The 142,932-nt window shown below is 37.3% G+C and overlaps 12 protein-coding genes across 38 annotated transcripts in view; 7 read left to right on the top strand and 5 right to left on the bottom strand.

Moving 5' to 3' along the window:
- Nucleotides 1-5,027, top strand: part of LOC128622138 (sodium- and chloride-dependent GABA transporter 2-like) — a 13,337-nt gene extending 8,310 nt beyond the window's left edge. For 4 of the 5 annotated variants that reach the window (XM_053648387.1, XM_053648388.1, XM_053648389.1 and 1 more), the window contains 9 exons: nt 1,309-1,443; nt 1,583-1,686; nt 1,787-1,911; nt 2,030-2,142; nt 2,233-2,370; nt 3,252-3,354; nt 3,446-3,546; nt 3,710-3,880; nt 4,011-5,027. In XM_053648387.1, the coding sequence (XP_053504362.1) occupies nt 1,309-1,443; nt 1,583-1,686; nt 1,787-1,911; nt 2,030-2,142; nt 2,233-2,370; nt 3,252-3,354; nt 3,446-3,546; nt 3,710-3,880; nt 4,011-4,109 (1,089 nt within the window). In that variant the 3' untranslated portion in view covers nt 4,110-5,027. The remainder of the gene's footprint in view (nt 1-1,308; nt 1,444-1,582; nt 1,687-1,786; nt 1,912-2,029; nt 2,143-2,232; nt 2,371-3,251; nt 3,355-3,445; nt 3,547-3,709; nt 3,881-4,010) is intronic. The other variant, XR_008388355.1, reaches the window with a different exon arrangement.
- A 5,298-nt stretch (nt 5,028-10,325) lies between these two features.
- Nucleotides 10,326-17,751, top strand: LOC128622139 (sodium- and chloride-dependent GABA transporter 2-like). The gene is made up of 11 exons (XM_053648391.1): nt 10,326-10,485; nt 10,753-11,057; nt 13,194-13,328; nt 13,468-13,571; nt 13,672-13,796; nt 13,915-14,027; nt 14,118-14,255; nt 15,134-15,236; nt 15,328-15,428; nt 15,592-15,762; nt 15,893-17,751. Exons 2-11 carry the CDS (start codon nt 10,788-10,790, stop codon nt 15,989-15,991), a joined length of 1,359 nt encoding a protein of 452 aa, XP_053504366.1. The 5' UTR covers nt 10,326-10,485; nt 10,753-10,787; the 3' UTR covers nt 15,992-17,751.
- A 9,143-nt stretch (nt 17,752-26,894) lies between these two features.
- Nucleotides 26,895-32,923, top strand: wdr73 (WD repeat domain 73). Its single transcript, XM_053648919.1, has 8 exons — nt 26,895-27,345; nt 27,584-27,651; nt 28,836-28,921; nt 29,030-29,118; nt 30,033-30,100; nt 30,447-30,608; nt 31,322-31,681; nt 31,780-32,923. Exons 1-8 carry the CDS (start codon nt 27,293-27,295, stop codon nt 32,034-32,036), a joined length of 1,143 nt encoding a protein of 380 aa, XP_053504894.1. The 5' UTR covers nt 26,895-27,292; the 3' UTR covers nt 32,037-32,923.
- Nucleotides 31,839-36,917, bottom strand: LOC128622422 (sialidase-4-like). 6 transcript variants are annotated; one of them, XM_053648918.1, is made up of 5 exons: nt 35,867-35,996; nt 34,995-35,230; nt 34,796-34,913; nt 34,470-34,506; nt 31,839-31,968 (listed from the first exon to the last, which is right to left on the bottom strand). In XM_053648918.1, exons 2-5 carry the CDS (start codon nt 35,223-35,225, stop codon nt 31,959-31,961), a joined length of 396 nt encoding a protein of 131 aa, XP_053504893.1. In that variant the 5' UTR covers nt 35,226-35,230; nt 35,867-35,996; the 3' UTR covers nt 31,839-31,958. The 6 variants fall into 6 exon arrangements, with proteins under 6 accessions (XP_053504893.1, XP_053504892.1, XP_053504889.1 ...); XM_053648917.1 differs by having other exon boundaries at nt 34,763-34,913; XM_053648914.1 differs by lacking the exons at nt 31,839-31,968; nt 35,867-35,996 and adding an exon at nt 36,836-36,917 and having other exon boundaries at nt 32,914-34,913.
- On the top strand, nt 36,149-52,235 carry xrra1 (X-ray radiation resistance associated 1). 13 transcript variants are annotated; one of them, XR_008388397.1, is made up of 21 exons: nt 36,149-36,270; nt 36,865-36,936; nt 38,019-38,102; nt 38,191-38,318; nt 39,812-39,987; nt 40,181-40,252; nt 40,389-40,461; nt 41,965-42,062; nt 43,060-43,229; nt 43,306-43,422; nt 45,295-45,374; nt 45,500-45,516; nt 45,678-45,743; nt 45,888-45,981; nt 46,073-46,191; nt 47,239-47,523; nt 47,776-47,935; nt 48,020-48,135; nt 49,670-49,775; nt 49,987-50,228; nt 51,040-51,151. XR_008388397.1 is itself a non-coding variant. In XM_053648900.1 (20 exons), exons 3-20 carry the CDS (start codon nt 38,056-38,058, stop codon nt 51,180-51,182), a joined length of 2,067 nt encoding a protein of 688 aa, XP_053504875.1. In that variant the 5' UTR covers nt 36,149-36,270; nt 36,865-36,936; nt 38,019-38,055; the 3' UTR covers nt 51,183-52,235. The 13 variants fall into 13 exon arrangements, 12 of the variants coding, with proteins under 12 accessions (XP_053504875.1, XP_053504877.1, XP_053504878.1 ...); XM_053648900.1 differs by lacking the exon at nt 49,987-50,228 and having other exon boundaries at nt 51,040-52,235; XM_053648902.1 differs by lacking the exon at nt 49,987-50,228 and having other exon boundaries at nt 43,321-43,422; nt 51,040-52,235.
- A 1,014-nt stretch (nt 52,236-53,249) lies between these two features.
- On the top strand, nt 53,250-63,674 carry chrdl2 (chordin-like 2). The gene is made up of 11 exons (XM_053649309.1): nt 53,250-53,560; nt 53,919-54,022; nt 54,158-54,251; nt 55,019-55,164; nt 57,608-57,701; nt 58,627-58,682; nt 59,378-59,546; nt 60,389-60,577; nt 60,704-60,880; nt 62,107-62,199; nt 63,063-63,674. Exons 1-11 carry the CDS (start codon nt 53,476-53,478, stop codon nt 63,194-63,196), a joined length of 1,341 nt encoding a protein of 446 aa, XP_053505284.1. The 5' UTR covers nt 53,250-53,475; the 3' UTR covers nt 63,197-63,674.
- Nucleotides 63,675-77,681: 14,007 nt separating this feature from the next.
- pold3 (polymerase (DNA-directed), delta 3, accessory subunit) lies at nt 77,682-87,953 on the bottom strand. 2 transcript variants are annotated; one of them, XM_053649431.1, is made up of 12 exons: nt 87,737-87,953; nt 85,986-86,076; nt 85,766-85,868; nt 85,561-85,600; nt 84,717-84,849; nt 83,785-84,040; nt 81,648-81,720; nt 81,392-81,566; nt 81,039-81,148; nt 80,830-80,909; nt 80,232-80,307; nt 77,682-78,207 (listed from the first exon to the last, which is right to left on the bottom strand). In XM_053649431.1, exons 3-12 carry the CDS (start codon nt 85,865-85,867, stop codon nt 77,996-77,998), a joined length of 1,257 nt encoding a protein of 418 aa, XP_053505406.1. In that variant the 5' UTR covers nt 85,868; nt 85,986-86,076; nt 87,737-87,953; the 3' UTR covers nt 77,682-77,995. The 2 variants fall into 2 exon arrangements, with proteins under 2 accessions (XP_053505406.1, XP_053505405.1); XM_053649430.1 differs by having other exon boundaries at nt 85,986-86,041; nt 87,737-87,952.
- A 22,416-nt stretch (nt 87,954-110,369) lies between these two features.
- Nucleotides 110,370-111,738, top strand: LOC128622722 (olfactory receptor 51E2-like). Its single transcript, XM_053649426.1, has one exon. It carries the CDS (start codon nt 110,782-110,784, stop codon nt 111,736-111,738), a length of 957 nt encoding a protein of 318 aa, XP_053505401.1. The 5' UTR covers nt 110,370-110,781.
- A 3,040-nt stretch (nt 111,739-114,778) lies between these two features.
- Nucleotides 114,779-117,664, top strand: cbr1l (carbonyl reductase 1-like). The gene is made up of 4 exons (XM_053649524.1): nt 114,779-115,191; nt 115,300-115,480; nt 116,092-116,215; nt 117,244-117,664. The coding sequence occupies exons 1-4, from the start codon at nt 114,903-114,905 to the stop codon at nt 117,481-117,483; spliced, it is 834 nt and encodes a 277-aa protein (XP_053505499.1). The 5' UTR covers nt 114,779-114,902; the 3' UTR covers nt 117,484-117,664.
- Nucleotides 117,665-121,336: 3,672 nt separating this feature from the next.
- Nucleotides 121,337-132,747, bottom strand: tgfb1b (transforming growth factor, beta 1b). Of its 4 annotated transcripts, none has more exons than XM_053649162.1 (8): nt 132,488-132,747; nt 131,082-131,461; nt 125,759-126,022; nt 125,549-125,626; nt 125,309-125,456; nt 125,004-125,154; nt 124,081-124,191; nt 121,337-123,976 (listed from the first exon to the last, which is right to left on the bottom strand). In XM_053649162.1, exons 2-8 carry the CDS (start codon nt 131,422-131,424, stop codon nt 123,929-123,931), a joined length of 1,143 nt encoding a protein of 380 aa, XP_053505137.1. In that variant the 5' UTR covers nt 131,425-131,461; nt 132,488-132,747; the 3' UTR covers nt 121,337-123,928. The 4 variants fall into 4 exon arrangements, with proteins under 4 accessions (XP_053505137.1, XP_053505136.1, XP_053505135.1 ...); XM_053649161.1 differs by lacking the exon at nt 132,488-132,747 and adding an exon at nt 132,162-132,436; XM_053649160.1 differs by lacking the exon at nt 132,488-132,747 and adding an exon at nt 131,774-132,436.
- Nucleotides 132,748-134,585: 1,838 nt separating this feature from the next.
- Nucleotides 134,586-137,894, bottom strand: b9d2 (B9 domain containing 2). Of its 2 annotated transcripts, XM_053649596.1 has the most exons (5): nt 137,299-137,894; nt 135,904-136,006; nt 135,694-135,819; nt 135,254-135,611; nt 134,586-134,754 (listed from the first exon to the last, which is right to left on the bottom strand). In XM_053649596.1, exons 2-4 carry the CDS (start codon nt 135,989-135,991, stop codon nt 135,298-135,300), a joined length of 528 nt encoding a protein of 175 aa, XP_053505571.1. In that variant the 5' UTR covers nt 135,992-136,006; nt 137,299-137,894; the 3' UTR covers nt 134,586-134,754; nt 135,254-135,297. The 2 variants fall into 2 exon arrangements, with proteins under 2 accessions (XP_053505571.1, XP_053505570.1); XM_053649595.1 differs by having other exon boundaries at nt 134,586-135,611.
- Nucleotides 137,895-142,081: 4,187 nt separating this feature from the next.
- LOC128622724 (odorant receptor 131-2-like) overlaps nt 142,082-142,932 on the bottom strand; it is a 1,388-nt gene continuing 537 nt past the window's right edge. Inside the window, exon 1 of the mRNA XM_053649429.1 lies at nt 142,082-142,932. This exon is cut by the window's right edge and continues 537 nt beyond it. Within this exon, the coding sequence (XP_053505404.1) occupies nt 142,513-142,932 (420 nt within the window). The 3' untranslated portion in view covers nt 142,082-142,512.

The raw sequence follows: 142,932 nt of genomic DNA on the forward strand, positions 1-142,932 counted from the left end.
GGTCCGATGACTCAACACTTCAAATAGTTTTTGGACAAAAACAGCCATCGTGTTCTCCGGGAAAAGATGAAAAGGACCATCCAAGCTGTTATCAGCGTCAGGTCCAAAAGCCAGCGTCTGTCATGGTATGGGGGTGTGTCAGTGCCCATGGCATGGGTAACTTGCACATCTGTGGGGGCACCATTAATGCAGAAAGACATGTACACATTTTGGAGCAACATACGCTGCCATCCAGAGCAGGACTTTAAATGAGTTTATATAAATCAGATTTTAATGAGTGCATAATCAAATAATCAAATAATGTGTTAATAATGTGTTTTCAGTATAGTACCGGGTGAACTGAATTTTCAAATGACTCTTTTTGTTAGTTTTTTGCATTTTCCATACTGTCAGAATTGGGGTTCTATATTTAAGATGTGAATATTTCAACTGGAAACATTTTATACACAATTTCATTATTAACAATTCAATAATCAATATCCACCTTCAAAAATATTCAGTTTGTTTAAAAACACCACGTATAATAATTGACAGACAAATTTCCGTCCATTTAATTTCTCTTTGCAAATTCATTCATATTCCAAATACCCACACTTGTCTTTTATGGAAAGCCAAATTGGTTATTTTTCACATGCATCATTATGCCGTTTTAAGTTGGCGGTAAGTTAACGCTACATGCTGACTGGCGTGAACTCGACACATTGCTTAATAGGCACATTAATTTGCTCATTACAAAGCTCCCCCCCTACTGTGAGGAATCTACGACTAGTCAGATCGTTCAATCGACAAAACACCAACAATGGCAAGAAGGAACTTTATTTTACAATGCAAGCAGACAGTAAATGACTGCACCTGACTTCTGTCGTCTGATAATCCCAGACCTGATATCCTTCACTCATTATTAAATTATGAATGCTTAATATTTGCTGCTGTGTTTGGTTCTTTAACTTTATATTGTGGCTTGTGTGATGCTGTGATTTTGTGTGTGTGCGTGTGTGTGAGAAAGGTTTGATAGTGTGTGCGAGAGTTTGATAGCGCATTAGAGACATAAAGTTTGAATTTTGTCTGCAATGGCTTATCATAACGTGAATGAAATTTTAATAATCCGAATGGGCCACTCAGAAAATCAACATAAGCAGCAGCATAACCTGATGCTGAATATGATGACCTGTCCCTGCTTAACACTGACATAACTTTTGAACTGATGTCACTGATTAAGAATACAAGACATTGAAATTAGATGATCAAGATTGGATTTAAGATAATAAACCTCTAACTGTCTGTCTTGGTCATGTTTGGCTTTTTCAGGCAGTGTATTTTACAGCCATCTTTCCATATGTAATGCTGTTAGTGCTGCTGTTAAGAGGTCTAACTTTACCTGGTGCGCTGCAGGGTATCAAGTATTACCTGTATCCTCAACCCTCACGCCTCACAGACCCACAGGTAGTGGAGTCATTACAGCTAACATATGGCAATTACTTGGCTCATAGTTAAGACAAGAAATAATGTATCAAATTCCAGATTTGTCACATTGCAATAAAACATCTAAACTACAGATTTCCATCATCTGAATGTCACATAGGTTTGGATTGACGCCGCAACACAGATTTTCTTCTCATACAGTTTGGCATCAGGTGTCCAAATTGTACTTGGAAGTTACAGTCATTACAAAAACAATAGCTATAGGTGAGCTCCCAGCGAATGAACGACAATAAATGAAATGGTTTGAATGTCTGTTTTTATTCTGAAAATTAATTACACTTCTGATATTTGTATTATCTTGAAGGGACAGCATTTGGCTGTGTGTGGTTAATAGCGGTACTAGTTTTGCAGCTGGATTTGTGGTCTTTTCTGTCCTTGGCTTCATGGCAGAGAAGCTGGGTGCTGATATTGAAGATGTAGCACTGCCAGGTGGTTTGAACACGCACATATATTAGAGAACTCCCCAAATCACAATTATTATGTACCTTAACAAAACATAAAAATGTGAAAATCACAGAATCACATGTAAGTTTGTTTCTTTCGAAAGGTCCAGGTCTGGCGTTTATAACCTACCCTCAAGCAGTGGCCATGATGCCTCTGCCACAACTGTGGTCAGCGTGCTTCTTTATTATGTTTATTTTATTGGTCCTGGATTCCCAGGTAATGCAGGAAGCTTATGAGATTTGATCTTTTAGCATTTACAGATTTGTATGTTAATGGGAAAACAACAGTACTTTTTTATCTGCTTAGTTTGTTGGAATTGAGCTGTTCATGTCATCAATCATTGACATATTCCCCAATGTGCTGCGAAGGCCCTACAAGAGGGAGCTCTTCCTGTTATTCTTCTGCACTGCCTGCTTCTGCTTTCAGATTCTTTTAACAACTCAGGTACTAATACACAATTTAATCCCAAATATAGCCACCCTACAGAGATGACATAAGTCTGGTATATAACTGTAGTTGTCACTTTATTATGTACACTTACCTAATACCTACAGTACCCTCCACTAATACTGTGAAAAATCGTCTTTATTGTTTAACCTTTTGGTCTTTTGTTAAAAAAAAAAATTTCACAAAAATACTCTGCTCTCATGGATATCAAATAATTGCAAACACAACACATGTTTATAAAAAAAAATTATATCTTTGTTAAATATAGGTGTGCAACAATTATTGGCACACTTTTAGTCAATACTTTGTGCTACCTCCCATTGCCAAGATAACAGCTCTGAGTCTTCTCCAATAATGCCTGATGAGGTTGGAGAATACTTGGCAAGGGATCTGAGACCGTTATAACAGATAACTAGAGGGATAGTGTGAACAGCCCCATTCTCCATCATTAAGTTTCCAGCATATCTTAAAAGCCAATACTTGCTCAAGGGAATTAAGGTTAGAGCTTACCCTGAAGGAAGGCGCAGAGGACACCTGGAGGATAGCCTCAGCAAGGTTTTATGTGCCTCTTACACTGATCTTCAGGAAGGTGTGTGAAACCTTATTGGAGCTAGGGAATGTTCCATGACATCTCTCATGCCGTGTCAGACAGTCTATCTAGGGTAAGATATTGGATGTGGAACGTGAGGGCAAACTCTGCAGCTGAGCAGAGACAGAGAAATAGGGATACAGTTTATTTGAAGCATTCAGATTTTTTTTTCTTAGTGTTGTTTTGAAGCAGGGTGTTTGCTTACTAGTGTAACTGTACAGTTGTCTGTTGGTACAATTGCATTTTTCATTTTTGAAAATTTGTTATTTGCTCTATTCTTTCTCCATAGGGAGGAGTCTACATCTTCCAGCTAATTGATTATTATGGGTTTAATGGTGCTTGTTACTTCCTCATGTGTCTGATTGAAACTCTAGTAATTGGATGGAGTTTTGGTATGTGTTGTCGTCTGTTTTGATACAAGTCTTTATAGATATGAAAGTAATTTAAGTAAATCTCCCATATTTTAAATTTCACTCAAATCAGGAGCTGATCGCATGTCTGACATCATTGAGGACATGTGTGATAAGCGACCCAGTGCATTCTTCAAATACTGCTGGTGTTATTTCACACCATTGATGTGTCTTGTAAGTTATTCATCCTATAACATATATGTATTGCCAATATACACACTTTATACTGGCAAAACTTCCATGGTGTATTGTACGTCTACCTCATTCCTTATTACTCATTACAATCTACATCATCTGTCAGTTTTTATCACTTACTCAACCTATTCTTTGATTAAAGGGATCTTTCATTTTTTACCTGGCAAGATATACACCCCTCATGTATAACAGTGTTTACATATATCCAGACTGGGCTTATATTCTTGGATGGCTCATGAGCTCATTTCCCCCAGTGCTGGTCATAACATGGGGTGTGGTGAAGCTAGTTACTCACTCAGGGACACTAAAACAGGTAAGGCAAGACAGTTAAGCTATTTAACAGTTGACATTTTATCTTTTATAATTGATATTTGGGTAGAACCTTTTAGTTGATAACATGTGTAGAATAAAATGTATAATTTATTGCTTTTCTTTCTAAACAGAGTTTTAAAAGTCTATGTACTCCAGATGACAAACTTCCTTTGACACGAAAGCAAAGAGCACAGCTGCAGAGGAATGAGACTCCAATGACAGGAATTTGATGACCACATATTGATCCAAAAAAAACTTACAATTATTCATATAAAAATATTATTCATATTTGTAATATTATTATAATATATAATACACTAAGTCAAACATTCATTGACCATTTATCTACCCTTTCCTTACACTCATTAGAAATCTTAGCTTGTAGACCTTCATTGAAGATCAATCCATGATGCATTACTATTGACTGTAGACCATGTGTTGCTACACACAATTTGTCAGTTCCCTTCTACCCTCTCCATCAATAGAATGGAAGGTACACCAATATTAACTGGCAAATAAATGATTGTACCTGCTCAAATACATAACCCTATGTCTTTAATTATATTTCTCTGTCTATGTTGGTGTAACGCAACTGTCTTAGGTGGGACTCAAACCCAGAGCTCCCAAGTACAAAGTCACTGAGTTTCCTGGCAGAGCAGAGGCAGAGATAATCCACAATAAAGTCTTTACTGACAAAAAGAGCAACAATAAAGGGGAAAAGTATAAAATATGTATACAAAAAAAAAGAGAGACACAGGGGACCAATAACCATGAACTACACAGACTTCACTTGCAGCAGGCAACAATTAACATTGGTTCAAGACTAAACAATGAAGCTTAGTCCAAGACTGTTTAAATAGAGGAAAACCCAGGTGTAACAAATCAGGCCTAATGAGTAGCAGAGTTCAGCATGATTCTGGAGAGAGGCACCCCCTGCCAACCAGGAGGGGCATCGCAGTCCAGTGAGGAGTTCTTACAGAAGTCTCCCCTCTAGGAATGGCTTCTGATGTTCCCTCGATGGAGTCTTTGGGTGTGGTGAAAGGCTGTAATGAGTGTCAGGTCCAGAATGTCTCGAGCAGGCACCCATGAGCGCACCTCTGGGCTGTAACCCTCCCACTCGACCAGATACTGCATCTTCCCATGGGCATGGTGAGAATTCACCAGCCTGCGCACCATCGATGATGGGCTTGTTCCAACGTGATGTCACGTTAAGGCAAAAATGAAAACGGCTCATTTTGAGACACTGTTTATGATTTATTGGAATATAAAAAAGGAGTGGGTGGATTTTTACCAGTGTAGGGTGGTTGTGTGCACACTCTGCCGACATAGATTTATGTTCAAACACCATTTAAAAGTGAATTTTGCATTATAGGTCCCCTTTAAACAATTACGGTATAGCTACTGGTGTTGGGTTATAGATGTGTGTATTATTGATAATATTTGTTATTGTTTTTGATGTGCTTGTTCTATGCTGTTATTTTTTTTTTTTAATTTCAACTGTATTATGGATCCTTTGTTTAGTTTTTCCTATTGTAGTTAAAAGCAGCTACTGTAAAATAAAGTAAGCCTTGGTCTCTGAAGTTCAGGGGAGTCTCTGTCGAGCAGTGCTGAAAGAATAGTTTGGGTGTTTGAATGATGGTGAATGACTCATGATAAACGTTGTACTAAACTTACTGTGTCAGTGTGTGGTCACTGGAGGAGCATTCCAGATACTGATGATGTTATGTGTTGATGCACCCCTGTTACTGTTGTTTGATAATCATTAATTTATGTTTGAGGTATTTCTGATCAAATACTTATAGTTAGCCATTATACATATTCTGAGGGAAAAGGCCAAACATCCAATGATGTGGCACTGGTATGGATTTCTTAAATCAGATGTGCTGTGTCATGCTGTGTAACAGGTTTTTCCAGGACAGACTAATATTTCTGACTAAAAACACCTTTCCAAGCCCAATCTAGGTTTACTTTAAATTTGAATTAATTCTAGGTATTATTCTACCTCTTGACCACTCTGTACTCTCACCTACTGAACAAGGTTGAGATGATGCAAAAGACGACTACGCGTGGTACAGACAGCACAGTCACTGAGTTCACCAGAAGAGGAAGCAGAATGAAAACACCAACAAAGGTAAATGGCACACTTATATAGGGCTTTTATCCAAAGCGCTTTACACTGTGTCTCAGTCACCCATTCACACACACACACCAATGGTAGCAGAGCTGCCATGCAAGGCGCTAACTTGCCATCGGGAGCAACTTGGGGTTCAGTGTCTGGCCCAAGGACACTTCGGTATGTGGAGTCATGCAGGCCGGGAATCAAACCGCCAACCCTATGATTAGTGCACAACCCGCTCTACCACCTGAGACACAGCCAACCCTGGAAAGAAAGTGAAAGCCCCTCAAAATCATTGAAAAATGGCAAAGCACCTGGGGTGGACCAAGTCACTGCCGAAGTAATCAAGGCCAGAAGAGACTCTATAATCCTGCAGCTGCATTCTGCATGTCTGAAACTAAAATTGCACTCTGGACAAACTGTGGCAACATGGAAATGAGCCATAATAGTGCCCATCCTGAAGAAAGGTGACAGTTGAGGCATCAGCCTGCTCTAAATTGTCAACAAAGATTTCATAAAAGTCAAATTAATCTAATCTGCAAAAACATAGAGAACAGACAATCCATGATGAACAGGTGGACCAACGCAAAACATGGAAGAAAGAATTCATTGCTTTCATTGAGTTCAGGGAAGCTTACAGTTGTGTGCACTGGAAAACATTATGGAAATCATTGAAAATGTAGCAATGTGCCAAAAAGTCACCCACGTCCTCTAAGCAATACTCTGTACAATGTTCAGTGTGATGAAAATCAGTATGCAAATGATCTGATATTTACTGCTGACAGTGCCATATTCGCTGAGACCAGTGCCATATTTGCTGATGCCACAATCATCTACAACATTGCACGTGTCGGTGCAGACAACTGATGGCGTGAAGAACATTGCCCACATTGTTGGAGTCCAAATTAAAATGATTGAGGTGTTCAAATAATTAGGGTCACTGGTCCTGGAGAAAAAAAGTGGCATCCACAGCCAACATTCTGTGAGAAGATTCTGTTCAATAGTTGAATGCAAATTAACTTTAGCTTGCCAAGTGTATTTAATTATATTTTAATTTGAACAATGCAAATGTTATCTAGTAAAATATATGATACTGAGACAGTTCACATGAAAACAAATTCAAAAATGGGAGAAGCAGAGCAAAGGACAGCTACTGATGAAGATATAAGCGAACGTGGTCAATGGAGCAACAAAGTGGAGTTTCTATTAGTTGTAGCAGGAAATATTATTGGTCTGGGAAACGTCTGGCGATTCCCATACTTGTGTTTCAAAAATGGAGGAGGTAAAGAATGAAACATCAGCAACCATCTCCTGTGAAGAATTTTAGAGAGAATTGTTCTTGAATCATGCTTTGTTTGTGTGACTTGATTGTCTAGGTGCATTCCTGATACCTTACATGCTCTTTGCTGTAACATGCAGTGTGCCACTCTTTGTCCTGAATATTTGTATCGGACAATACACGAAGCAGAGTGCGGCAACGTCTTGGGGAATGCTCTGTCCATTAGCAGGAGGTAATTAATGTATTGTATGTATGCACTGACACTGCAAAAATACAGGTAAATTCATTATTTTAATGGAAATAATATTACAAAACAGAATGAGCCAGACGGGTTACATAAGCAAAATTTTATTCATTTCAGTTTAGTGAAATTTGAATTCTGGACCACCAACTTAATGTTGTCTATTCATTTTAGGTTTTGGTCATGGAAGATGTGTATTTGCATTGTACTTCTGCCTTAGCTACAATATCATCATGGCTTGGGCTCTTTTCTATCTCATTGCATCTTTTAATTCCCACTTACCGTGGAGTAGTTCTGGAACACAGGTACAGTAAATGGCTGATAAATGTAATGTGGCACCCACTCAATAATTTATAGATTGTATATGTATATATATTAATGTAATTTCTATCAAGACACATTTAACATAAATGAGCCTCAACCTAAACCATAAACCTAATATACCTTCTAGTTGATAGCAAAAGGAGAGTGAATCACACTATCATTCAGATTGACACTTTATATATAATTATGTACTCTGTGTATTGCCACCTATTACGCCCTCACTCCTCCCACACAATTAGGGCGGGACGCCATGGTGCACATGTGGCCGAGGTCACATCTGTACGCTTTTCCCCCGATCACTCTGCTCCCACAAGTTCTAGCGAGAGTTCGCCAAGACAGTCTATGTCTGCTGCTAGTAGCACCTCATTTGCCTCATTTGCCTCAAACCTCATTTAAACTTCGAGGTTTATGCGTGGTGTCAGGCGGCTGAGGCCCATCCGCAGGCCGCGCATACATTCCTGGGAGCTTTCTGTGGTCCTGGTAGGTCTGTCAGGGGCCCCACTTGAGCCCTTACAGTCGGCCACTGAGAAGCTTCTGACTCTAAAGGTAGCTTTTCTGCTGGCCCTGACATCTTTCAAGTGAGTAGGAGATCTACAAGCTCTCTCTGTTGCCCCTTCCTGCCTTGACTTTGCCCCTGGATTAGCCAAGGCCTTCCTGTATCCTATGCCGGATTATATTCCTAATATGCCTACATCAGCTGCCCACCCTGTGGTGTTACAGGCTTTAGTCGGGTGTAAGTCGGAGCAGCTGCTGGTCTGCTTTGGCGACAAGAGTAGAGGTGATGCTGTGTCAAAGCAGTGCATCTCTAATTGGATAGTGGAAGCAATCTCTATTGCTTATGAGGTGCGCGTTCTCGCTACGCCTCTGGGCATAAGGGCTCATTCCACTAGGGTGGTCACCTCCGCGAAGGCTTTGTCCAAAGGGGTATCCTTACAGGATGTGTGTGCTGCTGCAGGGTGGTCTACACCACACACATTCATTCATTATTACAGCCTGGATATTCATTCCACCCCGGGCTCGAGTGTCTTGCAGTGACCCTCGGGCTTGGGTCTTTTTGAACAGGCTGTTCTCTCGGTATGACCGAGTGGGTATTCTCGTTCCCATACTTTTATGCTAAACGCAACATCGAAGTTCCCTTTGCGTATCTTTGTCATACCAGGGCAGGCCTGTGAATTGTATCTTCGCTTCAGATAATAGAGGCTGATGGCATGGTTCACAGGTGCCATATTTATATCACGCGACGTGCTTAATTGCCAAGTCACCTGATCGTGGCAGGCCTATAAATAGGCATGATTTTACACAAACTTCAGATGCCGGTCGCGCGCGAGAGGCGCTCCCATAGTGTTATGCTAAACACAACATCTTGTTCCCTTCTCAGGGAACAGGGTTACATGCGTACCCCAGACGTTTTATGTTCACTGCCTTGTGGTTTTCGTTTGCTTATGCTTTTTTCCAGTGTTTGATTCTGTCAAAGTTCTTGGGGGCCCACCTGCCCACCTGAATTTTGACAAGGTCAAAATTCATCAATCCGGGTTTTGATGTCAGGAGAAGACCACATTGGGTTCCACTCCTTTCAATATTTCAATTTTAAAAATCATTATTTATTCAAATATTTTGATATACTGGATTTTTATTTCCAAATGTCCCGGAGAAGAAAGAATTTAAAAAATCATTATTTATTCAAATATTTTGATATACTGGATTTTTATTTCCAAATGTCCCGGAGAAGAAAGTGGCATCCACAGCCAAAATTCTATGAGAAGATCGTTCATTGCATAATAATAACTTTATTCTGATAGGCAATGCCTCAAGATATATAACAATGCAAATTTAACCTAGGATGGTATTTGAGTTTTCTGAGATCTCAAGCAAATGAAAGAATGGGAGAAGTAGAGCAAAGCGCTGCTGAAGACTTGAGCGAAAGAGGTCAATGGAGCAATAAAGAGTTTCTCTTGACTGTAACAGGAAATATGGTTGGTCTGGGCAACCTCTGGAGATTCCCATACCTGTGTTTCAAAAATGGAGGAGGTAAAGATTTGATGGAAGACAAAGTGATTGCATTAAATACATCTAAGCAGATATGTTTTATTGAATTATCTCCTGTGAAGATTGTTAGAATATTTTTTCTTTGTGTAGGTGCATTTTTGATACCTTACATTCTGTTTGCTGTGACATGTGGCATACCACTCTTTGTCCTGGACATTTGTATCGGCCAGTACACAAAGCAGAGTGCAGCAACATCCTGGGGATGACTCTGTCCTTTAGCAGAAGGTAATTAATATTCACTAATTAATATTCACTACAATGTGAAAAAAATATATCATATTTACTCACTGATACTGTCAAAAATGCTTAAAAATTTAAGGTAATATAAATAATTCTGTGATAAATAATCAAAACTTTAGGTTAGTTACATTACACAATTGTTTCAACTAAGCAAAGTTGTATTAATTACAGTTTTGTGAAATTTACATTTTGCACTACCAATTTTAGCATTAATCTTGGCAGGTTTGGGTCATGGCTATATATTTGCACTGTATGCCTGCATTAGCTACAATATTGTTCTGGCCTGGGCTCTTTTCTACCTCATCGCATCTTTCAGCTCCCTGTTACCATGGATCGGTTGTGGTAATCTCTGGAACACAGGTAGAATAAATGGCTGAGGACTAGGACTGAGTGCTTTATAGGTCAGAAATATGTCAATTATAAATGTAATAAATAGTGTGTAATAATAGTCAATTATAAATGTAATAAATAAATTTAATAAGCACTATAATAAACCTAGTGTACTTCCTAGAAGATAGCAAATGAAGAGTTAATAATTCAACATCATTCAGATTGATGCTTTAATTTGTAATTATACTGCTGTCTCTTTATTGCCTCCTGTTCTGTCGCTCTCTCTGTACCTATTAGTGAACTGTGTAGAGCTCGTGTCAAACCAGAGCAATATGGCTATCAACAGGACTCAAAGAAATTTGAGTATTTCTGCTGTCATCGAATTTTGGGAGTATGTTCATGGGAATACCATTTTAAAGATAATTATATTTCCATCTATTTCACTAACTGTTCCTCTGCTGATCTCCAGGGGGCGAGTGCTGAATATCTCTCCAGGTATTGAGACACTGGGTAAATTGAACTGGGAGCTTTTTTTCTGTTTACTTGCTACTTGGGTGGCCTGTTACTTCTGCACCTGGAAAGGGGTCAAGTCAACTGGAAAGGTCTTGTCAGATTGGTTTGCTATATATTTTCACTACTAGAATACTCATAGAATTTGACAGAATTTTGTACATATGTACATTGTACATAAAAACTGCTATTAAGAATGGAAGTAAAATAATGAAATCATGACGTGTCTTTGAAACAAAAAAGCATGTTGGATTGCACTAATCAAAACAAAAATGCATTGTAGTAACAGTTCTTGTATTTTAATGCATTATATTTTCAAGGCCGGCAATTCAGTATTGTTGTGCCCTAACCCCTATTCTGAAAAAGTTGGGACAGTATGGAAAATGCTAACAAAAACAAAGAGGGGTGATTTGTAAATGTACTTTGACTTGTATTTAAAGAAAAAATGTATAAAGACAAGGTATTTGATGTTTTACCTAATCAACTGCATAATTTTTTGAAGATAAACATTTATTTTGAAATTGATACATGCAGCGCGTTCCAAAAAAGTTGGGACAGGGGCAATTTAGGACTAACAGTGATGTGACAAGTTGAAATAAGAAAGTAATGCGAAACAGGTAAGGTCTAATCATAGTATATAAGGAGCCTCCAAAAAGTCCTAGTCCTTCAAGAGCAAGGATGCGTCGAGGCTCGCCGATCTGCCAACAGATGCGTCAGTGAATAATCCAACACTTTGAGAACAACATTCCCCAAAGACAAATCGGTAGGATTTGGGGCACTTCACCTTCTACAGTGCACAATATAACTGAAAGATTCAAGGAATCCAGTCAAATCTCTGTGTGAAAAGGGCAAGGCCAAAATCCACTTCTGAATGCGCGTGATCTCCAATCCCTCAGACGTCACTTCTTAAAAACAGTCATGAGTATGTAATGGATATCCTGACATGGGCTCGGGAATGCTAAAGCTTTGTCAGGAAACACCAATCACCGCTGCATCCACAGATTCAAGTTAAGGCTTTACTATGCAAAGCAGAAGCCATACATCAACACTGTCCAGAAGCGCCACCGACTTCTCTGGGCTCGGTCTTGTCTGGGATGGACAGTAGCATAGTGTAATCATGTTTTATGGTCTGACGAGTCAACATTTCCAGTAGTTTTCGGACAAAATTAGCCATCGTGTTCTCTGGGACAAAGAGGGAAAGGACCATCCAAGCTGTTATCAGCGTCAGGTCCAAAAGCCAGCATCTGTCATGGTATGGGGGTGTGTCAGTGTCCATGGCACGGGTAACTTGCACATCTGTGAGGGCATCATTGATGCAGAAAGATATGTACACATTTTGGAGCAAAATATGCTGCCATCCAGAGCAGGACAACGCCAAACCACATTCTGCCCGGATTACACGCGCATGGTTGCGTAAGCAGAGAGTGCAGGTGCTAGCATTTCCTGCAGTCCTGATCTGCCTCCGATTGAGAATGTGTGGCGCAATATGAAGCACAAAACAAGGCAACAGTTGCGCAGCTGAAGAAATGCATATTGGACGAATGGGGTAAATTCCGTTTACTAAACTTAACCAACTGGTGTCTCAGTGCCCAAACACTTAATAAGTGTTATTAAAAGAAAAGGTGATGATACAGTGGTAAACAGTCGACTGTCCCAACTTTTCTTAATGTATGCTGCAGTCATCAGATTTTAAATGAGTGTATATTTTCAGAAATAAATTCAATTCTCAAATCAAATAATCAAATAATGTGTTAATAATGTGTTTTCAATATAGTACAGGGTGAACTAAATTTTCAAATGACTCTTTTTGTTTGTTTTTTTGCATTTTCCATACTGTCAGAATTGGGGTTATATATTTAAGATGTGAATATTTCAACTGGAAACATTTTATACACAATTTCATTATTAACAATTCAATAATCAATATCCACCTTCCAAAGTTCAAAAATATTCAGTTTGTGTAAAAATACCACCTATAATATTCGACAGACATTTCGGTCCATTTAATTTCGCTTTACAAATTTGCTTCCATAAATTCAGTCATTCAGATTCCTAATACCCACACTTTTATGGAAAGCCAAATGGGTTATTATTCGTGTGCATCGTGACATAACTCTTGAACTTATGTCAATGATTAAGAATACAAGACATTGAAATTAGATGGTCAAGACTGCATTTAAGATAATAAACCTCTAACTGTCTGTCTTGGTCATTTTTGGCTTTTTCAGGCAGTGTATTTTACAGCCATCTTTCCATATGTTATGCTGTTAGTGCTGCTGTTAAGAGGTCTAACTTTACCTGGTGCGCTGCAGGGTATCAAGTATTACCTGTATCCTCAACCCTCACGCCTCACAGACCCACAGGTAGTGAAGTCATTACAGCTAACATATGGCAATTACTTGGCTCATAGTTAAGACAAGAAATAATATATCAAATTCCAGATTTGTCACATTGCATTAAAACATCTAAACTACAGATTTCTATCATCTGAATGTCACATAGGTTTGGATTGACGCCGCAACACAGATTTTCTTCTCATACAGTTTGGCATCAGGTGTCCAAATTGTACTTGGAAGTTACAGTCATTACAAAAACAATAGCTATAGGTGAGCTCCCAGCAAATGAACGACAATAAATGAAATGGTTTGAATGTCTGTTTTTATTCTGAAAATTAATTACACTTCTGATATTTGTATTGTCTTGAAGGGACAGCATTTGGCTGTGTGTGGTTAATAGTGGTACTAGTTTTGTTGCTGGATTTGTGGTCTTTTCTGTCCTTGGCTTCATGGCAGAGAAGCTGGGTGCTGATTTTGAAGATGTAGCACTGCCAGGTGGTTTGAACATGCACATATATTAGAGAACTCCCCAAATCACAATTATTATGTACCTTAACAAAACATAAAAATGTGAAAATCACAGAATCACATGTAAGTTTCTTTCTTTCGAAAGGTCCAGGTCTGGCGTTTATAACTTACCCTCAAGCAGTGGCCATGATGCCTCTGCCACAACTGTGGTCAGCGTGCTTCTTTATTATGTTTATTTTATTGATCCTGGATACACAGGTAATGCAGGAAGCTTATGAGATTTGATCTTTTAGCATTTACAGATTTGTATGTTAATGGGAAAACAACAGTACTTTTTTATCTGCTTAGTTTGTTGGAATTGAGCTGTTCGTGTCATCAATCATTGACATATTCCCCAATGTGCTGCGAAGGCCCTACAAGAGGGAGCTCTTCCTGTTATTCTTCTGCACTGCCTGCTTCTGCTTTCAGATTCTTTTAACAACTCAGGTACTAATACACAATTTAATCCCAAATATAGCCACCCTACAGAGATGACATAAGTCTGATATATAACTGTAGTTGTCACTTTATTATGTACACTTACCTAATACCTACAGTACCCTCCACTAATACTCTGAAAAATCATCTTTATTGTTTAACCTTTTGGTCTTTTGTTTAAAAATTTTTTCACAAAAATACTCTGCTCTCATGGATATCAAATAATTGCAAACACAACACATGTTTATAAAAAAAATATATATCTTTGTTAAATATAGGTGTGCAACAATTATTGGCACACTTTTAGTCAATACTTTGTGCTACCTCCCATTGCTAAGATAACAGCTCTGAGTCTTCTCCAATAATGCCTGATGAGGTTGGAGAATACTTGGCAAGGGATCTGAGACCATTATAACGGATAACTAGAGGGATAGTGTGAACAGCCCCATTCTCCATCATTAAGTTTCCAGCATATCTTAAAAGCCAATACTTGTTCAAGGGCATTAAGGTTAGAGCTTACCCTGAAGGAAGGCGCAGAGGACACCTGGAGGATAGCCTCAGCAAGGTTTTATGTGCTTCTTACATTGATCTTCAGGAAGGTGTGTGAAACCTTATTGGAGCTAGGGAATGTTCCATGAGATCTCTCATGCCGTGTCAGTCAGTCTATCTAGGGTAAGATATTGGATGTGGAACGTGAGGGCAAACTCTGCAGCTGAGCAGAGACAAAGAAATAGGGATACAGTTTATTTGAAGCATTCAGATTTTTTTTCTTAGTGTTGTTTTGAAGCAGGGTGTTCGCTTACTAGTGTAACTGTACAGTTGTCTACTGATACAATTGCATTTTGCATTTTTGAAAATTTGTTATTTTCTCTATTCTTTCTCCATAGGGAGGAGTCTACATCTTCCAGCTAATTGATTATTATGGGTTTAATAGTGCTTGTTACTTCCTCATGTGTCTGATTGAAACTCTAGTAATTGGATGGAGTTTTGGTATGTGTTATCGTCTGTTTTGATACAAGTCTTTATAGATATGAAAGTAATATAAGTAAATCTCCCATATTTTAAATTTCACTCAAATCAGGAGCTGATCGCATGTCTGACATCATTGAGGACATGTGTGATAAGCGACCCAGTGCATTCTTTAAATACTGCTGGTGTTATTTCACCCCATTGATGTGTCTTGTAAGTTATTCATCCTATAACATATATGTATTGCCAATATACACACTTTATACTGGCAAAACTTCCATGGTGTATTGTACGTCTACCTCATTCCTTATTACTCATTACAATCTACATCATCTGTCAGTTTCTATCACTTACTCAACCTATTCTTTGATTAAAGGGATCTTTCATTTTTTACCTGGCAAGATATACGCCCCTCATGTATAACAATGTTTACATATATCCAGACTGGGCTTATATTCTTGGATGGCTCATGAGCTCATTTCCCCCAGTGCTGGTCATAACATGGGGTGTGGTGAAGCTAGTTACTCACTCAGGGACACTAAAACAGGTAAGGCAAGACAGTTAAACTATTTAACAGTTGACATTTTATCTTTTATAATTGATATTTGGGTAGAACCTTTTAGTTGATAACATGTGTAGAATAAAATGTATAATTTATTGCTTTTCTTTCTAAACAGAGTTTTAAAAGTCTATGTACTCCAGATGACAAACTTCCTTTGACACGAAAGCAAAGAGCACAGCTGCAGAGGAATGAGACTCTAATGACAGGAATTTGATGACCACATATTGACCCAAAAAAACCTTACAATTATTCATATAAAAATATTATTCATATCTGTAATATTATCATAATGTTATGAATATTATTCATATTTGTAATATCATAATGTTATGAATATTATTCATATTTGTAATATTATTATAATATATAATACACTAAGTCAAACATTCATTTACCATTTATCTACCTTTTCCTTACACTCCTTAGAAATCTTAGTTTGTAGACCTTCATTGAAGATCAATCCATGATGCATTACTATTGACTGTAGTCCATGTGTTGCTACACACAATTTGTCAGTTCCCTTCTACCCTCTCCATCAATAGAATGGAAGGTACACCAATATTAACTGGCAAATAAATGATTGTACCTGCTCAAATACATAACCCTATGTCTTTATATTTCTCTGTCTACATTGGTGTAACGCAACTGTCTTAGGTGGGAATCAAACCCAGAGCTCTCAAGTACAAAGTCACTGAGTTTACTGGTAGAGCAGAGGCAGAGATAATCCACAATAAAGTCTTTACTGACAAAAAGAGCAACAATAAAGGGGAAAAGTATAAAATATGTATACAAAAAAAAAAAAAGAGAGACACAGGGGACCAATAACCATGAACTACACAGCCTTCACTTGCCACACACAACAATTAACATTGGCTCAAGACTAAGCAATGAAGCTTAGTCCAAGACTGTTTAAGTAGAGGAAAACCCAGGTGTAACAAATCAGGGCTAATGACTAGCAGAGTTCAACATGATTCTGGAGAGAGGCGCCCCCTACCAACCAGGAGGGGCATCGCAGTCCAGTGTCGCAGTCCAGTGAGGAGTTCTTACAGAAGTCTCCCCTCTAGGAATGGCTCCTGATGTTCCCTTGATGGAGTCTTTGGGTGTGGTGAAAGGCTGTAATGAGTGTCAGGTCCAGAATGTCTCGAGCAGGCACCCATGAGCACACCTCTGGGCTGTAACCCTCCCAGTCGACCAGATACTGCATCTTCCCATGGACATGGCGAGAATTCACCAGCCTGCACACCATCGATGATGGGCTTGTTCCAACGTGATGTCACGTTAAGGCAAAAATGAAAACGGCTCATTTTGAGACACTGTTTATGATTTATTGGAATATAAAAAAGGAGTGGGTGGATTTTTACCAGTGTAGGGTGGTTGTGTGCACACTCTGCCGACATAGATTTATGTTCAAACACCATTTAAAAGTGAATTTTGCATTATAGGTCCCCTTTAAACAATTACGGTATAGCTACTGGTGTTGGGTTATAGATGTGTGTATTATTGATAATATTTGTTATTGTTTTTGATGTGCTTGTTCTATGCTGTTATTTTTTTTAAAATTTCAACTGTATTATGGATCCTTTGTTTAGTTTTTCCTATTGTAGTTAAAAGCAGCTACTGTAAAATAAAGTAAGCCTTGGTCTCTGAAGTTCAGGGAAGTCTCTGTCGAGCAGTGCTGAAAGAATAGTTTGGGTGTTTGAATGATGGTGAATGACTCATGATAGAAGTTGTACTAAACTTACTGTGTCACTGTGTGGTCACTGGAGGAGTATTCCAGATACTGCCGATGTTATGTGTTGATGCACCCCTGTTACTGTTGTTTGATAATCATTAATTTATGTTTGAGGTATTTCTGATCAAATACTTACAGTTAGCCATTATACATATTCTGAGGGAAAAGGCCACACATCCAATCATGTGGCACTGGTATGGATTTCTTAAATCAGATGTGCTGTGTCATGTTGTGTATCAGGTTTTTCCAGGACAGACTAATATTTCTGACTAAAAACACCTTTTCAAGCCCAATCTAGGTTTACTTTAAATTTGAATTAATTCTAGGAATTATTCTACCTCTTGACCACTAAAGGACCCAAAAGAAATAAAAACGAGAATGTTAGTGATGAAAAGTATATAGAAGGAATTGGCTTTACTGTGGACAGCATCAAGAAGTGAGATTATTTTCCTACCAATATCGAGTTGGCTAGCAATCCTGAAGATTGTTCAAGTGCACATTCTCTCTGTACTCTCACCTACTGAGCAAGGTTGAGATGATGCAAAATACGACTACGCGTGGTACAGACAGCACAGTCACTGAGTTCACCAGAGGAGGAAGCAGAATGAAAACACCAACAAAGGTAAATGGCGCACTTATATAGGGCTTTTATCCAAAGCACTTTACACTGTGTCTCAGTCACCCATTCACACACACACTCACACACCAATGGTAGCAGAGCTGCCATGCAAGGCGCTAACTTGCCATCGGGAGCAACTTGGGGTTCAGTGTCTGGCCCAAGGACACTTCGATTAGTGGTTAGATTAGACCAACCCTATGATTAGTGGACAACCCGCTCTACCACCTGAGCCACAGCCGCCCCTGAAAAGGAAGTGAAAGCCCCTGAAAATCACTGAAAAATGGCAAAGCACCTGGGGTGGACCAAGTCACTGCCGAAGTAATCAAGGCCAGAAGAGCCTGCAGCTGCATTCTGCATGTCTGAAAAAAAAAATTGCACTCTGGACAAACTGTGGCAACATGGATCTGAGCCATAATAGTGCCCATCCTGAAGAAAGGTGACCGCTGAGGCATCAGCCTGCTCTAAATTGTCAACAAAGATTTCATGAAAGTCAAATTAATCTAATCTGCAAAAACATAGAGAACAGACAATCCATGATGAACAGGTGGACCAACGCAAAACATTGAAGAAAGAATTCATTGTTTTCATTGAGTTCAGGGAAGCTTACAGTTGTGTGCACTGGAAAACATTATGGAAATCATTGAAAAATGTAGCAATGTGCCAAATAGTCATCCATTTCCTCTAAGCAATACTCTGTACAATGTTCAGTATGATGAAAATCAGTATGCAAATGATCTGATGTTTACTGCTGAAAGTGCCATATTCGCTGAGACCAGTGCCATATTTGCTGATGCCACAATCATCTACAACATTGCACGTGTCGGTGCAGACAGCTGATGGCGTGAAGAACATTGCCCACATTGTTGGAGTCCAAATAAAAATGATTGAGGTGTTCAAATAATTAGGGTCACTGGTCCAGGAGAAAAAAGTGGCATCCATAGCCAACATTCTGTGAGAAGATTCTGTTCAATAGTTGAATGCAAATTAACTTTAGCTTGCCAAGTGTATTTAATTATATTTTAATTTGAACAATGCAAATGTTATCTAGTAAAATATATGATACTGAGACAGTTCACATGAAAACAAATTCAAAAATGGGAGAAGCAGAGCAAAGGACAGTTACTGATGAAGATATAAGCGAACGTGGTCAATGGAGCAACAAAGTGGAGTTTCTATTAGTTGTAGCAGGAAATATTATTGGTCTCGGCAACGTCTGGTGATTCCCATACTCGTGTTTCAAAAATGGAGGAGGTAAAGAATGAAACATCAGCAACCATCTCCTGTGAAGAATTTTAGAGAGAATTGTTCTTAAATCATGCTTTGTTTGTGTGACTTGATTGTCTAGGTGCATTCCTGATACCTTACATGCTGTTTGCTGTAACATGCGGTGTGCCACTCTTTGTCCTGAATATTTGTATCGGCCAATACACGAAGCAGAGTGCGGCAACGTCTTGGGGAATGCTCTGTCCATTAGCAGGAGGTAATTAATGTATTGTATGTATGCACTGATACTGCAAAAATACAGGTAAATTCATTATTTTAATGGAAATAATATTACAAAACAGAATGAACCAGACGGGTTACATAAGCAAAATTTTATTCATTTCAGTTTAATGAAATTTGAATTCTGTACTACAAATTTAAGGTTACCTATTCATTTTAGGTTTTGGTCATGGAAGATGTGTATTTGCATTGTACTTCTGCCTTAGCTACAATATCATAATGGCTTGGGCTCTTTTCTATCTCATTGCGTCTTTTAACTCCCAGTTACCATGGAGTAGTTGTGGTAATCTCTGGAACACAGGTACAGTAAACAGTACAGTAAACCACTCAATAATTTATAGATTGCATATATATATATATATATTTAGATAAATTTGTGTGTGTGTATGTGTGTGTGTGTGTGTGTGTATATATATATATATATATATATATATATATATATATATATATATATATATATATATATATATAAATATAAAATGTAATTTCTATCAAGACACATTTAACATAAATGAGCATCAGAATAAACCTTGTATACCTCCTAGTTGATAGCAAAAGGAGAATGAATCACATTATCATTCAGATTGACACTTCATATAATTATGGACTCTGTGCATTGCCACCTGTTATGTTATGTTTCTCTCTATAGGAAATTGTGTAGAGCTCATATCAAACCAAATCAATATGACTGCCAACAGGACTCAAGGATATTTCAGTATTTCTGCTGTCATCGAATTTTGGGAGTATGTACATAGAAGTACCATTTTAAAAATAATGTAATTACTATTATATTTTTACCTACTTCACTAACCTTTCATCTGCTGACCACCAGGGGACGAGTGCTAACTGTCTCTCCAGGTATTGAGACACTGGGTAAATTGAACTGGGAGATTTTACTCTGTTTACTTGCTAGTTGGGTGGCCTGTTACTTCTGCATCTGGAAAGGGGTCAAGTCGACTGGAAAGGTCTTGTCAGATTGATTTGTTTATATTTGCCCTAGTAGTTTTCAAATACACAGAATTTTGTGGAAATGTATAGAAATCTATAAACACTTTACTGCTTGTCAATTTGTGCATTGCAATTGGAAGGTAAAGATTGTATTAGAAGTAGTAAACTAATTGTAATATGTGATTCTAATGATATGTTTTGTCTTTTTTTTCCCTCAGGCAGTGTATTTTACAGCCATCTTTCCATATGTAATGCTGTTAGTGCTGCTGTTAAGAGGTCTAACTTTACCTGGTGCACTGCATGGTATCAAGTATTACCTGTATCCACAACCCTCACGCCTCACAGACCCACAGGTAGTGAATTTATTACTTTCAAGTTATTTGCCTGTAGTTAGAGACAAGAGAGTAAATGACCAAATTGGTCACATGTGCATTAAAATATCTAAAAAATTTGTTCTTATTTTTTTACTGAATGTCACCCAGGTTTGGATTGATGCAGGAACTCAAATATTCTTCTCCTACAGTCTGGGAGCTGGTACCCTAAATGTTCTTGCAAGTTACAGTCCTTACAAAAACAACTGCTATAGGTGAGCCCCTAAGAAGGAGATGTAATAACGGCAAAGCTTGTCACTTTTATGCTGTATTAGACTCCTCATTGTATTTTCTTGTAGAGATGGCATTTGGCTGTGTGTGCTCAACAGCTGTACTAGTTTTGTTGCTGGATTTGTGGTCTTTTCTGTTCTTGGCTTCATGGCAGAGAAGTTGGGTGCTGATATTGAAGATGTCGCACTACCAGGTGGTTTTAACATGTAAACATAGACTTTCTAAAATCGCAATTACTATGTACCTGAACAAAACATAACAATATTACAATCACAAAATCACATGTAATTGATTGTAGTTACTTTCTTTTTAAAGGTCCAGGTCTGGCATTTATAACCTACCCTCAGGCAGTAGCCATGATGCCTCTGCCACAACTGTGGTCAGCGTGCTTCTTTGTCATGTTGATTTTATTGGGCTTGGATACACAGGTAATGGAGGATGCTGTTGGACTTTTCAGCTTTTAACTTTTACCCATTTGCATTAGAGTGTGAAAACAACAATGAATATTTTCTATCTGCTTAGTTTGTTGGAATTGAGGTGCCTATTACCTCGATAATAGACATGTTCCCGACTGTGCTGCGGAGGCCCTACAGGAGAGAACTTGTCCTGTTATTTTTCTGCATTGCTTGCTTCTGCTTTCAGATTCTTTTAACAATGCAGGTAATAACACACAATGTCATCCCAAATATACAACCCCACAGTAATAAAAAAATAACTACAGTACTTCATTTTTAAACCTACAATGTAGTCTAAAAAGGTAGGTGTGTCTAATAAAGTGGCCAGTAAATGTACAGTGTATAAAATTAAGCATTACTGCTGTGACTATATTCAACACACTAGGTATGTGCTTTTATTTTCACTCACCTAGCATTGTTTGTAGATTTTTTTCTTCCTAGCCTGCATCATTGTTTGCAGTTGTGTGCCGCTAGAGATAACTAGTGAAATATTATGAGTGCTGCTAGAATCACTAATGAAATGTTGGAGTGCTACTTGTAAAGATTCAATGACAGTATGGGTTACAAGTTCAGGGAACTCGAATGAGGTGAATATTCTTGCCAAATGGTGTTTGTCTTGGTAGTGGCGCATATGTGACAAGTGGTTCACGTGATGATGGTGATGTGACTGTGGCTTAGCATAGCATATGCATAGCAGCAAATGAGCTACATTCAATATAATTTCCATACAAAATTTAGATGCATGTAGCATGCTTTTTTTTACAGAGAGAAGAGAGAGGACACTTCACTTACCACTGATTGTTTGTTTATTTGATTATTATTATTTTTTTTTTTATCTGAGAAGTTATTATTATGTCTTTCATGTAAAGACATAAAAGCTTAAATCTCACCTCTCCGGTTTTGACACTCCTTTCAAAGATTCTCTAGCATTGGTGTATATAAGAGTCATGCAATAACTATAAGTAACAAATGTTAAAAAATGCCCTATGTATGTACCATTCCGATAAAGTGTTAACGAAAGAATTGAAAATCCATATTGAAAATCCATCAAATTCTCTGGTTTTTTTCTCCACAGGGAGGGATCTACATTTTCCAGCTAATTGATTATTATGGATTTAATGGTGCTTGCTACTTCTTCATGTGTCTGATTGAAACTCTAGTAATTGGATGGATTTTTGGTATGTGTTGGTGTTTGTTTTCATACAACCATTTGCCTAGCAGATATGATTGTAATATAGTAAATAGTATCTCTCTTTCGGAACATCACTCAAATCAGGAGCTGATCGCATGTTTGATGTAATTGAGGACATGTGTGATAAGCGACCCAGTGCATTTTTCAAATACTGCTGGCGTTATTTTACACCATTGATGTGCCTTGTGAGTTATTCATCCTAACATATGCCAAGGGTATATTGTCAAGACCTCTGTAGTTTATAAATATTTTTCTTTCTTCTCCTTATCCACACAATAATCATTCACTTTCTCTTGCTTTCTAAAAAAATGTTCTTGCCTTTAGGGAGCGTTCATTTTGTGCATTGTGAAGTATCGACCACTCACGTATAACAATGTTTATGTATATCCGACCTGGACTTGTGTCCTTGGATGGTTCATGGCTTTATTTTCCCCGGTGCTGGTTATTACATGGGGTTTGGTGAAGTTATACACCCACTCAGGGACTCTGAAACAGGTGAGGCAAGATAAGTAGTTAGATATTTCACCATTTACAGTTTATCTGTGTGTGTGTGTGTGTGTGTGTGTGTGTGTGTGTGTGTGTGTGTGTGTGTGTGTGTGTGCGTGTGTGTGTGTGTGTGTGTGTTTTAACTTATTGGTTGCATAACAAGCATAAAATAAAATGTATGATTTGTTGCTTCTCTTTCTAACCAGCATTTTAAAAGTCTGTGTACTCCAGATGACAAGCTTCCTCTGACCCGAAAGCAAAGAGCACAGCTGCAGATCAGTAACACACTAATTGGAGAAATTTGATGACCACACATTCATTAAAGGCTCCACTCCAATTAAAAAAATATATTTTATCCTTATATATAAAATATATTGCATATAAAATACACTTAGTCAAAAGTTTATTAGGGTGGCATGGTGGCACAGGAGGTAGCCCTAACCATAATGTGCGAGCACCCGCAGAGCGTGTGGGTGCTAGCATGGCCTGCCTGCAGTCCTGAACTGTCTCCAATTGAGAATATGTGGCACATTATGAAGCGCAAAATAATATATTAGGACACAACTGGGACGCAGGATGATTAAATAACATGTTTAACACAAGGAACTGATGTGACTGTCATTCCTGTCACACAAAGTGTGATACATATATTTATCACAGGCTTGTAAAAACATAAACATTTTAAACAGTTTTACATTTGACAGTGGATTGTTCACAATAGATTCATTATATTTTTTTCTTTGTCTTTAAGGCATTTTAATAATGCCTTTTGGTTGAAATTTTATTCAGAGACAAATGTAAATAGTCAAGATAATGTATAAATGAAAAAGATGTAGAGCATCATTTAACACAACGATACTACGGATTCTTACAGATCCAACTTACGAGTCTTCACCTGAAAAAGATGATCAGACAATTGATCAGTGTTTAGAGTAGAAGTAATTGTCGTATTACTTTTGCTAACACAACTGGATATTTGCTCAGATTCCTCAGATCAGATTCCTTTAGCTGCAGTAATCAGAATCTGTCTGCAAATCTGGAAAATTATAGTACAGGAAATATATCAGCTTCTGTTTAGGTGTGTGTTGGTTTTTTGTGGGTTCCAGCATATGTGAGTGAGGAAGGGAATGAGACTGTGGATAAAGTAGCAGAGAAGGTCTTCAAATGGAAGAGATTGATTTGCAAATACCTAAGCATGGCAGAGGGGAAATCAAGTGCTCCTCATAATGTACAATCATCATGCCGAGATTGTGATGATGATTGTAACACAACAACAACAACAACAACAACAACAATAATAATAATAATAATAATAATAATAATAATAGAAAGCCTGGTGGCCAATTAATATGCAAGGCCTCAGACTGTTGAAGCAGTTCATATCCACAGAACAAGACAGTGAAAGTATTGTGGCAATTATTGTAACTGGGCTGTTCATTTTTTTGTGTATAAATAGGATAAAAATCAGTTTTTCTATACTGATAGCTCAAGTCAATTGATAGCATGGCCCTTTTTGACACATTCCTCAGCTCTGGAAAGATCCTGTCATGCAAGGCTTTGAACTGTTTGGATCTGAATAGCATCTGTGTAGCATGAGTAATGATTTTTAGCTAATTCCTGTATTAGCTCTGTTTGATATTAATTCTGTGTTTTGACATGACATATCTCTCCTGAAGGTTGTAGGTGATAAGAAGGGGTCAAAAGGGTATGGCTGTGTCCACTTTGAGTCTGCTGAGGCAGTGGATTTGGCAATGGAGAGGCTCAACGGCAAATTACTGAATGGCTGTAAAATGCAATCCATTTGTAAATGATTACTTTTTACTAGTCTGGGTCAACAACAAGTTTGGTGGCATAGGTCTAAAGACTAACAGCAGTGTTTAGATTAAGACTCTAAACTAAACGATTAGACTCTCAGAGCAGTGTCTCTGTACTGTTACAAGTTTATCGAACACTTTAAGTCCCGTGAGGAGCACAAGGCTGAGACGGACCCTAGTCCCCTAGTGGACGACAACATCTACAGTTGCAATCAAAATTATTCAACCCCCATTGTAAAATAGGGTTTATTGTCAAAATTTACAGACTTTCAGCTGTTTGCAATGAACAAATCAAACAAAAGCAACTGAAATAGTTCCACACAATGAATGCTTCAAGTGGTTTCCCCAAATTCAACTGAAAATGCAACTTATAATGATTTCTCCAGTCTCAAAATTATTCAACCCCCTGAACAGAATCCCTCACAACAGCACAATTATGCAAAACAAGTGTTGTCTCAAGCACATCTGATGTAACTAATCAAGGGCTTCATTAGTGTGTAAATGTAAAATATTGTGTAAATGTCTATGAGTTCCAAGTAACATGAACATGATATGAGCAGAGCATAAGGACAGCTTACGTACTGTACTTTGCATGGCACTGTATACAATGTTATCTTAGTTGTGCCCCCTTTTGGCTAGCGACACCAAACTAGACTGGTATTTTGTTAGATAGCCAAAAAGTTTTATATTTCATCGGTCTGGTAGTTTTACAAACACCTGAGGCAAGTTTTATGATAAATCCAACTTTTTGTCCAATTTTCACATTTTTAAGCAATTAGCCCTCACATGCAAGAAAACAATGCATGGAAACAGTTTATTTAGAAGTATGTTTTAAAAGTTTTTTGATGAAGAAGAATCTGGGCTCAGCCCCAGATGATTAACAGTCCAGCTAACTCCCCTGGCACTGAGCATTCATTAATGGTGCCAGTGGGGCTCGCTACAGCATTAGTCACTGAGGAGGCCTGTATGTTTTTGGCTATGTTATGCATGTTGGCAAGGCTGAAGGAAGGGTGGGGTAATCCTATGGGTGATGAGTATGTGCAACAGGCAGTTATGCCATAGCAGGTCAACATCTACCTGTGTAATTAATAAATTCCAATTATTTGCAATAAAACAAGAACATGACAGGCACAGAGGACTTTTAAAGGTACAACACATGCACCCTTGATGGCCTGTGAATTATTCAGCTTTTAGTGTTTTATTCAGCAAGTGACATCACCAACCGGTTTGGACGTCTGCCTTTGTACACCAGTGGTTCTCAAACTGGGGGCCGTGGCCCCCTGGGGTGCCGCCAGATGGCACCAGGTGGGCCGCATAGAAATTCTAGAACATTTTTTTATTATTATTATTAATTTTACCTGTATGTAAATCGGGATTGTCAAGCTTTGAACTATGAAGTACATAAAAATGAGAAATATTAATAAATTAAATCAATTCGACACAGTGCACTAAGACAAAGACCAAACAACGACATCCGTTTATATACTAGTGTACTGTTAGCTACACGCTGATAAAACCTAAGACTGTTTAAAATGGATACGTTTTTAGATAGAGGACGTTGTCTCTTAACTGAGAAAGTTAATACACACGCGTGAAAAAAAAAAAAAACTGCGAAAATTTTACGACTCTAGGGGGTCACAAAGGGATGCACCCTACACAAGAGGGGGCTCACGTTGAAAAAGTTTGATAACCACTGTTGTAAATCCACATGAAGCAAAACATCAGACTGCATTTATTCAAAAAGCCTGCAGAGTGTTTATGTGTGCAGCAGGTGGCAGTATACAGCACCGTGAGCGGAAAAGCGCGTGAAAGTTTTAAGCAACGAAGAAGAACCTCCGGAACTCAGCCTTCATTTCACTCCACATTTCACTCCACATTCCGCTCCACATTCCGCTTTATTCCATATATAATAAATTCACTAAGTGCACTATGTAGGGTATGCAATAATAGCGTATACACACCTTATATAGTGCACTTCACATCATATAGAGAACCATTTGGAATTCAATCTGTGGTTGAGTTACATTCACTATACTGCAGTATTGTATCAACTCGTTTATTTTTATTTTATTTGTTTATTTATTTATTTAGAAAGATAGAGGGAGTGTGAGAGAATTATATATTTAAGATTCAGCAGAAAAAGTATAAATCTCTTGATAATAACATGGATATGTCATCTGATGAAGCCGACGACTGGTTTATGGAGTCATTAACCCTGTAAGTCATCAAGATTATTTTTTTTTCCCAAACTTTGCATAAATTAGTAAAATAACCATGAAGTTAGCATCAGGTGTCTTGAGTTAAACACGATGCTTGAAAACGTACAGAATTATTTTGATATTAACCTAATGAGATTCCTGGGGCTTGTAAAGATGAGCCAGAGAGATTGTTTCAGAGCACTGGATTGATGAGTGCACCTCTGATGTTGTCATTATGTCTGTTGTGTCTCTTGCAGCTATAAAGACCTGCATGAATTTCAGCTCGAGCATCCAACAAAAACAATTGAGTGGACTGGAGAAAAAAGTAAAGTATTGCCGGTTATGTAAAGTTACAGTCCCCTCCACTAATATTGGCACCCTTGGTAAATATGAGCAAAGAAGACTGTGAAAAATTGTCTTTATTGTTAGACTCCGACTAGACTCAGAGCTGTTATCTCAGCACAAAGGGAGATAGTACAAAGTACTGACTAAAGGGTGCCAATAATTGTTGCACACCTATATTCAACAAAGTTTGTTTTTTTTTTTTGGAAAAACCCGTGTGATATCCATGAGAGCAGAGTATTGTTGTGATTTTTTTTTTTTTCAGCAAAAGATCAAAATGTTAAACAATAAAGACAATTTGTCACAGCCTTCTTTGCTCATATTTACCAAGGGTGCCAATATTAGTGGAGGGCACTGTAGTTTAATAGACTAGAGTCACTATTCTCTCGATTCCAGTACCTGGAATCTAAAACCACTATTCTCTCGATTTCCACTACAAATGCCATAAACCATCAGCTAACCATTAAAACCAATCCAGTTCCCATTATAACCATTAAAACCTTTACAAATTCTATGAGGATTTCTGTTGTTGTTTTTTCTTTACAGCATCGTTTTAGCATTAACAGTAAAATATTTGTAATCCTGATCATATCCAGTTTGTACATAAATTTCATATGGAATAATTTCACATAATAATAATAAGGAATAAAAATAGTGGTAAAACACTTTATAACATGCTTTTATAGGAAACAAACAGTGTTTGCGTGTTCTGATGAAGCGGAGTTGCTGTTACTACCCCAAAGATGATTATTGTCCTGCGTGAACAACATAGAGCAGAATGTTCTATTTTATTCCTTTATACTACATTTATTCTTATACTACAGCAATTGCTCAAAGATTAAATGTTTTTATTTAATGAACGGCATACATGTCAATTGTCTCTTAACAGAAAACTTCACCATATCGAGAATTGCACGCTTTATTTAGTCAGTTATGTGGAGTATCCAACATACAAATCCCTGTGTAAAGTGTTACTATAGAAACAAGAACATATTAGAGCTAGAACATTAATATTTGTAGTACAGCTGCGGTACTTCTAACATTTTCTGAGCAGTCAGATTTGCATATTCAACAGTGTTGTGGTATAAGAGAGAACTAAGCATACACTATATATGTTTGGTGGAGGAGTGTTGGAATGAACTTGCATGGATGCTTTTTCTGTTGCAGGTATATGTGTTGCAGACTATTCATCAGGGAAGAATGAAATTTTAGAGCTACTGTTGCCTTTGAAGTTGTATGCAATGGGGAATCAGGTGAGTCAATAACTGGACAAATTTCTATGTCCACTACCTCCGTTATTAAAACTACAAACCCAATACCATGGCTCAACCCAGCATAATTTTCTTCTTAAATGTGAAAAGGGCCTCTGTCCAGAGCGGGACTTTAAAGTGCAGCATGGCGGATTCAGTGATGAGCCAGTTGAGTGCCTGAGACACATCTTTGGTAAACGGTAGGCTTACAGCATAGCTTGTTCACCTTTAAATAGAATCTTGCTAATGCCTTATCATTTAAACTTTTTAAACTGATATACTAATACATTTTGCTGGAATAGTGGGCAGACAATACAGAGGGTTGTGCAGAAATTTTGTAGATCAGGACCGGAATTTCACATTGATGCATACTGTATAACACAACAGAAAACTAGAACTTTTTATGCTTCCATTACCAAGTCCGTCCGTGTATCCATCCATCATCGTAGTTAGCGCAATATCTCAAGAAAAAAAGAATGAATGTTTGTTGGATTTACACAGAAATATCATTGTAACCAGCAGATGAACTGATTAGATTTTGGAATTGATCCAAACAATGTCAAGATATCTCCGATGACACTGTTGGTGTCGAGTTCTGCTTGTTTTTATTCAGTGTTTCCAGGGGCAGAGTTGTAGGGTTAGAGATACAGATATTATAAATATAAACAATAAACAGGTACAGTTACAGATCATGTCATTACATTACACCCCTAGAGTTAACTATATTTAAGGATGGCACAGAAAATCTTAAGGCACATCACTTTTGTTTTTCTGTGGGAAAAAGAGAAAAAGGCCAAATATTAAACAGGTCTATAGTGAAGTATTAAATCTAAAACATTACAAATGTTGTGAATGACAATGAAAAGTAGTGATTAAAACGCTTTTTTTTTAGCTTTACGTTTTTTGGAAGTAGAGCAACAGGGAAAATGTCAGCCTTCTGGACATTAGGCAACTGATCTGTAAAAGAATTATATAAAAATGTTATGTCCCCCATCCCACTGCTAGTATATAAAAATGCACAAATCACCTGAATAGTGATATAATTATGATTGTACCTATCCCTATTATAATCAGAAATAAGCATCACCGTTTAACTGTGATCTTTTATTTACAGATGTGTGGTGACTAGCGGGCGCCATAATTCCAATCTTCAGGTTTGGGACATTGGAGAAGATAATAGTGGTATCTATTCAGATTATTTCAGCACTTTATTTGGCGTTAAAAAATATATACAGTGTGTGTGTGTGTGTGTGTGTGTGTGTGTGTGTGTGTGTGTGTATGTATGTATGTATATATAGTAGTGTAGTCCACTTTTAGAATCTTCAGAATTGGCACCCTTGGTAAAGATGACTGTTTTTATTATAGAGGCTAGTTAAATTGAATGTTAAATTCAGCTAATTAACTACAAAATCTTTTAGATAACCTTTTTTTTAAAAAAAAAATTGTCATCACCAATGGTGCCAATAAATCTGGAGCCAACTGTATTTTTGGCAGATCATGCTTAAACTTTGTTACCTTTGGCATCCAGATATTATCAAGAGGACAGGAGTTATAAACTGCAGTCACACATCAGCCACGGGCAGAAAACTTGCTTCTGGTTTCACCGAGGATCCGTCTGTTCTTCACGGCTCTACAATATGTGACGTTCAGCAGACTGATGTAGCCTCAGGGAGAATGCTTTATGCAGTAGGTAATGATGAAGTGTGTCTTCTGTTTTATTTTTCTTTCACTTTCTGTCTAAACCAGTGGTCGTCAACAGGCAGACCAAAGTCTGGATGGAGACCCAGCAAAGTATATCAGCGGGCTGAACCAAGCACTTACTAAATAAAATATAATACCACAGCAGAGCCAATAAACCTATAAAAATGGCTTAATTTCAGCAAGTCCAGTTTTCTAAATATGAACCAGCTTGGGTTCTGTATCAGCTTATCCAAGCACATGCATTTATGTGAATTATCTAGCTGAAGGCAGCTCACTAGACCAGAGACTAACTATAGGTCTAGAGACATAAGGTCAGAAAGGGGAGAGTTTTCAGAAATGTTTTGACCTTTGTGGTCTGATTAGTGAACTGATGATAGAAAAAAGTGAGGAAAATAAAATGATTAAAGACAAATGGACAGAAGTTTGTGTTTATTCCCCACATCAAATTCAAATGAGAGGTCACATCTGTTCAAAAAGTGTCAAAAGTGGTAACATTGAGCATCACTACCAAACAACCAATCATTTCAATTGTTTAATTTACAGCCAATATCATTCATTAATTGTTTAAGCATCAAAAGGTAACTTTTGCCACTATTCACTCATAATAGTTGCATATCCATATCATTGTAAGCATTGAATTTTATGCAAGTGCACCTTTTACAAATTTTGTTCTGAACTGAAATTCTATTTTGTTGTTCATAGAAACAGACTCATTGGATGTAGTGAGTGGTCTGCAGTTTCTGAATGCCAATACATTTGCCATCTGCGCAACTAATGGCACTCTGTATGTTGGAGACTCAAGAGATCCAAAGATCAATCATTATGCTCTCTCGGAGAGTACGACTGGCTCACATTGGGCTTTTGGATTGAGGACACAGTGTGACCCTGCCATGTGTACTGTAGCAAGACTTTCCTCCTCTGGTCAGGTAATCGTGTCTGATCTCCGAAATCCGAGCACTCCAATCAGACAAGCTCGGCTTAATCTGCAGCAAAATGATCCCAGCAATGAGTTTCTGACGGTCACATGGGCTCCTGCTCTGGATAACCATCTCGCTGTGTCAGGTACGTTATATTCTTTTATCTTCTCTTTTAACTTGAGGTCTTTATTTTGAAAAAATGGCCTGATCTTGTTCATGGACTGAACTTGTCTTAATTTGAAGGATTTGATGGATCAGTGCACATCTTTGACACAAGAAGCTGGAGCACCGATTTACAGATGCCTCAGCCCATTTTTGTGCATCGAGGTCATGACTTATGTGAAGAAAAGGCTGATGCCAGTCTTGTGGTCACTACTCATGTGTGGCATCCATGGCGACCAAGAACCTTGCTATCTGCCGCTTCAGATGGATCTATACATGTTTGGGATTGGGTAGATAAAGATAATGAGAGTATAGAAAAATTACAAAAGATAATTTGATCCTTTTTTTTTATTTAAAGGCAAGTGTTTTTTCAAGTAATAGTTGAAATCTGTTTAATTAAAACATTTCTGTAATAATTTTTTTATTGCATAAGATGAAAAAGAAATATGTATTTAGCATATCATTGGCACTGATGAATAACAGTAAAAAATTAATTCAATAATTAAAAATCTTGCTGTTTTGCCAAACTTTTTCCTGACAACCAGCAGAAGGAAATACAGAGGGCCAGTCAAACTGAAGCCTTTAAGATTCTGAGGCTTGTGGCCAGAGAAGTGTACAAATGATATCAGATGCATCATGGCCTTTGGGTGGAATGTCCGATGCTGAGACTAGGAAGGGGACTCTGGACATTTATACACTTTGTCAGTTTTCCTAGGCCTCTGTCTGACACATACTAGCTCCAATACAACAAAAAAAAGGATAAATGAATTTCACATTTGTTTTGTTGTTGTTTTTTGCAGTTGACAATATAAATATAAAGCTGCAGGTTACAATATAAACACAGATGTCCTGTATTTAAGTATTATTAATGTGGACATGGCCAGAGTGTAACTATAGCTAACATTAGGACATTTGCAAAGTTTTCCATCTCAACAAACCCTGTCACCTCTGTCTTGCTCATTAGGGATCTAGATCTACATTTGAATTTCTGTAAAGCCTCTTTGTGACCATAATTGTTGTTAAAAGCATTATACAAATAGAATTAAAATGAACTGTGATAGGAATTTATTCTGATTTAGGTGTATACAGTTGTGTGAAAAAATAAGTACACCCCATGGAAACTGTTGGCTTTTTTGACACATTTGGACAAACAAACATTTGATCATATTTGAAAAGGTGCCTATTAATGAAGTTGATATACTTAATAATAAAACCACAAGGAAAATTCACTTTATTGATCATTTATTCAACAGAAATATCAATGTGATATTCTTCTGTGGAAAAAGTAAGTACAACCGTGGCCTCAGAAGCTAGTATTGCCCCCTTTAGCAGAACTTCTTGTATGTGCTTTGCATAATTGTCCACCAGGCTTGCTGCAATATTCTTGCAATATTCTTTCAGTTCCAAGATGTTTGAGGGTTTTCTTGCATGTACTGCCCGTTTTATTCCAAAAGACCTGGTCTTTGCTTATATGCTCATTGTCACACTGTAGTCTTGCAAAGGCTTTTTCCTGGCACTTCTCCCATGCAGATCAAATTTGAGCAATCTCTTTCTGATTGTACAAGCTTGCACTTTGACACCAACAGTTGCCAGCCTTACTAGCAGATCCTGTGTTGAAATTCTGGGGTTCCTGGAGACTTCTTTTGGCATCAGACGGACTGCTCTTCGGCTGAATTTGCTGGAACAGTCAGTCCTGGATAAATTGGCAGTTGTTTGAAATCTGCAACACTTGAAGATGATTTTCCTTACAGTGGAATGATGTATTTCAAATAATTTGGAGATCTTTTTAAATCCCTTGCCATACTCAATCATCAACAACCTTTTTTCTGAAGACCTTACAGAACTCTTTAGATCTTGGCATGATGACACCACACACCTCAATATCAAAGGGAACACCAGACACTAGATATGAGAGGGGTATAAATAAGACCAGTTCCACCTGCACTCCCTACGCAGGTTCTAGTTATCACCCAATCTTAAACACCTCATTCTAATTTTATGGTTTTGAATGTGTGATAAATGTAGGGATGTACTTACTTTTTCCATGTGACTGATCTGTTTTTTGTTCATTTAAATTGTGAAAATTACTACAAAATATCAATTTTATGTGTCATTTGATAGTGTATCAACTTTATCAATGGGCACTGTTTCAAAGAGGATCAAATGTTTGCTTGTTCAAATATATATCATTTCCATAAGGTGTACTTATTTTTTCACATGACTGTATTTGATTTTTCATAAGATTATTAATAACCATGTAAACCTAGCTACTGATTGTTCATGATATCACAGAGAGAAAACTCCACAAAGGCTATTTCTTCAAGTTCACTCTTCTTCCCACATTCCATGAGGCAAGCAAAGGAATCGGACTCCTCGTATTGAGTCAGATCTGAGTATCCACTGGGGCCGTGATGGATGATCCATGGTTTGCTCCAACCCGAGCCACTAAAAGGGGATTTATTCAAATACACCCCAAGAGCCCTTCTCTTCATTCTGTCAGTTGGATGGGAATAAAGGAGCCAAGTCTTTGTATTTGGTGTTAAACAGTTCTCTTTTTCCTCAGGTGCAACAAAGCTCACCACACTACCTTGGCAACCATGACAGGGCTCTACTAGCTTCTGTGCAAAATGAGGTCTATCAAAAGCTGCGCCACTGCTCTCGCTCAAAGCCTCGACTCTGTGACTTTTAGTGCTTCGTGCGTTACAGTATAGCGCACTCGACCCCTGGTCTACAATTTCTGCCATCTCACACTCGCCAGACTCAGTACTTACTCTTTCTCCAAAGCACCACGTGGTCCCACAATCATCACTATAGAACGCAAAAGCATGAGATGTTACACATAGTGGAAAATGAAAGGGAAAACATCGACAATGAATATAATAGACATAAGCAGGAATGATGAGTCTGCCACTCTTCATCTGAATGCCATGCCCAGGTCCAACAGCAAATGTGGCCCAGTTACAAATCTCATGTCCAATCACAATTTTTGTCAAGTCTGTTGAGCTGCTCCAAGTTTGTCCACTGTCTTTGCTAGTGACATAACACAGCCGAGCCTTGTTCTTACCAGTAAAAATCTGCCAATGCTCAGTAGTCTTACCCAACACACAGCAAAAGAACAGAAAGAGAGTCTTAGATTCTTTCTCATAGACTGGACATGGGTTCATGGTGCGATGTCCTGGCAAGCAAGCTGTGCTAAGCTCCTGAACAGGTGACCACTGAAAAGAAACATTTGTATATCTATGACATATGAAAGTAGAAAGTTAAAGTAAAACTATCAGTATTTGCACTAGCATCACCTGAATGGACCCATTCTGTCGTGTTCCCCTCCTCATGACCAGGAGAGTGGCGTCATAATCACATGGTGATGTTCTTTTCTCAGCAAAAGCAAGAAAGGTTTGGCTGTCATCAATGTAGATTAGAACTGGGATTCTGTATGTTATACCACTTATTTCTTTTCTGAACAAGGTTGTTTTTGGTGGTTCTCCTTGGAGTACTTGGGAATAGCTTCTCAATGTCCTGTTTTCCATTTCTCCTGGAAACAGAAATTAATCAAATGTTATAACTTTTCCATTATTGAACCATCTTGTGTTTAAACTCACGAATACATACTGTGGTAAAATGATCAATATACTGATTATATATACCCTACGCTTTGTATGGTTAATTGTTTTTTGGTAAAAGGGTTATGTCCCAGCACTTCAGTTTAAGCCCTAAAAACATAATATAGAAAACAATTAACAACTATCTTTCAGTAATCGCTTCTCCTGGTCAAAGTCATAATAAAGCTCGTTATACCTGACACCTACATGAACACTTTACAGTTGGTTGTCTGACTGTACATCATTCCCTGCAAATGCTATTGAGCTTTAAATTATGGTGTATTTTGTGTATGAGCCCATGCAGTAATAAAATACATGGCCATTTTTTATATATGATTTAATAGTTTATTTTAATAAATATCGCAAATGTAGAAAGTGTGCTTTATAGCTGACACCTAGATGAACACTTTACGGTTGGTTGTATGACTGGAAGTCATTCCCTTCAAATGCTATTGAAGTTAGAACATGTATATGAGATCAGAATCGCTCAACATCTTCAAAAAACAGCTAAAGACCCACCTGTTCCGTGAACGCCTCACCAACTCATTAAAAAAAAAAATTGCACTTACATCTCTACTCTGTGCACTTTGCTTCTTCTAGAACTTAATTAATGGATCTTGTATGGTAGCACTACTTGTATTGTTCTCTGCTTGATATATCGCTTTGCTTGTGTTTTCTCATTTGTAAGTCGCTTTGGATAAAAGCGTCTGATAAATAAATAAATATAAATGTAAATGTATATCAATGTCGTATGTAACTTTAGAGACGGTCCCTTAATTTCCGCATATCTGCGAATATCGAACGTCCAACGTCAAGCGAACTTTATTCCAATGGAGCACATTCCGGTGACACAGGACACAGTGCAGGAATACACACTGCATGGGACACAAATCCATCGGGGCCACCATGTACACACACACAGTGACACACTCATTCACACTTAGGGGCATTCTCATCAGTACTGTGAATTGCTGTGCGTTAGTTATGTTATGTTATGTTATTTATTTATTTAAATGGTCATTATGTAAAACGTTACATTGCTTTAGTTGTGTAGGAGCTCACGGACGCTCGTTTTCCGTTTTCTGAAGTGTCTAAAAGTATCTAAAAAAAAAAAATTACGTGCGGTTAATAACTGGTTTCAGGAAGAGCGACTGGTTTAACCGCAGTTAATGTTTCTGCAGTCCTCTCTGAGGGTTACACGTCTGGTTCCCTTAAATAGCACGAAACTCGCCATGTTCTTAAAAATAATAATAATAAAAAAAAAACTTTATCCAGCGCAATACGTGAAGAAACAATTAACTTCCGGGTCATAGCCAACCGGGGAAAAAATTAACTGTTAAAATGTAACCTGACATTTTCTAATTTCTTATTTTTAACTTGAGCATGAGACTGAAAGAATGGAACACAAATTGTTATTCATTTTTTCGTTTTTGGTTTGTAAACGTAAATAATAAAATAACAAGCCATTTTTTTTTCATTTTCAGATATTTGGTTGTTAATTGGATATGAAAAGAACGGATGATACACGGATTCTTTACCTTGTTGTGGATTTTGGTTCCGTTTTTAGAGCGGCTGCATTTTCATGGTCCTCTGGATAGAGTGGTGCAGGGTTGACGTCATTTTGTACCTGAACCCGGAAGTTAGCATCACACTGGTTCCCTTGACAGAAACTCCAATAGGATTTTCCCATAAACCTGTTATGTTAATGTTGGAATGCAATTTTTTTGAATCCCATAGGCTTTTGGATTATCGCAAATATATATATATATTATTTTTTTAAGAATAAGAAATTATTTTCATGTTTATTTGTCATGTGCTCAAAGTGTCATGTGCATTGGAATGCATGTTGTGAGGCATAGGTACGCTACAGCTGTGCCATACAAAAAAAATATATACATCAGAAGGGAAAGGGGGGGGGGGGGTTGATAAATATTAATATGGCATGCTCTCTTACTTTAGCTCATGAGTTTATAGGAGTTCTCGCTCTCTATTGAGAATACGGTGACCTTTTTCTTGTCTACTCGACTACCCATATCATACGAATGTTCTCTCCTAGTTTTTCTTATCTTGCAAAAACATACTGGAACACTGGAATATGTGGAGTCACAGTCTGCACTGTGAACACGAACATGAACAAGAGTGCAAAATATAATAAACTAAATAGTTATAAATTAATGAACAGTCCTCTATAGACATCGGAGAGTTTAAAAAAAAGGCAGATCAAATGTTAAAGTTTTATATCAAAATTAAATGTAGTAGTATGTGTAGTGTGTAATAAATATGATCAGTATATCAATATATTGCACATAGACAGGACAGGACATGTTTATTGCACATTTCTACGTATGTACCTGTGAGAGAGTAATTCATAACGAACGAGTAACAAGTAAATAATTCTCTTTAACGTAGTTATGGATTCGGTTCTGTTTTCGCCTCGGTTTAACTTTCAAATTGACTCGTGGTTAGAGTTTCAGCTAAAAGTCCATTGTAGTACATTTTTCCATCAGAGCAATGCGTTCTCACTTAAACTGAGTGCGGAAATCATTGCCCGATTGCAGTATGGGAAATGTAGTCATCTAAAGAAAACGGCCTCATTTCTTTGAACTAGAATAACGATTTTTCGAAAAAGAATAATAGGAATATTTTAGTATCGATGGCATGTTTATGAAATGTTATATTAAACTGGAAATTGTTATGACTTCTTTTTTACACTTCTTGCAGCAACTGTGTAATATACTACAACTCCCAGACATTTTTCATGTTTGTCGCTAGGAGACTAGTCTACAACAACCTGCCTCATTGCTGGTAATGTACATTATATATGCTAGTGGATTATTTGTTTGCAGTATGTACTGTTTGTTAGTGGTTGATGTTAGAGTAACTCTTTTAATAGTTTTTTCCCTCGCAAATACCAAGTATTTAGACTAAAAATGGCTGGTTCTGGAGTTTACAAACTGGACAACGGAGAAAGTTTTCCTACGAATTGTTTCCCGATAAGGTCATTTCATCAGAGTAAAGAAGGTATAAGCATAGACACTATTCTATTGTATTATGCCATTTCATACAAATATAAATACTATAACTGCAAGTGTAAGAATATGGACCCTAATTATATCTCACAATGTTTGCAGGATTGCTTGGTATGAGATGTCATTGGCTTATTCCTTCATAATACTGAAGGGATTGGGATTGGGGGGGAGGAGGAATATGTGGTTGGTCAGATTTAAGAAAAAAATATTACGTATACTTTACATAAAAATATTACGTTTATCATCTAAACGTGAACTGATTACTCATACTAATTTTTAACAATTAATTTAAATACATTTATAATTAGGGCTTGATTATGTAGAGTGAGCATGAGCAATTCAAATACAGTATAAAATAAACAACTTCTATAATGAAGATTATTAGTTTAAAATCCATGATCAAGTCATGTTGGATGTACGAAAACAAGCGGTTCCTAAATTCTGGTCCATTCCAAGAAAAGGGTTTTCTTCTTTAAACAGGACTAGGCATTGTTAACTTAAGACCTGATATGGAATTATCAGTTAGGATTGGGTAAGGGGATGGGAGGGTTAAGACATATAAAGTCCAGTAATAGAATATAGTTTTATCAGAATAGAAAATAATATATCAAAACGTATTTCTTATAAAAAATAAGAAATCGTTGATCATTGCACAACAAACTAACTATTGACTTATTTAAAATCGTTAATATAATTGTAATGAATATAATATAATGAATAGAATTTCTATCAATAATGCAGAAAACTTGAACTGTTAGTGAATTGTATGGAAATACCCTGAAGAAAAATATTATAGATTTAATTACTGTGACTATCACCAAAAGATTTTAAACAAAGAAATGTGTGGGTGGGGCAAACAATGATGATCAGTGATAAGTCATAGGGAACAATGGTGAACAGTGATTGTACATTAGGAACAATGCTGAACAGTGATTGGTCATTGGGAACAATGCTGAATATTGATTGGTCATTGGGAACTATGGTGAACAGTGATTGGACATTGGGAACAATGGTGAACAGTGATTGGACATTGGGAACAATGGTGAACAGTGATTGGACATTGGGAACAATGCTGAACAGTGATTGGACATTGGTAACAATGCTGAACAGTGATTGGACATTGGGAACAATGGTGAACAGTGATTGGACATTGGGAACAATGGTGAACAGTGATTGGACATTGGGGACAATGGTGAACAGTGATTGGACATTGGGAACAAAAATTCATAAAAATGCAACTCAGTCAGGCTTTACACACTACAGCAGGTTGTGAGTCGAATGAACCTACTTTCTCAACTTGTATAACCAGCAACCGTTGGAGAAGGTCTGTCACTAGGTTTGGTATTAGGCTCTTTTTTGAAATAAAATTGCTAAAGGGGCCTAAAAGTCACCAACTCTATTGACAGAGATTAATTTAGCATCACTGTTTGCTACCTATATGGCCAAGTCCCTTGTTCAGAAGATATTAATGTTTTCTCTTTAAAGGAGCAGGGCACTGGTTAATTGCCCACAGAGGGAGTGTGGAGGACCGATACAAGTTCCTAAAGCAACCAACTTCAGTACAACACTTTTGCACTGGACTATCGGGTCAGTCTGAATGTGAAAGACGTAAGCAAAGGACATTAAAACGTTCTGGAAACACTTTAAATGGACAGATTTTGGTGAGAATGACTGCACTCCACATTATCAGGTCCACTTATCATCCAGGTCACTTAGTAGGAGTACTGACTGTATGTGATGTGTACTAGATTAAAATGGCTAATGATTGTACAAGCTATTGTTTCTATTGCATAGTCTATTCACTGCTTAAAATTTGAACTGAACTTGAAGTGTATTTCTCTTATTCTTCTCTAGATGGCGCTGCACTGTGTGGACAGACCGACTGATCTCTGCTCTGTGGACATAAGTGAAAGAAAGCTGGACTCGGTAGGACTTGTCATTCACTGCATCTCTTTGGCTTTCACATACACACTGTTGTGACTCGCTGTTTCTTTCTTTATAACAAGCCTCATTATGAGGAATATTTTTATTCCTCTGATCTGATTCATCTTTGTTTGGACAGGTTACACTAGAAGGTTTGGAGGAATTTGACTGTGTTGCTTATATTAATGCGTCGGACAACTATTTAACCCTAGGTAATATGCTTTCGCTTTTCATATCATGAGGATTGTTACATTTTAATCACATTTTACACTATTATCACAATATTGTACGTAAGGAATAAAACATTTGGGGGCAAGCCATTGTAGGAAAATAATCAAAAACAGACTAGAGTGATGAGGCCAAACATTACTGTCCTATTACAGCACGTCCTGAAATGTTTTATTCATCTTATACAAAAGCAATTTGCTAACAATTACAATGGTTTATTAATTAGAAAAGTGGCACATCATTCTTTTTATTCATTTATAGTTACAACCCCAATTCCAAAAAAATTGGGATGCTGTGTAAAATGTAAATAAAAACAGGATGTAATGATTTGCATATCTCATAAACCCAAATGGTATTCAGAATAGAACACAGAAACATATCAAATGTTTAAACCATTTAATCATTTTGTTATTAGATTAAGATTACATGGAGCATCTGCCATCCAAGTCCTTGTGAAAAATAACATATTAGAATATTAAAGGAAAATTCCAGCATGAAATTAGAATTTAATATGTAATTTGTCATGGTATATAGTATTATGTTGTACAGGATTGTATTGCTTACTGCCTGAGTTTTAGCAGAATTTATGATTTTATGTTGTTTATTGATAATCCATAATAATAAGTGGATAACATTTTAGCTAATGTCACTGTCAATCTGATGTCAATGTCAATGTCAATGTCAATGTCAATCTGATTCTTAAATAAAATTTATGATAGATTCTTTGGTTAGATTATAACCAAGTAGCTCAGTTGCTAGGGTAATCCTGTTCAGGGTTAACCATCTCTTTTTGTTTACAAACATATTTACATTACATTTCATCCCCTTTCATAAAATTAAGGTAGCTACTTGTGGTGTTGCTAACAGTTATTTGGCTCAGTGTCATTTTGAAAGATATACAATTGCTGTCTACCTGCCTCCTGTTGCTCTTCTTGCTGGCGCATATCTTCTTCTATGTATTTTGGCTCAAACATGTACGGTTGGATTTCACTGTGTAACAGTAACTCCAAAAAAATCCTCATCTGTTGAGTCATTTCTGTAGCTTGAGTAATCCATTCCCTCCATCGCAATAATTTGTTTACAAAGCAATGTGATTATGAGCTTCTTAGAAGTAGCAATCAAGCTAGCTCACCTCCCTTAACATACCATTATCTAGTGTGCATATCTCAAGAGGAACCAGACTCAAAAGAGCACCCATCCTCATCTGGGTGACACTGGATAGTGTGATTATAAATCATTTCACTTTTTTAAGCAAAAACATATTTAAAAAAATTTTCATCAGACAACCATCTTTTGTGTAAAAAATATATATAGAAAAACAACAAGGAACAACACAATAGGCCATATGATCTGATTTCAGATCAGATTTCAATCCAGCCAAGCAGGGACATGTGTAAATGCATGTGGCAAAAAATCAATTGGCATGAAATAACCAGATGTAAACCTGGCCATTGATCAAAACTGATCTGGTCTTTATGTGCTTTTAGAGGCTTTTAGCAGGTTTCCTGCACTGAGGGAGCTGGAGTTGTCTTTGAACGGCCTCAGCACTGTGGAAGTTAATGCTGTAGATTTTCCTAGATTAGAGGTAGGTCTATGCATGGAATAAATGCTACTGAAATCAGAATCTGTCATGATTAGCATGAATTTCATGCTGGTCTAAACAGGTTTATGTTGCATGGTGATGGTTGATGAGCCAAACTTTGTTAGTGAAACTGTTGGGTTTTTTTTTTCCTGGTGCAGCTAACATGATCTTGCAGGTTGGTTGCTTAGCACAGGGGTTCTCAAACTTTTTGCAGCCAGGAACCCTTTTAACTCTAAAATAGATTTCATTTACCCCCGTAATCACAATCCAACTTTTCAACTATTAGATTCTTTTTAAATGTCCACGGTAACTTTTTGGCTATTTGTTGGAGCTATAGAGTGGAGTCATTTCCATGGGTGAAACACATTAGGTCCAAGTTGACAATATTTACAGACCTATGTTATTTTGTCATTGGAGGTTAGGATTAAAACCCATTTGGTCAGTCAAACAGGCAATTTTATAATTTTAATAACCTCGATAACAATGGATTGTGACTAGCATTATTGTAACAAAGTAAAAAAATAAATAAACGGATAGTTTCAGTTATAAAATTTGATTGGCTGAGTCATGTTTCAATCCATCCTTGTATATACTGTATGAGCGCCACATTTACAATAATTGAATTCTGTATTAATGCACCAGATTTTAAACAAATAAAACCATTATTCTACAGTCATTGTTCTGTCCACTGTTCTGAACTATTTTTTACTATTTTAAAATAATTAATAATAATTAATTTAATTATTTATTGAATGCTGGATTTTGGTTGTATAAAAGCCATGCTTACATACCCCTTGACCACTTTTAGAACCACTGGCTCAGAACCAGCGTGCATTATAATGGTCATGCTAGTGAGTAGATAAGCTACTCTAAGGTTGTTGTTTTGTTGTTTTTTTGGTATTTACATTTATGGCATTTGGCAGACTTAAACAGGGTGTACTATAAATAAAGCATAAAATAATCCCCTAAATTATTTCCAGCAAGTTTCTATTGATTGTAGTGTTTTTTTTTCTTACACAAGGTTCTGGACCTGTCCTATAATAATTTATCAAGTGATGGTATATTATCCATTGGCCTTCTACCAAGATTAAAGGTGCTTCATCTGACTGGAAATGATCTGCAGATGCTTCTGCCTGATATGGCTGGCCCTAATACTCCACATGGTGATCTGTATGTGTTGTTTGTTACATTCTACTGTTTTGTATTTAATGTCATATTTACACAATAAAACATTAAATTTAAACAGACTTTATATCAACAGGGCTCCCGAGTCCAGCGCATTGTTTCAGACTCTTGAAGTGTTGATGCTTGGTGATAATAAACTGTCTTCTTGTGTCTTTGGAAGTCTTGCAAATCTAAAAAGGTTAGTTATTTCCATCACAATCATACTGGGAATCTAATGTTTGCATTCCAGCTATTTTCCCAGAAAGAATTCTTCACTTTTGCACTCATGAACTTTCAGAACATGGTGGGAAATAAACTGCACACTTCCTTGTTTCTGATTATATTTTGTATCTTAACTATGTATCTTTAACCTAGAAAGCTTTACTCTAAAAGGTCATTATGGTCCGATAATTTTTAAAGGTTTATTATATCCATGTTTGCAAGTGAAAGATACATATTAAAGATACAGAAGTGTACTTCTTAGGGTAGAAACCCAGCAACAAGGAAAGGTATATTTTAGTACTGTTTTTTTTCCTGAGTGCTGAAATGTATATACATTTATTTAATGTACAATGTCTTCCACTAATATTGCCACCCTTCATAAATCTGAGCAAAGAAGGATGAACGTTCTTTGGAAGGGTTTCAAGAGAACAGCCTCTACTCTCAGCCAAAAACAAACTCAAGCATCTTCAGTTTGCCAGACACTACTGGAACTTCAAATGGGATCGGGTTCTATGGTCAGATGTAACCAAAAGAGAGCTTTTTGACAATAAACACCATAGGTGGTTTTGGCGCACACAGAGAGGTAGCCATATGGAAAAGTACCTCATGCCCATGGTTAAATATGGTGGTGGCTCTTTAATGTTTTGGGGCTGTTTTTCTGCCAGAGGACCTGGACATTTTGTTAGGATACATGGCATCATGGACTCCATCAAATATCAACAGATATTAAATGAAAACCTGACTGCCTCTGCCAGAAAGCTTAAAATGAGCAATGCACACCTATATTTAACAAAGATTATTTTTATAAACCTGTGTTTTGTTTGCGATGGTTTGATATCCATGAGAGCAGAGTTTTTTGTGACTTTTTTTTTAACAAAAGATCAAAAGGTTAAACAAGAAAGACAGTTGTTCACAGCCTTCTTTGCTCATATTTACCAAGCATGCCTATATTAGTGGAGGGCACTGTATGTAATGTATAATGTATTTTCATGGTTCTGAAATGTATACACCTGCAGTAGTATTATTTGAAGCTATGACTGAAATACCCCACTAAAAGGTGGGGCTGTACCTAACTCCGTTTTACCTTCTTATTGCTTTTATACAAAGCACTTGGGTTATGCTATTATAGGAAAATAATCAATGACAGAGTAGTGTGATGTGGTTCAACATGAAGCAGATTTACTGTTACCATTGACTACTGTTACAAAGCCAATAATTTTATTATAACAGCACATTTCAAAGGGTTGTATGCCTCTTGCACCACAGCAATTTGCCAACAATTTATACTTAACATATATACTTTTTATATCCATATAGTCCTTTTTATCCATGTATATGTACAGTGCTGTGAAAAGTAATTGCCCCATCCTGATATCTTCTGTTTTCTCATGTTAAATTGTTTTCGATCTTCAAACAAAATACAACGTAAAACAAAGGCAACCTGAGTAAACACATAATACAGTTTTTATTTATTGATATGTTTTTTATTGCTTATATTATAGCGGCTATAAACAGTTGTTCCCTCACCAACCTCTCTTTTTTCACTTTCTTGAAGTTAATAAGACAAATCCGAGAAAAGTATTAGACGACGTGCATTCATATAAACCTGTCATTTGCAGCTGCACTACCGTCAGAGCTGCTGTTATAGAACAATAATCACCTTCTGTCCAATCAGAACTGAGCATTCAGCAGTGCTGTGGCATAAATATATTATTATGCTAAAAGTCATATTATTTCACTAATTTACACATTTGTAATTATTACTCATGCATACAAATTCAGGCACTCATATTGTTTATTTAGTTTGTCACTTATAATTGATTAATAATGTTTTGTTTTATCATTTCAGGCTTCAGCATTTAAATTTAGAAGGAAACTACATCTCTGAAGTCCCTTACCTTCAGCTGATGCCACTGCTACAGGGGCCAGGTGCTTTAGATCTGGAAATAGTTGTCACCACAAAAGATGACATCATGATATTGTGTTCAATTAAATACTACTGCATTGGACCTTAACTTTGCATTAATTCTATCTCTTTTTTTGTCCCCACACAGGCTGCTCTGATTCTCAAGTAAACCAACAGAAGCATTTTAATATAGAAACTGATATAGAATCACCACAGTTTGTATTATTATAATACATTATATAATAATGTACATATTATATACATTATATAAGAATCCTGTTTCATTTTCAGTAGAATTTCTGCTTCTGACGTGCCTAAATTTTCAGGAGGATGAGGAGGATTTCTGTCCACCATTTCCAGAGCTTCGATATCTGAATCTAGCTAACAATAAGGTCTGTTTACCATCAGCAGCTGTCAAAGTTTTAGTGTATATATATATATATATATATATATATATATATATATATATATATATATATATATATTTTAATGGTGGTTTTAGAGGAGTGGCAATTATTTATTTAATATTTTCCCAGATATTTGAAGAAGATGCATTGTTGGCTGTGGCATTGCTTCCTTTGCTCAGCGAGCTTGTTATCCACTCAAACCCACTGACTACACAGAGGAGTGGTAAGCTCTGTATATGTGCAATTTTGTAGTTTATTTGTCATGGTAATACTCAAATTTCTTAATGTTTTTGTCTACTATTTCTTTGTTTTAGGTGACCTACCAATGTTGAACTGGATTCTTCAAGACAGGCTTGGTATTAAAATGAGACATAAGAAGTCAGCTGATATCGTAAAACCACATCTTCTGCTCAGTGTCAACCCTAAAAGAAAGGTTATTTATCCATTTATGGATCTAATGTTGTTTATTTTGGTTATGCCATTTGATGAATTCTCAAATCTGAATGGTCAGAAGTTATTCATTAATTGTCTATAGCAGCAAGTCTATAATCATAGGTTTATATTAATGTACTTGTTCTAATTATATTTTCTGTAGTAACAACTTACACAGGGACTTGTATGTTGGGCAGTCCTTGTAATCTAAGACTAAGACTATGGATTCTTTTCAAATTTGTTTAATTAATCATTGATGCGTTAAGGTTTTCTGTGAGACGACTTTATTTAACATGGGATAGTCTTCAGGACAGAGGACTTTGCTCTTTCTAGTTCAATTATAGCATGGCAAGCAATATTTTGTATCATTCAAGGGCGAGAATAATGTAAAAGATAACAGAAACTTATTCCACATTCCACAACATTACATGAAACTATAAACAGATCAAAAGCTTGATCTGTGATTCTTTTTAAAAAATGTAGTTTTTGACATATTGTTGCAATACAAAAATACTTCGGGAAGTGGTGTTTGTAAAATAATCAACTTTGAGGTGGTAACAGTAACTCTTCACCCTGCAGAATCGTAATAATACCACATGTCTAGGAGGCCAAAAGTCATAACATGGCTCCTCAGCTGTCCATGGAGCTTTATTGCCACTACTTTTTGCACTATTGTTCAATGCAAGATTCAACTTTGACATGCTACCATGCATAGACTCGTGATGAGTTTCTGTGTCAAATGATAGGAGTGAGGGACCTTACTGTCTCAAACCTCCTAAATAAAAATACATTCAGTTACATCTTCAGCAATTTAATGAGTATGAAACCATTGCAAGCTTCATTTGAATGTCTGTTGTGTTTGATATAAAATTCAGATTTAACAAAGAATAGGGCATGTGCATGTTTATTGCCTGAATCGGCCATGAATATTGCTTGAATATTGCTAGTTGAATCTGAAAATCATTAATCAACTGACAGAACTTTATAAGTAGTTGTAAGTGTAAATTTACGTTAGTGTTACATTGATTTTTTCCTCTTACAAATGCAGGTAGAAACTAAACTCCCAAAGGTACCAAAGGTTTCCTTGCTTACAGCAGCCTTGTGTGCTTCAGAAATCCCTTCTACAGACAGAGGTACTAAACAAAATAACAGACTTCAGCCATCAGATTTCAAGTCCACTGACATATTCCTCCCCAGCGCCTCACAAACCAACACTGAGGAGATGGAGAAGGAGAACGTTGCCACTGGTTCTAGTGTATCAGAGCCATTGGAAAAGGAAAATTCAGAGCTCCACAGCGAGAGTCAACTAAAGGAAGAATTCTTTGTAACAGAGGTGACTTAGCTTTAATGGTACAATTATGGGAAATGGAACAGCTGGAACAGTTGATGTATGAGCAGATGTATTTAATCATCTAATTAATTCAATTAAAACTTTATGGCAGATGGAGCAGAACATTCCAGCTAAAATGGTTAACATGGCACAATTTAACTCTTCATCACTCTTTGGTTTTGGGGTATCTGAATTGCTAAAATTTCCAAGATTCTAAAAAAAGGTGCTACTCTTATTTGCTTTATAAATTCCCAGATAATTGATTTGCTTGAACCTGAGTATCAGGACAGAACAGAGCAGACAGCAGACATCACCCATCTTGGGAGAAATGATGCAAAACAATACCCAGAGAAACTCCTTGGTTATGAAGCCTTACTGGATGATGTTATGGACTTAGATATGCCCAAGCCTGCTGGTAAGTGATGACTTTATTAGACTGTGATGGTAAGGTAATATTTAAGGAGGTAATATTTATTTATTTTTTTTAATGATTTGTCAGGAATCCAGCAGACCGTGAGGGTTCTGGAGTACACACTGAAGAACCTGCTTGTGTACAGAGATTCCAAAGCTAATCTTAATCGTCTACAGAGACCATATAAAGAACAACCAAAAAGAGTAATAAACTTTATATTCTTTAACTTTATATTTCTGCACGTATTCAGTCTGGCCCTGGCCTAATCTTGTGATTGCCTCACACAGTGAATGTCCCTCTTTGACCAAGTTCTTGGATAGTTACATGCTATAGTGAAATGTAATCAGACAACGTCAAAATATTAGCAATATTTAAATGCCTAATAATATATATATATATATATATATATATATATATATATATATATATATATATATATATATGTGTGTGTGTGTGTGTGTGTGTGTGTGTGTGTGTGTGTATATATATATATATATATATATATATATATATATATATATATATATATATATATATATTAGTAAGAAACAAAACAGCTAACAAAACAGAAGTGACTGAATTTATCAGATTATCATGAGTCATGAGATGATGATGATGATGATGGTAATGATGATGATGAGACTCGTGTTTAAATGCCAGACAGACTGATGTGATAATGCAGATAATCAATGTGAGAACCCTTACAATTTCCCACTGCAAACATATATTTATTTTAAAAAATTTACAGTAATGTTGTTTTCCATAAGTAGATTAAGTTATAAATGCAGAGGTAGGTGGGGGTCTTTCAGTGGAATTGGAATGAAATAATAAATAATCTCTTCCTTTTTCATTCTTGCGTCAAACCAGCCTTTTAAGATAACTTTACAACATTTTCTTTACTAAATACACCAATTTCAGTTCAGGAAAGTATGTAGTTTTTAGAATAATGTATAGTATTAAATGCCCAAATTGAACCATGTGAACAGTTTTTACTGCACCACTAATATTTGGGAGAATTAGCAGAAGCTCATAAGGTTAGTGTTAATGCTGCTATAACAGAAGTGCCAAATCCACTCCTGTATGGCTGAAGTTCTGCACAGTTAAATCAGATGTCACTGATCACCCAATTCAGATAGACTCCATCCCACCAGGACTGAAATTGGTCATGTTGGTCACTTGCTTTTGTCTGGTCTGGTTTCTTGAAAATTTTGATTTACCAAAAACATGCTCAATGGTGCCATCCAGGGCTCAGTTTAAGGTTTTTTAACTCCTCCATCTTCAGTTTATGTGAATGCTAGCTGGGTTGAACTCTGGTGTTATAATTTGATTAAAATATAGACCATAGCATGATGTAATACGGTTTAATACTGAAGTTCATTTGATGTAACTTCCCATGGTTTGAGGTGCTGGTGTGATGACTTAGATATTTAGTTTGAATGATGCTCTAGTGGTTCTAAGCTTCCCCTAATTGTTAGATAAATTAGGATTGTAGCATGAGTGCACAAATAAATAAGCAAACTTCAGCCAAGATGTCTTGGCTGATTGACTACAATTAGGAGAACATTGTGTATGTTTTAGATTTTGTCTGATCTGCTCCATTAACTATAGTCAGCTGTTAAATAAAAACTTTCCGTGTATATTGTAATGAGCTTCCGATATGAATAACCAGTGCAAATAGCATTGCTGATTAAGTGTTTTTTGTTTGCTTGCTTTTTGACAAAGTTATACTTTTTCCAGACGAGGAATTTGCTTCCTGCAAAACCACAAAAAACCAAAGGAGAGAAAGTAAAAGAAATTCTCACAGAAATGAAGGAAATGAAAACAATAAGTGAAGTCCCTTTGGGTAAGCTTCAGTATTTCACTTACGTCAAACATTAGGTTTTCCTCAGTGTTGCCAGTTCTGTAGTTTTCCTGAAGAATCAGATTACTTTTAATCTGATGTTGCCAGTTAATTGTTTTCTTTGCAGGTTGGGGTTTAGACATTTTGTATACATTCCATTGAATATAACTTTTTATACCACAGCATTGTTGAATTTTTACTTTTTATTGGTCAGATGGTCTTGACTAATTTTCTATAACAGCAGCAATTGCACAAGCATTGGGCATAGCCAATACAATAATTTAAAATGTCCTGAAAAAGAAAGAAACCACTGGTGTACTAACAACCAGACATAGAGCAAGTCATCCAAGGAAAACAGCAGTTGATGACAGAAACGACATTGTGAGAGCTGTGAAGAAAAACCTAAAAACAACAGTCAGTGCCATCACTAACTACCTCCATTGGGCAGGGGTAAAGGTATGTATTTCACCTCCTGAAGAGGAGAATGAAGGGAGAAAGCACCCCACCCTAAAAAAACAAATGAGTTTATTCTAAATTGAATTTTTTTAAAAAATTGCTGTGGTATAAGTGGAATGCTGCAGATATGCAGGCAAATATTAAGTCTTAGTCTCAAAGTAAATGACAGTAAATATCTGTTCCAATACTTTTGCTCACCTAAACATGCCACATTCTAAGATGTTTAACACATGCAGATGTAAATATCAGGAAACGAAAGTTGAAATTCTGATCTATTGCCTTATATTTTATCTTTTGATCTCAAATTCAAATGTCTTCAGTGTATAGCATAAACAAAAGAATTGGCCTTGCTGTTCCAGTACTTTTGAAGGGGATTCTAATTTGTTGAGTCAGAGCATTTACGCTCCATGTTGTTGAATATTTGTCTTGTTGCACCATCGGGTCTGGTCAGTTAAGGTTACACAAATGACAGATCTGGAGACTGAAAAGGATTCAATAATAAATATGCTTGAGTCAGAGATGATATGTTGAAACTCTTGAGAAATAGGTTTACTGGAAAGTGCTCTGTTTGGCATTGCAGCTGTTCTTTTATTATCTCATCACTTATCAGAGCAGTCAGTGTATGATGGACTGAGCTGGATTCATGGTGCACAGTTGTTATTGCTATTTTTCTCATCAGTACTTACATGAGAACAGTTGACAAAGTTGTTGATTTTATTGATTTTAGACCATATTTTATATAAAGTAGTGTGGTCATGTACATAATGTATATTTGTTATTTTTTATTCTTGTTGTCCATTTCTTTACGCAGAGAAAGTTCTTCGAGGCAAAGATATATACAGGAATGAATATGAAAAGGCACTGATATTACTGAAAGATTTGAAGAGCAAGTACAAGATGATCCACTTGAAATCACTGGAGCAAGCAGCACAAATTGAGAGCAACTATCATTAAAGGAGGGACAAATCCACTAAAATAAATTTAAACCTTAATTAATGATTGTTAAATGATTGTTTTGTGCCTTTTATGATTATTTTGTTGGTCCATCAACTCTTTTTTCAAATTTATTTATACCACAGTACTGTTGAATTCTTGATTCTAATAGATACACCTTGGTATCACATGGTGTTGATTAATTTTCTGTAACAGCAGCACTGACAATAGTGACAAATCATTTTCTTTTAAATGTGCTCGTTCTAATACATTATCTTGTCTATACTGTAGTAATAAATACACATGGACTGGTATGGCAGATGCTCCACATAAACAAATTTTAAAATGTGTGTAAGAGGGGTCTCTCGTGTCAGTACTTCATAACAGTTATGTTCAACAACACCAAATGTAATTTTAAATGGATCAAATGTATGATATCTCATTCTAAAATGAAAGAATTTATTAAAATAAAAAATAAAAAACTAATAGCTGGCAAATTACTGTGGTATACACTTCTGGATGTATTGTCATTAGAAAATAATACATTTTAGGGTGATAAAAGTAACTCAACTTCACACCGGGTTGCATCACACCAACTTATCGTTGATTGTTTTTCAATAACAGCATACCCCCCAGCAAGTATTTTATTCTTTACTTATTGGTGGTTCTTGCAGTTACAGTTACTGCCACTTCTGTTCTGAAACCCACTGTACTGAAGAAATGATCTATTCTTTTAGCTATAATTATTTGTTCTGCTCTGTTCATCAAAGCTTTTCACCAAAGCTCTTTAATCTCCGTTCTAATCACTAGAGTAAATTTATGTGCATGGCGCCTGTTCTGCCTAAAAAAAATAAACATGACTTCTTACTTTGTGTTTTGAGTGTTAAGTGTATAACCTCTGTTATGACTTGATCTGTCTCAAGCTTAATCAAGGGCTCAGCAAGCACAAAGACATGTAAAAACATCTAGATTTTGGCTAGTGAGAAGGGTTTTTCTTTCGAGAACACAGAAAAGATGACTTGTGACCATATACTGTATAGGATTTTGAACTTAATATAGGCCAAATTAGGATATCTCTTTAGGGCTCATTTTTGTTTTATTTTACTTTGCATTGGTTTGTGGGGTGTGAGACAGGAACACCAAGCAAAAAAAAAGGTAAGGCATAATAACAGACTACATTAGTGAGATATTTGTAATTTTTCTTAAAAGTGCATGTCATATGAATTTTCACTTTTTATTTAAAAAATAAATAATTTACATTCACATCATTTACATTGTCCATGTGTATTAATATGAGTAAATCAGTACAAAACATTGTACCTGAAATAAAAATTTCAACAAATCTTACAATGTGTATATAAACTGTTAACCATCTAAAAAAAACGTATTCTTTTAATTTGGGATTTGTGCACAAAGACACGATAAATAAAGATATACCAGAAACATTCTGCACTGAGAAAGGTGAACAGTTTAGAGAGCTACAGAAATCAGGATCATGATGTTCTTAAGTGATGTGGAGCTGATTTACATTTAATATTTCCCTCAAAAACAGCTTTAAATGGACGTTATGCAAAAACAGCTTTAAATGGACGTTATGCATGAAAGGGTTCAACTGTCTACAGGTGCGCCCATGCCCATTGTAACTTCAGATTCCTGTTCTAAGATTCCTGGAGTGGAGCCCATTGTTGTTGTAGCCCATCCACCTCAAGGTTCAGAAAAGCATTCTGAGATGCTTGAAATGTTGGGATTGTTGGGCATTCTGAGATGCTTTTCTGCTCACCGAGGCTGTAAAGAGTTGTTATTTGCATTACCATAGCCTTCCTGACAGCTCGAACCAGTCTGGCCATTCTAATCTGATCTCTCTCATCAACAGGGTGTTTCCACCCACCAAACAGCTGCTCACTAAGTGTTTTCTCCCCCATTCTGTATAAACCCTAGAGACTGTCCTGGATGAAAATACAAGATGTGCAGTTTCTAGAACATTCAAAACCTGGCACCAATTACCATGCTACAGTCATGTCACGCTAATGTCTGTGGTGTGATTTCAACTGATTGCATTTTCAGTCGATTTTATTATTTTATAGGCCTCAACAGAAATGAAAAATAGTACTTTGATGTCTAGTTTTACCCGAGGTGCTTGTGTAAAATCGCCTGTTTTCCTGTAGGGGGCGCTTTTCTATAAACCCCGTGAGCATTTTCCGACTGCAGTAGTCTCTCCGGTAGTCGCTGCTGTCGCAGTTAGTAAGTGAAGAGTACAAAAAAAAAAGTTAGGACTATCTGTTTACTGGAATTAGGTGAGATTAGGAAGAGAAGAATGCCATACCTGAAGCAGGTTTTTATTTTAGCCGTTATGCGGTGGTTTGTGTGGTGTGAGACAGAAGCAGCACAAAGCCGGAAAAGTAAGTGTCAGAAGACTGACTACATTAGGGAGAATGTTGAGATGTTACTCTCTGTGGACTGCTTGTATAACATCAGAGTTGGTGTTCAGTTTCACACCGTCTTGATGAATTGGATATTTCACTGTCGGAAATATTCCCGGCGACTTTATAAAGCTCTTTTTGTCACCTGCTCAGACTCGGATTGACTTATCATGGAAGGCGCACTTTATTATTATTATTATTATTATTATTATTATTATTATTATTATGGAAGGATAATTGTTATTTTAAAATAATAATCACTTAATGTGTAGGCTGTGAACCTCAGTGGTAAGTATCAGTGTTATATCTGAGTTTATTATCTGTCTCATGTGTGCAGTGTATTGCACGTTTAAGGAGAAGACCTACAGCCCAGGAGACAGCTGGCATCCTTATCTAGAGCCGTTTGGGTTCATGTTCTGCATGCGCTGTGCTTGCACTGAAGTATGTACTGTACTTACAATTAGCTACAGTGAATATTTTTTGAAATGTATATAGTATGTGTGTGTTTGGATGGGGGGGTAGATTTGTCTCCATATTCTTTCTGTCTGACTCTCATGCATCTCTGACCCTTCCAAGTCTGGCCATGTGAAATGTAACCCCATCAAATGCCCGACTCTGCGCTGTGACAATCCAGTGACCGACTCACAGCAGTGCTGCCCACGCTGTGCAGGTACACACACACACACACACAGACACACAGTCACAGACCCACACACACACACACACACAGTTTTAGTACACAAGATTAATAATAAGAATAGTAATAAAAGTGAAGATGACTACATGTGCTGTACTGCTAATTAATATCTGTCTGTCTCTCTGTCTGTCCATCCATCCAGCCACCTAATGGTTAACTCCCTATAGACAGACAGAAAGAAAGATAGATATCTGTTTATCCATACAGATGTGTGAAACAAACTTTTAATATAAAATATCGAATGGTAGACTGTCTTTCTAATGATAGACTGTTTTCAGCAGTGAGACTTTCTTCATGTCCTGTGCAGCACAGATGCCATTAGGATCTTTATAGGAGTTGTTTGAATGCCTTTAATATTATTCATGTGGCGTGGTTAGTTTTATGTGATGCCTCGTCTCAGCTGGCTCTGTCATTTTATGGATCGTATCTCAGTATTGACAAGTTAGACTCACATTATTATAATGTATGGAATGCTTTGAGTTTTGCATTGTGTGTTCAAATGCTGAAATTCTGAACTGATTATCAGACAGGCTTCTTCACTTTTATTAGTAATCTGATTTTCTGCCTGTCTGACTGTTTATAGATAATTAACCAGTAGATGGATGGATGAATAGATAGATGTTCTTCATATATATATATATATATATATATACACACACACACACATTTTTTTAATGTTTCTATTTCCTATTAATATTGTATTGTATATTGTAATATTGTACTGCTGTATTCTGGCACAGATGAACAGAGGCCCCCTGCAGGTTTGAGGGCTCCCGTTAAAACCTGTCGCTACAATGGAACCACATACCAAATGGGCGAGACCTTCACTAATCACGATCTGTTCCCATCCCGACAGTCCAACCAGTGTGTTATGTGCACATGCTCTGTGAGTGATTGCATGTTTTACAATGCTTTTCCCCCTACATTCCTTTTATGCACAGTCAGGTCGATAAGTATTTGGACAGTGGCCAAACTTTTGTCATTTTGCCTCTATACACCACCACAATGGATTTGAAATGAAGCAACCAATATGTGATTGAAGTGTAGACTTTCAGCTTTAATTTGATGGGTTTAGCAAAAATATTGGACTAACCATTTAGGAGTCCCACCGTTTTCACAGGCTCAAAAGTAATTGGACAGTTGACTGATAAGCAGTTTCATGGCCAGATGTGGCCTGTTTCCCCATTGCTTCATGACAAATTAATGAGATAAAAAGTCTGGAGTTCATTCCAAGTGTTGAATTTGTACTTGGTAGCTGTTCATGGGAACTCTCAATATGCGTTCCAATGACGTGTCAGTGCAAATGAAGGAGGCCATTGTTAGGCTGAAAAAACAATACTGACCTATCAGAGAGATAGCAGGAACTTTACGAGAGGCCTGTAAAGAACCATACAGAGGCAAAATTCGGAAGATTGTGTCACTGCCCAAAAACTTATGGACCTGATTGTATGTAGAACGCAACCTTGCTTTTGTATATTAAAAACAGATTGATTTTTACATTAAAACATAAAAGTTGTGACCCATCTGCAATACTGGCATTTACAATTACAAGCATGCCATGACCGCTTTAATATAAGATTCTGTCTGGTACTTTAGTCAAAAAGAAGTCTAGGGGATACCTTTTGTGTTATTTTTTTTTTAATTTTATTTTATTTTTTTCATGCAATATGTGAAGAACAAAACATTTTGTGCTGTTATAGGAAAATAATCAGTGATGGCACCCCATGGGGTGGTCCGACATGAAGCGGAATTACTGTGACTACCCTAGTATTGATTTTTTTTTTCTATAACGACACCTCCCCATGTGTTTTGTTCTTCTCATACCACAGCAAATATATTTTTTTATTCATTAAAGAATAATACTTCATACTTGTTTGTGTTAAATTTAATGTTGTGAAACATCCACAAAACGAGATTGTTCCTGTCACTTTTGTTTTAACAGCTATAAACAGTCATTCCCTCAGCAGCCGTTCTCTCTCTCTCTCTCTCTCTCTCTCTCTCTCTCTCTCTCATTAAGTTAATAAGACAAAAAAATTCAGCTTATCATATTACTTAGACACCAAAAGTGCAAGGTTGTCTGTCCTAAAGACTTTCCTGTGGTGGAAAACTTACAATTACAGCCATACAATCTGACTTTTACAAATCACAAGCAGAGTAGGCTATTTCCATAAATGTTCAACAAAAGTCTCCTAACAGGAACATTTATCATATCAAAAAATATGTGCTTTTTTTAAAATACGTTTACACTCACCCCTTCCACTTTAATAGGAACACCTGTACACCTGTTCATTTATGCAGTTATTCATTCAGCCAATCATGGGGCAGCAGCACAATGCATAAAATCATGCAGATACGAGTCAAGAGTTTCGATTAATGTTCACATCAAACATCAGAATGGGGAAAAATGTGGTCACTGTGACTTTAACCATGGTGTGGTTGTTGGTACCAGATGGGCTGGTTTGAGTATTTCAGAAACTGCTGATCTCCTGGGAACTCTAGACACAACAGCCTCTAGAGTTTACACAGAATGGTTCAAAAAAACAAAAACAAAAAAAACATCCTGTAAGCGGAGGGTCTGCAGGCTGAAACACATTGTTGATGAGAGAGATCAGAAGAGAATGACCAGACTGGTCTGAGCTGACAGCATCAGAACACAAGAAAAATTGAGGTGGATGGGCTGCAATAGCAGAAGACCACATCAGGTTCCACTCCTGTCAGCCAAGAACAAAAATCTGAGGCTATCATGGGCACAGACTTCTAATCTTCAACTGTTGTGTGTGAAAATCCCAGGAGATCAGCAGTTTCTGAAATACTCAAACTAGCCCATCCAGCACCAACAACCATGCCACGGTTAAAGTTACAGAGATCAAACTTTTCCCCATCCTGATGTTTGATGTGAACATTAACTGAAGCTCTTGACCTGTATCTGCATGAAATTTTTTTTTGTTTGTTTGTTTTTTTGCATTGCGCTGCTGCCACATGACTGCATGAATGTGCAGGTGTACAGGTGTTCCTAATAAAGTGGACAGTGAGTGTATCTGGAGTGTCCACCATACAGGTCCCTGTGTTAGTTGTTATTATAGAAATGGTAACGCATGTTTGTAGCTCTTGTTGCGCTGTAGATTTGAACTGTAGATTGAATGCAGATTTCAGTACTTTAGAGTTTTATAGCTATAATGTCAAAAATGTTGATGCTCCAACAGCTCTTCACCTAAAGAGGATTTATAATACTAAGGTCGGGATGTAATGTGGTAAAATGAGGATTAAATCAGTTTACTTTAGTGTGTCTACATTGTCACTTGTCTCTCTGTTCTTTCTTGGCCTCCAAGGGTGGAAATATTTTTTGTGCACTGAAAACCTGTCAACCCATCACATGCTCTTCACCCATCTCTGTTCCAGATACATGCTGCTTTGTTTGCAAAGGTGATCATTATTAGGATTAAGTTCATGTAGGACTTTATTTTATATGTAACATTTGAAAAAAATTATATTTATTATAGTAAATTATGTAATGAATTATGTAATGAAACACTTGGGGGCACGCTGTTGTGGGGTGGTGTGATGTGGTCTGACGCAAAGCAGATTCAAGAGTACAACACCAAAGTTTAGATTATTTATCTATAACAGCATGTCCCAAAATGTTTTTTTTTTCTCTTATACCACAGGAATATGCCAATGATTACAAATTTGTATTCATTAATGAGCGACACATCTCACTTTTTATCCATTTAAAGTTACATTAAAAGTTGTGGAACATTCATAAGTTAGTTCCTGTTATTGCTTACATTATGGCATCTATAAACAGTTGTTCCCGCACCAGCCTCTATTGTTTCTCTCTAATAAGACAAAAAACACAGGCCTCTGTCATGAACACTTTCCTCTGGTGTAAAACTTACTAACTGTAACAACTGGAGATTCCTTCCACAAATTAAAAAGGTCTCTTTACAGAAACCTTCACCATTTTACGGATAATGTTTCTCTATAATGTTTCTATTAGGGTTAAATTATGTATATTATGAGTTTTTACTATAGAAACAATAATGTATTAGAACGAGCACATTACCTATCATTTGAATTACTGGCGCTATTGTCAGAGCTGCTGCTTTAAACAATTAATCAAATACCTTCTGACCAATTAAGGTTCAAGAATTCACTAGCACTGTGGTATAAATGTAGTCAAGAATTTTGTTGAATGTAATAGTGGTAATTATAAACACCACATTTTATGTTTTGAAATGAAATGGATGGGTGTAGATGTGTCTTATTTATTGGTTTTCTGTAAATTTGGCACATTAGTACTTGCAGACTTACTTAGGAAATATGACTCTTGTTTCTGTGACATGATCAGAGGGTCCACCTGACAATTCACATGACGATGGAGGGCAGCAACTGAACCGAGGAGTAGTATGTATTCTTCTTATTTACTAATAGTGCATCATTACTTATACATAATAAATGTATAGCTATTAATCAGCTCTGCATAGCCTACTGCTCTGCTGTATGATTTCCCAGTGAAACTGAACACTATACATGCATGACAACATACATACAGTAGAGCAGGGGTCTTCAGTCTGATCCACAAAGAGCCGATGTGGCTGCAGGCTTTCATTCCAACCAAGCAGGAGCCAAGCACCCGATTTCACTTGTTTAATCAGTTCACCTTAGTCTCCAGAAAACTATCAAGTGTGCCTCCAGTTTGGCTGTAATGAAAACCTGCAGCCAGACCAGGCTTTTGCGGATAAGATTGAAGAACCCTTCAGCAGAGAGCCAGCCTGAATAATTTTAAATACAAGAGATGGATGGATGGATGGTTGGATGGTTGGATGGATGGGAATGAAAGCAGGAACAACCATAAATAAAACGAAATATTAAAAAGCTATGCAGTGGTATAAAGATTTAAATGTTCGGTCCGTTTGATGGGAGAACAAAAGTTCAAATTCCTTCGTCCAGGACTCAGTTCAAAGAAATGTTTTGAAGCACATTCAGTTTTCTTGAAATGAGCTGTCCTGTGAATGGGAGACTCGGATAGAAAGTGGAAGTTGGCCATGAGTCATTTACAAAGGCCCAACATCTTGTCTTTTTATCTCCTCAAACCAAAGAGGCATTCTGTAGATCAGTGCACAGGAGAGCAGGTGAAGAACCGGGTCACACGAGTTACACCGGCCGCACTCAGAGGCTCACCGAGAGGCCTTAACCTACAAACACTGCAGCTTAAAGGAGCGGCTGATACCACAGTGAAGATCCTCTTACAGCGCAAACACCAGAGAGGTGAGCTCCACAAGATCTCTAGCTGAATTAGTTAATAGGGTCTGGAGAATCTAGGATTGTGTAACACAGATGGTGTGTCTTGGACATCATCAGTGGATTCCCAGCCAGGTAGCTAGCATTAGCTACCATTAGCTAACATTACGTGATTTTTGAGAAAACTTATGATTGAACTATATTTGAGGTCCAGTTACTTACTCAGAAAGGCTTGATTGTTGTGAGTTTAAGTTCATATATGGGCTTCAATTTAATTTACATAGTGCTTTTATCAATCGCTGTAATTAGTCACATAGCAACATTGTGGAAATCTGGATGTAAATTTTAGATTTAGATGCTAACTAGCAAGCAAGAAGAGACGGGACAAAGAAACTCCATATGGCAAAATGACACGAGGAAGAAACCTTTTGAGAAATCAGCCCCGAAAGGGAACATCTTTTTTTCTGGGTGGCACCAGATTATACATCTACAACTGTACACCATAAACTCAAATAGTACTAAGTGTGAAAGGATATTCAGTATGAGCAGACTATAAATAAGCATCCTGGTATGAGCGCATGATAGAGGTTTATGATTACAGTAACAGTTCTTAGGTACAAATGTCCATTATCCATGCTAGATTATACACTGAAGACAAGGTGAGATTAGAGAATAATCTGTTTTTGGTAAGTACAAACCTTACAAATGTGTCATCCAGAAAGACCCGTATCAAGTTAGCTAACATTGTATAGGGTCTTTTCAATTACACTTATAAGTGAATGTGCAATTTTTGAAAAATACAAACATCAGAGCATACTGCTGTCAAAATATTTTTGGAGCCAATACTTTCTCACAGTTGTTTGTCTAAGCTTGCATGTACAGTGGGAAGACCTACTCCCATGGTGACGTGTGGCACCCTGTGCTGGGGAAGGTTCTGGAGTGCATCCTGTGCACCTGCAGAGATGGCCTTCAGGAGTGCAAACGCCTCACCTGCCCCAACCAGTACCCATGCAAACACCCCATGAAGATAGAAGGAAAATGCTGTAAAATTTGCCCAGGTAGCGTAACACACCTTCAATTTATTGTACATGTGCCACTTTTATGGTAAATCCTACAGTATATATCCCTGGGTGTTTTACATACTGACATTTCTTCGTATTATCTTTTTTTTCTATATCTGACAGAGAGTAAGACTGAGAACAATAGGACAGAGTGTTATCTGGGACAGGACAATAACAGTCTTCTGGTGTATAAAGTCGAATCTTCATCTGCTGCTCATGAGGAAGACACAGTGCGAAAAATCGCCATTGAGAGACAAGGAGCCACAGAGGTTGAGGTGCAAGTATGGAAAACAGTAGACGGTAAAGCATATGAACACCTACCACTCCTACCAGCACAGTGTACTGAATGCTGTAATGTTATGGGGTCTAGCCACCACCTCCCAGAAATTTAAGGCAAAATTTTGGATAAAAACTCTAAGCGAAGAAGATGGTAATATAGTTCCAATACACTTTTACATTCATCTTCTATCTTACAATATTGTTTATTTAAAATGACTTTATGAACTTGAGTGACGAACAATTATGAGAAGATTTGTACATGTACAGAAACAGAAAAGATTTTGGCTGAGACAGACTCAGTTTTTGTTTGTTCATTTCTTGCCTCGTTCCCTTTCAAAGGGAACTCAACGTTGTGTGAGCTTCACGCTGTGGGATGCGCCCTCATGCACGACCAATATCTGAAATCTGTGTAAAATCACACCCATTTATAAGCCTGCTGTGGTCAGGTGACATGGCATATCACGCGTCACATGACTATAAAACGGCTTCTGTAAACCATGTCATCAGCTTCTCTTTGTCTGAAGCGCAGACGCAATTTACTGGTATACCCCAGTATGACAAAGTTATGCAATGTCTCATTCCCTCAACCGAGATTGTAGAGACCATGTTAAATGCTAGGAACAGCAGTGATACCCAGTAAACTGTGCAATGCTACAGTCCTTGAGTTCTTACAGGAATATTTCTCAGCAAGGTTGGCTCCATTTTGGCCAGCCACACCCCTACTGATGGAGTCTCTGTGACATACCTTCAGTATGACAGAGATGGTATACTAGTTCCCACAGAGAGAAGCTTACGCAACGTTGATTTCCTTTGAAAGGGAACGTCTGGGTTACATATGTTCCCTAGACCTTGCATAACTTTGTCATACTGGGGTATGTCTGTAAATTGGGTTTGCGCTTCAGACAAAAAGAAGCTGATGACGTGGTTTTCAGACACCATTTTATGCGCAATATGCCATGTCACCTGACCACGGCAGGCCTATATATAGGTTTGATTTTACACAGACTTCAGATACCGGTCACGCACGAGGTCGCTTCCCACAGCGTGGGAACTAAAGGGAACTAAATGAATACACCAAACATGTCTTACATGGCTAATTGACTAGAAGGGGAAATTGTGTACATTTGATTTTTTCACTGAACTATTCTTTCAATAGTCATTGACATTATGTTAACTTTTAAATAAATTAGAGACTACAGTAATAACTGTAAGCGAAGTTGTAAGTAACCAATTTGTAATATTTCTAGGGGTACTTCATTTGATGGAAACCGGTGATGTTCAAAAAAAGGACCTTATAGAGCATCCAGAGAATTATATTCTACTGACTACATTAGATGAGGGTGAGTTTTTGTATCATTTTCCTCCTTTCTTCTTTATAAAGTTATTTTTTTAATGCTGTATTAGGTGTATTAATGTATGAAAAATGTCATGTACTTTGAAATTACAGATAATAAATGGTTTACAAGGGGAATCATTTAAGTTCATGCAGATGAACTGCATGTACAAGTGCATAGTGAATGTGTACGAAAAGTGTAATAAAGTGGAACATACGGGGCTCATTTGGGGTACCTGCAGGTCAGGGCAGTAACCACAGACACAGCATTATACAAAAGGAAATTGAACATTTTTGCTTAAAATATGAAGGCATAATGTGATTTCCTATTTACATAGTTATTGTCTCACGAAACAAGCTTGATACAAAGCCTTGTATTACTTGGCAGTGTAGATTATTTAATGTTAGACCAATTAAATTTTCACTTGTGGTTGGTCAAAAGGTGTTGATTATCTTTATCTGTCAGGCAAACGACAGATTTATATGAATGCACTTGTTCTATTAAGTTATCATTTCGATATTAACAGCTTACACGTGGATTTGCATGGCAGTTGCCCCACATACGCAAATTTTAAAAAAAAAGAAAAAAGTTTTCTCTAAGTCTCCGGTGTCAGAGCTTAGTAACAGTCAGTGGTAAAACTGTTCCTTTATATATAAAACATTAATTATAAATTTAATTGGATAAAAAGTATGATGTGTATTTTAATAAATTGTAATTATAAAAGAAATTGAGGTAATTGGAATAAAACACCTCAGGACATGCTGTTATTGAAAAATAATCAACTACTGGGTGGTAACAGTAACTTGCTTCATTACAACCCTCTGTCATTCATTAGTGTTATATAGTGTGTGTATATTTTTCCCCCTCAGATGCTTGGAGAAAGTTCAAAGAGGAAGAAGACAAAGAGAAAGACATCAGTAGGAACAGGACGTGTGAAGATGGCATTAAAGAGGTAGTGAAGTACTTAAACCCTGATCAGCTGGACATTCTTTGCACGTCTTAGTCCTCCGAGTGTCCTCTCTGGTCTGGAACAGCATATCAGCTCAGCATCCAACACTTTCTTTTATTATCAGAACACAAAACAGAACACACACATTGTGTTTTAGTGGAAAAACAGAGACCGGCAGAAGAACTTTGCTGTCCCATATGAGATGTAGCTTTTGTAGAGGCCTTGAACTGGAGTGAAGTCAATAGTGTCATTTTGTCAAAATACAGAAGGGAACGTAAACACATACAGATGTCTCAGTTCTGAAGCAAGAAAGGGAAGTATGGAAATATTGCTTTTTATTAAGGAAAAACTTGTGGATGTGATTCAAACAAAGCAATCACTGTATTTGTACAGTAATTAAAGAGAAGTATAAGTAGGAATGTAAGCAGATTATTGGCCAGGATGCTTTTATAAAGTTGATGTAGGCCACTTTTTTTTTTTTATCATTGTCATTAGTTATACACCCATTAAATAATTTTAATACTAAAAAGAATCTTAATATTTATTGTAATGAAGAAGAGATGTCATTTTTGACTGGGGAAAAAATGCATTAAGGAATGGTCAATAAGAACATTATGTCTGTATTCACAGAACATTTTATACCATGGTAGAGAAATTAAATGTGAGAACCTCTGACCAGAGGCAAGTGTTCTTACATAAGCTGTTCTGGCTGGACAATGAGCCATTGAAGGCACTTTAGGATTTTTAGGATTTATGGCTCTTACTTGCGCTACTCTAAAATTTTGGCATGTGCTACAGTGTTAAAGTTTGTTTTCTCAAGGGTTGTGGTAGTCTAACAGCATGAGTGCAACAAGAGAGCTCTGTTAATTTGATATAAATGTAGGTCAGAATTTTCCAAGAATACAGAACAGGACAGGCCTTGTTAAGACATATGGCTGTCTTATTTTAACCATGCAATCACTAATAAATCTAGTATTTGTCAAGTTTACCAAAAGACCAGACTTTTAGCATCTGTTGTGGCATATTACAGTACAGTGCAGTTTTCATGGCAGAGGCAACTGACATGATTTCAATAACAAATTCCCAGAGGATTGTTAGTTTAATGGAGATGGTGTTCTGCAGCCAAACTGAGGTTTGGTGAGGACGTGGCCTGTCAGCTGGTTGTCAACAGCCTTGTTCGGGTCACCAGGTGGAGGATAATCCATGCTTGTTCACAGCAAACTGGGCCTGGCCACGGACCCAGACTCGAGAAGTTCAAAGAGTAATATCCACTTTCCCTTTTCTCTGAACCCCAAAAGCCCACTTTCCCCTCCTTCCCGGAGCACAATGAGTCATTGTCCTGGACTCACACATAGTGCCAGACAGCGCTGCTCATCTCTCACTGAAGGCCTGACAAAATGTTTTGCAACAGAAGCCCCTCAGTTGAAGACCTTAATGGCCACACAATGAAGCTGTGAATTATTTTTGCTGGCTGTTGGATCTGGCACTTTCTGGCAATTTGTTCTCTCCAGAGTTACGAAGAGGCAGACTGTGTTCCAGGGGCAGCTGGTATAAATAGGCTAGCAAGGCTAAGCACCCCCAAGACCCCACCGATTGTGTATAATAATGAATAAATAAATAAAAACAAGACATCAATTTAAAGTTTTATTTTTGGCATTTTAAGGTGGATTATTTTGGACTTTTGTGGAATCGAGCACAACAGTACCACCAGCAGTTGTAAGATGGTATGAAGACACAAGGCTGCAGCTGATCCTTTTCTAGCCCAGACTGTAGATTCATGCAGCTTATACAATAAGTGACAGTCATGTCAGGAGATTGTACAGAGTGAAACCACCCTAGATTTGATTTCCATTTGAGCTGAAATATTTCAGCCCACTTCTCTGACACATCTGTAACACATCATCAGCAGTGATTGAGAATACGCATGTGAATTACAGTCACAGGTGTAATGAATGTGAACAAGCTTATTTATTCTATTATCCTTTTTTCAGCCAAAATGCCTTTAGAGGAGAAACTTAAAGCAGATAGATTAAGCACACATCAGACAAGCAGTAGAGATACATACAATGTGCCAGATACATACAATGTGACAGAATTGTAAGTTTAGTGTTTTTTAGTTTCAACAAACTTTTCTGTTTACTGTGTTTGGTATTCAGAGGAAATATGGCATGAAACATTTATCAAAATTTGAAATCATCTAATCTACCTTTGTGTGTGTGTGTGTGTGCGTGTGTGTGTGTGTGTGTGTGTGTGTGTGTGTGTGTGCGCGTTAGTTTGCCTCACGTACTTCTTATTATGCCATTGATGAGACCTTGTGATATAATGCAATTCTCAACCCTAATACCTATGGTTTTTGATCTCCTGATAGATATGATAATTTTAGCCTATTACACTCTTCTCAGTGTGTGTATTTATGGCATTGTGTTTAATTCATAGATTTTTAAAAAATCTTTAAAAATGAAAAGTGTATAACCTAATGCCTGAGAAGGAATCTAATATTACACATTTTATACCTGTGTTATATTTAGCTTGATGAGTTTGGAACTTTCTGCTGCATTTCCCACAGAGGTCAACACTTGCTGCTCGAGTACAAACTCGATTTTAAGCATTGCCATCTTTGGCATTTGCGTGGTCCTTTCATTGTTGGAAGGAGGTTGGTTTTGAATTCCCTCTAAATAGCATTTGGCCAATTCCGCTATGCATGCTTAGTCTTGGCTCTGGCAATTTGAACAGCTGGGGGCAGTCAGTGGGTATAAATCAAGCAGAAGGGTCAGTTCTCTGTGTGAGTATTCCTGCTCAGGCTTGCTACTAGTGTTATAGCCAAGTTAAAGCCTTAAATCTACATGGAGAAAGGGAAATGTGTTCTGGGTTTTAAAGCATGCAGAAATGTTCAGTTATCTCAATTAAACCTCATTCAGGAGAGACAAAAATATGAAAGATGTGCTCATCAGGTGGGGAAAAAATGTATCCGTTCAACAATATTTACAGTCCTCCAGCATGTGGGCTCAACACAGTCACTAAATCACCACACAAGCTGTTTGTGTCTTCATGCTATAAAAAATAAAGGATTTCTCCTTTCCAATTTTAAGACATTCAACAGCAGCAGATCTAAAAATATTGACATCTCTGTTGCTATAGCAATGATAAAGAGAGAAAACCTGAAGGTAAAAATAAATAAATAAATAAATAAAAATATGGGACATTTGTCTTCAGTTTCTGCTTTATCCTGGTCAGGGTCACACTGGAGCTTATCCCAGAGCTTGCAGTACACCCTGGATAAAGCGCAAATCCTTCAAAGAACACCATAAACACACTCATTCCCACCTAGGGGCAGTTAAGTGTAACTAATCCAACTCCTGGCAACTGGCATGTTTTTTGTGAGTAGGAAACCTAAAGGAAATTCACACAGACGTTAACCCAAGCTCAGGACAGAACCAAGGACCCTGGTGCTGAGGCTGCAATGCTACCCAGTGCACCAAAAGCCATTCAACTGCTTAAATACAATATATTTTCCCTCTAATAAGACCCTCTTGAAAAGGATTCACATGTAAAATTTACACATGTTGGTTTTAGACACACCTTTTTCATATGTATTGGACTTTTCACATGTTCAGCATATGATTTTATTTCCACATAAATGTTTTGTGAAATGTGGGGAATAGGGTTTGATTCTTCAGATGTGATTTTCTCATATGAATAATTCTTCACATTCAATTTCATGGCCTAATACAATGAAATGCACCTTCTCATGTGATTATATATGACTCACATGATCACATGCAAAAATATTATGATCACTTGAAATATATATATATATATATATGTGTGTCTGTGTGTGTGTGTGTGTGTGTGTGTGTGTGATTTTTTCCATAACAGAAACAACACTGTGTTTCATCAAGGGTTTCAAGTAGAATCATTTTAGGAAGCTAACAACCACTGACTATCTGAAAACCAAATAGATTTTTTTGTTTGTATGTATGTTTCAGGGTATGGTGCTGTGTTTAAGAAAACTGTGAAAAAGTACAGTGCATCCGGAAAGTATTCACAGCGCCTCACCTTTTCCACATTTTGTTATGTTACAGCCTTATTCCAAAATGGATTAAATTCATTATTTTCCTCAAAATTCTACAAACAATACCCCATAATGACAACGTGAAAGAAGTTTGTTTGAAATCTTTGCAAATTTATTAAAAATAAAAAACAAAAAAAGCACATGTACATAAGTATTCACAGCCTTTGCCATGACACTCAAAATTGAGCTCAGGTGCATCCTGTTTCCACTGATCATCCTTGAGATGTTTCTACAACTTGATTGGAGTCCACCTGTGGTAAATTCAGTTGATTGGACATGATTTGGAAAGGCACACACCTGTCTATATAAGGTCCCACAGTTAACAATGCATGTCACAGCACAAACCAAGCCATAAAGTCCAAGGAATTGTCTGTAGACCTCCCAGACAGAATTGTATCGAGGCACAGATCTGGGGAAGGATACAGAAACATTTGTGCAGCATTGAAGGTCCCAATGAGCACAGTGGCCTCCATCATCCGTAAACGGAAGAAGCTTGGAACCACCAGGACTCTTCCTAGAGCTGAGCAATCAGGGGAGAAGGCCCTTAGTCAGGGAGGTGACCAAAAACCAGATGGTCACGCTGACAGAGCTCCAACATGTCTCTGTGGATAGAGGAGAACCTTCCAGACCCTAAGCACACAGCCAAGATAACAAAGGAATGGCTACAGGACAACTCTGTGAATGTCCTTGAGTGGCCCAGCCAGAGCCCAGACTTGAACCCAATTGAACATCTCTGGAAAGATCTGAAAATGGCTGTGCACCGACACTCCCCATCCAACCTGATGGAGCTTGAAAGGTCCTGCAAAGAAGAAAGGGAGAAACTGCCCAAAAATAGTTGTGCCAAGCTTGTAGCATCATACTCAAAAAGACTTGAGGCTGTAATTGGTGCCGAAGGTGCTTCAACAAAGTATTGAGCAAAGGCTGTGAATACTTATGCACATGTGCTTTTTTTGTTTTTTATTTTGAATAAATTTGCAAAGATTTCAAACAAACTTCTTTCATGTTGTCATTATGGGGTATTGTTTGTAGAATTTTGAGGAAAATAATGAATTTAATCCATTTTGGAATAAGGCTGTAACATAACAAAATGTGGAAAAAGTGAAATGCTGTGAATACTTCCCGGCTGCACTGTATGTTAAAATTCTGGCCCTGAGCTGCTGAACTCTGTAGTGCCTCACAGACATCGAGGAACTGAAGCATTGCAAATCAATTAGATGGCCTTCTGACTCAAAGGGCGCTAAACCGGGGTTATAAAGCAATTAACTCGGATGTGTTTGCTTTTATAGCCGATTAAGGTGTTCTAGGAATCCTCAAATGAATGTCATCAAAATACTTCCGAAATCTTTTAAGAGTGCTGTTTTGGTTACCTTCTCTCACTCTGCTTAATTAAGCCAGGTCCTGATTGTTTCAGCTGGTGATCAGATTCATGCCAAGGAAGTACAGACGGAAGTGAGCTACATGTCAGGAACACTTCATAGTGATCCCCACTGTTAGAGGGTCACAGAAGACCGCTCAAATTTAATAAAGTGATAGAGAAAATTTGGAAGGTTTGGTTGGATATATAAAAAAGTGTTGTCAGTTCTACTGCAAATTAGAGGCTTAATTGTACTCAAATGAGTGAAAGTCGTTTGTTTAGCCTCTGCCAGGAAAAGCATGAAAAACAACCCACAATTTCCACATAAATGTCATATCAAAAGGATCATGATGAATGGACGTGCTACTCACACTGACACATTGATGAATGAGAACCGAAGTGTTTGAGGTGCAATCAGAACTTGCATGCACATTGTTTGATGATATTCATAAACCATCTAAAAACTTCACTTCTTGATCCAAAACGGTGAAGTACCTCTGACCTTCTGATTTGCAAAGATTATTCCAGATGTGGAGATCGAGCACCCTCCCACGCACACCCCAAAATAGCCTGTGACACTGCACTCCCAGAATCCCAGAAGTAAGATATGCTCCCACATTTACAAGCCATGTCATACGTATTTCCAATTTGAACAAAGAGAAATCTTCCTCAAGCCAAATGTGATTATATCACAAAGTCAGTATAAGATGTGTACAAAAAATAATAATAATAATAAAATAAAATAAAAATTTGTTTTCAATCAGTATACAGTGATTTACTTAACAGATTTGCTTGCGCAGAATTAGAGGAAGATTTTAGGAATTAATCCTAACTCTGTTTATTAATAGTGTTTTATTAATATTTTTATTACAAAGCAACATTTAATTCTATTAGTATTTTATTATTGTTTTGTTGGTGTTAAAAGACAAACACTGCTGTCTAGCAAAAACAATTATCCTCAATCAAGCAAGTTCAGTTATATAAATACGAAACATGGAGTAATTGTTTTTTATAAGTTTAGATAATGGAGAGACAGTAAATTTTTTAATTGTATTTAGTAAAATTAGCTAAAATTAAAATTAACTTTAGTTAATTTCAAAAGACTGGTTTATAGTTACTATAATATACTTGATAACAGGAATCTGATGTTCCTCAACATTAAATGTAACCCTAAATGGAGAAAAACTGACATTCTTTAAAAAGATAGCATTGACAAATTGCTGTATTATAAGAGGAATACACACTTTTGAATGTTGGTAACAGTAATAAAATTGTTTTGTGTTGGGCTGCATGACACCACCCTATGATACATTATTTTCCTATAACAGCACACCCCCAAGTGTTTTATTCCTCACATAATCATCATCTTTATTTATATAGCACTTTTCACTTTGATTTTGTTTTTTCAAAGGGCTTTAACTATAAAAGGTTAGATTAACAAAAAAAAAAAAAAGTAATTATGGTAAAGGCACATTAATACACCAATCTGGAAAAAAGCCATGAAGAATTAACTGTAAATATATGAGAATTATGCCAAAACATGGAGTATATTTAATAAGACAAAATACCCAAGAACTACAGATACACTACAGATATACAAAGATGGTAATGTAGGTTATATTTTGATCAAAATTGCATTGTAGCATCTACTGCAGTAATACACTTTCATATTTAATGGGTTTGCAGATAGCCTGAGGTCAGTTTGAATTTAATAATGTGGATTCACTTGATATATTTTTTTAAATGCCTATTGATTTATTCCACCTGGACTGAAAAAAAGCATTCCACATCTGTGTAGCTGGGCAACAGGAAGAGAGCTAAGCTGAACTCATACACTGGGCAGAAGCACTGAATAGAACAAAACATGCATTTTGGACAAAATTAAATTAATCACTTTAAAATTCATAGTGTAATGTTTTATTAATCTTTAAATTTGCTAACCATGTGATACTTGAAACACTATATTATTTGATTTTTCTCTACAGAATTAGTAAAATACTTATTAAAGGGATGCAATGAGGTCTCTTTGTTTGCCACACAGTATATGTATTTTATGACAGGACTGTTTCTGACATATTGCTGTTTTGATTTCTAATTTAAGATCAGGAGATGTGAACCAGCTCGACCTGTGTGCAAATACACCTTTGAACACAAACCTGGAAACAGTTAATCATGCTCACACACCACAATGCCAAGTCACAAGCACTTTGAAGTAGCCCAGCTTATTTTTCCGATGATAGCCATGCGATTGAGCAACAGATTTTCTCCGAGACACAGCGGCACCTCATGTTTTAAACAACAGTACAATGAGTGATCCAGAGCAGGCACCTCACGCATGTTACCTCTGCATGCAGCAGGTTTTGTGGATAATGTTGTGTAAGCTTTGGATGAGAACAGTGATCCATCAGAGAAAAGTCACATGGAACTTCACATGTGTACAACCACTAGGTAAAAATTATGGAATCACTACACTTAAAGGATGCTCACCTAGCGTTTTTACTTTATAGCAAATAAACAAATCATAGATATGACAGAAAACAATTTTGGTTTAATAGCTGGACATTCTGGCTTCATGAAACATACCTCAAACAAATTAAATTAAATTATTTAAATTAATGGCAAATTATTTTCCAAGTCAAGTAGAGGAAACAATTATGGAATCATCAACAAAAAAAAAAAATCACAATTAGTGATACTTTATTGTGCCTCCTTGGGCTTTTATGACATTCTTTGAGGCATGGAGTTCACTAATGAAACACAATATTCTCCATCAAGCTGGTTCCAACTTTCTTGAATAGCTGTTGGGATGGAGCCTTGTCATGGACCTTTTTTTTTTTTCCCACCATAAATTTTCACTTGAGATCCAGACTGTTTGCTGGCTATGTCATTGAGTTGTTATGACTTTCCTGAAGAAAAGCTTTAACATTTTTTTGCTCTGTGGCAAGATGGATTATCATGCTGAAAAATTACATCATCATCACCACCAAACCTATTTTCTATTGATGGAATGAGAAAAGTGTCCAAAATTTCAACGTCGACCTGTTCATTGACTGTTGAGGTCTCCCTTGGTCCTTTACCTGACATGAAACCCCATATCATAAATGAGTGGGGAAATGTGATTTGTTTTCTTAAGGCAGTCATCTTTATATGTTTCATCAGAATGGCACCAGACAAAAGTTCCAGCATCATCTCCTTGGTCAATGCAGGATTTCTGATTCATCACTTTCATCCAATCATCCACACTCCATGATTGCTTCTCTTTAGCCCACTGTAGCCTGGTTTTCTTCTGTTTAGGTGTTAGTGCTGGTTTTCATTTGGTTTTTCTATATGTAAATCCCATTTCATTCATCAGATTTGTTTTGTTGTGCATTTTCTATTTTCTACGCATTTTCAAGGTATATTGCTTTGAGTTTTCTATCCTGACGCTTTGACGTCTTCCTTGGTCTACCCATATGTTTTCCTTTTATAACCTTCCCATTTTGTTTATACTTGCACCAAATTTTAGATACAGCTGACTGGGAAAAATATCTTTTGCTACACTCCGTGTTGGATTTCCGTCTTGAAGGAGTTTTATAATCCTTTCCATTGTTTCAATTGACAACTCTCTTGTTGGGGCCATGTTTCCTTTCAAAAAGTCCAAGGTTAAGGTCTGTAAGCACTCTTTTAAGGTCTGTAAGCACTCTCTTTTGACTGCAGACTAATTTGCATTTTTAAACTTGTGCTGGTTTTTGTTTTAGAAATACAAATTACAAGGTGATTGCATAATTTTTTCCTCAACTTTGAGTGATTCCATATTTGTTCCTCTACTTGATCTGGGGGAAAAAAGATAGCATTAATTAAACTAATTTCATTTAACTAGTTTAAGGTTTGAAACATGTTTCACAAAGCCAGAATGTTCAGCTATTAAACTAAATTTGTTTTGTGTCAAGTATATGCTTTGTTTATTTGCTACGAAGTAAAAAAGCCGGGTGAACATACTCTAAGTGCCAGGGGTTGTACATGAGTAAAATCAACACATTTTTAGACACATTTTTCACATCAGTGGACTTACCACGTCTTTTTATTTTCATGCGATTTTTTCACACTTTATTTATTTATACATGTTAAATCTTCACATGTATTGAATATGATTTAATTGTTTAGATGTGATCTTCTCATATTAGTAATTATTTTTCCCGTGTGACGTGTTGACATACGGTGGTGCTTGAAAGTTTGTAAACCCTTTAGGATTTTCTATATATCTGCATAAATATGACCTAAAACATCATAGTTTCACACAAATCCTATACGTAGACAATGAAAACAAAATTAAAGAAATGAGACATAAATATTATATGTCATTTATTTATTGAGGAAAATGATCCAATATTACATATCTGTGAGTGGAAAAAGTATGTGAACCTCTAGGATTAGCAGTTAATTTGAAGGTGAAATTAGAGTCAGGTGTTTTCAATCAATGGAAAGACAATCAGGTTTGAACGTTTTGAAAGTCCTGTTTTATTTAAAGAACAGGGATCTATCAAAGTCTGATCCTCACAACACATGTTTGTCGAAGTGTATAATGCCACGAACAAAGGAGTTTTTTGAGGACCTCAGAAAAAGACTTGTTGATGCTCATGAGGCTGAAAAGTTTACAAAACCATCTCTAAAGAGTTTGGACTCCACCAATCCACAGTCAGTCACATTGTGTACAAATGGAGGAAATTTAAGACCATTTTTACCCTCCCCAGGAGTGGTGGACCAACAAAGATCACTCCAAGAACAAGACGTGTAATAATCCGTGAGGTCACAAAGGAACCCAGGGTAACTTCTAAACAACTAAAGGCCGCGCTCACATTGGCTAACGTTAATGTTCATGAGCCCACCATCAGGAGAACACTGAACAACAGTGGTGTGCATGGCAGGGTTGCAAGGAGAAAGGCACTGCTCTCCAAAAAGAACATTGCTTCCCCTCTGCAGTTTGCTAAAGATCATGTGGACAAGCCCGAAGGCTATTAGAACAATATTTTCTGGATTGATGAGATCAAAATAGAATTTCTGGTTTAAAGAAGGGTTATGTGTGGAGAAAGGAAAACACTGCGTTCCAGCATAAGAACCTTATCCCATCTGTGAAATATGCTGTTGGTAGTATTATGGTTTAAGCCTGTTTTACTGTATCTGGTCTTGGACAACTTGCCATCACTGATGGAACAATGAATTCTGAATTATACCAGTGAAGTCATTCCACCAAAAGAAGAATAAAGTTATTTCCACAGAAATGTTGTGGAAGGACCTGAAGCAAGCAGTTCATATGAGGAAATCCACAGACATCCCAGAGTTGGATCTGTTCTGTACTGAGGAACGGGTAAAAACCATCCAAGCCGATATGCAGGACTGATCAACAGTTACTGCAAACGAACAGGTTGCAGTTATTGCTGCATGAAGGGGTCACACCAGATACTGAAACAAAGCTTCACATACTTTTGCTACTCACAGGTATGTAATATTGGATCATTTTCTCCATTTGTTTAATTGGGTTCACTTTATCTATTTTTAGGACTTGTGTGATGATGTCTTCGAACATATTCATGCAGAAATATAGAAATAAAAAAGGGTTCACAAACTTTCAAGCACCACTGTAACTACTTGACAACTTTCCCATGCAATTTCAGTGGATAACATCGGGAAATGCAACTGTTCACATGTGATCACATTTGACCCCCACAAAAACACGTAAAGGGTAGTCTCAGTTGGTGAGCTCTTTTATCCAAAGTGACTCAAAAGTGTAATCCAGATCATAAACAACAAATCATAATTAATCTGCTTTATCCTGGTCATTATTCTCCATAGATGAGTATAATTCATGTCAAGTTGGAGTATTATCTAAAGCTTTCAAGGCACCTTGGATAAACCTCATAGGCTACAATGCTGCCATTGTGTGAAGATATTACATTTTCCAATTCATCTTTTTTCCTCAGATATTTGCATTTATTTAGGCTATGCCAATTAAGACCTAATTTAATTATATGTGCATACGTTTTTTATACATAAAAACCCCCCAAAAAGCTCATATTTGGATGTTGTTAGAATTAAAATGTTTATTTCACTGTGAAGATGCTCTCAGGAGAAGGCTTTTACATGTTAGAGCCTGTTTGGTCACATTATTAGCAGCAGATAAATACACCATCACATCAGCCATAACATTAAAACCACCTGCCTAATATTGTGTGGGTCCTCCTTGTGCAGCCAAAACAGCTCTGACCAGTTGAGGCATGGACTCCACAAGAGCTCTGAAGGTGTGATGTGATACCTGGCGTCAAGACATTGGTGGCAGAAGTCCTCTAAGTTGCAAGGTGAGGCCTCCATGGATCAGACTTCTCTGTCCAGCACATCCCACTGATGCTCGATCTAATTAAGATCTGGAGAATTTGGTGGCCAAGTCAACACCTTGAACTCTTTGTCATGTTCCTCAAACCATTCCTGAACAGTTTTGCAGTGTAGTACAGTGTATTATCCTGCTGAATGAGGACACTGACATTAAGGAATACCATTGCCATGAAGGGGTGTACTTGGTCTGCAACAATGTTTAGGTAGGTGGTACGTGTCACTAGTAACGTCCACATGAATGCCAGGACACAAGGCTTCCCAGCAGAGCATTGCCTGGAACATCACACTGCCTCTGTTGGCTTGTCTTCTTCCCATAGTGCATCCTGGTGCCATCTCTTCCCCAGGTAAGCGACGCACACGCACCCAGCCATCCATGTGATGCCAGGCTACCTTCTTCCATTGCTCCATGGTCCAGTTCTGATGCTCACATGCCCACTGTAGGTGCTTTTGGCGATGGACAGGGGTCAGCATGGGCACTCTGACCGGTCTGCAGCTACGCAGCCCCGTACACAGCAAGCTGCGATGCACTGTGTTCTGAAACCTTGCTAAAGTAGCTATTCTGTAAGATTGGACCAGACAGGCTAGCCTTCACTCCCCATACACATCAGTGAGCCTTGGATGCCCATGACCCTGTTTCCGGGGTTAGGGTTGTCCTTCCTTGGACCACTTTTGCTAGGTACTAACCCCTGCATACCAGGAACACCCCACAAGACCTGCTGTTTTGGATATGCTCAGACCCAGTCGTCTAGCCTTCTTAATTTGGCCCTTCTCAAACTCGCTCAGATCGTTACACTTGCCCATTTTTCCTTCTTCCAACACATTAACTTGAGAATTGATTGTTCACTTGCTGCCTAATATATCCCACCTCTTGACAGGTGCCATTATAACAAGAACATTAACATTATTCACTTCACTGGACAGTGGTTTTATTGTTACGATTAGTGTATATCTTTGCTTTATAAACTTTAGTTATTACTAATAATAAATTTTAATCTAGAAAGGCTTTTGCAGTTTGTTGTAATATCTTCATTATTGTTTAAACAAGGGAATACAATTCTTTTTATACATTTTTAGTACTGACAAGCATGTTATAATGATAAAAGATGACAGAACAAGTGGCATATACAGGCAGAAACAAGCTTTTCGGCTATATAGAACACGCCGTGATGTGCAAAGTGGGTCTAGCTTAAAGTCTTGATCAAACTTAATTTGAGATAATGAGGTGGTCACAGACCAAGTTGACAGAAACAATGAAATAAACATGTTTCTGTTGAGTTTTGAAATGTGGGATTTAAACTTTTACATTTAGCAGATGCTTTTGTATAATTTGAAGTGATTATAACTGAGACAGGATACAATTAAGAAGCTCACAAGTTAAAGACCCAACAGTTATAGCTTAGCAGTTCTGAGACTTGAACTCACAACCTTCTGATCAACAGCCCAAGACTTAATCATTATATCACAGCCCCACAGCTGATGTAGTTTTACTAGTGCTTTGGAATAGTTCAGTATGTCAGAATTCCGTATGTGGTTTCTGGCACTGTGTGACACATTGGCATCTATAAAAATGTGGTTAAAAAAAGAAGTCACAGGCCTGAAAACACTTTGTAACACAAGTGTACTCAAGGCCAGCTATGTCACCCTGCTGGGCTCAGCCCAAAATGGCAGTGTGGAGCCATCTTGTGGGCTCATCATCTACAAAATAAAATGTGGGGGTCAAATCCAATGTCAATTGTGTAACATTCATGTCATGGACAGTCTTAAACTGACTTTGGGAACATATAATTTCATTTAGCTGGTGGGGGGAAAAGCTTGAGTTAATGTGTGTGAAGGAAAGATATGGACTAGATATAATCAGCCTGAATTTACCTCACCTTAAAGCCAAGGCTCTTCCGAATGGATAAGCCAGTTGAATATCAACTGGTACAGAGCCCATTAGGAAAAGTATAACGAAAAGTGATTAATGAAAAATGAATGCTCTGTCTTGAAGCAGAATCACTTTTCTACCCCAGTTCCTCCTCAGACACCCAAATTTCTCCGTCTGGGAATAATTAAATATTATCTTATCTTCATAATTCAAAGATTTGTGTAGTTAATGCAAATACTATTACTGTTACAAACTGATTTCTGAGGCAGCACAATTTATACAGTGCTAAACTGGAGGCTATAAGCTTCCTGTACTGAGCATCAACATTCTAACACCAGTACAAAACCGAAGAGTCTGGATGATTAACTACATTTGGTGTACATTTCATTTTTGGCTTAAGTGTCCTTTTAAAACAGCATTAACCTTTAATAATCGCTGACTAAACTCTATAAAAATAAAGTTTAGAGGCTGCCAGGGAGAAAAGAAGGTAGGAGGAAAAGTTCTGGTTGGCATGAAAAGCTCAAATTCACATACATGGCAGCAGATCAGAGGCACATCATTACACATTTCCAGATCTATGCCATCCCAAACTGTCAGTTTTGTTTGAATAAATCACAATCCCCTGAACTGAAGCCAAGAACTGTGCTAGAGACTGACGTTAAATAGAAATGTGAAAAACCCTTTGGCAAGCACGAATCTGGCAAAAAAAAGCCAATAAACCAAAAACAAGCTTTCCTGAACTAATTAGATCATCATTAGGAACTATACATGCATAAAAATTCATCAGTGAGTCCCAAAAAGTACAGAAAACAACTGAAGTGAGCATGAAAAGGATAGTGAGGATGGTGTAAGTAGAAACAGAAGAGATAATATGACAAAGTTTATTGTTTAAAGTTTCATATTTTTAATATTTAATATTCAGCATGACAAAGAACGTCACTCAGTACACAGAGGATGTTCAGTGATCAGTGATGGATATTCAAGAATAATCCCAGATGAAAATCTTTCACATACAGGTATCCCAGCACCTTGGATCTTTCCTCTATAAACGGACTAATGATCAAAACACCTGATAAGCTTTACAGGCACACCCATTGGTTTGTTATTGTACTGAAGTCCAGTACAATAAATATCCGGTCATAAAAGTATTGGAAGGTCACAGCGGAACACAGACAGAAATCCCACGTAAGAAGTTCATTTCTTCTGGAAAAAGCCTGTGATAGATGCCTGTTTTGTTGATTTATTTGTAGCAGAAGGAGCCTTCTTCTGACTTTTCTCTTTGACCTTTTTCTCCTCATCCAACCTTGAGAGTGGCTGCTTGACTGAGGTTGAATCCTCAGAGGGTTGAGCCTTGGATTCGTCTTCACTCTCCGAGTAAGATTCACTCTCGTAGCCTTTCTCCGTCACTAAATTAAAAACAGATGGAAACCCAATTTTACCACAAAGCAGTTGAATTCTTAATTCTGATTGGTCAATGTATCGATTCATTTTCTAGAACAGCAGATCTGACCAAGGGGTTTCTTTAACCAAACATTTTCCATCATTAACCGAATTTTACAAAGCATTGACGGATATATAAAATAAGCACTAGCCATTCCATTCAATTTGTCTTCCACCATAGACACAGAACAACAGAACTACTCTAGCAGCACTTTACTGGCAGAAAATCACACTGCATGCTCTCATTTAGTACCACTGCTAGAGGTGGAACTGCACACTTCCATGTTTATGAATGCAGAAGAGTGTGTACTAGTTTCAAAACTTGTGAGGTAGTGAACAATGGCAGCAAATACACATCACAATCACTGCAGTATCCATAAAAGCACAAAAAAAATCATGCAAACATCTGTACTTGAAGTTTTACTCATTTTCTTGTGAGAGAAAAATGGCTTTGTGCTATGCACCGGGCTAAGAGTGAGCATTTTGGGACGGAACACGTACATTAGTAGCAAACTTTTCAACTCAAAAACCACCAAAACCACTGGCCATAAATGCAAAAAACCTGTGGCTATAACCTCTCGATTTGAATGGACAGATTAAATATTTATCATCTGGCTAAACGTTTTTGAAAAAACTCAGAAATGCCAGCAATGTGTGTAATATGAATCCAGAAAAGCTAGCATTGTGTGTAGGGCCTGCTCCTGCTAAAGAACACAACTACAGTACTATGCAAAAGGCTTAGGCATCCTATTTTTTTTTAGTATAAACTTTGTTATAGATTTTTATTTTATGACTTCTACATTATCAAGTCAGTACAAAAAAAACATGTTCGTTTTCCAGCACAAAATTAAATGTTACAGTAAAATGTTTGTATGTCAGTAAATAAAGCAGCATATTACGTAAGAGAGGCTGCTGGGTTTTCCTGCAAAAATAAGAAACAAGTGCAAAAGTCAAAGTCTCCAGAAGAACTGTGGCTGGTTCTGCAAGATGCTCAATAAAATTTACAGCTCATTTCCTTATAAAACTGCACACATTGTACCCAAGACTACTACTAATGTTTTTAAAGCAAATGGTCATCACACCAAATATTAACTTTGTTTCATTTATTTCTGTTTATTGCTCTTTATACTATTTTTTAATGTAGAAACATTTCATTTCATTATGTTTGAAGGCATCTTTGCTCTACAGCATTTCTTTGCATATGCCCAAGACTATTGCACAGTACTGTATGCAACTGTTCTACTCCAGATATATACATTAAAATACTATTAAGTGACAATTTCTATCGTACAATCAAACATACTCTGACTGTTGAAGTAGACAGCTAGCCAAGTGTGAAAAATTTAGCTAACTAGTTACTGTGATGAAATTTTGATGACTGATGAAATTTTTAAAACCCCGTCCGTCAGCGTGACGGATAATGATTTCCTGCAACCTCTGTCTGTAAGTATTGCAGCTGCAAATAATAGGTTTATATTAAGTTTATGTTAAGTTTTCCACCACAAGAAAGTTTTCAGGGCAGAGGAGATTTACAGTTTCTAAGTAACATGATAAGCTGAGCTGTTGTTCTGTTGGTCTTATTAACTTCGAGAGAGAGAGAGAGAGAGAGAGAGAGAGAGAGAGAGAGAGAGAGACTGGCAGGGGAATGACTGTTTGTAACTGCTATAAAGCAAGCGATAACATGAGCTAACCTGTCTCGCAGATGTTCTACAACATTAAATGTAACTATACAATTAAAAGTATGGCGTGTCATTCTTTAATAAATAAAAAATTGTAATTACCAAATTGCTGTGGTATAAGAGGAATAAAACACTTTGGAACTTATGTTATTGAGAAATAATCAAGGTTGGGGTATTAAGAGTATCTCCACTTCATTATACCTTGTTGATTATTCTCTAGTAACAGCATTTATATTACAGTACTTTTCTTTTTTTTGAGTTTCAGGTAATTTGTTAAATTACAAATACATTAAAAGATTACCGTTACGTACCAATACAGCCTTCATCGTCTATAAATGTCCGGGACTTTAATACCCGTCTCCTCTTCCTCCTCCTACCCTCAGAGCTCTGCAGTAAATAACAGAAGACACACCAGCAATTCAGGGCGCATTACTTACACTGTTTTCAGACTACATTACAATAATAAAGGATGGTTTGAGGAAAATCAGTTAAAGAGAATAAACTAAGGGACAACTTACACAAATACAACTACAGGGCTGATTGTTTAAACCTCATGAGAACTTTACAGAGCTACATTTATACAAAATTTATGAAAATAAATTTGGGTTTGTTACTGTACAGCCACATTAATGTAGTAGTAAGAGCCAAGTGCTGTCAAAAAAGTTTGTTTTCAGAAAAATGCTAAGTAACATCAAGTGCTTCATCACCCAACCAATCAGGAAGAAGCTTAGGGGAACAATGAAAACAACCAAGGGCTGATGTGGAAAAAATTAAAGTTTCAGCTTATATTTCAACGCTACAATTAAAGTAGCAATAATATTTTTTTTGTTGTTGTTGTTAAAGGTCTTTTTCTAGAAAACATGGTTTACTGGTTGTCAAATTTGATCGTTCAACATTTCAGATTCTTACTTGTAAAACAGGCTCCTTTTTCACATGCTTTTCAGGACTTGGTATCTGCAGTTCAGGTGCAGGTGGAGAATCTGGAATTACTAAGGAGAGAGGATGAGCACAGTCAATCAGGCTGTTTGCACCGAAACAGTGCTACTGTGAAATTTCCTGCAGGTGTACAGGTGGAATGGTGTTTTAATTGCAGTTTGCAGCACATTTGTTTCACCTACCCTCATCATCACTGCTGTCAGGCTGAGAAACTTTTATCCTCCGTCTCTTTTTCTTCTGAATCTCCACTTGTTCATCTTCACTGTGCAAATGCTCTAGACGCTTCGTTTTACTGTTTAGAAGGTTGTTGTTTTTTTTAAAAGAAATATCATGGCAGTAATGACACAAATCAAAATGCTGCACCCATATGAACATAATAATAATAATAATAATAATAATAATAATAATAATAATAATAATTATAATAATAATAATGTCTGAATGGATTCACATTTCTTTTACCGTATAATGAAAAATGCCTATATTGCCCTGATGCTCTTAAGTAAACCAGTTAATTCCATAGAGTAAAGCCTACCTCCGGGTCTCTTTGGCATCATCTTTAATCACTTCATCTGCCTTCGGTAATTCCTCCTTTATGTTCTGCTTAGGTTTGGATGAACTGCAAGACTGTTTTGTGCTCCCTGCAAGTGATGACGTTGGACCCCCATCTGCCTTTTCTTTTACATTTTTGTCTGCTTTGTCGAGCTTTTCTGTAGGTCACAGATTAAATGGAGGTCAGGGATGGAAATGAGAGCTTGGTGACTCAGTTTAATAGAGATATTATTACTCACTGTCTGCTGATTTCCCAAAAAAATTGTTCATAGCACTAGCTTTGGAAGACAACTTCGTTTTCTGTCCTTCAGCCTGAAATGGAGATGTTTATTATTACAAGAGGATTTTATGTCAGAATTCTGAATCCCCCCACCCCACCCACTTGAACTTTTCCACATTTTCTAGTTCCAACTGGAATTGAAATGGATTTAATTGTTTGGGTTTTTTTCCATTTGATTGACATGTCTAACATTTGAAGGCGTAATCTATTTTTCATGACACAAAGATTAATTTAACAAAAAAAATGCAGACATTTGTTGTTTGCACAACTATTCACTCCCTGGGGTCAATATTTGGTACAACCACCTTTGGCTGCAATACAGCTGCAAGTCTTCTGGGATATGTTTCTATCAGCTTTGCACATCTAGACCACTGTTGAACAGCATTTCAGACTGAGGTCTGATTTCATCACATAGTGAATGTCATGCTTTGATCAGGATTTTGGATCGTTACGTGCTGGATCAATCCAGTTTGTAATCAGACACTGGTTGTTAAAATGTTTGTGATGCTGCAGTCAGTCTGAAATATTTTGGGGGTAACCAGATTTTAAAATGCTAGAACTTTGTTTGTGGTTAAGTTACATGTAAAAGAGAAGCTTTCAGTTCAGTTTGATCTGTAATTTTCTGAAGTATATTAATATTTAAAACCTGTAAAAATTTCACCATGTTAAGATTTTTCTCAGTGTCACGTTTCGTGACGCAACGGAGATAAGGTAGGATGCAATCGCAGGTTAAACAACAGTTTTATTTAAAGAGAGACAGGCAGAAAAATCCAAAACGTGATCCACAAACGTAATCCAGTAACATGCAAAGTTCAGGCGATCGGCAAACAGGCATAAAGGGCCGAGGCAGGAATCAAGGTCGCGGTCACGGAAACACAGGGTCGAGAAACAAAACAAGAAACATGAACTATAGCGCGGGACTGGTAGCGGAGAAACCAGCGTGAACTAAACAAACGAACCTAAACATGAAACATGACATGGACTATGACTATGACTATGATTCTAAACATGAAACATGAACTGAACGAGGACTATGGTTATCTATCGTAAGGACTCTAAACTAAGCTACTATAACTCATTCAACATTCCGCCTTGTGTGCTGGGAGGCACGCGGTATATATGCGGAGATAATCAGCCTCGTAATGGCTGGCGGCTGAGGACTATTCAGAAACGCATGAAACAATAGCCAATGACAGAACGGGGAGGATACATAACAGAAACAAACAAATGCACATGTAGAAATGTCACGATTGTCCACAAGGGGAAAGCAGGTGCTCGCGCACCTGCTCGTGCGTTCACATGCTCCACAGCGCGCTGCATAAAGGGGAACTCGTGACACTCGGGTGAAAATCACAGAACCGGTCAATTAGACAACAATGAATTTTTTTCCACCTCTTGTTTGCACATTCATTGTGAAAATGAATTGTGACGTATTGTCAACTATATGCAGGAAAAGCTCAGCTGTGATTATGTGCTAAAAGTAATTGATGTGTATACTGTATACTAATGCTTTGTAGTCAGATAAAGATAAACATTGGATAAACATTAGCAACCTTTAATTACACTGATGTTTTTGATTAAATGTTTTATCCTGTAGGGAAAAGCTTTTTTGCTTTTTGTAGTATACATTTGTTAGGCTAATACAGGAATTAAGGCATGGTCGGGTGATACTCTCAACCAGATCCAAAATCTGCTGCAGCTTTTCCTAAATCCAAATCTAGACTAAAGCTAATAATAACAACCAAATAAAAATATATGACTATGACTAACTATTTTTGTCAAAAACTAAATTCAAATTAGCTGTTAAAAAGAAAACTACATTAGTGTAACTAACAAGTAAATTAAGCTTAAAGCATTCTTGCTGATGTGGTTTCTGACACTGTATAACACACTGTAACTATAAAAATGGACTAAAATGAAAATGTTGCAGAACTAAAAACAGATATAGAAGTTTTAAATATCTTTCTTCCTTAGCACCACAGTTTGGTTTCAACTGGTAAAGGCCAAACTGTACAGTTGAAGTGATCTGTATAATAAAATAGTGTTACTGAGCCAAATGATGTTTTGAGGTGAGTGTGCCAAAACTGCTCACTTACAGGAGATTGATCATCAGCCTGCTCCATCTTCACCTCTCTGCTCTGCTCTTCACTTTTAGGAGCTGCTTTATTTGCGAACATCCCCATGATGCCTTTTGGCTGTTTGGAGGTAGGTTTGGATGCAGGTGCTGTGTAGTTATTGACAACAGGTTTATTGGCCTCTTTGTCAGTTGCAGTAGACATGACCATTTCTTGAGCCCTCTGTAACTCTGCTGTGGATATCGGTACAGCAGCGGCACAGCGAATTGCACTGTACCTGTGAACAATGAAATACTCTCAAAATAAAACTTTGAGGAGGTCATCTATTCTATATAATCATTATGATTACAGAGATCCATTAATGCTTTAAGGCTTTGAGAAAACAACAATTTAGGGTTTTCTTTGCCTGTTAGTAGTTCTTTTATTATTAACAAACCAGTTTGTTATCCATCTGTCATTTTGTATAACTGAATAGAACGGCTTGATTAGTTAATATTTAACCTGATTACCAAATGACACACAGCAGGTTTTTAGGTCTTTTTTACCTGTTCTAAATGATTCGAAATTTTTTTAAAAAGTGACCATTTTTAATATTTAAAATCAGAAAATCCTATTTACTAATGGACATGCATAGCTCTTTTGTGTTGTAAATAGATAAGATTTTGTTTAGGTAGGTTGTGTTTATCCACAACTGCACATGTGGTATCACTGTAATTTTTACACACCTATAGCTATTTTTCATGTTGCGGAACATCCTCAAAACAAGCCTGTCATAAATTTTACTAGAGCAGCTATAAACAGTCCAGCATACACACTGGAGACTCCTTCCATAAATGTTAAATAAACATCCCATAGAGAATGAATTGTTGTCTATGTTTCAATAACTATTAGAACAACTGCATTAAAATAAACCTGACCAATCAGAATCATAAAACAGTCATAAAGTCACATACTTGTTGCAGTTTTTAAGGTTCTCTTTCATAGCATCGTAGTCAGTACTGTATAGCGGTGCACTGTCCTTCAGCTCAGCTTTCTGAACACTGTACACATGCACGCTAATCGTCACATCCAGCTTGGATTTTACATCTGGATATGATTAAAGATTGAGGATACAAAGGAATCAGCTCACAGATACAAAACAAAAAGTTTCAACTTTAATGCTGACACCATGATCTAATGCTTAATATTTAATGCCAGTGTGATAGAAAAAAGTCAATAAACACTTATCATTTAATCACCCAGTGCTTACTGTACAGAATATAAAAATATATCCAACCCATCATAGTTAAGAAATTTAAACGAAGTCCTTTTTTGTGGTCAATACAAAACTCTTCCAAATGTTAATAACTCAAAAAAGCCAATAATTTGGGTTAGAACAATAATTCAATGGAAAATAACTCAGCGGCATCAGTTGCAAGGCAAATTACAGGCTTAGTATCATTTCCATAGTTAAAAAAGTACACAGCGACTGTGTAAAAAAAAAAAAAGAAAAAAAAAGAGAGGCTGATGAGGGTCATTCATATCTGCTATAAAGTTCATTCCTATCATCACCGATTTGTTTTGTGGCTGGTCCATAACATTAAATTTAACTACAAATGGTTAAAATTAAGACATTTTAATATGCAACGAATTAAACATACTGTAGAGTTAATAAAAAGCACTGAGCTTTCAGCATATACACGTGGTGGAAAATGTCTAGTGTTCATGTTTAGCATATTTAACTGTACACTAATTTTTGCCCACTTATAGACACTGGTGTTTCAGAATAGTAGAAAATTAAAACGTAAAGAACCATACCCTCAAGCTTGTCTTCACGCACTACTGACACCTTATGACACTAGAGGAAATGACAGAAAAATCATAAAATGTACTATGCTGCATTGACGAAAGCACAAATATTAATCACCATGTATTCTTTTTCATTGTTTACTATAAGCAACGTCTGTCCAAGAAATTGTGTAATTCTAATAACTCTTAATTCAAACACATAAAGGAGTGTCACCATGTTGCCGTTCTCCAAGCACTTCCCAGAGACTAAGTAAGTTGCATGCAGAGTGTTTCCAGACCGCTCCTTCCGTCGCTGCTCTATGTAGTGATACAGCATTCTGCAACAAATCCAATCCAACAACAAATCCAATCCAACAACAAATCCAATCCAACAACAACAACAACAGTTAGCTGAAATTAAAATGTTAAGATTACCACCAAAGAAAAAGACTTACTGTTTAGCTGTGTTAACATGGACACCAAGAGTAAGACTCAGCCATTTATAGGTGACCTGTTTGAACAAAATCGATGAAATTGAGTTAATATCTGAAAAAAAAAAAAAATCAAATGTATTATTGGCAGAAGATAATTGGTCTGTATATCATAATGGCTTAATAACATTAGAACCAGTATTAGAACCAACACCATGTTTATTCATGGTTAGGCTATATTAGCCAATGTCAATTTCATTGGCCAAATAAAATGTCTTCTACTTTATTTTTGAGGAAAATCTTTACAGATTATTCATGTTACATTTTCTTCCTAAAGGTCACTGTACAATTAAAGGGTATTATGCCGTAGCACTATTGAATTCTTGATTCTGCATGGTCAGGTGTTGATTAATTTTCTACAACAGAAGCTCTGACAGTAACACAGCTGCAAATGACAAGTTTATGTTAATGCATTAATTCTAATACATTATAATTTCTTTAGTAACTCATGCACAGGGACTTGTACAGTGGATGTTCCACATAATCCAAGATTACTAATAAAAGGATTAAAAACTTGCTCTATTTTAACACAGATACGGTGATGCTTTCCGTAAGGAAGCATTTAGTGTCAGCTCAAGTTTTCAACCATGGGAAAGTCTTCTTAACAGAGAAATTCATGCTTTGTTGTTTCTTGGTAAGATGACAAACTGTCATTTTTTTGTCTTATTGACCTCAAGAAAGAGTAAAAACAAACAATGCAGGTGGAGGAACACTTTATATCTGCTATAATGTAAGTGATAACAATAACTAACTTGTTTCACGGACATTCCACAACGTTAAATGTAACGATGAAAATAAATAATATGCCGTCATTCTTTTATTAATAAAATAAAAATGAATAAAACATTTTGTGACATGTTGTTATAGGAGAATAATCACACGACCATACCACCTTGTTGTTGATTATTTTCCTATTACAACATGCATGTTCGTTACAAGTTAAATATTATATAACGTTATATGCATTAGGCATATGCCCACCCCACACAACACACACACACACATAACCCACAATGAGGGGGATATCAACGTATCGTCCATAGAGTTACATAAATACTACTAAAGCAAAATAGGATGATTATCCATTCAGTTGTATTTTAAAGGTTAATGGAAAAACTGCAGAAATGGATATTGGACATGTACACAAAAAAACACTAATAAACATTCCCCAACAGCGTTTAATCCAATCCACAAGAACGCTTTCTGTCGTTACAGACGACTGCGCATGCTCAGATTCAGCATCGTCCTGTCTCAACCAATTTTTAAATTCTAGCCATTCTAAGGCTATGTATTACAACTGATTAAATCTATAATGATAACAGATTCAGAAAAGCACACATGAGAAACATACGAGTAACACCCAAAAACATTACACTAGTGAATACCCTATCCCTTGGACTATTTGATGTAAAACACATGCAAGAACGTAGAAAAACGGCGCCACTGAAGACAGACATCTCTAGACAACTAGTTATGTCCGCATATGCAGAGAAGCTAGTAACGCAATTATCTAAATTAAATACATGCTTCCCTCCTTGCAAATCTCAAATAAATAACTAAGATGAAGTTTACTTATCTGTCAGATCTCGCGGATTTAACACACTTCACTGCAGTGCTAGCTAGTTGTTTCTCCAGAGTGTTAGGCTAATAAACGGACGTTTACTATCCCAAACGAAAAGCGATCATACGCGTAAAAATGTCCGTGTGGAACTTACAATTTTATTCTGATCGTTAACATATTCGTCAATGTTGTCTAAATAAAGCTCATCCATGGCGGCGCAACGTTGATCACCCTGGAAACACACTCTTCGCTGCATGGAACTACGCGGGAACTTTATTTACTTCCGATCACGTGGGTAGTCGAATGGAGACCAGTGTTGCCAGCTCCGTAGTAAACCCACCGGCCAGACACTATCAACTATTTCAACTCCCTGCCTAATTTTGTGTAAGTCCGCCTTGTGAGTCATGGACTCCACAAGCCCTCTGAAAGTGTGCTGTGGCATCTGACACCAAAATGTTAGCGTAAGATCCTTTAGGGCCTGTCAGTTGTGAGGTGGAGCCTCTATGAATCAGACATGTTTGTCCAACACAACCGACAGATACTCGATCAGATCTGGGGAATTTGGAGGCGAAGTCAACACCTTGAACTCTTTGTCATGTTCCTCAAACCATTCCTGAACAGTTTTTGCAGTGTGGAAGGGCACATTATCCTTCTGAAAGAGACCACTGACATTAGGGAATACTGTTGCCATGGATGGGTGTACATGCAACAATATTTGGTAGGTGGTACATGTCAAAGTGACATCCATATGAATGCCAGGGCCCAAAGTTTCCCAGCAGAACATTGCCCAGAGTATCACACCGTGACAAGATATATATATATATATATATATATATATATATATATATATATATATATATATATATATATATATATACAGTATATATATAATTCATGCAAAAGGAACCCCGACCAAGTACTGAGTGCATAAATGAACATAATTTTCAGAAATTTGACATTTCTGAATTATAAAGTCTTTATTCTAATATTTTGAGATACTGGATTTTTGATTTCCATGAGCTGTAAGCTGTAATCATTCATATTAAAGCAAAAAAGGCTTGAAATATGTCACTTTATGTGTAATGAACTTTTCCACTATCTAAAAAATTTTTTGAGACACAACATCCTGTGAGATGGCCTCCAAGAATACTGACCCACTTGTATTGACATTAAACATTAGATATATTATAATCATTATAATTATAATAATTAAAAGTAATATTATAATTACAAAGAGTTTTAACACATTCTTTGTTTTCCTCTAAACATTAACACATCTGTCGGCTATGTAGAATGTAAAAAGGCAACTCACTAGCACATATTGTGCTTTGATATTGTTCAGGGATTCAGATTATATGTCATATTCACTGTTCTATTATGTACAACAGGGCTGACAAAAATTCTACAACTCTGTGCAAAATTATTTCTTTATTTGGTTGGTTTTTTGCAGAGGCTTGGTCACAGGAGATAATGTATTATTATGTTAAGTGCTGAAGCCATAGTTTTGTGGTGTTGAGTAACAGACTTGTCCTTCTCTTTCTGTCTGTAATCTTTGACTTTAGACGAATATTCCCATTTGCTGGCATGTATTTTGTCCTTGTTTTACATATGATGTGTGATTTCCTGGACACATGATATTCCAGTAGCCTACAGAATCTGTTGAATTGAAAACTCTAAAATATTATTGTCCAACAGCTGGCAGTTATTTATTATTGTCATTTAGCTAAAGTTTTTGGGGTTTTATTTTTGCATTGTTCATCTACTAAAAGTTCACATTAGCAGTATTCACCATAGTTTTAGTTACAGTTACATTTATACAGCACTTTTCTAGACACTCAAAGTGCTTTATATAATATGGGGGGGGGGGATCTCCTCAACCAACACTAGTGTGTAGCATCCATCTGGAGGATGCAACAGCAGCCGTAGTGTGCCAGAACACCCACCACACACCAGGTGTTAGTGGAGAGGAGAGAGTGATGTTGCCAATTCAGAGATGGGGGTTATTAGGGGACCATGATAGAGAAGGGCCAATGGGAGAATTTCACCAGGACCAGGGTTATACCCCTACTCTTTCACAATAAGTGTCCTGGGATTTTTAATGACCGCAGCGAGTCAGGACCTCGGGTTTAACGTCTCATCCAAAAGACGGTGCAGTTTTTACAGTATGTGTCCCCGTCACTATACTGAGGTATTCGTCCCCACTCAGACCACAGGGTGAGCGCCCCCTGCTAGCCTCACTAATACCACTTCCAGCAGCAACCTTAGTTTTCCCCAGGAGGTCTCCCATCCAGGTACTGGCCAGGCTAAACCCTGCTTAGCTTCAGTGGGAAATCAGGAAGGTTTTTGTTTGATTTAAAGTTCAAATGAATTTAGCTTTAAATACAATAGTGTTTATCTAGAAAAACTGCTCTGATTAATTGATGTGACGCTAGTTAAAGTGTTAATAGGCTGTGAAGCTTATCAAAAAATATAAAAAGTTCTGAATGCAATATAACTCCATTGCATGTCATGCAGCTTTCAATGATATTACATATCACACATTTTTTTTCATATAAGCATTTAATACAACACACAATGAAAAAGACATGGTTTTTGAATTCTGGAATGTTACTCAGACTTAATTTGGTATGTATGAAGCATGACCTATTAATAAATCAATAATACCATATAACAATAATAGTAGCTGCTGCAAATGATAATATGCATTCACACACACATTTGGTTCTTTTAAAAAGCTTGTTTATTCCAGGATTGGTTGTTATTAAATTCACATGATGAGCAGCACTTCAGGTACCACCCCCTTCTAATTTAATTTTCAGCAGTCAAAGGAAATATGACACGCAGCATCTGGAAACAAAAAAACAAAAAAATACTCACAATGCATGGTGCAAGGAAGTGCATGGAAACGGTAGCATTACTTATAATGTAAACATGAGCTTTATGATACGGATAATGTTCATAATGAATAGGACTATCATAAATAAGACACTCACAAAGATCCCTTCCCACAGCCTAATGGTCCGAAGTAGAGTTCTGAAGGCAGACATGCACCTTGTCTGCAAACTCCACTGAGGGCAGCACAGCTCCAAGGGAATGACACAGCTTCATTTCCTTTAGCTTAAATCAAATAACATTCATTTGTACCCTTATGGACAGAGCACAAATAAGGAGTAAAAAACCTGGGGACATGCTGTTATAGGAATATAATCCACACTGAGTGGAGTTACTGTTACCACCCCAACGTGGATTCATTTTCTATACCTGCATGTCCCCAAGTATTTGATTCCTCTTATTCCACAATGATTTTGCCAGAAATTACAATTTTTAATTTATTATTGAATAAAATGTTTTATACATTTAATGTCTTGGAAGATCCGTGAGACATGTTAATGCCTGTTATCACTAACATTTTTGCATGTATTTCGTAGTTGTTCCCTCACCAGCCTTTCTGTATTCTATCTCTTGATACAAGAAAATGTAGCTTGTCATGTGACTAAGAAACCGTAAAGCATAAACTACTCTGTCCTTAAGAGTCTCCAGTGTTAGAAAGTCATTACAAAAGCTCTGACACCTGTAACCAAAAATGTTAAATAAACATCACATTATTGAAAGTTTATTATGATATGAAAACTGAAGATACATTTTCTTGTTAAATAATCTGTTTATTATTGGATTGTAGAAGTCTTTGTGTATAAGCTTTTACTATAGAAGTAATAACCTATTAGTCCATTATATGACCCTATTATTTGAATTACAGCTGGGACTAATGTCAGAACTACTGTTACAGAAAATGAATCCACACTTTCAGATTTAAGAACTCAACAGTGCTGTGGTATAATGTAAATGATAACATTCTTTTTATGATGCAGATTACAGTGTCCTTGGATACCCTGAAATGTGCATTAAACATTAAATGCTATTACTATTATTAGTAGTAGTAGTAGCAGTAGCAGTAGCAGTAATAGTAGCAGAAATAGTAACCACAGAAATAATATCCTGCCCCTTACTGTATTTCATTTGAATTTTTACCCACAGCAACACAAAACTATACAAAGCATGTATGATATATATATATATATATATATATATATATATATATATATATATATATATATATATATATATATAAACTTGTGTATTAAAGTAAAGCCAAAGCATCTTAACAAAACTTACAGTGCAGTGCTAAGATGACCAGCAGGACCAGAAGCAGTGTACTTTGAGGTTTCATGCTTGCTCTTCATATAGTAATACTCCAATCAGCCTAATATTCTGGTTAGACTGTTTTATTTTGCAGTATTCAGGAGGGAGGAGTGAATCTAATGAGGTGACTTAGATTTGGATGACCAGGTCAGAATTGCATTATGCAGCTGCATGAATAGCAGTGCTGTTCTTAATCACATTCATTAAGCCCACTGTGAGAGGGATTTATAGCAGTATGTCACACGACACGGGCTGCAACAAATTATCATAGTGGTGAAAAGAGCTGATCTCAAACACATGCAGAGTAGTCATGATGGTTCCAATTTTCATGTAAGCATTTGCAAAATCTCAAAGATTCAGACAGTCCATTATAATAGATGACACATAATTTATTTGCACATTTACAATTCTGGATACATTTTCTGAAGGAACAGAATGTTCAGGGAAGCTTATTGGTGAGGCTTGAATCCTTGACCTGTTGGTTCTTTGCCAAAGTCTCTAACCTTTAAACTATTTTTATCAATATTCTCCAAGAACAGGTTAGGGGAAAAAAAGTTTTCTTGCCACACAGACAGCATGTGTTTGACAAAAACCTGTATCCATGCATCTGGTTCCAGGGTGGCTGGTCCTTTTCCACTGAAGATGAGTAAATGTATTGAAAATGTTGCGCCCTGCCTGATTCATCCTGATGCTTCTCTTATGCTTGGATCATGTGCATTTGTGACTCAGTTTCTGTTGTTGTGGATGGTTCCGCATGAGTACCCTAACAATGTGCACTACCCAAAAACTTAGATTATCTCTAAGTCTCAGTGCTTCCATGCTTCAGTGAAGCTGGAAAATGTAGATTTGTATGTAATAACATCTGCTGTAATCATAAGACTGTCCTGTGCTCATCCTAGGACTCTTATTCACAATATACTCATCCTAATCCACAAATATTATTCAACGTCAGTGAGAGCCGCAATGCTGCGGAAACACAAATGGCACTGCAGCTCCTGAGAGTTTCTGGGGTGAAGCACCACAGTGAAAAGATGGCTAATGAGACTAAGCAGGAATTCTATTGTCATTAAAAAAAAACCCAACAACTTAGCCTTCGCGGACCCTATGAATATCTCAGATGTTTTGCTCCCATGTTGGAAAAATTATGATTGGCTGGCTCTGCTCCTTTTAATGTGGGCACTTCAATTTGGACACTGTATACTATATTCATTACTGGGCAAATAGTCCTACTTATTAAACTCGAAAATAGCCCTGTACATGTGGTATTTATCTGTACACATAAATTTGCAAGAACACAGCTGTTAACTATTTTATGGTCTGGCATCTTTTTTTAGATTTGAAGCACACATATTTACCATTTACAAGAGTTGTTTGTGAAAAGGCTGCAAAACCACAGCAGCCCTACAAACTTGCTGTGTTATCAAGTCTTTAGCCAGAATTTGGATACAGACAGATCAATGTTTTTACTTATCATTCCTTCCTGATTTGTTAATCAGCGTTAGAATTTTTCATATGCTTCTTGAAAGCCTGAAATGAAATCATTTGTTTTTACACAGTGATTTTAATCCGCGTGGGTATGGATTTGATGCATTTGTATTTTAGTAATTATATTTTAAAATATCCAAATATACTTTATCTCTCCTTTAGCACCACCTCATTCACAGGGATTTGAATGGCAGATGCGCCACATAATCTAAGTCTGATAATAAATGCATTAAAAACATGTTTAACAAAATAAAAACATTTAATCATCGATGTGGAGAAGATTTCTCTTAAGGGACATCTACGTAACATTTATGGAATATGTCTCAGATGTCAGAACTTTGTAATAGTCAGTAAGTTTTCCAGACATGAGAGAGTCTTCATGATGAGGACTTTGTGCTTTCTGGGTTCTCAGTCACGTGGCGAGCGGTTTTGTCTTATTAACTCTTATTAAGAGAGAGAGAGAAAAAAAAGCATGGCTGGTGAATTAATGTGTCGTTCATTAATAAATTAAGAAATTGTCATTGTTGGCAAGTCACTACAGGTGTAAGAGGAATAACACACTTTGGACCATGCTGTTATACAAAATAATATGCTTCATGTTGGGCTATATCACACCACCCTGGCATGTATTACTTTTGTGTAACAGCACAGTGTACTGTGTGTTATTCTTTCTATAATATATAAATCATTTCATTGCAAAAAATACTAAATGTTGACTATATGGCAAAGAAGAAGTCTTACAGCCAGAGTCCACCAGAGGGCATGACAGGATTCTTTTTTTAAAATCTCATATTTATTTAGTTTTATATTATTTTGTTGTTTTTAATTCTGTATAAGTAGTTTTCATCATGTACATGCTTCATTAAACGAACTGCTTTTGTATTGACAGAAAGTGATAAGCATATTATTCAATTAGTGATTTATTTATTAAATAGGATAATACAGGGTAGTGTAGTACATCAACTTTGGTTATAGGTTTCCCAAGAAAATGTTGTTACTTGTTGTACTATTATTTCTTTTTAGCCATTTATCTTTATTTATTTCTCAGTTGCTAAGATGCTAATATAAAATATGCTTACTCTTTGATAGTTTTTCTCTTAATGAAAGCCCAAAACAAAAGTAGTCAAGTAGTCAATAATACTATCGTAGTATTGTACAAATAGGTATCTATCAAATACCACTGCTGACAAATAAAATAAATTTGCTACAAGTTTTACAGGTAAATTAGACAAAATGTTTGATAAAATCTGCAATTTATGGTAACACTTAGTGTACTTATGTACACTATAGCAGTACATGAATAATCAAAAGTTGATTAGTTAATGTATTAATTAACACATAGGGGTAAACTAAATCAAGCATGTTCTATAAGAAAGAATATTAATTATACGTGCATTTCTACAGTGCTGTGAAAAAGTATTTGCCCCATCCTGATTTCTTTTGTTTTGAAATTGGAGCTGGAAGACAGGAGTCCTGTTACATCTGGCATAAACCAAACACTGAATTCCACAAAAAGAACATCATACCTAGTGGAAGTGTGATGGTGTGGGGATGCTTTGCTGCTTCAGAGCCTGGGCAACCTGCATTTTTGTTTTCAATAAACAAGACCAAGAATCTCCTAAATTCACAAAAAGTTCATTTGACTGGCTTTGCAAACCAAACATGTTACTCTGCTTCAAACAAAACATGAAAAAGCCATTTTAAATCTAGTGACTGCTTAGTTTTCCCAATGGAAACCAGAAGTGCTATCGATGTGAACTGGCCAGTTACTGGAAGTTTTATTATTCATTCAGGTGCGTTTGGTTATTGTTGAGTGAGGCCTCAATAAATTTTGCTATTTAAATAGGGTGACATACTGTAGATAGTGTAAATACACAAAACACAATTGAAATGGTTTATACCAGGTGTTATCTAGCAAATTACACTTGTGTCAGCATGAAAATAGGGCCATTCATTATTTAATATCAAAATTACAGAGGTCTGGGTATATTTTTTATATTTATTATTGATCCTGAAAGCAAAAACCCAGGAATAAAAAAAAAAACTCTAGAAATTGACATACTGTAATAGCTTAAATTTTCTCATTCTTTAAACATATTTTTTTCTGGTTCTGCAGTTGAATGACATATTTATTCTATATGTAGCCTAAAAATATTTGATGATTTTAACATTAATATTTTAATGATGCTAAAAATCTTTTTTGCATGACGAATAGTAAATTATATGAATTAATCCAACATCAAGCTAGAAAATGTATTCAGTCTTGTAGCGTTCACACTGTGTGCCATATCTTGTCCTTTGGGGAACAGTTTGTAGAATCTGACAAATAAGTGAGTTGATAAACATGTTTATTAGCTATCATTACTTTGACCAACTTATCTATTCCCAAGGATTCAATTTAAAGTAACCACTGATGGTCTCTGACTACCAAGCAAGCAAATTGATCCCTCAGTGGACAGGAGCAAGAGGCTGGAGTATGGCTTCAGTCTACACCCATAATAACCTCCCTTGAGAATCACTGATATTGCAACACTGTTTGAACTGTGTGTAATCAACAACAACAACAACAGGAATGTTAGCCACACATTGAATGCCTGACATCTGTATGGTTGTACCTGTTGTTTTGTTTTGTCAGATCCCTAAGGCTATCAGATCCCCAAGGCTCGATCTTGTGAGGCGCCTCAGCCACCTCAGAAACGGAGTGACGGGGATACACGACATGTCTTTCAATTTATGAAAGAAGGCGAGTTGGGAACGCAGCACTTTCACTGACAGGTTCTCACAATGTGCACAGTGAGAAACGTCATGCAGGGCCGCTCCAGCATGAGGGATGCCGAGGCATTTCACACACTTACTTTGTGTGTATCGTCTTGTTATAAAGCAAGAGCACCGAGGAATGCACTTCTTAAATTCCATGTGCTTCACTGCGAGAAGACAAGTCTCCTCAATGAGGTCGCCAAAACACAATTTACAACGAAAATTGCTCTTCAAGAAAATGCTCTAGCATGGGCCAAATAAATCGTTTCTTGAAGAAAAAGAAATCTGAAGAGGAGATAGGGCCTATTTTGAGATCAAAAGACTAATGTAAGCTGATAGATCAGAATTTCAGCATTCATTTCCTGATATTTACATCTAGACGTGTTAACCAACTTAGAAAATGGCACCGTTTGTTTCAATATACCCATTTTTCAAGTTTCTTGTTGCCCCAGTGTGCCCTGTTAGATTGATTGTTTAAACAATAAACATCTCTGAATGTCTAATCCTGGTTTGAGACCTGGGTTTCACCTGTGAAGACCACATTTGCTGTTAAAAAGGTAGAACAACATGAACACCAGAAAGCTGTCTATGGTTGAAAAGCAAGCCATTTTGAAGTTGAGAAAAGAAGGAAAATCTATCGGAGGTAGAAGAGCAGAAATATAGAGGACATACCATAAGATGTAAACCACTCATCAGCAGTAAGAATCAAAAGGCCAGATTGGAATTTGCAAAGAAATATAGAAATGGCCCACAAAAGTTTTGGAACAGAAGTGATGGAAAGCCCATCATGTGGCAGCAGCACAATGCATAAAATCATGCAGATACAGGTCAAGAGCTTCAGTTAATGTTCACATCAAACATCAGAATGTGGAAAAATGGCTAGATTGGGTCAAGCTCCCAGGAAGGATATATAGTAATTCATTTAAGCACTCTTTACACACATGGTGACCAGAAAAGCATCTCAGCATGCACAAAACATTGAACATTGACCACATCAGGTTCCACTCCTGTCAGAACAAGAATCTGAGGCTATCAGGCTCATCGAAACTGGACAGTTAAACCCGGTCTTTTTCCAGTGTTCGACTGTCCAGTTTTGGTGAGTTTGTGCCCACGATAGTCTCAGATTCTTATTGTATTCTGCTGTTGAACCCCATCCACCGCAAGGTTTAATGAGATGCTTGTTTGTGTATTTGAAATAAATAAGTGATTTAAACTTGACAGTGTAATCCATATATTAAAACGCAGCAACTCCTTTGCAGTATAGTACAGAATGTTTTTCCAAATTTATGGGATTTTCGTTAATACCAAATTTCTTGTGTAAATGCTTGTACAAACAATTTACAAATAAATCACTTTGTATCCAACTTGAGGAATGAGGCCCAAGGTCATGAAGGTCAGTATTTTGTAACCTCTGTAGATAATTAGCAGCTACTTTCACTTCTGTTTACTTGTGGCCTTCCTTTCATTATTTTGAGCGCCTGTGCTCTGGTATATAGTTTTTCTTCTGATTCCTGTTTTTTCTAGGAGGATGGTAGCAAGTGCTGTATGTGTGCTAACACTAGGTTTTTTAGTAATGGTAAATGGTAAATGGTGCATTATATAGCGCTTTTATCCAAAGTGTTTTACACTGGTTCTCATTCACCCATTCACACACACACTGACACACCAGTGGTAGCAGAGCTGCCATGCAAGGCACTAACTTGCCATTGGGAGCAACTTGGGGTTCAGTGCCTTGCCCTGGGGGCAACACTGCGGGGCAGTGGTGGCTTGGCGGTTAAGGCTTTGGGGTACTGATCGGAAGGTCGGGGGTTCAAGCCCCAGCATTATCAAGCTTCCACTGTTGGGCCCTTGAGCAAGGCCCTCTCTGCTCCAGGGGCGCTGTATCATGGCTGACCCTGCATTGTGACCCCAGCTTCCTGATATGCGAAGAAAAGAATTTCACTGTGCATATGTATATGTGATAAAAAATAAAGACTCATTATAAGGACACTTGGGCATGTGGAGTCATGTGGGCCGGGAATCGAACCACCAACCCTACGATCTACCACCTGAGCCACAGCTGCCCTAAGATTAAGATTAGTATGTAGTCATAGCATTATCTTTAATTGAAAATCTTTATTGAATAACAATAAAGTAGTGAATAAAGTAGTGGTGAAAGTAGTCTTTGTCACGCCAACCAAAAATATTTTATATATTTAAGATGAAATGTTTTCTTCTGTGATAAAGGATTTAACAGCTCTGTAGTGACTCAATAAATATTTCAGCATTATGTGCAACACACAATGCACATAATCTATCAATTTAAATCTTTACACAGTAGTAATATGACAAGAGACTTCTAATAGGCTACAAGAAAAGTTAATATTGACCTTCCCACTTTTGAGAGGCATAAAAGTCAGCTTGACAGCTAAGCAAAGGATTTAAGAATCAACCAAAAGGATCAGGCAGCTGCTGCTTGCGGTAAAGCCTGCAATATTTTCCATTAGAATTTTTTAATTAAAAAGAGATATATTAAAGATATGCAATATAAACAGAGAAATAATATAGTTTTTTATTTTAATAGATACAGAATACAATAATGAGATTAACATTTCTTGTGGAAAACTTTGTTACAAATTTCTTAATCAAACATTAATTAGTATCATTAATTAATCATCACTTAGTGTCACCAATTCTGTTTTTTTTTTGGCTTTTATTTAATATTTTTTTTTACATGTAAATGTGTTCAACAATTTAGAACATGGCACCTTTGGGGGCAGGCCACTGAATGTTTAGGTTAACAAAAGTATAGAAACAGATAGTATTAAAGTATTAAATTGTATGTGGAAAGATGATGTGATTTAATTATATTAATCTGTGAATGTCATCTTTATAATTATTATTTATTTCTCTTCCTTTTATAACAGGGCTGGAAAACACAATGCAAAATGAAACATTGAGTGTTACCACATTCATTTTGGATGGCTTCCTTGTAATGGACAAGCAGAAGCATTTGTTCTTTATTATTTTTCTCCTACTCTATGCTGCAATTTTTATACTGAACTCACTTCTGATTGCCATTATCTATTTTGAAAGAACATTGCATAATCCAATGTATATCTTTATTTGCAATCTGTCATGTAATGGCATCTTTGGCAGCACAAGTTTGATTCCTCATCTGTTATTTAATCTTACTACTGACGGGCATCAGATATCTTTAACATGTTGTCTCATACAAATCTTCTGTTTACACACTTATAATATTATCGAGTTATTTATATTGGCCTTTATGAGCTATGACCGTTATGTTGCAATTTGTTACCCACTTCACTATCATGTTATGATGTCAACAAAAAAGCTTCAGATATTTATATTTTTTGCATGGGCTTATCCATTTGCTACTTTTCTGGCATATGAGTCACTTACAATACGCTTAACCTTTTGCAGAGAAATTATAGATAAGACTCACTGTGTAAATTTTGAACTCATAAGGCAATCTTGCACAGACATCACTATACACAGCATAATTGGACTTGTTACCATGGCTATTTTCATGATTCCACAGGTTTTAATGATTTTATTTTCTTATGTACAGATTTTACGTGTTTGCATATATTCTTCTAAAGAATCTCAAACCAAAGCCATCCAAACATGTACCCCTCACCTTCTTGCTATTTTGAATTATTTTGTTGGAATCTTTTTTGAAATAATACAAAGTCGGCTAAATCCACGTTATTTGCCATATGATTTCCGGACTTTCATGTCTTTATATTTTATGATATTTCCTCCTCTGCTCAATCCAATTATCTACGGGATAAGTGGCCAGGTAATAAAGAAACATATTAAGAAATTGTTCTGTGTTAAAAACATGGCTTTAAGAAATTAAGACAGAGTGAAAACATTCCCACACACTGTCATTGGCCTCTGTTTTGTCTTCTATTTTTCAGTGTGGCCAAATTTTTGTTTCTCCCCCTGTTTATAAATAGGAATCCAACTAAATCTTAATCTTTCAGTCCTTTTTAACATGCTGTTATTGATCTGTGAAATGCTTCAAATGCACTAGATCATCTGTTAAAGCTGTTGGTTTAATGGAGATCTTGCAGATTTAAATGTATCTAAATGTTGTTATAGACAGTAATCCTGATCAGATTTGTCTGTTTTGCAATCATACAAATTTCTGCAAAATTAACTGTTTTTTTTTCTTTTTATAGATTTTACTTTTCTATGTGTTTCTTGATATGTGTAATAAAAAGACTGTTCATTTTGTCAACATGTACCACTTTTCACTGTATGTGTTTACGTATAGCACTGAGTAACTATTAACTGTGCTACAATCTTGTGATCTATATAGCAAAAAAAAAAAAGGAAAGAAAAGAAAAACAGCTTGCCATTGAAAATGTTAACCTGTTGCTTCAAAAAAGCTTTTCATTGCTGTAATTTCAGGATCATCAAACATACATATTTTTTCCAGTTATATTAAAATTATTTAAAAATATAATAATAATAATAATAATAATAATAATAATAATAATAATAAATAGCAGTTTGAATATGTTATAACATCAAGACCTACTCAAATGAATAACTACATATATAGGATATCTTTTTGACAATGCCCTAATCCACAGGGCATGAGGGCTCATTGAGTGGGTTGATGAGGATGAAAATAATGTACGTCATATTTTATGGCCTTGACAATATGTACTGAAGATTTTCTGGTGACTTTTAGTGGCCCAACACCTTCTTAAGACAATAGGGTGTCTTCTCTCTCAATTTGTCATCCATCATGTGTCTATAACTATGTGTGCATGCAGGGAGTGGTGTTTAGTGTCAACATTTCACTAACAAAGAGCAGAGTGTGAGTAGTATACACTATATGGCCAAAGGTTGGTAGACACCTGACCATCACACCCTTATCTATCCTTGAACATCCTGTTCCAAAACCACTGGTATTAATATGGACTTGGTCCCTCCCCCCACCCAACCCCCAACACCTTCCTTTTGGGAAGAAGCTATGGGGCCACAAAAGCATTACTGAGGGGAGGTTCTGATTTTGGGCAAGAAGGCATGGTACGTAATTGGAGTTCTAGTTCATCCCAAAAGTGTTCAGTGGGGTTATAGGCTACCATACCAACCTTAGCAAACTATGACTTTATGGAGCTTGCATTGTGCATAGGGGCATTGTCATTCTGGAATAAGTTTGAGCTAGGACCTTTAGTTCCATTGAAGAGAAATCTTAATGCTACAGCATACAAAGACATTCTAGACAATTGTTTGTTTCCATCTTTGTGGCAACAGAGAAGGCCCACATATGGGTATGATAATCAGGTGACCACATACTGTTGGTCATATAACATATCAAGAAAAGCAGTCAATCCAATTGATAAGCAATAACATTGTTGTTGTATTAAACCTACTAACAAAGTAATTAATGGTTAAGTTGGTTTATTTTTGGGTTCAGACAAAATATTTCCAACTGTGCCAGATATATTGATATTTGCAGTACTCTTATTATCAACTGACAATAGGAAAAACAATCCGTTTTTGCATACATTGCAAGTCCCTCTTGAATGATTCTATATCAATGCCCAATAAACGATTATCAGACCTGTCAGCACAAGAATGTCAACACTACCAACTTTTTGTGATATGAAACTGTGATATAAAGCACCATAGAATGGTACTGTGGAAATCCATTTAATTTCAGTTAAATTGCATTTAAATTAAATCTTTTAATTGCATTGAATGATTTATCATTCAAATGCATGTAAATATTAATGCCCACAGACACAGCATATCAATAACATCAATTTTATCAGCAAATCATGTCTTTGCTGAACTAGGATGGATGCAATCATTTGCCAGTCTTTAACCTGTCTTTATGCAGAAATAATTATAAAGTTAGAGAGCTGTTGTGAACCACAAGTAGTCCACTTGTCCCCAAATAATATGGCATTTGAGATTCAGCCACAGAAAATGACTGGGTGATTCTTGGTATTCAGTGCTTGACAGACAGGCATGCACAGTGGTGTGTTTACATTGTTCAGTTGATCCATGGAGCTGAGCACCCTGCACTCAGACTCAGTGATGTTGATGCTGTGGAAGGATGGGACTGGAGTTTACTATTTAAACCTTATTGTGGTTCTTTACATTGCCAGTAAATACAGTTTGCCATCTTAGGAAAATAGAATTGCATAATAGGATCTACAACAAGTAGTAAAGTTTTGGGGAGGGATTGCACATAGCATATGTCACGTCATCTGTTGTGAACAATGGCCCTGTTCACACCTAGTATTAACGTCCGTCGTAAGTGATCCATTCACAAGGGGACAAGCAAAACACTTTGGCAATTACACCTGGCATTTTGAATGCATCTCCAGTGACCACTTGTAATAGGATTTCATACAATTGCTGTCCACCAACATTCCCCATCTAAAACAGAAGGATTGTGTTATGGAATGGCCGAATCAAATCCCAGACTTAAATCCAATTGGTAATCTGTGGTATGACCTGAAAATTTCTGTCCACCATGTCCACCAGGCCCTGTATATAACTGACATTAATGTTTGATTGTAGTCCTTTTACTAATGTAACACACTTAGAATTTGAGCATTTACAGTATAACCATTACAAACCCTCAATTTAATAAGAAAAATATGTGAAATCATAAAGATCATACAGAGTTAAAAAATAATTAACTTTTATTCTTGTACATTTTTGACTTTGTACTTATAAATATGTAATATATATATATATATATATATATATATATATATATATATATATATATATATATATATATATATGCAGAACAGAGTACCCCAGAAAACACCTGATTGCACCACCCTCTGGAGACCCCGCCTATCCTGCTTGGTGCTGTTCCCAAACCAGGCTGTGATGCTTCCTGTAAGAATGCACTCCATGATGCAGGTTTAAAAGTTCCTTAGCACTTAAGGGGGCAGTTTAAAGTCCCTTAAGTGTCTAAGGTGGTAAAGATACTGACAGGCTTTCTTCACCAGGGTGTTAATGTGACAGGACCCTGACAGGTCCTGCATGATGTGAACACCAAGGTATTGGAAACTGTCCACTCTCTCCACTGGGGCCCTGTTGATCTTAAGAGGGTGGTAGCTTCTCTCCTCCTACTGAAGTTCACTATCATCTCATTTGTCTTGATGGCATTCAAGAGGAGGTTGTTTTCCTGGCACTAGTTCTCTTCTCTTTTAATCTCCTCTAGGTAGGCCTTCTTGTCGTTATCAGCATGTGGGGATTACTAACTGTGCCACAGAGAGGTTGGATATCTCTGTGAACACTGGTGCTAGCTGGTCAGTGCAGGCTCTAAGGACCCAACCTGAGATGCCATCTGGTCCTGCTGCCTTCCTCGTGTTCACTCTCCTGAAAGCCTTCCTCACATCGTGCTCAGCAATGATGAAAGTACTTCCCACTTTGACATTCTCCTCATGCATACTGCCACTAGCACTGTTAGTGCTATGAGGATTGCTAGCGCTGATGGTCCTGTTAGTACCGTTAGTGCCATTAGCACTTTTAGCTGCAGCTTGGAGGCATAAGTAAAAAGTGTTCAGCTTGTCTATTGCGAATCGACCACATTCACTGTTCTGGAGGATGCTGTTTTATATACTATTATTCTTGGTTGAGACTGTGCCTTGTAGCTGTCTTGGAATGGAGTGTAGCAATGATCCAGTATTCGTTCACCCCTGGTGGGGCAGGTGATGTGTTGGTGCACATTTGAGGTTGGCACTGTTAAAGTCCCCTGCCACAATGGTGATTAGTCTGGTGTTGAGTGAGACCCTCATGTAGTTCACATAAGGCACTGTCCGTGTCCACCTGAGGTGGAATATAAACTGCAATGACTATGACTGAGGTAAATTCCCAAGGAAGGTAGAAAGAGTGACATATAATGGCCAGGACCTCCAGGTTTGGTGTGCAGGAGTGTGTGAGAGGAACAATGTCACACCAGCTGCTGTTTACCATCAGACACACACCAACTCCACTTGACTTTCCTAGCTCTGTTCTGTCCATGCGGTAAACTGAGAACAACTCAGCCATGTCTCAGTGAAACAGAGGATTTTGTAGTCCCGAATGTCCCTCTAGAACTTAACTCTGGCGCTGAGGTCATTGAGGTTGTTCTCCAGAGTCTGGATGCTGGCTAGCAGGATTCTAGGCAGAGGAGCTCAGTGTGCGCAAGCCCTCAGCCTGTTCCTGACACCAGCTTGTTTCCTCCTCAGGAATTGCAAGAATAAACAAAAACAAACATGTGGTCTGAGTAGTCATGATGGCAGCTGACCTCACTGGTGCCATCTTGTCCGCTCTCCTACAGGGTTGGCTTCTCAGAACGAACTGAGGACTGCAAATTAGCAGTCCAGGAAACACTCTGGACCCAAGAGCACCTAGTGGATAGGATTGTTTGCACTCAGTTAGAAGTTATCTTGTGAATGGTGTGCTGTCTCTCTGTGCTGCTGCTACCGGGACATCACCATGCACTTCCTCTAGGTTCAACAAGGTTAACTTCACCACATCCAGCAGTGTTAGTGTGGTGGTCACCTGTTTATATCATTCTGTTTGGTCCAAAAATGAGTCCTGTTTCTATTTATATAATTGGCATACATTATACAGATGCTCACTAGTTACATACAGTGCCTTCCACTAATATTGGCATCCATGGTAAATATGAGCAAAGAAAACTGTGAAAAACTGGCTTTATTGTTTAACCTTTTGATCATAACATTTCCAGTTGACAGAAACTTCTTAATTATTGCCCTGATGGTAGAAAAGGGCATTTTCCCATTTTGTGAAGCTCAACAACCTTTTGCTGCACATCACAACTATATTCCTTGGTCTTACCCATTGTTATGAATGACTAAGGGAATTTGGCCTATGTGTTACCTCATATCTATTCCCCTGTGAAAAAGGAAGTCAGGGTTGAACAATTTCCTGTTCCTAGTCACCCACATGAACTAAAAAAAAATTTAAATATCAATGGGAATATATTTTAAATATATTTATGAATTCATATGGATGCCAATAATTGTTGCACACCTATATTTAACAAAGATATTTTTTGGATAAACCTGTGTTGTGTTTGCAATTCTTTGATATCCATGAGAACTGAGTATTTCTGTGAATTTTTTCAAAAAACAAAATATCAAAAGGTTCAACAATAAAGACAATTTTTAACAGCCTTCTTAGCACTTATTTACCAAGGGGTGTCAATATTAGTGGAGGACACTGTATGTAATTGTGGTTCCTTGTCATTATGAACAGGCCCTGACTTGCTAAGAAGAATCCTGGGAAGAATTTATGTTTGATGTTAACGGCTGTCTGATGTGGAAATTACTGCAAATACTGCATCACTAGCTAACTTTGTTCAGCATGTGTGTATATGCACAAGTAGGTATCCCGGTGATTCTGACTGCCCCTAGCAATTATCCAGGGTTCATAGAATGAGCATGGAGAACACACTGCCAGGGATATATAAATATTAAAATATATTATAAATAACTAGTATAAAACACTTTGTGTGTGGTAGTTGTACAGTGTATGGTTTTTTTTTTATTCCAGATATCTGGAATTAGATTTTATTATATATTTTATTTCCAGCACTTCAGAGCTGACCTTTGGCTCAACTTGGAAGTAAGGTGGCTGCAATTCAAAATACACAGCATATTTGCTTCACTGCAATTGGGTGAATTCAGTGTCAAACTGCTTCCCTGCTACAATGGAGCTGCGGTGGTTTTCGCTTGGAAAAGTTCTGATGAATTCGGAATGGTTGGTTTGGATTACACCTCAATATGTTTGCTGTTTTTCCAACTATACATACAACCATCAGCTAGGAGGCAAATGTACCAGGATTTGATTCAAAGGGAGTTTGAATCAAAGCATTTTTCAGACATGGCTGTATGTCTCAAACTCTGGGGTTCCTGAGCCCACTTGAGAAAAACAATTTTAATATAATTGCTATTGTGATAGAGTTAACCTAGTCTTTACAACAAATAACCTCCATTTAGAGTTTATTCAATAAAGGGCCAGTGTCGCAGCAGGTCTAGATGTCGGGGATGTTGTTATTTGGTATTTAAGTACTATTTAACTGTTCCTATAGCCCCCTCTGCTGGTTTCTCAAAGTATTTCCAAAAATATATTAAATACATACGTACATAATCTGTGTATATCAATCCAGGACCGTTTCTAGCGTAGGCGAACTAGGCGGTCACCTAGGGCGCAACCAGCTTGGGGGCGCCAGTGAGGGCCCCAACGCCCCCGCCCGACTCACCCACGAGAAAGAGAGTACATTATTATTATTATTATTATTATTATTATTATTGTTGTTGTTGTTGTTGTTGTTGTTGTTGTTAATAACAATAATAATAATTATTATATTAATATTATTGTTAATAAGTAAGTTATTTCAGGGTTTTTTTTCTATTTTTAATCAGGTAACACTGATTTTGTTACCTGATCATAGGTAACCTAATCAGCGATAGGTTCCAGGCTCTCCACAACCCTGGATAAATGGTACAGAAAATGGATGGATGGATGGATGGACAGCTCTTGTATAGTCCTTGAAACAAAAACAAACAAAAAAAAAAACCAACAAAAAAAAGGGCATGAAAAGTCCTTGAAAGTCCTGGAATTTCATTATGAAGAACCTGTATGAACCCTGAAAAAAGCTTGTGGCTTTGTAATCGCAGAGTGCTCCACAAAAACACCATTAGCACAAGCAGTGTCTCGTGAGTGTAAACTAAATGACGAGACTGAATGGAAGGAACTAAAAATAATATTCAACACCGCCTATATGATCGCATGTGGAGCGCTGCCTTTCACCAAATTTACCTCTCAGATATTACTAATGAAGAAAAATTGACTAGATGTGTGACACTGGCTCAGATTCTGTGTAAAGAACAATTCTTTGTGAATTGGAAGATGTTCAGTTCCCACTTTAAGTGAACTTGGATGAAAATGCTGATGCTGTAAAAGGAGGCCAGACGTACACACATGACAGGATGACGGAAAGTAGCTAAGTGTTTTTAAAAAAAATTTAAATTGCCAGCTGTGACTCACATGTGCAAAAAATTGTATTTTATTAAAACATTGAACATGATTTTAAGTTCTAAAATAAGCTGTAAATAAATGCATTTTAGATCTTATTGTTTTTCTCTTGACTTTGTTTACATATGTGACCTTGAAGTAATCCAAAAATAATCAGATTACATTACTGTCATATTGTGATACTTGGATTATCTTACTGATGACATTTTTTATGAAGTAATTTGTAACTGTAATGGAATACATTTTTATAGTAACCCTTCCAACCCTGTTCTTAGGGATACATAACAGTGAAAACTCTTCACCTAAAAGTTATTGTTGTTTTATTGTGCAGTTCCATGATGGCAGAGAAACTGTCAGATGGCCTTCTTAAGAACGTGAGGTGTCTCACAGGACGCAATTCATTTTATGGTGGAGCCAGACGTAGAAGCTGTTCACGAGATGAATGCTCTGTCATTTGTATTGAGTTCAGTTGTGTAGTTGTTTCCATTGGCAGACAGACCCAATAATCACCACAGGCAACTTCGGCCTGGGAAGCGTGGCTAAGTTCGTGTGCCTCATGAGGGTGATTTTTGGGAGAAATTTTTGGGGAGGGCCAGCCTGACGGCCATTCATCATGTACTACGAGATGGAGCCATAGGGCGGCCTCCACAGCCACACTCCAGTCAAAGGCTGACGTGGCGGCCTCACCTGCAGAGCACCCTCCAGAGATTAATGTGACAACCTCATTTCCAGACCTCCAGCTTGAGGTGGTCTCGCCTGCAGAGCTCCAGCTGGAGGTCAAAGTGGCGACCTCATCTCCTGAGCCCCAGTGTGCGACTCACGAGATGGTCTCTCCAGCCATGTTCCAGTCAGAGGCCGACGAGACGGCTCACCAAGCCATGTTCCAGTCAGAGGCCAATGAGACGGCCCACCAAGCCATGTTCCAGGCAGAAGCCAATGAGACGGCCCACCAAGCCATGTTCCATTCAGAGGCTGACGAGATGGCCCACCAAGCCATGTTCCAGTCAGAGGCCAATGAGACGGCCCACCAAGCGTGTTCCATTCAGAGGCTGACAAGATGGCCCACCAAGCCATGTTCCAGTCAGAGGCCAACGAGATGGCCCAAAGCCATGGTCCAGGCAGAGGCCAATGAGACAGCCCACCAAGCCGTGTTCCATTCGGAGACTGACGAGATGGCCCACCAAATCATGTTCCAGGCAGAGGCTGATGAGGCAGCCTACCAAGCTCTGCTCATGCTGGAGGCTGACAAGGCGGTCTACTAAGCTCTGCTCACACCAGAGGCAGAGCGCAAAACCTCCCAAGCCTAGTCTCAGCCATCTGACCCCAGCGAGCCTGTCGCTGACCCACCACCTGCTTCCTGTCTGTATGCCCCAAGTCTGCTCCCTGGATCCTCTGGAAGAAGACCACATAGTCAGTGCCAGCCTCAGAACCTTGAACTTAGTTTTGACACTTTGCCCAGAGGGCCTGGACCACCAGGAGGGGGGGATTGTTTTTAGGCTCTTCGGGAGAAGCACTCTTGGTGGGTGGATCTGTCAGAGATTTCCCCTTGCGCCAAGCTCCAGAGGGAGCAGCGCACTCAGCAGCCCGAAGTGTGAAAGCATGCACTTCTGGGTTTTTGGCATTGACTTTGTTTACTGTTACATGTGTGTTTTGTTTTGGTTTCTGTCCCATCTCCATCCCTGTGATGTTAATGGTTGTCTCCTAATGTGTCTCAGCTGTTTATGTTTTACCCTTGATTACCTTTTGCATTTAAACTCCTTGTGTGACTTTGTTCAGGGTCAAGTATTGTGGGTTTCCGTGTTTTCCATCAGACCTATACCAAGCCTATGATCTGTTTTGTGTTTCCTGGTTTTGATCCTGGTTATATCCTCGCATTTCTTGATACTTGTCTGTCTAGTTTATATTGTTTTTGACCACGTTTTTTGCTCACGTTCCATGTTCAATTTGGAATTGTCTGCCTGTTTCTTCTAATAAAAGCATTAACTGCATTTGCATCCGTCTCCAACTACGTTACGTGACATGCTGAAGGTCTGCACTGTGAACTCATATTCCTTATTTAATTTCAACTCTAATATGCAGTGGTAGACAGCTTAAATAATTGTGTCAGTGTCCAAATATTTATGTACATGGCTGTATAGCATACCACTTGGATGATTAAGAGTTTATAACTTTAATGAATAGAAAGTATAGTTCAATTTACTTAAACCTTGTTAATTTAATGTTTGTCATATATATATATATATATATATATATATATATATATATATATATATATATATATATATATATATATATATAATTTATCCACAACATACAGATCTTTTAGCAAATGTTTTTTATTTATTTATTGCATGAATGTCAACAACAGAAGCTTACAATTCAGCTGATATATTTAACCTTGAAGCAATGTTTATGAAAATAAATCCCCTATAGTTCATGTGTGCATGAGAACACCGACTCTTGAAAACCCAACTAATACACACAGGAGCAAAGGTCATTACTTTTTACTCCAATTAAAAGACTACAAGGCAATGCCATTATCCAGGGCTGGCTGTGTTTTGGGAGTTGGAAAGCTTGTTTAAAAAGATTCTGCTCCAGGTCAAGGTGGGAAAAGATAAACTGATAGAGTAAGCCAGTATCTTTAGAGTAGGGCGCTGGCCTCTCCGTCCTAACACTGCTCAAGACTGACCTTCTCCTTCCTGGCTAGGTATCACCTTCACTAACATTCTCTTGTCAAAATATTACTGATTTACCGCTACCTTACACTCAAGAAACTGACAGGGGCAATGGTACAGACTTTATTCCCATAAATGGCTTTCCACACCTCTTGTCATTTAAATTCCATGATGTTATTGTTGCCTCTATTAATCTTCTCATCTTACTAAGGAAACAGCATAGAAGCACTGGACATTTTTCTTAATCTCAACCCTTAAACCTCCCTTCAGACAGGTCTAGTCCTCCTGCATTCTTGCTTTCTTGTACTCTTTTCACCTGATCTTTAACCACTTCCCTCTGACACACAGGTGAAACTGTTCTCCACTCGGACTTCAGCCAATCTTTCTCGGCTCTAGACATCAATATCATCATTGTAAAATTCTATGTAACATCGTATAATTTTCTTTCAAACTCCACAACCCTTCCCCTGCTCTCTGCAAGCTAATGTTTTTCGTCTAGACCTGCTCTTTATGTGAGGTTATGTCCTAACATTATTGTTCATACCATTGCATAACATCTCATTCTCTCCTTTCCACAGACTGAGCTGCTGTACATCTGGCCATGTCTCTAAAGAACTATCACAGCATCTGATTATGCACACTCGCTTTTCTTCTTTGACTTTTTGCAGCTGTACCTATCACACTACGTCCTCTATAACAGGAGTTTTGTCTTCATTGTATTTTTAGATTCTGTCCTATTTGTACTGAAGTGAGGATGTAGTTTTTCATCCACTTATACTTAGTAGATTATTAGTTAATTCTTAGTAGATTAGCTGCCTTTCCCAGCATGGATAATTGCATAGCTGAAGATATTTCCTTAGGTATCAGAAAGTTTGTTCTGACTTGTTGGATTGGATTGAAATTGGATTGAAAGTACATAAACTGACCCAATATACCAACACAGTATGAAGCAGCTGTGTACAATTCATTTTGTTGTATTCTTTATGTATTTCAGGAATTTTGATGTTTTGCCTGCATTTCTGGATAACATACCTGGATCACGATGGAATTTGGACCATCAAAAAATTTTACCCACACTGAATTCTATCTAATTGGATTTACCTCTCTAAAAGAATACCGAAGACTTCTTTTCATCCCATTTAGCATAATGTTCATCTTTGCAGTCAGCACTAATTTCGCCCTTGTGTTTGTCATTACACGGCAGAGGACACTTCATTCTCCAATGTATGTGCTGATATGTTTCATAGCATGCGTGGATATATGTGTGTCATGCTGTGTTCTCCCACGATTGTTATTTAGTTTAGCATCAGGGATCAATGTTTGGCCTCGAGAATTATGTCTGATCCAGATGTTTTTTGTTCACTATGCCTGCAGTTTTCAGTCCACAATCTTGTTTGGGATGGCTGTAGATCGCTACTTTGCTATATGCATGCCATTACGGTACAACAATTTTATGAGTTTTACTAATTGTATGATTGCTACAGGTATAATTGTAATTCGTAATATGTTAATTATAACAGCCATGGTTGCTTTGGTTGGAACACTTAGATTCTGTTCGTCTAATGTTCTTTATCATGTTCATTGTGAACATCAGCTGGTAGTCACCTTGGCAAGCCCCTGTGAAGACACCACAAAGAACTATTTAGCTGGTCTGATCAGTTTCTGTGTGCCGACTATTGACTGCGTTGGCATTGCATTTTCCTACATTACTATATTTTTTGTGATTTTCCAATCAGCCTCAGGAGAGTCACATAGCAAAGCCATCTCCACTTGTACCACCCACTTGATAGTTATCTGTATTACCTACTTCACCTCCATGGTGGCCTTCCTGGCTTACAGAATCCAGTCAGGCCTTACATCTGACCAACGTATCCTTATTAGTCTTGGATATTTACTTGTCCCTGGTATCTGCAACCCAATGATCTATGGTATCAGGAATAAAGAAATACGGCAACAGTTCATAAAACTTCTTAGACTAAATAAGGTTGATGATTTCTGATCAAAATCACAACAGTGTCTAGACTTAGAGCAACATTATTAAATTAAATGTAATAATTTCTTTTGCATCCAGTGAGGAAACTATTTTATCGATGTGCCTAATAGCACCACTTAAATAATTTTGGGATTTGTGTATAAAACACACATGATTAAAAACTATCTATCTTCCATATTCTATACCGCTTATCCTTCCTTCAGGGTAACAGGGAAACCTGGAGCCTATCCCAGGGAGCATCGGGCACAAGGCGGGGTACACCCTGGACAGGGTGCCAGTCCATCGCAGGGCACACTCACATACACATTTCAACACCCATTCATACACTACGGACACTTTGGACATGCCAATCAGCCTACCATGCATGTCTTGGGACTGGGGAAGGAAACCGGAGTACCCGGAGGAAACCCCCGCAGCACAGGGAGAACATGCAAACTCCGCGCACACACAGGGCCACGGTGGGAATCGAACCACTGACCCTGGAGGTGTGAGGCAAACGTGCTAACCACTAAGCCACCGTGCACCCCGCAATTACACAAATTTGTAATTGTAATGTCGTAATGCATTAATATTACAAATTTTAGGAAAGAATATTACTTCTGTAATAATTTGATCAGAAAAAGGTTGAAACATTTGCTAGTCATGCATTTCAATATGTGATAATGGTTCCTAATTTATTAAACATTTTGAAGCTCTAAAAGTTTTTACTGGAAATTATATACAAGCTGTACTGTATAGTTGTATATACTGTATAGTGTATACTGTATAGGTGAAGGTGGATTTTGTTTTGTCTACAAGTGCTGCTTTGAAATTAATTTCCAGAATCTTTTTTAACTTATTCAGGAAACGGGCATGCAGAGGAATGCAAGTGCAGTAAAAGGCTTTATCTAAGAGAGGCAGGCAGACAAATATAAAATGAGATCGAAAATCAAAGTCCAAAAACAGGCACTGTACAAACAGAAATAACAAGGGTAATCCATAATCATTAACCAAAAAAAAAAAAAAAAAAAGCTCAAGACAAAATGGAGACAATCACGGAAACAAACGCTCTATAATGCTCAGGTGGTGAAACACTGAAACCATACTGCGCAGGGAACAAAGACTCAGGAGGGATTCAAATACACAGATTAATCAGAGAAACAAGAAACAACTGAGAATGATTAGGACAAAATCAATAACATGACATTGGTGGAGACAGGACATAAACCAAAACAAAAACACACATGGTAACAAAACAGAGACATATCAACATGGGAGCATTGATTTACCATTTAAATCAAGCACAAGTGAGAGTATTAAGGAATCACTTTGGTGAATAAATTGTTTTATAAATATTTTCTTATTGCTTTGATAAAATGACAACTAAATAAATGTACATAATAAACTTGAAAACATTTTTATATGAAGTTAGAGAAATGTCAGTAATGGCAACACATTGCAGAAAGATTCTTGGTCTAATTACAAAAAGAAAAAAATTATTATATTTCACTAAAATATCCTGATAACATCATGCATATTATCCGCTTTGAGACTTCCCTTATGTTTCAGTGAAGATGTGTAAAAGAAAAGCGAAGAGAAGAGAAGTGCTTGGCTGCAGTGTATTTCTAGTTGAAATCTCTTGACTCTAATAATGTCACCACATGCTCAATGTGATTCAATTTAATTGCAGAAACAACTAACCATTCCCAAAGGTATATACCTGTTACTAAACAAAACTGATTAAAGGACAACCTTCACTGGTTCCCTAAACGACAGTGTGTGTCTTTTAATTGGTTTCTAAAGGAAATAAGCCATAGTGACATTTTATTGATTCCTAAAGGTAATGGAAATCCATGCAGCACAGTGCACATGTACATAAATCATGTAGACACAATTTTCACATCAAACATTAAAATAAAGGTGTGTGTGTTGGTTAATCTCAGTGACTTTCACTGTTGCATGGTTGTTGGTGCCAGGGACTCGCACAATAACCGCACAATTGCTTTAAGACTACATGGGAAGCCTGGCCTCTCCTAAAATTTCATTAAAATGCGGCAATGAAATGTTCCTATATTAAGAGTGACTCTGTGTCTATGTTATTCATCACTCTTGGTAAAAATTCAATATTTTAATGAAGCAATTGATCAAGTATCTCACAAAATGTTAAATGTTTTCCGCGACAGTGCAAATTCAAGTACACTGAATTTTAACTGGAGCAAAGATTAACGTTCATTGGGTAGCAGCCTTTAAAATTTTGGGTCTGGCTGAGACCTATGGCTTCCCTGGGAGTCAAGGAGAACAAGAGGATTTTGAACAGAAAAGAAATATCCCAACATTTTACTGTTCAGTGCACTCTTGGCTTGTTCTGCCTGGATGCACAGCTTCTCCATATGATGATTTTGAGAACCTCATATCCAACTGCCAATCAGTGAAAGTGTAATGAATATGACTGACATCTCAAACATAAACATATCAGTGCCACTCAGACTCAGAGAGTGATCAGAGCTGTAATAAAGGTCAATAACAGTTTTACACAACTACTATATCTTGTTATTATAATGTTTGTAATTACTGTTTTACTAATGTTACTGAAGGCAAGGGTTCACATACATTTTTTGTCAACGATATTTAGGCCTAATATTTGATCATTTTGCTCAATAAATAAATGTAAAAACGATAGTGTTTTTGCATCATTTGTTTTATTGGGTTTTTCTTGATCTAGTTTTAAGACTTAGATAAATATCTGATCACATTGCAGGTCAAATTTATGCAGAAATACAGAACATTTTACAGGTTTTACAAACTTTCTAGCTGCAGTGCATGTGAGTCGGCTCTCAACCTATAGGATCCGATTCAAAGAGTTGACTTCCTGGACGACATATAGTCAGTGTGTTCACACTGAAAATTCCAAACAGAAAAAGTACACTTTATATACCCGATTGATGCACTTAATAAACCGAAAAAACCGGAAGTGTGGAATGTTGGACGATGTTCATGCACTCATCTGTCGCAGCATAGAATACGTGCCGAGGGGGCGGGGCTTTCAGACTCCGATGCTGAAGGAACAAATAACCTTGTAAAAGTCATACACTACACGGTTGAGTACACAGTGTGTCATTTGGGACACAACTACTTTATGCTACTGACTACTGGCTCCTTTGTATAGGTTAATTGTTGCACCGGAGCAAAACATGTCTACAAAGGTCGCTGTTGTCACCGGTTCCAACAAAGGCATCGGACTGGCCATAGTGAAAGGACTTTGTAAAGCTGGTTACAGTGGAGACGTTCTTCTCACCGCTCGCAATGAAGCGCTGGGAAAGAAGACACTAGAGCTGATGAAAGCCGAGGGCTTCAAAAATGTCCTCTTCCATCAACTCGACATCTGCGACAAAAGCAGTAGTCTGGCGCTCGGGAAGTTTCTGAAGGAGAAATACGGAGGCCTGGATGTGCTCGTCAACAACGCTGGAATCGCTTACAAAGGTTGATTCACACGCGCACATTAAATGCATGTGTAAATTTACTTCAATTCGCGTGCACAATAGTTTACCAGCAAAAAAAAAAACATAATTTCCTGTCTCTGTTTATTAGTGAATGCCCCAGAGTCTTTTGAGGAACAGGTTGACGTCACCATGCGCACCAATTTTTGGGGAACACTGTGGGTGTGTCGCGCGCTTTTCCCCCTGCTGAAAACTAACGCTCGTGTAGTCAATGTGTCCAGCTTCTTCAGCAAACAGTCTCTGGATCAATGTAGCCCAGAACTCCAGGCAAAGTATACAACCTCAACTCATCTAACTCTTTTTCAGCTTTGTTAGATCCTCATGTTTTTGTTAGTTCATCCTTGGTCATATTGTGCATGATTTATCAGTGACTGCGTTTACATGGACAACAATAATCCACTCTTAATTTAATTAACACCATAATTTGATTAAGAAACTACAATGTAAACAGCAACCTTAATCTAATTATGGTCATAATCTAATTAAGATCTAATCGAATTAAGACAGGTGGAATACTCCTGTTTTAATCGTATTATGGACATGCATTACAGACATGTAAACACCTTAATCACATTATGAACATCGTGTGAGCGTTTGCCCATTCTGCCCATTTTCCTGGCCCACCCTGTCACAAGACTGAACCAGCTGAGGTCCACCCACTAGGTCAGAACCTCCCCACTTTTGGGGAAAACCTCTGCAGAGTACTGCAGAGTACCTTGGAAATGAGTTTTAAAAATATTGATTATGCCACTTTCATGATTATGGCCCCTTTTATATATATATATATATGGAACCATATTTTTCATATATTCTTGTGTCTGCAATGACTGTCTAGTATGCCTTTCATTTTAAACAAATTTTGATCATATGTTGTTTGTGTCAGGTTGAGAAGAACAGACATGTCAGAGGAGGAGCTCTGCTTACTGATGGGGGAGTTTGTTACTGCTGCACAAAGTAGAGCTCATGAGGCTCAGGGTTGGCCAAGCACTGCTTATGGTGCCACCAAGGTACTGTTCACAAGCTTAATTATTTTGACAATGTTGATACTCTCATCTAACTATTATAAAGAAAGAAAGAAATCCAAATGATTGTGTAAAGAATCAATTCAAGCCATCTAATATTGTCTAATTATTTGATATAATTCTTAAATTCAGTTAATATTAATTTAAGTGAATACTGCCTTAAATAATATTAATGGTTTATATATTCTACGGGGTCATGTTTTTTGTTTTTTTGTTATATGGATCATTCTAAGATGACGTAACCGGTGTGTGCAGACTCATTAGTAGTCAGTCCCTCAACAATAGACTTGTTTATGGACAAATATTGGTTATTATAGTCTACAGTAATTTTTTAGCATGCATTCACATATACAGCATTTAGTCTGTCTGAATAGAGGCTTGGTGTGTTTTCTCACACTGTGCAGTGCTTTAGGCAGGAGAGAACACAGCAACTACATTCAAATACAATCCAAAACAATTGTCTGTTAGATCGCGGTTTTGAGTCGTAGCATGGCTTAATTACAGTGGGAAAGCAATTCAACACTGAATCAACCCAACTGCAGGAACGGAACCAAACATACTGTGTATTTTGGGTTGCAGGCAAAAATTTTTGCAGATGCGAGTTATAAACTAAGCTGGGAGGCATAAACCGAACCAAAGAACAGAGCTGCAGAACTGCAGAAATACCATGTGATTTGGATCTTTGGACTAAGTTTTACAACTACGTTTTCAGCCCCCCACACCCGTCAGACAATGTATTTTGCATTTTGGTTTGTTTAATTATGTGCTGTGTGCATACAAACCAAAAAATTTGCTCTGATTCAGACTTAACGAATGTACTAATAGGTCGCCCTTAGTGACCTATATCGTTCGCCGATCCTCTACTGAACCTGAATCTATGCGTGAATTGTTTTTCAAAAAATGCCATGATCATTCAAAACAAAGGTATGCAAACCTGAAGGGCTTGTAATGTAGGTCTGAAACAGTTAGTGCAGAACAGGGTAAAAAGTGACTGTTTGTTCTGATTCTTTTAGATAGGTGTGACTGTTCTTTCAAGGATCCAGGCACGGGTTCTTAATGAAACCAGACCCGGTGATGGCATCCTCCTCAATGCCTGTTGCCCAGGCTGGGTTAGAACAGACATGGCTGGTCCAGATGCCCCCAAAAGCCCAGAGGAAGGAGCGGAAACTCCGGTGTACCTGGCATTGTTGCCAGATGGAGCCAAGGAGCCACATGGACAGTTGGTTTGGGACAAAGCGGTGCAGGAATGGTAGAGGGGAAAATAGAGTATAAATGATGTAAGCAGAATAAAATGCATTAAAACTTCTGATTAATTTCTACTGGATAATGCAATCTCATTTTTGTTAATCTTGCTTGAAATAATAATAGTATCGGTTCTGCCATGAAATATTTTTTCTACAATTATATGTTTAATAATAAAATGTGTTGATGTACTGTTATTAGTTATGCGTCTTAAGCTGGGTTCACGCTGTACAGTTTTGGCCACCTGGTTGTCTGAGTCATTTTTACCTCTTCAGAAAACTATTCCATAAAAGCAATAATAATCTGACAACAGATAATTGTTACACTATAGTTTTATAGAAGGTGTGATTGCAATATTTGCCACAAATCTGCCATTGCCAGGAAGGTCAAGCTTATTTTAGCAAATTTAAGTAGTATATTATAAACAAGAAAAAACTGACTGGGTGATTATAATATTTTGTAATATTTGATACTACAGTGCTGTTGGGAGTTTGCATGTTCTCCCCGTGCTGCGGGGGTTTCCTCCAGGTATTCCGGTTTCCTCCCCCAGCCCAAAGACATGCATGGTAGGCTGATTGGCATGTCTAAAGTGTCCGTAGTGTATGAATGGTTGTGTGAGTGTGTATGTGATTGTGCCCTGCGATGGATTGGCACCCTGTCCAGGGTGTACCCTGCCTTGTGCCCAATGCTCCCTGGGATAGGCTCCAGGTTCCCCGTGACCCTGAAAAGGATAAGTGGTATAGAAGATGGATGGATGGATGGATGGATGGACGGTGCTGTTGAATTCCTGAATCAGCTTGATCAGAAGATGCAAATTTTGTATAACAGCAGCTCTGACAGTAGTGTCACAGCAAATCACAGGGAAATCTCATTCATAGATCACAGATCACAGGGACTATTCTTCACATAATCTAAGACTCCAAATAAACAGATTTTAGGGCCTGAGTTATCACTTAAAAACAGTGGCAAGGCAGAAATTGAACAGTGGGTGGTTCTGGGTAAAACAGGGTGGTCGGGGGCTTGAGAAAAAAACTAAAATGCCAGTCACTCAAAAGAATTTGAATGATTGCAGAAAGTGGTCATGGCTATCAATCAAGAGGCTTGTTCTTTTGCCATTTCAGTAAGCCTACTTATGGCCTAATACACTTCAGGTCTATCAATTCAACACAACTCTATCAATCCAAACATAGTTTGCTATAGGCTGTATAGTCCTAAATTTGTACTGATTTTTAAATTGTGAGGAAATGTCTTACCAATGAAATTAGTACAAAATATTCTTTCAGAAGAAACGTACAAATCACACCAATTGTTTGAGCTTAGACTTCTTTTAAATCTATTAGGAGAATCATTATAATTGTTTGTCAGAGGTTGACTACCTACTTATACAACACCTAATCATACAATTAGAGCTGCAACAACTAATTGATAAAAATGTATAATAATCGATTATGAAAATCGAGGAATTGAGGAATGCATGGTACAATGCTAAAACAAAGTCATTTTTCAATGTAATGATAAAACTTAGCAACATCATGGCTGTTTACTGTACACGTTATCATTAATCATAGGAATTAGAGTAGGCCCGGTTTCCCTTTCATCAGCCGAAATATGAAGGTTTTCACTGTTTTGTGTATGAATGAATTAAATTATTTAATAAAAATCTGATGAGGCAGTGGGCCATTCTGGCTATTTCTTCTGTTCAAATCCTCAGTTGAATACAATCATTTGAAATAATTGTAGGGCTGCACCCCAACGATTATCCAAACTTAGAATACCATTTTTTCATTTATTTAAAATAAAATCCACAAACAAAAGTGTTATAAATATAAACTTTAGACTAAAACCTTACATTAACAAAGGTGTGTGTGTGTGTGTTAGTTTAAATATTAGCCTATATATAATTATTTATGAATTAATTTTTATGGTGCACAAAAAGCACTGATAATTAAACTACAGTCCTGAATTAATAACAAAATCTCACTTTCACTGCACCTTATGGTTTCTGTTACTCACTGACATGGCATGGTTTGGTGTCCGTTTCAGAGTAGGTAAACGTCTTTGAAAGGTTCTTAAATAACTTTAAGAGCAGCAAAATTTAAGAGCAGCACTTTGTAAAAAATAAAATGTGGGAAAAGCTGTAACTTTATTTTCCTCCATGGGAAAGTCTTCAGAACAGAAGAGTTTGCATTTTGTGGTTAGTCTGTATCATGACAAGCTGCAATTTCGTCTTAACCTTAAGGCCGGTAGGGGCATGTTTATAGTTGCTATAAATTAAGTATAGTGATAACAGGAAGAACCTTATTTTGTGAATGTTCCTCAACATTAAATGTGCACTAGAGGGCAGCATCACACCGTTATACCTTGTGGAACTCTATATTCCATGAGAAACAAAATGGTATTGATTGCAAAAAAAAACAAAGAAAAGAAAAGTAAGGGCATTTCTTCTTTGACATCAGTATCAAATGATGATGTAAAAATGGCTCAACTATTCACATTGTCTATCATCTTGTTTAGCCTACTGTAGAACATTCAGAACAAAAGTTGTGTTCTTTATGAGGGAGTTTGCTCCTGTGTTACATGGAAAACATCAAGATCTGAAGGTTGACCAAGCCTCTGTTTAAGCACTTCGAAAGGCACTACTTAAGTCTTTTTCTAGCCTTGCTGGTAGTTACAGAAATACTGTGGGAAAACCTGTTAAGAAATAAAGTGTATGATGTATATGAGTATTATTTAGTCTCACTAATATGCTGTTTGCTTCAGGTTTAAATAAATAAATAAATAAATAAATACAGGTAAAACTTTGAAATTAATTACACATTAGGGTGGCATGGTGGTAGAGCTGGTACTGTTGCCACCTCACAGCTCCATGGTCCCCGGTATGAGCTTGAGCTCAGGTTACTGTCTGTGTTTTCTTGTTTCCTCCAACCTCTCAAAAACATGTTGGAAGGCAGATAGGCTACATTAAAAGGCCAGGCTGTGTGCAAGGGTGTGTGCACGGTACCCCGTGATGAACTGGCTTTCTATTTAGGGCCTTGTGTCTATGCCCAGTGATACCAAGGCTCTGGATCCAGCTTGACCCTGACCAGGATAAAGTGGATACTGAAGATGAATGAATGAATGAATGAATGAATTATATATTAGTAAAATGCTGACTGTTCCAGCATGTTCTTACAGTCTATATTTCTAGAGCAAGCTAGGCTAGCAAGTTAGCTGATACTAGCTAGGATTAGTAAAAGTGTTGTCATGCTTACAATATGCACATTGCACATTCTGTGAAACGGAGTGTGAAAGCACACTTAGTTTTCGTGCATCTTTCAATGTTGCATCGACAGTAGATCAGTTTAGTTGCACAAGGTTTGGACACTTTGCAATTGTTACCAAAGTGGCCTAATAGATGCTTTTTGCTTTTACCATTGCATTATGTTGATTTAGATATATTTATTTTTGAACAAAACAGAACATGATTTTAGGGTTGGTCAGATTTTGTTTTTGTTTTAATACACTCGGGCTTGTGTGTGACTATATTGCTGTTACATACATTTCAGCATCTCTTGGCATTTACATATTAAACATTTGTCTTGAGATCAGCACTAAAAGCTGTAAAACAACACAAATATAACATCTAAGCTGTACAGTATATTATGGTCCTGCAGATGACTGATGTGTCAACAGGATCCCGCTGTGCTTTGTATGTTTGCTGAGTCTATAATCACAATAAAACTTGTTGACAGGATATCTTGTTTCCTGAACACCTGGAACACATGTAGAGATGGGCTTGTGGAATATTGTACACTTGTACATTTAACACTACTGTACATTTAACAGTGGATAACAATAGGCAGATGATAACAATAGCCTTAAATATGGGTTTGCTTAATGCTTTACTAATATTCACATTTCATATGCTATAGTTTTTTTGTTTACAAAAAATGTCAGAGAGCACTGTCCCAAGCAGAAGGTTTCAACAATAAACAATAGAACAAAATTTCAAGATAAGTCAGACATAAAGCTTAACATGTACTCCTTAAAATCTAAAATTCCTACATATAAAGCAAAGCCAGAAATGCTATCAAGTGTTTCCCTACACTGATCTTCAGAGATTCCTAATGGCTGACATTTCACCTCTCCAAGCTCCCAATGCACTAAATCTTATCTAATGATGAGGCTGCAGATTTACAACCCAGCAGGATCCACACTGGATGCATCTCATCAGCTGTTTGACAAGACCAATTGCATAGACAACTGAAATTAGGTGTGTTCTTACTTGGTTAGAATAAAATCCCACAACCCCTAGCTAAACTAAGCAATTGTGTGTCAGTCTGGGAAAACCCAAATTTTGGTAAACAGGCAAAAATGAAGAAAATGTAAAAAAAAATTTTCACAAAAACACCATGGAATTATATTTAGGCTACGTTCTAACCTTGCCTTGGGATCTGTCTGCAGAGACCATGAGGAGCCAGTTTAACTAAGATACTCAGTATAAAGATGTCTAAAACCTTGCTAGCTGAGTTTGCATTTTCTCACACAATGAATGTCAGGCTTTGATCAAGTTGTTGGATAGCTGCACACTGTATGTGCTGTAGTGAAGCATACGCCTGATCAATTCACTTTGTGATCAAACGGTCTGCAAGTCACCTTTAAAATGCTACTTGTAATGGATATACTGACAAATAAGACACCAATTTCAGTTCAGAAAAGTCTGATGTTTTCAGAACTATATAAAATACAAAATGGCAAAATTTGACCATGTGAAGACTTTCCTAGTCCACCACACAGTTATGAACACTGAATACAGCTGTGCCAGAAGCTGGGAAAGAAAGAAATGTGGGCTGTTTAGGGTTCCCCGAGGACTTGTTTGGTAAGACTGCCATAGTTATAGCTAATTACAGAGCTGATAAAGCAACAATCAAGCATGCATTTACAGTGCTTTTCAATCCTGATGAACACCAAGATATGTGGAAGTATTAGAAATTGCATTATGTATTATCAGAGAGACTGGCAGTTCATCCATAAAGTCACAATATACATCAACTTTTCAATAAATGTTCATTTTCCTCATTCACAGTCCATGCATTTTTAATTACATTGAATTACTAATTACCAACAATTGTTTTAATGTTTCAATTTGACAGATATAAGTGTACTATCAATTTGGTTGCCTTTCTAGATGTTGCACAATCATGGGGAAGGTGCTCACTGCCCCCACTTAGCTCCATAGTCTTATTGTGGTCAAAAATGGGAATTGTAACAGGCATTAATAGTGGTCAATGTGCCAAGAATCACACTGCCCCTATGCTTGCTATATGAATATTTTCATTTAACCGAAGCAGCAGATAGGGCAGATAATAACAGGGTTGGCAGAGTTGCCACTCTTACACTATGGGCTGGTTTAAAAATGCTCTGTAGCTGCCAAGATCATGTTTTAATGAAATTAAATAATTAATCATACATTTCCAGAAACAGTGGCAATGTTTTTTTTTTATTATTTTGTCTTGGCTTTCTTTCTGCAAAAAATATGCTGGGTGAGGAGTCTGTGCAGTCTGTGTAATACAGCCTAGAAACTTGCTAGCTAAGGGTGATTTCCTCACACAGTAATTGCCACACTTTGGTCAAGTTGTTGCCTAGCTACATGCCATGGTGAAATGGACATAAATCTAACCAATTCACTTTGTGATCAGACACCAACTGTCAAAATGTCTGTGTTGCCCCAGTATCTCAGTTGGAAAGAATAAAAAGTTTTCTTTTTCACATTTGGGGGCAAACAGACAATATTATTATTTACTGCCTTTATCAGCCTTTCATTAGCTAATATTTAGTGTGTGTATGAGCTCCATCATTCCTGCAAATGGTCAATGTTATAATGGTTAATAAATAAGGCTGGTTAAGAAATTTAAGTATGCTAAATTCTGACTAACCATGTGCAAATTAAAAAAATGTGCACATGCATTACATATCTATTAAACAAAATAATTAATATAACTGTATTCTGAATACTGCCTTTTCAAAAAACTATAATGGAGTGAATACAAATATTTCCTTGTTTTATCCTAAATACGTACCGATATTCCATTACAGCCCAACACATACTTTATAAGGCCACATGAAAAAACACAACCAACTGGTAAAGTTCAACAAGGCACGTCTGTTTGCCACATTTAACAATGAAAGTCTGTAATGTACCAGGGAAATTTAGAAGGGATTTTATCCCTTAAAGTCCCATCATAATATTATATTATTTATTGACCATAAAGAATATTTTTTAATATTCATTTTATCATCAATAGGTATAAGAATGAGGAATGTAAGTGTAACCTTCACTAAGAAAAAACTGAAAACACAAAATATCCAAAGACAATAACTGTATGAACTGTCCCTCCATTCACACCCTTCTTCTTCCTCTCAATACATTTTAGTCCTCTTTCCTCTCAGCAAGAGACTCCGAAGACCACACGTCATTCAGCTACATTTGCAAGTCTTGACGATCATATTTGACAGCTGTTCTACCTGTGGAAGATCCAAAATTGTACCAAACAGATTAATGTACATTTCTTTACAAGTAAGTGAAGATTTCCCTGCTGAGCAGTAGTGCATAATGTTATTATACTGGCCTTATGTTGCCTCCCCACATAGTACAGGATGGGTAAAGGTTCCAGGACCTGCGGCACACAGCAGGGTTGGGCTGATGCTCCAGGATTGTGATGTTTATACAGCGCCATCACCTGTTTATATAAATGCAATTTATATATTTTTTGTAAACCGTTCCATGCATGATCTTATTGATAGAACTAGAGCAGGGTTTGGTGAAATGCACAATTCTTATGTTTGTTTCAGAAAATAGTAGTGCACTATTCGTACTAAATCTGGAAAGAAGTGACTATACAGATACTGTAAAGAATTACTAGATAGAAAACCACAAAAAAAAACATTTTTGTTGTTCTCAGGGCCGGCCCACATAAATTGCAAAACAGCAAACAGAAATGTCTGCTTTAGATATTCCTTGTGGCAGTCAAAACAGAAATGGCTTCAAATAAGATTCACCAACCTATACTGAATGGTTATAATTAGAGGAATTGACTCTCTGGTGAAATAACATACACTCTGAGATTATGGTATGCTCACTTGCAAGAAAAATGGCCAGCCTAGCTGGGAAAAGTAGACTTAAACTGGGACTAAAATTTGAAATGATTGTTGCCGTCACCTCAGTGTACATGCAGACATAGACACGGGATGAAATTTAGCTATTGGTATCACCCCAAGATTTTGATTTCTTTCCCACTACAACGTCATGCCCCATTGTGTTTTATTTCTTACATATAGCCTTTTTAAAGTAATCACATCTATTGTGTATGATTATTGGTATCACATCTATGTTCTGAAATGACCTGAAAACCTGAAGCACACATTTGGATGTGTTTTATTCCTCTTATACCACAGCAACAGTCTGACAGTGTTCTAATTTCTTGCATTATGGTACATATGTCTACTTTTTAAGAGATAAAATATCTCACATTTGTTCAGCTATGCATGTTACCTGTGAGTACTTATTTTCCGTGTTCCAGACAAACGAACAGGAGCCGATACAGTAGTTTGCATAATAGCCAGAGGGTTGGTGTATCCATTTCCAACCTAGGTCTTTACGGAAGTCTATATAAAGTCTTCTCACACAGCAAATATCTGACTGCCTGGATAAAACACAAGGAAGAGACAGTGAGGATGCTGAAATGGAGAGAAATGGAGAGAGAGATAGAGAGCACATTATAAAAAAAACAATACAAGAAATGAAATATTTATTTAGATTTTTTATTGAGTAATATAAATACTTTAAAAGTGCTCAACTCAGAACAATCTGCATCTCCTGTAGCTTGCCGTTTCCTCCGCGAGCTGACCCCATGGACACGGTCTGCAGGAAGTGACATTACCAGAATGTATGGCTTTGTCATTTTGGCTAGTAGAGCTTCTTTGTCTCCTCTCTCACTGTATATGCCTGAATGTGCATCAATCAATACAGGATTTAAAAAAAAACTAAAAACATATACTCAATATCACTGGGATGAATTTGCTCTTCATATTACAAACCTGAAATGTGGAAAGGCATCTTTTTTTCTTTCTCCCCACACCCACAATGTAACTTCACCTCTAATGCTTTTTCCTTCTCTGTGGTTGACACAGCACAATTAATCACCAATGCATGGTATACTTTAAAAATAACAACTTAAACTTCATTACATTCTTGCTCGTGTAGAACTGAGATATGAACTGATTCTGTGAAAGATTGAATAAACTTACCAGGATTTTGCAGCCAGTTTTTCACAGTCTGTGTCACGTCAAAGGATATCCATTTGCTGTTGAACTCACTGGTGATAAATTGTGAATTCAGGTACTGAGCCTTTTCCCCGTCCCCTTCGTAAAGCTCTAACCTCTGCTGATTGCCAGGAGCTATTGTAGGGTCCCTGATGAGAAGACGGAGCTCAGCCTGGGAAACAATACGGTTTGAGCCCAAAACTCCTTTCATTGCACTGACGTCAAACAGCATCACCATTTTATTCATAACTATAAAAGACAAAAAAAAATTAATGTGTTTACTTCTAATCAAAGTATTGATACTGTAGACTCCTTCCAAAACTATTAAATAAACATCTCCATACAGAAAACGTCACCATCTGTTTTTTCTTTGTTAAATTACAATATATTTTTTATCCATTTATTATTACCCTTAGATCATGTAGATTGTCTGCCATACAAGTTCTTGTGAATGAGCTATTACTACAGAAATGAGTAGTTTCTGTAGTAATAACACTATCACCTCTTGGATATGATAAACTACCATTAAGAGTGAGCAGGATGCTATATAAATTGAAAATATTATTAATATAATCTGATCACAATTTGTTAATGAGACTCAACCTCTATTTCACTTCTTTCTTGGTATTCGTTACACAATGGTACCAAACAGGGGTGTAACCTGGCCTCGGCATTCAGGGCTGTAGCCCCAAAGATTTTTTCTTTAGCCTTGACCACTTGGAGCAGTTTGTCATTACAGCACTGAACGTCAGTCAAAGAAGATGGTGTTGTAATTTTGTATCTTCAGTGAACAGAATGTTGTATTTTATCTTCAGTGAGGCGAGACCAATCAGGCAGGGTTTACAGGAACATAAGTGGAAATACTCGTGTCTTATTGGCTGACAGTTCTCAATCCAAATGCGAGCTCACACAGTCAATTAGTGTAAGGTGAAAAACAGATATACACCGATTAATTTTTAATTTTTTTTTTTTATTTTTATTTTCAAATTGAAACACTAACATCCTCTGAAACTAACCTAGTATCATGTTAGATAAGTTTAATATTTTATTGGTTTGGTAGTCCTGCAAACAGTGATCAGATCTGAGGCAAGTTTTATAACAAATAGGCTACTTTTTGTTAACTTTTTGTCCAATTTTCACATTTTAAAGCAATTAGCCCTCAGATGCAGAGAAAAAACTGTATGCAAACAGTCTATTTAGAAGTAAGTTTTAAAAGGTTTTTTCATGGACAAGAATCTGGGCTCAGCCCCGGACGATTAACAGTCCAGCTAACGCCCCTGGCACCAAACACCCTGCTGAACTGTGTTTCTGAAAGAAGATATTATATTGCATGAATGAAGAAGGCCAAAATGGCAATAAAATTGTTTCAGAATTATTTCACTTCAGCTGTTTGTTTGTTTTTTGTCTACGATCCATGTAGACAAGCAGACAAAGAGAGCAGTGAGAGACAATGTGCATAGAGGAAATAAAACTGAAATCTATAGTGAAAAAGATCTAGTTTTTCCCCTCAACACCTTTTTATAGTAAAAGGGTAGAACTAGATATGTAGTCTCAGTCAAAATCCACATCAGTGAAATATTAAGACAAAAGAGCAAGAATTATTTCTACAAGTGACTTTATTTTCAGAAATGCAGACAGAACTTTAGAAATAGTCCAAAGTTGGTGGGGAAGGTTGAAGGTTTGGCAGCAAGCCTAGTGCTCACCACCTCTGCCAGTGTCACGCAAAATTATCCCTCTATCTGACAGTAATTACACCCTGGCCAAGGCTCTGAGAAAATGGTCCACATTAAACCACACTGTACCACCACAGAGCAACACACCAATCTTTCCCCTTCAAATAAATCTGTGACTGCACAACATTTCACTATAGGTTCACTATAGAAAAACGTAATGATAGAAGAGGCAAAGGACTGCATGAAAGTTGAGGAAGTAAGTAGAGGAAAGTGTGCAGTGGTTGACGCTGTCTGAGGTTTTCCAGTGTTGTGAGTTCAGAAAACCAACACCCAGGCACACCAAACCTAGTCTAATGGTCTAAATTACACATCATAAAACTAGCCTCCCCATTATGCCCCAGATCAAGAGCCTAAATGAACTTGCTTAATTAAAAGAATTCTTGCCATATTACACCATCACACTTTACTTTTAAAGCAGTGAAATGGGGTGAGAAATACGGAAAGTGATAAAGTGATCGTTTGAACTGAAGCTGAGGTGCTCTGATACAAAGATACTCTAGTAAATGTTTTGTAAAAAAAAAAAAAAGCATTATGCAATAATGTATGTTTTAAGTAGACTATTTAAAAAGCATGCGGTAGGATGCACTAAGTTAAACATAAAAAACAAACTTTATATAGTTGAATAGCTGTTTTCAGCTCTACGATGAGCTATGGTTTCTGCTACGGTGTGAACAACCATGCAAATGACTAAAAATACCTACCGATGTTCATCTATTATAAGAATTATTGTTCCGCTAGCTCAGTATTATTGAGAAATTTTCCTGAGGAAGTCAAAAACTACAAGTAGCGTGGTTAAGGGTCCTGATAAAAATAACCAACAGGTCTGTAAAACTCTGTGACAGTACTTGTGACTGAAGAGTAAATTACAGTAACAATACAACTCCCATATTTGGTCTATTATTTACGTTATACCACAGCGCTGTTGAATTCTTGGATATGATAGATCAAAAGGTGTTGATTAATGTTCTATAACAGCAGTTCGGACAATAGTACCTGCTGTAATATGTTTTGCTGTAGTAACAATTTGCAGAGTGACTTGTATGGTGGACAATCCACATAAACGTGTAGTTGTTGATATGGTGAAGTTTTCTGTGAGGAGATGTTTATTAAGCATTTATGGAAGGAGTCTGCAGTGTTTGTGTTCTGTAACAGAGGTAAAGCTGTAATTTTGAGGACTTTCCGCTTTGCAGTTTCTTAGTAATATCACTTGTTGCACTTTGGCCTTACTAACTTCAACACAGAAAAAAGAGGCTGGTAAGGGAATGACTGTGTATAACCGCTATAACGTAAGTGAAAACAGGATCTACCTTGTTTCATGGACATTCCACAACATTAAGTGTAACTATCAACAGTAAATGTACAGTCCCCTCCGAAACTATTGGAACAGTAAGGCCAGTAAAAATTTTTGTCTGTTTGTTTTTTTTGCTGTAGACTGAAGACATTTCAGTTTGAGATCAAAATATTAATGTGAAGAGAGTTTACAATTTCAGCTTTTATTTTGTGGTATTTATATGTGGATGTGTTAAATGACATAGAACATAGCATATTTTGTATCAGACCACCCAATTTGTAGGTGAGCATAATTATTGGAACATGTGCCTGACATGAACATGTGTTTCTTGTTACCCAGGTGTGTTCTTTTAGATTAACTGTGTAAACATTAAATTGCTCTGAGCATCTAGTCCTGGTTTTAGCCTTCAGTTTCACCTGTGAAGACATTTGTTAAAAAGAATAAGCCAAAATGAAGATCAGAGAGATGTCTATGGGAGGAAAAACAAGCCATTTTGAAGCTGATATAAGAGGGGAAATCAGAGGCATTACACAAACATTGGGTATAGCCAATACAACAATTTGGGATCTCCTGAAAAAGAATGAAACCACTGGTGTACCGAGCAACTGATACCGAATGGGTCGGCCAAGGAAAACAACGGTTCATGACAGAAACATTGTGAGAGCTGTGTAGAATAACCCAAAAACAACAGTCAGTGACATCACCAATAACCTCCACAAGGTCATGCAACCAAATATTAAGTGTTATTGACTTTAATTTACTTCAAGACTTATGTGTTCCTATACTTTTGCTCACCTAAAAATTGGGTGAGCTGACATAAAACAGTCAATGTTTTATGTTGTTTAACACATCTACATGTAAATACCAAGAACTAAAAGCTGAAATCGTAAACTCTCATCTCATATCCATCTTTTAATCTCAAACCCAAATGTCTTTAGTGTATAGCCCAAACAAATGAATTGGCCTTGCCATTCCAATAGTTTTAGACGGGACTGTAAACATTATTCTTCAATAAATAATCATAAATCCTGGCAGACTGCTGCGGTATAAGAGAAATAAAACACCTCTGGTTTCATTGTTCTATTATTGGAAAATAATCAACTTCAGGGTGGTTACAATAACGTTCATTAGGCTGCATCACACCACCCTGTTGTACATCCACATTTATTTGTAGGAGATGTAAATGTACCAGCAGTAACATTTATGACCACTGGCTTAACACAGTGGCTTATTGTAAATATATAACTGGCCGTTCATAATGCTAACTACCAAATGTTTTCTTTCATGCACTCTTAGAAAATGTTTAATCTTAAGGGTTCTTTGGTTGTCCTTCTGGGAGAACCCTTAAATATCCTATGTAGAGCCCAATAACTGTGTTTCCCTGTCAGAAAGGGTTTCAAGTAGAGCCCTTTTTAATTATCCCGGGTGTGTGGTACATGCACCAAATTATTAAAACTTGCTATACTTGGATATAACTTGGACACTCTTCAAAGAAGGTTCTTTTCAAGTTTCCTTTGGATAATCAAAGGTTCTCAGCCTCCTAAAATAGTTCTAGTTGGAACCCTTTGTGATAGAGGAAGACTCTGTTCTATATAGAAATGTTAGGGGTTTCCCCAAAGGGACAACCAAAGAAACCTTAAGGGTTCTGCATTATTTTTAAGAATGTAGAGATTGATATATGAGTTTGAGGTGCGAGATATTCTAGATCATATATAACTGCAAACAAGTGCATGGAAGCTTCCTGTCTTCAATGTCACTTGTTGCTAAACAAAGAAAACAAAAGTAAACTGCTGTATGGTTTTAACTTAATCTAACTGACCAGCTGATCAACTTATACTATAGATTCAACCAGAAATCATAATTGTAACTAATAAGAAAACAAACAAATGATAAGAAATCATTGGCATGTTCTGTTTAAAGAAGAAAGTCAGTGTGTGTTTTATAATGTTTCTGTCTATTATGGGTATAAATAATGAACAATCGTAGCCTGGTTCTAAGAGATAACAGTTAAGTGATGGACATGCAAGTTGTCCAGAGGTCTCTTAAAAAGGGATCTGAGTCACTCCCCTGGCAGCCACTAAACACCCTTCCTTCCTGTTTGTGGTTGTACTAACCAGTATGAAACCTCAAAATGAATAAAGAAGCCTTAATAAGTATGGCATGTTATCATTGTCATCATTTTAAGTATATCTGTTCCTATAGTGCCTTTCTGTCATGTAGACAGAAACATTAATGAGGTATTTGTGCTAATGGTGGTATAACCATGCAGCCTGGAAATACTCACTCCTAGTCATGTTAAACTTATGAACTTCCTTGGCATAGTATGCCTCTTCCTCTGCAGCAAAAGAATCCACATGCCTGGTGTTCTGCATCAGCTCCTCACTCAAATCCACAGTACTGTTGTAGACAGACAGGACCTCTGCAGGCACCTCATCTTCCTCTCCTTCGTCGTCGTCTTCTGGCTCTTTGGCCAGCTGTAGTTTGCTGAGGATCTGTCCACGGATAGCCTCGATGCGCTTCCTTTTCACCAGCTCCAGGTTCAGGGGTTTGCAGGTTGACAAGGTTCCACAGTATCCCACACATCCCATCAGGCACAGTAGTGCCAACAGCAAACTCTGTGCCCTCATGGTTCACACTGGTGCCGCGGGGATGTCTTTTTACACTCTGAAAAAATCCCAGGAAGTTCAAGAGAGAAAATAGATTTAAGGCGCACACACTTTTAATGCTTGTTCCATTTGAGGATTCCAAAAAAGTTTTCCATTGCCTGGTCGCTTGAATTCAAAACTCCCCGGTCAGAATCAGACTCACTACACCACTGTGAAATTGCTGCCCATATCTGTCTTACTGGCAGGCAGCATTGCTGAATCGGACAAACACACGGCTCCCAAAATGAAGTCTCTCAGGAATGCAGCATGCTGCCACACAATAAACTAAATACAAGATTGAAGCAGAACTCTCTTAAAATATATTACTTACAGCACACGAGGCAACTTCAACAGTTCCGAGGAGTCCAAAATGTTAATATTTAAGTGTATAAAACAGTTTATTGGAGCGTTTGGTGTTGCTTCCTTGTTTCATATGCCTCACTTCAGTCTCAAGTTAAGGGGTGAAAGAGGAAAAGGAAGCAGCACAGCTTAACATAAAGGACACAAAACTTCCTTTACTGCAAAGCAATTTCCCCATTGAATTTAACCCGTTAATCAGATGGCCTCAAATGCAGCAAATCAACCATTTTTTTCTTAGTTTTAGCTCACTTCATATATGTATAAGTTTATAGTAATTCTATAGTAATCTTTTCAGAAATCAAATGATTCAAGAAGATACACTTAATCTGATGTATACAGTACAAAACAAATTGACGAACTTATCTGTAAATTGGGCTTCCAGGTTTATAGAAGGCAGATGCAACCCTGATGCTATTTCAATTTCAAGTAAATCCCTTCCTGGGTAAAGGAAAGTAAATGAACTAGTTTACACCTAACCCCACACCAACTGCACACTCACTAACATAAACCCCTGGGCTTAGATCAGCTCTGTCCTTCCCCTCCTCCCTCCTCTTCTCGCTCTTTTTTCCCCTCATCAGTCATTGGTTCAAAAAAACTGAAAGGAACCGGGATGCAAACAGGACACCATGCCAATATGCCCCAAGCGACAACCATCCACAATCTAGAAGCAGTTTCATGAGCCTACCCTTGAGAAAGGTGAGAACGCTGATGCAGCAAAAGCTGCTGCGGTTCCTATTTTAAGTGTCCAACGCTTGGTTATGTTCCATCTTCAATCTGACATTGTTCCTTTTTTCTGTCTTACTAACTGCCCTTGCTTGTCAGAGCTCACTGTAGACAAAAATGATTTGTAAGAGCACAACGTTCCATGCAAGACAACTTTGGTAAACCACAACTGTTTTTCCGCCTTTCTTTACGCTAAAAGAAAGAGAGAAATTTCCGCCCAGGAAATGAACATAGAAAAACATCTGTAACAGATCAAAGGGGTGACTTTTAGATCATACACTAATTATCTATCATCAACAGAACATGGTGGGATACAAACTATCACATACCTGTATACATTATCGTAGATGACAATTCTGTGGATTTCTGTAGAAAGAATCAGTCATTACTGATTTCTCCAGCAGTTTTGTGAGTACCATTAGCCACTCCATAGAGGTTAGAGTATAAAGAATAAAACACAATAGGGAGTGCCATTATAGGACACTAATTAATGATAGTGTGGTGTGATGAAAGGAAGTTAGTGTTACCAACACAAAGTTGATTCTTTTACAATAACAGCATATCCCAAAGTGTTTCATTCCTCTTATACCACAGCAATTTATCAACAATTAAGCAATTTTATTTATTTATTTTTTTTAAAGGGAAAACAGGAAAAATAAAAAGTTACTCTACATTGTTACATACATGTGTACGTCCTTTTAAAATTGGGCATGTAGCTGTGTTCAGAATGAACCAACCACATTCAATCTCATGTTCAAAAGTAATTATCATAAAGCTGTCGTCAATTAAACTATTCTGATTAACCCCAAATAAAGACCAGCTGTTTCTGTAGGATTTTCTTGACATCTTCAATTGGTTTCATCTGACTGCTGAAGCCATGGTTTGCAAAGAGCTCACAACAAAGCCTATACAGGGTCTCACTGTCAAAAGGAATCAATCAGGAGAGAGGTACAAAAAAATTCCAAAACATTAGATGTACCATGAAACACCATGAAGGCCATAATCAACAAGTGGAGAAAATGGAGCACCAAAGTGGCATTACTAATAACAGGACGTCCCTCCACAATTTACAAAAGGACAAAACAAAAACTTACCATGGAAGCTGCCAAGAGACCAATAGCAAGATTAAAGGAGCTGCAGGAATATCTGACAAGTACTGATTACTCTCTGCACGTGACAACAATCTCTCATATACTTCACATTTCTGGGCTATGGGGTAGGGTGGCTAGACTGAATCCTTTCTTACAAAAAAAACATCCAAACCCAACTAAATCACCCCAAACCATGTCGCAAAATGTGTTATGGTCTGATGAGACCAATTCCAATAGGCATAATAGTTCCATAATTCCAAAAGGTATGTTTGGCACAAAAAAAACACATCAATAAAAGAACACCATACCCACAGCGAAGCATGGTGGTGGCAGCGTCATGCTTTGGGACTGCTTTTCTTCAGCCAGAACTGCAGGTTTTATCAAGGTCATGAACAGCTACAAATACCAGACGATTTTAGTGCAAAACATTTAGGTGTCTGCTAGTAAGCTAAACATGAAAAGGAATTTCACCTTTCAGTATGACAATGATCCAAAGCATACAGTGGAAATACAAAGTCCACACACCCCTGCTAAAATAGTAGGCTTTTGTGATGTAAAAAACATTAAAACAAAACAAATCATATCAGAACTTTTTGTTTAACTTATTGTGAAATTACATAAGGCCAATATTAGTCAAAGTATAAGGCCAATGTCAGTTCTTTCAGCTGTTCCCTATTAGGGGTTGCCAAAGTGGATCATTGGTCCGCATATTTGATTTGGCAGTTGTTGTTTTTTTACGCCAGATGACCTTCTTGACGCATCCTTCCCATTTTATCCAGGCTTGGGACTGGCACTGAGTACAATCTCCAGTGGCTGGGGTTGCCTGCCTGGGAGAGCACGGGATCCTTAGCTGCTAGACCACCACAAGTATATGGCCAATGGGTGCGCATAATTAGGTGTCTAAATATGTTTTTGAAGGATTTATGTCACCTGAGATGTAAACTGAAAATGTAGGCCCTACATATAAAATAAGGATTAAGTAATCAAACGTTTAATTCGTTCAACAGAAAATACATTAACATTGTGTACAAAATTAGTACAAAATTGATTTTTTTAAAAACAAACAGGTCATATTAATTATCACTGCATCCATAGATGTCTCACAAGCCAGAGGTCAGCTGACACCTTGTCATCCTCTCTGAATACAAAAAATGTCACAAATTCACTACAAGTAACTCCAATATAAGTGTAAATAAAATGCAAGGGTGGACAAAATAGTAGCCCAGATGCCTAGAACAAGCACGTTTCATATCCGGGCTATTCGTTTTTGTTTGTAGTTGCCATGCAGACAGAAAAGAAAAATAATATTCCTTACTTTTCGCAAAATGTTTATACTAACTTGGTATAGTAGTTCATAGACTTGCACAAAACACAAAATTTCATTTGATATGTAGCTATATTTAAAAGTAATGCACTTCACAGTGACCCGATGCACCACCATGATAGAACCATAGCACACACTAATCGTTCCAAATCCCACTACCTGATGCACTGCACATCTGGCAAGGTGTGGCCAGCTGTCAGTAGAAAGTGCTTTACAACGTGGATAAATTAGTGTTCATGGATGACAGATGATCTTTTCAGAAGTAGCTTTTACTTGCCCGGTAGATTAGCTAATGAAGTTATGATTTGAATACCTCTCATTAGATGTTGCTATCTGCATATCACAGCCTCAAGTCTCTCAGCTCTCTACGCCATAGCGCTCAAAATGCCGCAGAATGACGCACAGCTCCAGTTCTACTGTGCCCATAGCCTCTGTATGAAGCCTGTATCTGTCTGCTCCACTGTAAATGAGGTCAGGAGAGCGAAGCTGAGGGCCTCCGCCAACAAACATCTGGGCCAGCTGTTCCTGCCAGGTTCCTACTGGCCTCCATGTCACACACTGCAGCCGGTGCTGTCCGGGGCTGGAGGGCACATGGCAGTAGCCGTAACCGTACAGCTGACACCTGCCAAAAGAGTCCTGATGCCAGACCTGTACATGCAGCTTTGGCCAACCTGAAAAAAAAATTATAAACCCAGTCAGATGGCAGACTGACAACACACCAGCTAATTTCACAAAATCAGGATGTTAACAAACCTTGAAGGCCTTTAGTGGAGTAATGTAAATCGATAGGATGACTCCAGTAAGCCATTTCACCTATCTGGGGTATGTCCACTTGTGTCTGTCCCTCCTTTAGACCAGACAGAAGTCTCCATGCTCCTCCTGATATAAATGATATGAATATCAGGATTGTCCTCATTGTCCCCAAAATACATTACAATGTTACAAAATGACAAGATAAAGCACCTGTGTGAATGCCCCACTTGCAGAACAGGCTGCTCTGAGGGAAACCACTGGCCCCAATGATCTGGCCGATTATATGCAGCTCTGCCATACGATGTGCTTCGCTCTGTGGAATTATCATGATTGCAGCATTAGAAGTATTTCTGGACACACCAGTCACCTACACTTAGTTACCATTTTATCAGACACCACCATGTATGTTAAGATACTGACTGAACCTTATACTGACTTATTATGCAAAGCCCTTCTTTTTCAGCCGTACTCTATAAAATGAATGATGAATGTAAACAATAAATACGGACTAAAACATTTGGGGCATGCTGTTGTGAGAAAATAATCAACAAAGTTGATTATTTCCTATAAGAGCATGTCTCGTTTTTTTAATTTTATTTTTTTAATGTACCATAACACTTTGCCAACCAGCTTATTCGTTTATTTATTTGCTATTTATTAAAGAAATGATGTGTTGTATTTTGTAACGCTTTTATAGTCATGGTGGACCATTCTTGAAACATTATCACTTTTCACATGCTCCTGTTATCACTGTTCTGAGGCTCTCTTCCTCTTGAAGTTAACAGGAGGGGAAATGACAGTTTGTTATATAGAAACTACAAAGCGCAACATCCTCTCTACTAAAAATGTCCTATGTCAAAAAAAATCATTTTTATTTTACAGCTTTACCTCGAACTGATACAAAGTGCTGACACTGGAGACTACTTCCATAACTGTTAAGTAAACATATCCTTACATAAAACTACAACAATTATGTGTTTTAGAGTTGTTGTTTTTTGTTTGTTTTTTTAATTGTTCGTGTGAATAAGGCCCTGTGAATGAGCTCTGACCATAGAAATGATCCATATTAGAACAAGGGCATTGAAATAAAGCTGTGATTTTTATCTTTGTAACTGGCATTACTGGCAGAGCTTCTGAAAGTTACACCTAGCTACGTCTCCTCCATATTTAGCTAACAATGTCGGTTCCATCTAATAATATCTCTGGGAGCTTTATATGTTCGTTTTTGTCATGGTTCTTTAGACAATGTGAAGCAAAGGCGAGTAGCTGAAACATTTCCACACAAGGTTTATATTATAATCGTGTGTAAATATATTTTAACCCGGCCATTAAAGGGAACAAGCACTATTTTAGTGGGAAGTAATATTCAATAGCGACCTCAGCGCGAATAAAACCATTAATGGATAAGGTTTCTGTCTGTTATTTGGCTAAAATGACTGAAACAGCTAATACAAACAGCTAGTCAGGCAATACGGATAGTCACCTATTTATTCTAAACTTGATATAATCTGGCTAGTTATGTCTGCTAGCTAGTCAGCTAAGCAGTCATCCGCTAATGTTAGCGTGTCAGCATGCCGTGAAAGAAATCACAATTCACACACATACCCAAGTCCGTTCATTAACAAGCAAACTGATGCGAAAATGGACCTGATTTAAAACAAACGGGATAATCTTGTAGTTTACAAACACTAATCGTTTACTCTCCTGGTAGTCAGGAGAATCACTTCCTTAGCAACGACTCTCTCGCTATGTGATTGGAGCGAGTGATGATCACGTGAGTTTTCGCCGCCACCTGGTGGCTAAACAAGGACTTACACCAACTCATCTCTCCAAATTAACCCCGCTTGTACTGCAGACAAGTCATATTCTTTGAACACATTTAGTCCTAAATAATAGAAATTAAATTTGCACTTGGTTATGTTGTTTAATAACAGTGCAAAGACGCATCAGGACATCAATAATCCAATATTAATTGGAATTTGGCAATATTCTGATTAGTATTGAGTCATGTTAACGCCGCAATACAATTCCCCAATTCAGATTAATACAATATTCGGATTCCCCAAATTCCGATTCCTACCCCTGGAATATGCTTGTTTTAATCAGAAATTTTGTGCATGTTAGACACCTTGGTATCCACCTTTATCCTTTTAAAGCTCGAGCCTATTAGCTAGCTATCATACCGACACTTCTCCCATCTGTGCTGCCTCCGGTTTTGTTTTGTTTTCCTCCATAGTCACGCCAGAGGCTAATGGTTCAAATAGATATAGGTTCAATTTGTCTTACTCATTGTTATGAATTTGGCCTGTGTTACCTCATATTTATACCCCTGTGAAACAGGAAATCACAGAAAACAATCCAAATTGATTATAATGAGCTAATAAGGGGGGGCACAGTGGCTTACTGGTTAGCACATTTGCCTCGCACCTCTGGGGCTGGGGGTTCGCCCTCAGTGCGCAAAGTTTGCATGTTCTCTCCATGTTTCGGGGTTTCCTCCAGGTATTCCGGTTTCCTCCCCAGTCCAAAGATATGTGTTGTAGGCTGATTGGCATTTTCAAATTGTCCACTGTGTATGAATCGGTGTGTGAATGTGTGTGCGATTGTGCCCTGCGATGGACTGGCTCCCCACCCTGGGTGTCCCCTGTGTTGTGCCCCGAGTTCCCTGGAATAGGCTCCAGGCTCCCCCCACGACTCTATGTAGGACAAGCAGTACTGAAAATGGAAGGATGGATGATCTAATATAGTGAGAGGTGGAAATGAGAAACTAATAAATACATCTTTTGAGATTTTGGAGGTACTCACTAAATCTGCATACTGACACAACCATTTTTCATTGCTGTTTCACAGGTGAATTAGTGACTGTATTTATTTTTAATTTTTTGAAAAAAATGTCATTAATCATATCCTCACTGGGCAAAATATGTTTAAATAACTAATTAACATAATTAACCAATTCCCCAGTGCAGATCCTTAGGACTGTAGGGACAGTTATATGGTGCTGTAAGAAAAAGATATATGTGGTGAAATTGGTTTACTAAATAAAGTCTGCTGAGACAGTACAGTGGGAGTTCTGATCCATACTTTCTCTCTTTTGATTGATATGTCTATTTCAGTATGTGATTATTATTCTCAAGATAATTTGATAATTTGTGTTACTTTAGTTGCTTCTGTTACTAAAAATGTGACCTTCATTAGCTGAGGTGCCATCTTGTCTGCAGAAGAAAATTATTAAAAACTCATCGTGAGTTTAAGTTAAGAATTAATCCACTGCTCTCCTAAAACCAAATACGGAAATAGGTGCAGTCGAAGGTTAAATGGGTGTGTTAATTTATTACTTAAATATCTGACTCCAATTTACTCACTCCAGCATAAATCGAGGCCTGCACCAAGGTTGTAAGCAGTCTCTCTGGCTAAGCCAGAGGCCAGCAATGCATCCTCTCCAGCAAAACTTGAGGCCTGCTCCAATGTATCTCCAGTCCAACTTAAGGCCTGCACCAAGGTCTCTCCTGTCCAGCACAAGGAAGGCACCAAGGCCTCTCCTGTCCAGCACAAGGCAGGCACCAAGGCCTCTCTTGTCCAGTCTAGTCTGCCTCCTGACCTCATCAAGGACAATACCACTCCGAATCATCCTAACTCCACAGAGGACATCTCTGAGCCTTGTGCTGGCTACACAGAGGATATCATTGTCACTCTGCCTCCAGCCACAAGCAAGGAGGTCTTTGCTCCTAGCTACTTTGCCCTCACTCAAGATATTGCTCCCTCTGGGCAATACCAGCCTGAAGGCCTCCAGCAGCTTGCAAAAGCTCTTCCGATTGAGACACTTGTATGTTTCGGGATCTGCACTTTAAGGCAGGGTTCTGTCACATCACCATCAGCTTCCACCTTGAACTCCATGTCTCATCAGCCTCACAGTATACAACCATGTCACATGACTCAGGCATATATGCTTTAGTACACCAGATGTCTAATTACACACACCTGTTCATAATTACCAGCAAACCTTAAATAGCCCAGACTCTCACACACTCTAGGGGTGAAGTCTTGCTCTTAGTGTTTATCCCATTGATGAGTCCAAACCTGTTGGTGTCATGTTGTACTTCTGGTTTCATGAATTTGTTCCATATTTACACTACTCTTTATTTTGCCCTTTTGTTTTCTGATCACCTGTCCTGTGCTTGTTTTTTGACCATATTTTTGGATTTTCTGATGTATCTTTAATAAAGAAAGCCTTCACTGGCTTCCAATTCTGCCTCCTGCATGACACTTTGTTAATATACTAAGTAGAATTTTAGGTGTTTGTAATTATTAGAATAATTGAAAATTAATTGAATAATACATTTATTGTTAAATTTTTACTCCCTCAATTTTTTTTGACATTCCAAGTACTATCATGACTCAAATATGTTATCCTTTGAATATGTTCATCTAGATTCAAATTCAATCAGTCTGGTTTCTGTAGAATTCAGATTTATGTATTAAATATATTTAGTTTGTTCAAGTTTGTTTATTTATAAACTATATTTATTCAACAATCAAATTCATACCAATATCATACCACAGAATCGTGTATGGTAAGGACTGTCTATTAGTTTCCCTCACTTTTCATATTGTTCATATTTCTCCAGGTTCTTTTCAGAGAAGAGGTGTTTAGTCAAAGCTTTCGTTTCCAGGTAGAAAGATCAGAGAAGAGGTGTCTGTCGCCCCACTGCACACTCCTGCTCAAGATCTTGGGAGAGTTGCCAAATGATACACACACATACAGTTCATTTGGCAAGGTCTCTCATTATTCAAGAAGAACAGAGTATACAATACTGTGCAAAAGTATTAGGCATATGCAAAGAAATGCCGTAGATCAAAGATGGCTTCAAAATAATGATATTAAATGTTTCTACATTTTAAAAAATACCGTAAAGAGCAGTAAATGAAACATAGTCAATATTTCTATCCATCCATCTTCTATACGGCTTATCCTTCCTTTAGGATCACGGGGAACCTGGAGCCTATCCCAGGGAGCATCGGGCACAAGGCGGGGTACACCCTGGACAGGGTGCCAGTCCATCACAGGGCACAATCACACACCCATTCATACACTACAGACACTTTGGACATGCCAATCAGCCTACCATGCATGTCTTTGGACTGGGAAAGGAAACCGGAGTACCCAGAGGAAACCCTCGCAGCACAGGGAGAACATGCAAACTCCGCACACACAGGGCCACAGTGGGAATCGAACCACCGACCCTGGAGGTCTGAGGAAAACGTACTAACCACTAAGCCACCGTGTGCCCCGAAGTCAATATTTGGTGTGACAAAAATAAAAATAGTAGTCTCCGGTACAATTTGTGCAGTTTTATAAGAAAATGACCTGTAAGTTTTACTGAGCATCTTACAGAACCAGCCACGGTTCTTCTGGAGACTTTGACTGTCACACTTGCTTCTTATTTTTGCAGGAACACCCAGCAGCCTTCATTGTGTTTTTGGTCTGAAACGTGGTCTCTTACATAATACGATGCTTTCTTTAATGACATACAAACATTTTTCTGTAACATTTAATTTTGTGCTAGAAAACTAATGTTTGGGAATCTAAAATGCTTTTTGTACTGCCTTGATAATGTAGAAGTCATCAAATAAAAACTCTATAACCAAGTTTGTACTAAAAAAAAAATAGGGTGCCTAAAACTTTTGCACAGTACTGTATGTACATAGAAGACTTCTCGCGCAACAGGAATGAGTGTTAATTGCCCATTGGAGGAAAAGAAACAGCAAATGGGTAAACAGAGCAGTGTAAAAAGATAACTCCTTATAGATAAAAGAACATCTATGCCTAAGTGTTGCAATAATTGGAAAAAGAGTAAACCGGTAGGGATGATAAAGAATCAGAAACGTGTGACCGGAGATATATTTATCACAGTTACTTCAGTTTGAAGGGGAAAAAAGAACTTGTGTAAAAGTATGAATTTGAATGAGCAAGGGTGGTTGGATTGAATTTCAGTACACACAAATAAAGTCATGAGAAATGGTACAAAGGTTAACTCTGCCCCAACCCTAACCTTCTATGAAACTGTACAAAATTGGCTCTCGTGTTACACAAGAGGGCCCACCTATAAGACACCCACAAAAGAGTAAGTGAAGGCCAGAAGGTCATATGTGAAGATCTCTCAGTTAAGCTAGCAGAGCTAAGAAAACACTCTCAGAAAAAATTGCATTCGCAACGTTATTTATGTCATTTACAATTCTGGCCATCCTAGAGGATGGATCATTTAGTACTGATCTGTTTTAAACAAGAAAGCATGGTGTATTATAAGTGCATGTATTCCTTTATGTATGCAAACGTGTGTATGTATCACTTCCATTTCACTCACTGTAATTATTTCTGAAGGCCAGAACAAAACCTTAGTAACGTGACATTATGGAGCGGGGGAAAAAATGTGTGACTGTAAGACAGCCGGCAAGGGAGATACTGAGGTTACTTGCAATAATATTAACATTTTCAATGACAGTTTTGACACATCTTTAGCAAATCTCACATTGGAAATGTTGGATGAAGTTCAGATTTTATTAGTACACAGAGAAAATATTTTCCCTTTTTTTTAACATGAGATACAGCATACATCCTGAGTTTGGATAAAAGCAATACAATCTGTAGTTTATCAGAATCACAAACACCCCATAACAGATGTAATACCCATAAACTACATACAAATATTTTGTGAGACTTAACATGCCACATGTTTTGTGTAAGTATCTATGGAAAAACATATTCACATTTATTCATATACAGATGACAGAAACATTGATCACATTGTCCTTGTCCCATCATCAGTGTTTTGTAAAAGCCTCTAAAGGCACAACTCTGTTTTTACAGCAGTAGAAGAAGTTCTGTTTGAACAGTGGCCTGAAGGTCTCGTCCCTCAGGCCATAGATGATTGAGCTGAGGCAGCGTGGCAGGATCAGCACTACAAAGAAGTTGAGGAAGTGCAGCTGTTTGTATACGTCAAGTGGCAGGCTCACAATAAGGGACTCTATATACTCGTAGAGGAAAGACATTAGTGAGAGGCCAAGCTGCACTGCGTGCAGTACTACAGTGCGCAAGGCCTTATGGGCAGAAGTGGTGTCAGAGGAGATGGCACGTGCCTGCAGCAGGATAGCTACATACGTATAGAGCAACACAATGGCCACCATGACAAAGAGCAAGATTTTGAATATCACACTCCTGCCCTGCTGCCAGGGTGCCACCAT

This window comes from Ictalurus furcatus, chromosome 18 (assembly GCF_023375685.1).
Source record: "Ictalurus furcatus strain D&B chromosome 18, Billie_1.0, whole genome shotgun sequence".
Taxonomy (NCBI): Eukaryota; Metazoa; Chordata; class Actinopteri; order Siluriformes; family Ictaluridae; genus Ictalurus; species Ictalurus furcatus.

What these genes read in the sequence shown, in the direction of transcription:
- LOC128622139 (XM_053648391.1), top strand. Translation starts at nt 10,788, where the DNA reads ATGGCTATCAACAGGACTCAAAGAAATTTGAGTATTTCTGCTGTCATC. An exon ending in TACAAAAACAATAGCTATAG is followed by an intron (nt 13,572 to 13,671) that starts GTGAGCTCCCAG and finishes ATTGTCTTGAAG; the next exon opens with GGACAGCATTTGGCTGTGTG. An exon ending in TATTGATCCTGGATACACAG is followed by an intron (nt 14,028 to 14,117) that starts GTAATGCAGGAA and finishes TTATCTGCTTAG; the next exon opens with TTTGTTGGAATTGAGCTGTT.
- wdr73 (XM_053648919.1), top strand. Translation starts at nt 27,293, where the DNA reads ATGGATATGTCATCTGATGAAGCCGACGACTGGTTTATGGAGTCATTA. An exon ending in TTTATGGAGTCATTAACCCT is followed by an intron (nt 27,346 to 27,583) that starts GTAAGTCATCAA and finishes TGTCTCTTGCAG; the next exon opens with CTATAAAGACCTGCATGAAT. An exon ending in TGAGTGGACTGGAGAAAAAA is followed by an intron (nt 27,652 to 28,835) that starts GTAAAGTATTGC and finishes TTTCTGTTGCAG; the next exon opens with GTATATGTGTTGCAGACTAT.
- LOC128622422 (XM_053648914.1), bottom strand. Translation starts at nt 35,225, where the DNA reads ATGGAAAACAGGACATTGAGAAGCTATTCCCAAGTACTCCAAGGAGAA. An exon ending in GACAGAATGGGTCCATTCAG is followed by an intron (nt 34,914 to 34,994) that starts GTGATGCTAGTG and finishes GTTTCTTTTCAG; the next exon opens with TGGTCACCTGTTCAGGAGCT.
- xrra1 (XM_053648900.1), top strand. Translation starts at nt 38,056, where the DNA reads ATGTTTGTCGCTAGGAGACTAGTCTACAACAACCTGCCTCATTGCTG. An exon ending in AATACTCCACATGGTGATCT is followed by an intron (nt 43,230 to 43,305) that starts GTATGTGTTGTT and finishes AAATTTAAACAG; the next exon opens with ACTTTATATCAACAGGGCTC. An exon ending in ACTGACTACACAGAGGAGTG is followed by an intron (nt 45,982 to 46,072) that starts GTAAGCTCTGTA and finishes TCTTTGTTTTAG; the next exon opens with GTGACCTACCAATGTTGAAC.
- chrdl2 (XM_053649309.1), top strand. Translation starts at nt 53,476, where the DNA reads ATGCCATACCTGAAGCAGGTTTTTATTTTAGCCGTTATGCGGTGGTTT. An exon ending in AGCAGCACAAAGCCGGAAAA is followed by an intron (nt 53,561 to 53,918) that starts GTAAGTGTCAGA and finishes TCATGTGTGCAG; the next exon opens with TGTATTGCACGTTTAAGGAG. An exon ending in ACAGCGCAAACACCAGAGAG is followed by an intron (nt 59,547 to 60,388) that starts GTGAGCTCCACA and finishes TGTTTGTCTAAG; the next exon opens with CTTGCATGTACAGTGGGAAG.
- pold3 (XM_053649430.1), bottom strand. Translation starts at nt 87,838, where the DNA reads ATGCAGCGAAGAGTGTGTTTCCAGGGTGATCAACGTTGCGCCGCCATG. An exon ending in TTAACGATCAGAATAAAATT is followed by an intron (nt 86,042 to 87,736) that starts GTAAGTTCCACA and finishes TTGTTCAAACAG; the next exon opens with GTCACCTATAAATGGCTGAG. An exon ending in AACCTTAAAAACTGCAACAA is followed by an intron (nt 84,041 to 84,716) that starts GTATGTGACTTT and finishes CATTGTTCACAG; the next exon opens with GTACAGTGCAATTCGCTGTG.
- LOC128622722 (XM_053649426.1), top strand. Translation starts at nt 110,782, where the DNA reads ATGGAATTTGGACCATCAAAAAATTTTACCCACACTGAATTCTATCTA.
- cbr1l (XM_053649524.1), top strand. Translation starts at nt 114,903, where the DNA reads ATGTCTACAAAGGTCGCTGTTGTCACCGGTTCCAACAAAGGCATCGGA. An exon ending in CGCTGGAATCGCTTACAAAG is followed by an intron (nt 115,192 to 115,299) that starts GTTGATTCACAC and finishes TCTGTTTATTAG; the next exon opens with TGAATGCCCCAGAGTCTTTT. An exon ending in CTGCTTATGGTGCCACCAAG is followed by an intron (nt 116,216 to 117,243) that starts GTACTGTTCACA and finishes TGATTCTTTTAG; the next exon opens with ATAGGTGTGACTGTTCTTTC.
- tgfb1b (XM_053649162.1), bottom strand. Translation starts at nt 131,424, where the DNA reads ATGAGGGCACAGAGTTTGCTGTTGGCACTACTGTGCCTGATGGGATGT. An exon ending in AAACTGGCTGCAAAATCCTG is followed by an intron (nt 125,627 to 125,758) that starts GTAAGTTTATTC and finishes TGTCAACCACAG; the next exon opens with AGAAGGAAAAAGCATTAGAG. An exon ending in CGGAAAATAAGTACTCACAG is followed by an intron (nt 124,192 to 125,003) that starts GTAACATGCATA and finishes TTATATAAACAG; the next exon opens with GTGATGGCGCTGTATAAACA.
- b9d2 (XM_053649596.1), bottom strand. Translation starts at nt 135,991, where the DNA reads ATGGCAGAGCTGCATATAATCGGCCAGATCATTGGGGCCAGTGGTTTC. An exon ending in CAAGTGGGGCATTCACACAG is followed by an intron (nt 135,820 to 135,903) that starts GTGCTTTATCTT and finishes CATTTATATCAG; the next exon opens with GAGGAGCATGGAGACTTCTG. An exon ending in CTCCACTAAAGGCCTTCAAG is followed by an intron (nt 135,612 to 135,693) that starts GTTTGTTAACAT and finishes TTTTTTTTTCAG; the next exon opens with GTTGGCCAAAGCTGCATGTA.